At 43.6% G+C, this 144179-nt stretch overlaps 1 protein-coding gene across 2 annotated transcripts; it reads left to right on the forward strand.

Annotated features, from left to right (window-relative positions):
* The first annotated feature begins 16728 nt into the window (after positions 1-16728).
* TNFRSF21 (TNF receptor superfamily member 21) lies at positions 16729-81602 on the forward strand. 2 transcript variants are annotated; one of them, XM_060021693.1, is made up of 6 exons: positions 16729-17228; positions 35387-36038; positions 37582-38076; positions 55806-56071; positions 78601-78829; positions 80146-81602. In XM_060021693.1, the coding sequence occupies exons 1-6, from the start codon at positions 17142-17144 to the stop codon at positions 80373-80375; spliced, it is 1959 nt and encodes a 652-aa protein (XP_059877676.1). In that variant the 5' UTR covers positions 16729-17141; the 3' UTR covers positions 80376-81602. The 2 variants fall into 2 exon arrangements, with proteins under 2 accessions (XP_059877676.1, XP_059877677.1); XM_060021694.1 differs by lacking the exon at positions 16729-17228 and adding an exon at positions 32133-32366.
* Positions 81603-144179: the final 62577 nt, after the last annotated feature.

Consider the following 144179-nt stretch of genomic DNA (forward strand, 5'->3'; position numbering starts at 1 on the left):
TTCACATCTTTGTTGGTTTCATGCAATTCTAAAGGCAAGATCTGGATGGGACCTTAGAGACCATCTAGTGAAATCTAGCTCCTTCATTTTAGAAAAAAACAGATCAGGGGAATTTATCTCAAGCTAACAAGACTCTGGAGCTGAAAGCAACAGAGGCACATCTTGGTTCCCTACTCTGATGGGGGATATGCATGTGTGTGTGCGTGTGTGTGTACGTACATGTGTGTGCGTGTTGGAGAAGAGTGTGTGGTAGGAGACCCTGGTCCATGCAGGCAAGTGGAAAATGTAAGACGCAATCCCAGCAGCCGTACACCCAGGCTTTATGGATGTTGGAACATTCTAAGGTTCTGCAGAGGTTGATACAGCACAGAAACCAGGCATCGGGCCACATACCCAGAATTAGGGAATTCTTAGTCCCACCCAAGCGTTACACCTGGTGACAGCCTCACTCCTCTTATCTCTGCCTCTGCTATTCCTGCTACTTCTGCTGCCACAGGTTAATGACTTGAGAAGATAAAAACCAACTCGTCTGTCTCCTTTACGGCTCCTGCTGGCTCTTGGCCTCCCCTGATTGCGGTTTCTGCTTCCTGCACCTCTGTGGATCATCGGCTGTTGCCCATGGCTAAGTCCTTCTCTCAGTCTAGCCTTTAAAGTTCCCAAGAGGGAGTTCCCTGGTGGCCAAGTGGTTAGGATTCCGGGCTTTCACTACTGTGGCCTGGGCTCAGTCCCTGGTCAGGAACTGAGATCCTGTAAGCTGCATGGTGCTGTCAAAAAAAAAAAAAAAAAACTTCCCGAGAGAGGGGCTGATTGGTTCATTTAGTTTCCTCCTCCCTTCTCTCCTTCCTTCCTGCCTTCCTTCCTCCCTCCCTTCCTTTATTTTTGGCTGCTTTGGGTCTTCGTTGCTGCACACGGGCTTTCTCTAGTTGCAGCGAGTGGGGGCTACTCTCTTTTGCGGTGCGCAGGCTTCTCATTGTGGTGGCTTCTCTTGTTGCGGAGCACGGGCTCTAGGCATGCGGGCTTCCGTAGTTGTGGCACGAGGGCTCAGTAGTTGTGGCTCGCGGGCTCTAGAGCACAGGCTCAGTAGTTGTGGTGCATGGGCTTAGTTGCTCCGCAGCCTGTGGGATCTTCCTGGACCAGGGATGGAACCTGTGTCCCCTGCATTGGCAGGCAGATTCTTAACCACTGCACCACCAGGGAAGTCCCTCTTTAGTTTCATAGTTATTCTTCGTGGACAATATTCTTGTGTCAGATCTCGAAGACTGCCACCTGGCCTGGGCAACAGCTGTGCTGGGACTCATTGCCTGTGCCCAGGGTGGCAGTGATTTGCTTTTGTTAGACAGGACTGTGCTGGTGGCAGGGTTGAACCCCCTCTCCAAGCAGCCTCTCCCATAACTTTTAGTGGCTGAGGCAGGGCTCAAATCCAGGTGTTCAGACTCCTTGCTCTGTGCCCTTCTCATCATGCCAAACTCACCTGGTTCTCACTGGTCCTGTGTGTTTCTTCCTCACCAGCTCCCACTCCTCATGGCATCCACTCTCCCATCGAGCAGGACCCAGGGTCAGATCCTGGAGTTATAGAAAAGGACGTGATAAACTAATTATAACTGAGAATGGCTTAGTCTATATCCTGGGTATTTACATTTTAATGATGCCTTAAGCCGAACAAATTACCCTCTAATGCAGCATTTCATACTGTGCTAGAAGGAAAGAAAGATTTGGGAGGGAGCAAATTTCCCAGGGCTACTCCAATTACCATACAAACAACAACTTATTCTGCGTGCCAATAAATATAGCTTCCAGCCTCTTTTACATATATTATCTCCCCGGTCACCACTTTTATTTCACTGATGAAGATTAAGACATGAATAACTTTTCTGGGCATAAGCCAGATTAAGGATGTTGAGATGGGCACAAATAAGCACATTTTATGCTCTAAAAAAGGCTCAGAAGTCACAAGGTGAAGGATGGGAAGGTCCTTTTATAAGGGAAAAAGGTTCTAATTTAAGAATTCTCAAACTTTCCATTACCCATTGCAGTCTCCTGCAAGGGAGAGAGGTAAGTTGTCATTCACGGACCTGAAGTTAATTCTCTTGTATTCCTGTAGAGTTATTGAAACGGAGCAGGACCCTGTGCAGCTCCTGGGTACAAACCTTTCTGCGTCTCTCATTTCTTATTTGTAGGAAATAGGCTTCATTCAGCCACCGTGACCTTCCCTGAGTTCCAAAGGGCAGATTTGAACAGTTGCTGATCAGAGAAGAGAGGGGATGCAGAAACAAGGGAGGAGTAGTCAAGAAACAACAGTGCAGCCTTGGGGCAGGGTCCTGGTTCCTCTTCAAGTAATAGACGTAACAATATCTTTGAGCCCTTCTGAAGAACCAAGGCCCCCCACCCAGGTGGAGGATGGCAACTTCAGGCTGAGCACAAGATTCCTGGAGCACCTCCCCACTACCTCACCACCAACCCATCAGAAGAAAGTCACACACCCTGCAGCCCTCACCTCAAATGTTGCCTATAAAAACCTCTTCCCCCAGACCAGCAGGGAGTTTGGGGGTTTTGAGCATGAGCCACCCCTTCTCCTTGCTGGGCCCTGCACTAAACCGTTCTCTGCTCCAGACTGACTTTTTGGTTGGTTTGGCCTCACTGTTTGTCAGGGACATGAACTTTGTTCGGTAACATTATTTTTTAATCAACAAATATTATTATAGTGCCTATTAGGGACTGGGTGATATTTTTAAAATGCCAGTTACATATCCACTGTAAATATTTTAATTTTTACATTCATTTTACCTTATTGTTATCAAACCCAAGTCCATGTGCCTGATACACGGTAAGGCCGAACAAACAGAAACGGAGTTTTGGGGCAGAGAAAGGTTTTTTGTCGGGCCAAGCAGGAGAACAGGTGGCTCATATTCAAAAGACGCAAACTCCCCAATGTCTTTTAGGGAATAATTGTTTTAAAAAATTTATTTATTTTTGGCTGCATTGGGTTTTCGTTGCTGTGCATGGGCTTTCTCTAGTAGCAGCAAGCAGGGGTTACTCTTTGTTGCGGTGCGCGGGCTTCTCATTGGGGTGGCTTCTCTTGTTGCGGAGCACGGGCTCTAGGTGCACAGGCTTCATTAGTTGTGGCACATGGGCTCAGTAGTTGTGGCTCTCAGGGTCTAGAGCACAGGCTCAGTAGTTGTGGTGCATGGGCTTAGTTGCTCCGCAGCCTGTGGGATCTCTCCGGACCAGGGCTCGAGCCCATGTCCCCTGCATTGGCAGGCGGATTCTTAACCACTGCACCACCAAGGAAGCCCTGGGAATAGTTTTTAAAGGAAACGTTTGGGGTGAAGGCTGCAGGGGGCATGACTTCCTTCTGATTGGTTGTTGGGAGGTAACGGTGGTTACCGGGAATCTCAATCATCAACCTTCTGGTTCCAAACGGTCTGGGATCTTTGCAGGTAGTTAGCGTCCTTCACCTGGGTGGGGGCCTTAGTTCCTGCAGAACAACTCAAAGATACAGTATCAGATTGTTATGGATATCCCTTGAGGAGGAACTAGGACTCAGGTTTTATCGGTTTTATGTTACACTATTGTTTCTTGACTGCTTTTCCTCAGTTTCTGCATTCACTCACTTCTATAATTAGCAATTGCTTGAATTTGCTCTTTGGAACCCAGGGAAGGCCTAGGGGAATAAAGTCTTTTTCCAGAAACAAGAACTGGGGGACATGGAAAGGCTTTTGTACCCAGGAGGGCTCCACAGCGTCTTGCCTGGTTTCAATACCTCAAATAAAATTGAGAACGTGTGTATGTATATGCATATATGTACAATATTCTTAACTAATATTTACATTAATTTCATGTTATATTACAAAGATTTTTACATAACTAAACATATGGAAAGACATTATTCTCAAAACATATTATTGTAATAACTATATAATATTCCATTATTTCAATATATAATATAATTTAAATATTTCCCTCCTGGTGGATATCTAGGTTGTGAAATTTTCACTGTTGCAATGATGCTATAAGCCTCCTACATAAATTCTCGTTTGCATCGATGATTATTCCTTAGGATAGATTCCCAGATTGGGAAATAGTGAAAGAGCATGATGATGTTTAAGGCAAAAAAAGCTATCTCTGAGGCTGAGTTGTAAAGAAGCTGCAGTGTCAGACATAGGAACAAGGCCAGGAACCCCTTTCCAAGTACAGAGAAACATCTTTGAGTGAACATTCCGTTTCCTCCATCAAGGGAAGGGAGCCTGCGTTGAGGCGTGGCTTGCATTTTGTCCTCCATTTTGCTGTCGGAGAATTGTACAGCCCGAGTTTGGAGGGCAAGTAAATCCTTTCATATCGTGGACCACCTCTCTCGGCTTAAACCGTACTCTCCTTTCAATGGACTTTGCTGAGAATAACATCCAGAGGACTGTCGGGGTTCACAGCATCTGGCCCCCCCCCACCCCGTTGGCCATCTTCGGCATTCTGCCCTTCCTTCAGTGCCTTGAAGGGGCCACGTTCTTTAAAGGCTTTAGTCCATCCTTTTCTCTCTGTCTGGAATATTCTTCCCCACACTCTTTATGTGCTCTTGCTCTTTTTCTTCCTTTGGGACACAGTTTTGTTTTTTTTTTTTTTTTTTTTTGCGGTACACGGGCCTCTCACCGCTGTGGCCTCTCCCGTTGCGGAGCACAGGCTCCGGACGCGCAGGCTCAGCGGCCGTGGCTCACCGGCCCAGCCGCTCCGCAGCATGTGGGATCTTCCCGGACCGGGGCACGAACCCGTGTCCCCTGCATCGGCAGGCGGACTCTCAACCACTGCGCCACCAGGGAAGCCCCTGGGACTCAGTTTTAAGCATACCTCCTCAGAGAGTTCTTGCCCATGTCACTCAGAATGTTGCTACTTTGTAGAACTTATTAAAACGTCTAATTATTTTACTTAATTCTCTTTTTACTTGTTTTTTACCCTCTGCTTCCCACCCGTGATGGAACAGTGGGTTCTCTGGAATCCCTGGAGCCTCTCGCAGTGACTGGCACGTAGTAGGCATTCTATAACTATTTACTGTTGAATTTCTGGACAGTTTGGCCGGTTGTGACAGGGGGACAAAGTGTACAGTAAGATGAGATGTGGACTCCAGGGCCACATTTGGACAGCAGGGACCTGGGCGCCAGGTCCAAGGTTGAGTTGATCTGCGTTACCTGCCGTGGTAGCTGAATAATTTTCCTTTTCTTTTTTCCTTTTTCTTTTTAAATTGGGGTAGAGTTGTGTTACAATGTTGTGTTAGTTTCTACTGTACAGCGAAGTGGAGTTCCCTGTGCTATACAGCAGGTTCTTATTAGTTATCCATTTTATGCATATTAGTGTATATATGTCAATCCCAGTCTCCCAATTCATCACCCCCTCCCACCTTCCCCACCTTGGTGGTAACTGAATAATTAATAAAAGACGTCCATGTCCGCATTCCTGGAACCTGTGACTATCTCAGAATGAAATACTGAGGTTTGCTTGGCCAAGAAGCCAGCCAAGCAACCAACCCCAAGGTTGGGGTAGTTACGATCTGGGTTCAAAAGCAAGAACACCACCTATGAAGAGTCCAGTTCAGCAGAAATCTGAACTACAGTAGTCCCAGCACCCACGGAGGCCCCAGTTAAACCAAGACAAGACCAGATACTGAAGCCAAAGGTGAGTGTAAGCCTGAATGGACCTCAAGATATATACCCTGTTTGTGGGAGTTGAGTACAGAAAGTATGTAACTGAAACAACATGGACTGTGATATTACACTTTGGTTGGAATCTTGACTTAGCCACTTGCTAAGTATAAGAGCCAGGTAAACTTGGGCAGTCCTTTAACCTAGCTGAGATTTAGTTTTCTCATCGATAAAATGTCAGTCAAAACACCTACTATACAGGATAGTTGTGAAGATTAGAAATTCCATTTATGGCGTGCCCAGGACATAGTAGGTTTGCAAATGGTGATTATTATTATTACTGGAGTGCCTTCCAGGGACCCATTGCCAGAGTCATGGATCAGGGACTAGGGCTCTATCTTAGCTTGGTTCTAATGGATGGGGTGTTTGTTCCCCCACCCCAAATCCTCAAAAGGGAGGCAGACATAAGAAAGGGATATACTAAGGGATCAGATCCTTTGCCCCACTGGCTCCCCTACTTCCGATCTCGAACCCTGTTTAGCACAATTTGGCAAACCATGAAACAGGAAATATGTGCGTTTCTCTACCTGGTAGACAGCCTATGAAACCTCTGTCCAGTAAGTTAACTTTCAATCTCATTTTCTTCATCTCTCAAATAAGGGTAATAATAGTATCTTCCGTGGAGGGTTATTATAGATAGGAAATTTAAATAATGCATATAAAACACTTATCAAGGAACCCGGTATATGGCAAGAGCTCAGTAAATACTAACTGTTGCTGAGGTTGGGGGCAGTGAAGGTAAGCCTGAAGATGCTAATGGTGAGGATGGTGAGAAGAACGAGGTTGAGGATGATGATGCAATGAAAGTGGCTTCTTGATTAAATTCGGGGACACCCTGGGACTTAACAGTTCTCACACAGCCTTAGGGCAGAACTCTTTTTGGAGGGAGGATGCTTAAAACGACACAAATTTCTTCTCTTACAATGGTGCAGTCAGAATTTTTAAATCAGTCTCACTGAGCTAAAGTCAAGGTGTCAGCACGGCTGGGTCCTCCTAGAAGCTCTAGGGGAGAATCCATTTCCCTGTGTTTTTTAGCATCTAGAAGCCACCTACACTCCTGCACTCGTGGCCTTCGTCCATCTTCAGAGCGCATCACTCTAACCTCTGCTTCTGCCATCACACTTCCTCCTCGATCCTTTGACCTTCTTACCTCCCTCTTCTAAAAACCCTTGTGACCACATTTATGACCCACCAGACAACCTCGAGTAATCTCCCCCCATCTCAAGATCCTTAACGTCATCACATCTGCAGAGTTTCTTTTGCCTTATGAGGTAACCATCACAGGTTCTGGGAATTAGGATGTGGCTTTGGGTGGGGCGGAGAGGCTCCTCCACCTACCCCAATCACCTGCCATCTGTCCCCATGCCCTCACTTCCTCAGCGTAGATTCCGGGACCCACCTCTGTGAGGCCCCCATTGCAGGCACCCTCCACGCCCTGCTTCTCCCTTCTGTTGTAGGCTACAACTTCACCCAGTCCTCCATGTGCTTGCATCCAAGCAGCTCGACCAGTCTGGAGAAAAACACAACCGTGCCAGCGGGTCCCACCTTATGTTTTTTGCCCCAGATCTGAGGCAGGCCCTCAGCATTAGAGCAGACAGCTTGCCACACACCAGGGCACAGACAGGTAAGGGAGAGGTAGAATGATTCATTTTGAGATAATAAAGTCCAAGGAAAAACAGATAGCAAAGGTTAAATGGGGATAAGGCAATCTCCTTTGGATTCACAAATGAATTGTGAGGACCATTTGCCCTGAGTGGGAAGAGTTTTTATGCAAAGCCCTCTGGGTGATGGAATTCTAAGGCAGAGGGAAAGTTACGTGGCCAATGCAGAAAAGGGGAATCTTTCCAGGTCTGCTAAGAAGCTAGAGGAAAAGGTTGTGTAAGTACAGGGCTTAAATTCTTATCAGGGAGACAGAACATGATAAGGTAAACACATAAAGGTAAAATACAATGCCAGGTAAAGAAAAATGCTGATAAAAATAAAACAGGGAAGAGTACGGAAAATAACAAGGATTGTTATTTTAGAACGAGGAGTTGCAGTAATGACCTATATGGGGAAAGAAGCTAAAACAAGGGGATAGATGTATACATGTAACTGATTCACTTTGCTGTACAGCAGAAACTACACAACATTGTAAATCACCTATACTCCAATAAAAATTAAAAAAAAAAAGAAAGAGGAGTTGGAGAGGGCTTCTCTGAGGAGTGGCATGTGAGCAGTGAGGGAGGAGGAAAGAGAGGCAGGGGAGGAGGGGAGGAAGTGCAAAAGCCCTGGGGCAGGATCTGGGTAGTGAGTTTGAGAACCTGCCGGGGAAGTGGGTCTGGCTGGAGAGGAGTGAGCCTGGAAAGGACTGGTAGGTGAAAGTGGGCAGGTTTCCAGGGGTTGTACCCCAGAGAGTCTTAGAGGACCTTCTGTCTTTGCTTGGCTGTTCCTCTGGTGGGGGAGACAGATGCCCCTCTCCTCGTCCCAACGGCACAGCTAAGCTGGCTTCAGGAAAGCCATCCTCGTGTGTCATCTCTGCTGAGAAGCCCTCCTGTATCCCCTGAAGGTGTAACTGATCATGGCCGCTTGCATCCTTCCATGATCCTGAGAGTCCCCACCTCGGGCAAGTCTTTATTTCTCAAGATCCCAGCCTCTGCATCGGACCAGCTCAATCTTCCTGCGGGAGTCGAAAGGAACCATCCCTTCCCAAGTTCTGATACCCAAGTCATCAACCCATGACAGCTTCTTTCAGAGGATTTGCTTCTTCCTCTTATATTTGGAAAGATATTTGGCTTTCTTCTCCATTGTCTGGTTTGGTTCACTTCTCCTATTGTTGCTTTTGTTCCATGATTAGCATCTTGGACATAGGGGATGAAGAAGGACTCCAAAGTGTAAGTGAGGTCAAGGGGAGGTGGGAAAAAGCTTGGAAGGTGAAGCTGAGAACATGTGATTCAAGGAAGGGTAAAGAAACAAAACAGAGCAAAGAAGGAGAGTCTGACACCCCTGGGAATCAGCTTCCACACCACCGCTGCTCGCACCTTCTGCCTGGTCCAGGGGCCAGAGGGGACGTCCTTGACTGTCCTTACCAGGTGGCCCAGCCCTGCCTGCTCTTGCAGCTGAAATGCCAGAGGGTTGGGGAGCTCATCTTTGAGGCTGAAAATGGGCCACAGGTTTTAAATCTGGTCATTACACTGGTCAAAATTGAGGACTGAAAAGGCAAAGCCCAATATTAACAACAACATAATTACAAAAACCAAATGTAATTTTTTTTTTTTTTTTTTTTTTTGCCGTGCTGCGCAGCTTGTGGGATCTTAGTTCCCCAACCAGAGACTGAACCTGGGCACTGGTGGTGAAAGCACGGAGACCTAACTACTGGACCGCCAGGGAACTCCCCGAATGTAACTTTTGAGACAAATCTCACCACTCTGGTTTATTGTACAAAATAATCCAAAGAGTAGGCCAGCTAGGCAAGCCTGGGTTCAAGTCTTGATTCTGAAACTTCACACCTGTGTAACTTAGGTATCTAAGTACATTGTAAGATGTAAGCACAAAGCTTAAATTCTTATCAGGGAGACAGAACACGATAACGTAAACACATAAAGATAAAATACAGTGCCAGGTAAAGAAAAATGCTGATTAAAAATAAAACAGGGAAGAGTACGGAAAATAACACAGATTGCTATTTTAGAAAGAGGAGTTGGAGTAATGACCTATATGGCAAAAGAAGATTTTCTTCACACTTGAGTTTTTCTTGCATGTAAATGTGGATAAAATTATCCAGCTCACAAATGCACAAATTAACAAATGAGATCTACCTAGCAAGTTGCCTAGCCTGTAGTTAGCGCTCTTTCTCTTTCCTTTCTAGCTTTCCCTCCCTCGGTCCGTCCCTTCACCCCTTCCTTCTGATTTTTTAAAGAGTGCTATGACAGTCTAAAGATATTTAGAAAGTACAGATATACCAAAAAGATTTTAATAAACATGTTGACATGTTTCTAAGGAAAAGTTTCAGTGTGTATAACAGGTGTCATACCAAACCAAAAACAATAAGGAGAGAGAGACAGAGAAAAAGAAGAGAAGGAAAGTAAGAAGGAAGGAAAAAAGGAAGGAAGGAAAAGACTACATAATTCTCTTTCTCCCCTTCCTTTCTCTCTTGGAATATAAATTCCTGGGGGATAAGTTTCCCAAACATATTCTTGTTTTTATATCAGCTCAAGTCAAAGTATCCCAGAAAAAAGTTTGTATTTACTACTAATCTTGAATTAAGCAGGCAAATGTTTCTCAAGCCCCTGTTTGAAGAGTATTGTTCCAAGTGCTGTGAGGTAATACAAACACGAATAAGAAATAAGAACTACCAGCAATCCCACTTCTGGGTATTTATCCAAAGAAAATGAAAACACTAATCCAAAAAGATATCTGCAGCCCCATGTTCACTGCAGTACTATTTGCAATAGCCAAGGTATGGAAACAGCCTAAGTGTCCATCAATGGATGAATGGATAAGGAAATTCTAGTATGTGTGTAAAAACGAAGTAAAGCTTGCCATTTGCAGCAACATGGATGGACCATAAAAAAGAAGGAAATCTTGCCATTGGCAGTATAACAACATGGATGGAACTCGAAGGCATTATGCTAAGTGAAGTAAGTCAGACAGATAAAGACAAATACCGTATGACTCTCTTACATGTGGAATCTAAAAAAACAAAACAGGGACTTCCCTGGTGGCGCAGTGGTTAAAAATCCGTCTGCCAATGCAAGGGACACGGGTTCAAGCCCTGGTCCGGGAAGATCCCACATGCCGCAGAGCAACTGAGCTCCGTGGGCCACAACTACTGAGCCCGCACACCACAACTACTGAAGCCTGCATGCCTAGAGCACGTGCTCTGCAATAAGAGAAGCCACTGCAATGAGAAGCCCGCGCACTGCAACGGAGAGTAGCCCCTGCTCGCTGCAACTAGAGAAAGACTGCGCGCAGCAACAAAGACCCAACGCAGCCAAAAATAAATTAAAAAGCAAAACAAAACTCCCCAAAGACAAGCACATAGATACAGAGGACAGATTGGTGATTGCCAGAGGTGGAGGGTAGGGGTGGGAGAAATGGGTGAATGGGGTCAAAAGGTAGAAAAAGCCAAGCAAACAAATTTGAAAAACTTTCAATAGTGTGGATATATAATGGCTGGGGGCAGTGTACATAGTGAATTTAGAGATCTGTCTTCAGCGAGGGTCGGAGGTAAAGGGAGGATGGATCTCAGGTTCTTTCCTGATCTGAGCTAAAATTGCATTTCTCAAACTGTGTCTTAGTTTCTGCCACCAGCAGGAGTCATTGCCAAGCAGCTGGGTAGGATTCTAGCTTTACTACTAGGCCGTGTGAGCTTGGACCAGTCGCTTGCCTCTGAAAATTTGTCTCTTCATCTGTAAAATATGATTAAGGATTCCTGACTCATAAGGTTAATGTAGGATGATATTTGTGAAAACGTCTGGCATATAGTAATCACTCAAACTAAGAGCTTATGACCTGTGAAATTTCAAGTTATACCTTTCTCTGGGTTCCAGAGATAACACTCAACCTTCTACCCCTGGCTTCCCCATCCTTAAATTTTGTTCTCTGCCTTGCAAATCCCTCTGTCTTCAGCCCAACTGACAGGAGAATTTGGAAAAAGAAGCAATAGGGAATTCCCTAGTGGTCCAGTGGTTAGGACTTGGTGCTTTCACTGCCAAGGGCTCGGATTCAATTCCTGGTTGGGGAACTAAGATTCCACAAGCCGTGTGGCGCAGCCAAAAAAAAAGCAATAGGAATTAGGGTGCAGTTATTTTTTTTAATTGCTTGTAAACAGATATACTTATTTTATTAGGGAAACAGGAATTTAATGCCTTAAAATGAAACTCATTTTTACACTTACTTCTAAGAGAAAAATTGCATAAAATACCATTTTAGCAGCCAATCAACTCATTTACAATCCTTAATTTTAAAAGCAGTAAATGTTTCTATATAAAAAACAGGGTCTAACTGATTTGGGAAAAGACATAAGAGGAGGATGGGTTTTCAAACAACGCCATTCATAAATCAGTTCTAGAAAAGACTACATTAGGATACAAATATCCATTGTGTTCATCATTATGAATCTTTTATTTAATATTAGTTTTAGTGCTGTGAAGAGAGACGGCTGAAAATCTCACAAAGTGACAACCACATTGTTGATTACTCTAAGGCTTTTGAATAGTTCAGATAATTCCATAAAATGATTATTTTCCAAGCAAAGTTCATGCTGCTTTAAAAGTGACTTCAGATACAAGCAAGCTACTTCAGTTGAGCCTAAGGCATAGTGTGAGCAGAATGTCCCCAAAACCTTAAAGTGGTTTCAAGCTTTCATTACTTCAAGAGTATATATGTTACAAACAACAAAAAAATCATTTGAAAGTGTTAGTATTTCAATTTCTTTACCTTTATGCATTTTGGTGCATTTTGAATGACTTTGTGTTTTGTTTGTTTTTTGTGTTTTTGGCTGTACCACGTGGCTTGTAGGTGGCTTGTGGGATCTTAATTCCTGGACCAGGGATTGAACCTGGGCCATGGGAGTGAAAGCACCAAGTCCTAACCACTGGACGGCCAGGGAATTCCCTTGAATGACTAATGTTTTCATTTTTGTTTGTTTGTTTGTTTTGGTCAATATTTGCTAACTTCAATTAGAGGGACTAAAATTAAATATGAATTATTCTAAAACGTTAAAAATGTAGTAATTGCATGAAGAAGTAAAAAAACTGAACTTTCAAATGGTTTCTAAAGTTTGTAACATATATACTTCTGAAAGGATGAACACTTAAAATTGCACTAAGACCTTTGGGACATCTTTTGTCAAATACTATACATAGTAAGTGCTGTGGAGAATAAAAGTGAAAAAGGTCGAATCAGAAGGGAAAATTCCCTCTAAAGAAAAAAAATCCCGTTTTCCTTAGATCAGTTGATGTAGGCAGGGCACCAAAGACCAATCATCCAAAAAAACCCTAAAGGCCCTTGACGGGGTGAGGCAGGGTGTGTGTGGGATGGTGAATTGGGGGGTATGTGATTATACTGCCTAAATTTCCATTGCTTAAATGATTCTGGGTCCAATTTTCTCTTGCTAATGAAGTTGTTTCTCTGTCCATTCCCCTGCATGGAAGAGCTTATGGTATAATGAGAACATTACAGGTGTGAACTCCTAAGGCACAGGTATGATGGGCAATTCAAGGTCAGGGCCACTTTTCACAGTGCTGCAGGTGAAAAAGAAAAAGGAACTAATTTAATCACCTCACTGTTCCTGGGAGTGAGACAAAGATGTCATACCTTCAAATGATCGGCTATTTTTTTTTTTTTTTGCATTACGCGGGCCTCTCACTGTTGTGGCCTCTCCCATTGCGGAGCACAGGCTCCGGACGCGCAGGCCCAGCGGCCATGGCTCACGGGCCCAGCCGCTCTGCGGCATGTGGGATCCTCCCTGGCCGGGGCACGAACCCGCGTCCCCTGCATCGGCAGGCGGACTCTCAACCACTGCGCCACCAGGGAAGCCCTCGGCTATTTTATTTTTTCAAATCATCCCCCTTTTACCATCCAAGAGAGAAGGAAGCTTCCAGAACCGTGCCTGCCTTGCAATCCTATTCCCATTTGATCTTCTCCAAGAATGCCTTCTTTGTAGAATGTCATCATGGAGACTTGATCAAACCACGCCCAGGCACTTAATCTTGCAATCTGTTGCAGAATGGCTGATACTCCTTCTTAGGCCAGAGAACGGCAAGTTCTTAAATGAACTAGTTTAAGGAAACAAAGCTGTGGACAAAACACTTAACCCAAGTCCAGGACACGGCACTTTAGCAAAACACAAGATTAAACCTGTTATTATTTGTATAACACAACTCAGGATGTTTGATTTAAGGCTTGGAAAAGGAAAAGGTACGTCAGGTGTGTTAACTGTTCCATGGTTTGTTAAACTTTCCAAGTTTGTTTCACTCCACAAATATTTATTGAGCCAGGTCAATATCTTGAATCTTCACTACGGAGATAGAAGATGATTAAGACATAAACTTTGGACCCAAAGAGCTCAAGATCTGGCCAGCGACACAGAGAGGTAAACTAACTATAGTATAATGTCATACATGCTGTAACAGAGACATGTAGGATAAAACTAGAGGAACAACTGTCTTTCCATATGAGGGTAGAGAAGGTGAGGAGAGGACATTAGGAAAGGCTTCTGAGTGAGGTACCACTTGAGGTTGGTCTTAAAGGGAAGATTCATAGGGATTCAATAAGCAGAGGAGGGCAATTGAAAAGAAAACAACACCTAACAAAGGCTCAGAAGTATGACAAGGACAAGGTAGTTAAGAAACACAATGATCTAATGGGATTAGTGTGTAGAACCTGGAGTTTGTAGGGACTGGCAGGTACTGGGGATGAAACTAAGCCGGATGTAGGAAGTAAAGGCTCTATGTGCCATATCTGTACATGTTTACTCGACCTTGTAGCAGGGGGGAGGGTTGAACCATAAACAGAGATCAGAATGAATTGTTTTGTTAGGATTTTGAACTTCAAATTGAGAATAATGAGGAAACTTTGTTGGGTATTTGGTGAGGAAAGAACATGACCAGATTTAGGTTCTAAAATGTTCATTATCCTTAGGGTGTGAAGAAGAGATTTATTGCAGGACTGAGAGGCAGGGATGCCAATCATGAGGTTTGTGTAATCGTCTAGACAAGAGGCTTTGACCAGAGCAGAAGAGATCTAGAGGAGGAGCAAAGGGGGAAAAGTGACAGAGATAGAATTAGATTAGAATTAATTGAGATAGAATTAGCAGGTCTTCATGACCTTGGATGGGAGGGATGATGAATAACTAAGGTCTAGCCAATGGGAATGCTTCCCAGAAGACACACATGGCGATTCTGCTTGGCCAGAATTTTAGTCACATGGCCATACCTAGGAGCACTGGAGGCTGGGAAAAGTAGTCTTTTATTCTGGGCAGCCACATGATTGGTTGAAGTAAGTATGCACCTATAATTGAGCACAATAGCCATCTCTAACACCCAGACCTGCTGTACTATTTTAGTCATCTTTTAACCTTTCTCCTCCCTGAGACTGTGAATTCCTCAAAGACAGGATCAGTTCTTAATATTGTTTCTGCTGTACCCAACAGTGCCGAACACATAGGAGATACTCAGTAAGTGTTGAAATGAAACAATCTTGCTGTTGCTTAGATGAATTTCATGCTTTTTTTTCCCCTTTGAGTGTGGCTTTAAGCTGATTCTTGTAGCTTTTGTATGCTCACACCTCTTCCCATCAAATTCCTGTCATTCATTCCTTCATGGATCAGCTCGGGATGTTGACCATAAAGCAGGCACTACTAAGAATGTGAACTGTTATTTTCATTGTAAAAAGTGGGTACTTACATTCTTTTTTTTTTTTTTCTATTTTAAAGTCTTTTTATACATGACAAAACCAGACCTCAAATAGCTAAATCTGCAAACTTCCTATATAGCATAGTAGGAATTCTACAGTGTTGGGTCCAAATATATATCTTAATAGTACTTAAATATTTCAGTGGATTATTTTATAATACATTTAATTACTGACCTGTGTGCAGTCGTTTCTGAGGCTCCCTTTCTTGCAACATAGCCTCTGTTAATATACTGAGGGTTGGTTTGTCACACTTCCTCTTAGCAGGGCTTTAATAGAAATATACTTTTCAAAATTGTTCTCTCAAGGTCCAAAATTGCTATTTGCCCGTAGCACACAAAGATGCTGTTACTGGCAAAAACCTTCTGCTTTTTAGTAGCCAGCTCTCATCCATTTTAGGTCTTCTTTATTTAACTTAGCAGTTCATCTTTTTCCATTTGGTAACCACTTTTCTTCCACTATTCTCGCAACTGCCTTGCTAAGTTACCTTCAGGAGTACTGTATTGAGTCTTGAAGCAGATAACTGAGAAACTGTGTTATCTTGAAGTAGAAGGGGTCAAGGAAAGCTAGAAGAAGCCCAGCACCATAGGGTTCACAAATGAGTGGTATGAGCCAGATGGCCAAAGAGGTAATTTCAATACAGTGTGCCCTGTGCTGGCAGAACCTAGAGGATGGACACTGTACCAGAAATGGTGGCAGCTCTCAGGAGACTCTGCCTCCCACCAGGAGAGACAAAGAAAGGAAGGCCAGGTCCTCTCTCACATTGAGAAATGCAGGAGATGCCAGCCAACCAAGGGAATGCTCTGGTTGCTCTTACTTCTGAGGCAGAATATTACCTCCCTCTCTACCCACTCACATCCCACAAAGGCATTTGGAACTCAACTCAAAATTTTTTAACACTTTTTTTGAGGGGAAGGGTGTTTCTTTTCTCTGTTATAGTCTGATCCAAAACTTTGGATCCTTTATTTAGGAAAATGCACCGGCCCACGTATTTCAAGGATTTCCAAGACCTCTGGAAGACCATCCACAGACTCAGCTTCCGCGGACTCCGGGTTTGGAATTCTTTAGTCTGGATTTCCTTAACTGCATTCATTAGCCTAGAGGATTTCAAACTTTGCCCCATAATCTCCTCAAATCACCTGGAGAACTGAAAAAATTCCCAATGCCCAGGCCACATCCTGTTCCAAGTAAAGCAGAATCTCTGGGGTAGGACCAGGCATCAACGCGTATGTTTTAAACTCTCCAGCTGATTCTAAAGCGCAGCTACGTTTGAGAACCAAGTTGCTGGTCTCTTTATGGCATACAGTTGATCTAATGCTTTATGGTCGTTTGCTGTCCTTAATCATTGAGCCAGAAGCAATAGAAAGGCGTCTGTCACAGGAAATAATTTACTGAGAATCATCTTAGAAAAAGGAAATAAATTGGGGTCAAGGGTGTGCATACCTTCGCAAAGTTTTCCCTGGGTCAATAAGCAGCTGCAATTTCTTCGGCGAACGCCAGGCGGCAACTTCTCCCTCCGCGCTCCTCCTGGACCGCCTTCCCACTTCTGATAGCACAAAGAGCCGGCCTCCTTCGCGGTGACATCACAAAGGGCCGATTCCCCGCCCCTTCAGCACCACCACGTGTGTCCCCGCGCCCGGCGGCCACCCGACTCATTCCCTCGCCGGCCGGTCTGGGCAGCGGAGGAGGGTGGTTGGCAGCGGCTGGAGGCTTCGCTATGGGAAGTTGTTCCTTCGCTCTCTCGCGCCCAGCCCTCCTCCCTGGTTCTCCGCAGCCGCTGTCGGAGGAGAGCACGGGGAGGCGCGGGTTGCAGCCGCGGCTGCTTCTCCCCGCCCGGGCAGCCGCGCAGCTGGGCAGGTGCTGAGCGCCCCCGGAGCCTCCCTCGCCGCCTCCCTCCTCTGTCGGGCTGTCCGGCTGCCGCAGTGCACATGGGGTGTTGGAGGTAGATGGGCTCCCGGCTCGGGAGGCGGCGGTGGATGCGGCGCTGGGCAAAAGCAGCCGCTGATTCCAGCTGCCGGGGGGCCACGCGCCCCGGGCGCCCTGCGAGCCCCGGGCTCAGCCATGGGGATCTCCGCGAGCAGCAGCACCGCCCCGGCCTCCTGCAGCCGCATCGCCGGAGCCACGATGATCGCGGGCTGCCTTTTCCTGGTGAGAGCTCGGGGTTGCTGGGGGCGGGGGGGGGGGAGCCGGGGGCGGCGGCCGCGTGGGAGCAGAAGGCACCGCGCTCCGGGAGCCGGGCGGGTCCTCGGGCCGGGGCTGCGGGGGGCTGGGGTCCGGCCGGCTGGGTCGGGAGGTTTGCGACCGAGGGAAGGCAACACAGCGGAGGGCTCGGACCGGGTCATTTGGGGGAGCCGTAGGGCTCAGCCGGGACTCCGGAATGAAGGCGAATTGTTTTCCTTGCAGTCTGGCTGCGCCGGGCGAGGTGCGGAAGGTGTCCACCGGGCTTCCTGCGCATTTCAGGGCTTCTCCCCCTCCTCGGCCCCTCCGGGGGCCTCCACCCCCTCCACGCACCCCCACGGCCACCGGCCGCTGCCCCCGCCGCGTGGAGTGGGGCTGGGGCCGCGGGGTGGGCGCCGAGGCTGGCGGCGGCCGCCGCTTTGTTGCAGCTGCAGTGTCATGTCGGGATGCTACCGCAGTGGGAGAGCGCGGGACCTGTGCGCGCCGGCTCCCAAGACCGCCGCGTGCATCCGCGCCTAGCGTTCGGCGCGGGCGCCTCGCCCCCTCCCCCCATCTCTCCGCTTTGGCTGGGTGGGTCCCGGTTTCTGCACGCCCAAAGAAGAACCCTGAGACCCGCTCTGAGGCGCCTCCAAAGCGCCGGCTCGCAGCCAGGCAGCCAGCGCGTTGGCTCTTGAGTGGGGGGAGGGGGAGAGAGCTCTCCATAAAGGAAGCTGAATTTTCTCCAGTCTTTGCTATCGCTCGCTTACCTGTGGCCGGGCAGGTGAGCCTGCAGGGTGAGGCAGCTTCCTCCTTGGGCACTCGGTCTGCATTCAGCTCCAGGGCGTGCTCTGTAGGTAGTCCTCTCTGTAACTTGTCTGGTCAGAGCCTGAAAGCACCTTTGACCCAAAACTTATCCCCAACTTCCCCAGAACCCTTCCCCTTCTTCGCAAATGTTGGGGGGAATGGGATGAGTTAGGGGGAAGAAAGTTGACTTAAGATCAAACGCAGGCCACCATAAGCTTCCCGTGCATATCTTTTTGTCTCCTCAAGGAGGATGGAGATTCTTAGCCAGAGGCCAAACAAAAACAAAAAACAAGAGCCTATTTTCATGGCAGGGCTGTGTCAGGGAAAGGCAGGCTTGCTGTCTCCTTCTCGCAAAGGGCTTAATGCCTGGCCAGCCAAGATCTCTTAGATCCCAGGGCATTGCAGTTGCTATGGCCTGGGAATTCATCCTACAGACACTCTGGTTCCCTCTGTGAGGGTGTGTTTTAAAGGGGAAGAGAGAGACTAAAGAAAAGTTCGGTGCTGTTAGCATTTATAATGAGGCAAGTCCCAGTCTTCCTTCAAAGACCCTTTTCTGCCCATTTTATAGAAATGGCAAAGTCAAGATTTTTATCGTTGACTCAAGGGTGGCGGGTGATGAGCGGTAGAGGGGGAAGGTCTCTTAAAGCAGGGAACCTGGATTGGACAGTCTTGGTGTGGAGAAAAGCCCATCTAAGGCCCAGGGAACATTGATCCTAAGATGAGGTAGGTCCATCCTTCAGCTGCCTCCTGGTCAGCCTTAGATCTACTACTGTGCCCCACTGTGTGCCACCCCACTACATGCCTGTCCGATCCCTCCAACACATCTGATCATTAAGCTCCCCATAGAGCCCATCTCTGGGTTAAGTCTTAAGTCAGTGCAGTATTTCATTGACTTTCCATTTCTGCACGAGATGCTTAAAGTAAGGTCAGAACGTAATCAAAGTGCAGCTTGCTTTAACCTCCGGAGAAAGAGCCCAGCTCCTTTTCCGAAATCATTAAGTCCAGTTGACCTAAAAATTGTGCACTGGATTTGCAACTGAAGACTTGACAATGTAAGTTTGGCTGTCTTTAAAAAAAAAAAAAAAAAGAAATTTATAGTCATGTTTAGAAGCAATCTCAAGATATTAACTAAAATGAGTCCTTATTCTTCTGCTAATTATGATAAGAAAGGTTCCACTTCAGTTCACGGAATGGCCTAGAGTTGACCCCTTTGTCCTGAAGGGAAATTGAGAGGGTGGACCAGGGGTCACCAGGGTGGGGAGGCAATGTGTCTTTTATTTTTCCCCTTCCTGCTCTGCAAGCTCCTGTCCTCAGCCCAGGCATTGTTAGTGTATAAAATGATGATCTCATGGGACTTCCCTGGCTGTCTAGTGGTTAAGACTCCACGCTCCCAGTACAGGGGGCACGGGTTCAATCCCTGGTCAGGGAACTAAGATCTTGCATGCTGCAAGTCACGGCCAAAAAAAAAAAAAAAAGATGACTCCATGACATCGTTATAAGGATTCTTTATCCCACTGGGATTCTTGGCCATGTGAAAATGACAGACTCCAGGTACTGGAGCTCAGGTAGACACGGAAGCACGCTCAGAACACTACCGGGGCCAGTGGGGAGATAATGCCCTACCCATTCGTTGCCGTTAGCTTCAAAAATAATAAACCCAATAAAATGTTTTTTTATTATGGCTTTCCATCACTCTTCTTCTTTCAAATATCTCCTTTTTTGGGTGACAGTGTTTGTTGTTGTCATGATTTTTGACAATTTCTTGTGATGACAGGCTAACTGAAAGAGAACTTACTATAAGCTTTAAAAAATCTTTATATAATATATAATATGTATACGTATAACATATAATATGACTATTATTATTGTATGTGTCAGGTGCTTTATAGAGAGTATCTCTCTTACTCCCAACATCTCTGAAGCAGGTGGGATGATTTCCATTTTACAGTTGGGAAAATGGAGGCTGCAAAAACTTCATTGATTGTCCTGGGCCACCCAGCTCCCAAGGGATGATGGCACTGGGGCTGGGACCCAGGACAGCCTGACTCCCTCTCTCACTTCATGCCTCCCTCCTGTGCCACTCTGCAGGTTTCATAACTCTAAATTGCCCGATGATGAAATGTAACAGGAGAGAAAGCTCACTGGGGGAGAGTTGAGGCTGGTGGTTTGGTCTGTTGCAGGACGTTGATGAGAATTACACCAGTGCCTTTGGAGGAAAGTGTTTTCGCTGCTTGCACTTCTGTCTCTGATGCGTTTATTTTTGTTGTTGTTTTTTTTTTTTTGGCCACACCACGTGGCTTGTGGGATCTTAGTTCCCTGGCCAGGGATTGAACCCACACCCAGTGCAGTGGAAGCACAGCGTCTTAACCACTGGACCGCCAGGGAAGTCCCTGTTTCTTTTTTGTTTTTAATTAATTAATTAATTTGTTTATTTTTGGCTGCGTTGGGTCTTTGTTGCTGTGCGTGGGCTTTCTCTAGTTGCGGCGAGTGGGGGCTACTCTTTGTTGCAGTGTTCAGGCTTCTCTTGTTGTGGAGCACGGGCTCTAGGCTCGCGGGCGTCAGTAGTTGTGGCTTGTGGGCTCTAGAGCACAGGCTCAGTAGTTGTGGCGCACAGGTTTAGTTGCTCCGTGGCATGTGAGATCTTCCCGGAGCAGGGCTTGAACCCATGTCCCCGGCATTGGCAGGCGGATTCTTAACCACTGCGCCACCAGGAAAGTCCGAAAGCCCCTGTTTCTGATGCGTTGAGATGTCTGTGTGATATTGGAAAGTGAACCACACACTGAAAGGCAAAATACTGCGTGTTTCAGGGCTTCCCTGCTGAAGCCCACACGCCTGGAGCCCATGCTCCGCAATAGGAGAGGCCACCGCAATGAGGGGCCCCCGCACCTCAGCGAAGAGTGGCCCCTGCTCGCCGCAGCTGGAGAGAGCTGCGCACAGCAACGAAGACCCAATGCAGCCAAAAATAAATAAATAAAATATATTTTAAAAAACCCCAAAAAACAATATTGCGTGTTTCAGGCTAAAAGTCTGGAGAGCAGATAAATGAGACCTTAAGGTTTGTACCAGAGTTAAGGAATGCCCTAGAAGGGCTTGCCCAGCATGACACAACACACTCAAGATGTCTCTTGCCCTCAGGGAGTTGCTTTGACTGGACAGATAGAATATTGGCAGTGGGACAGTCAGAAGAAGGGAGCCGTAATTGATAAGGAAATGAGGTCTGAAATTTTAGAAACCACTCATCTGCACAGATTATGAATTCCAGATAGGACAGTTGCTGTAAGATCGTTCAGCTGTGCTAGTCTAGAAAGTCCCAAGTATGGTGTTTGTCAGTGTCTTTGAGACTAGATGTCTAGCTTAATGCCATCTCCTGACCTTTGCTCATCAAAGTTAATTTGATAATTTGATAGTACGTTTGGTGTATAAATGTACGTGGCTATCAATAGTGCTGGTTGGGTTTCACGCGTTCAGAAAGAATCAGTGGATGAATGTACTATACTCAAAGTAATACACAAAATGGGGTAGATGTTAACATCTTTAAACTACTTGAAATAATTTTGGCTTTTAGTCTGAAAGTCAGAAGAAGAAACGTCTTCCTACTCTCAGAATGATATCTAGTAGCCTTGGTAGGGAAAGTGACTTATGACTCAGAAGAGTAGGGAATGCAGACCTGTCCCGGAAGGCAGGGTTTCTCATGTACCCCGGGAATCTCCCATCCCTGTTGTCAAAATGTATAGAATGGGATCGAGCTTTCTCATCTGAATTCTCATCTCAACTGTTTCTAAAGGCATATGGCTGAATCTGTCTCAGGCCCAGTCCGAAACAAATAAACAAACCTACCGTGTAAAGAAAACACACAGGCGCACCAAATCAGCAAGAAAACGATTCCTTGTCATGGAATGCATGCTACCTTAAGTTGAGGAAGTACCCGGGACTATATCGGCATAGGTCCACCAACCGGCTAGATTACATATTTTCGTGTGGCTAAATTTGAACAGAGTCTTTCAAGCTGGATGTGGTTAGCACAGTTAATGCTGTCTTTTCCAGCACTGTTTGCAGAAGGCCCCTTTCTCCAGGTGGATGGGGTGAGTGTGCGTGGGCTCAGTCTGCTTGTAGATCAGAAGACATCACATTTCACCTTACACGTGACTCCATCTGTGAGGATGAGAGGTAACGTCTCTTCGGAGATTCCATAGAGAAGTTGCAAATGGGTTTTGTACTCAGCCGGCCCTTTATAAAGCATTCAAACTATAATTGGCTCAAGTAGACTTTATTAAGTGTGTGTGTGTGTGTGTGTGTGTGTGTGTGAGTGTGTGTGTGTGTGAGTGATGGGAAATGGCCAGATGCATCATCAGATCATTCAGGGGCCAGTGTGAATTGAGTGACTTTTCTTTCTGTCAACTGCCATGCCTTTTTTTCCCGTAAGCACTAGCTCTGCTGGCCCTCTTCCCCCAAGCAGGCCTGGCAGACTCTGGTGATGCCAGGTCACCCGGCAACTTCCTGGAAAACTCAGGTGCTTCTCTTCGGTGACAAGAGCCTCTCATCGCCCTTGGGCGTGTGCCCGACGACCATTTGGAGTGGATGCGGTCTGGAACATTAGGCGCAGCTATGTCTGCTTGACAGAATGAAAACGGAAGCCGTGATAGGAGTTAACCTGGTCCCCAAATTGAATCCCCGTTTAGCGGTAGCGGGACCCTGGGCATTACCGTTGCTGGGATAGCAGCTGCTGAGCCTCGATTCTTTAGGGGCGGGGTGAGGTCGTGAATAAATACTGGCCCAGCCCCAGTGTTTGTATTTGTCAAATACCAAAAAGTAAACAGGCATCCTAAATCGGCTTGTGTGCTGCCACCTGGCTACTCTGCCACCTCCCATTTCCAGCCTGAGTCCAAGAGGAGAGGAGCCAGGCAGAGATTATAAGTAGGGAGGAACCTGGCAGATGTTTAAGTGTCTGCCGAACGCTCACGAGAGCTGTAGAAACCTGGCGCTCACGGACGTTTAGGCCGTTGCTTGAAAGCAGTGGTGACCTCACGCTTCGTAAGAGCTGCTGAAGGCCTCCAGGAACGGTCCGTTCTCCTGGCTTCTGGCTCTCTGGAGTTTTTCCACATGTTAGCACCCTGGCCTTGGAGATGATGGATGCTTGCAGTGGTGGGAAAGTTGCGCTCAGGGGGTCCTCAAGCAGGGGTGGGACTGGGCGGGGCATGGGTGGGGAGTCGGGGCAGCGTGCTATAGCCCCATCTTCTCACGGCGAGCGGGGGCCACTCTTCATCGCAGTGCGTGGGCCTCTCACTATCGCAGCCTCTCTTGTTGTGGAGCGCAGGCTCAGTAGTTGTGGCTCACGGGCCCAGTTGCTCCGCAGCATGTGGGATCCTCCCAGACTAGGGCACGAACCCGTGTCCCCTGCATCGGCAGGCAGACTCTCAACCACTGCGCCACCAGGGAAGCCCCAAGGCTTCATTCTAAACGAAAAAAAACAAAAGCAAATTTAAAAAAGACGGGGCTTCTGGGACTTTCCTGGTGGTCAGTGGTTAAGACTCTGCACTTCCATTGCAGGGGGCAGGGGTTTGATCCCTGGTCAGGGAACTGAGATCCTGCATGCCATATGGCGTGGCCAAAAAGTTAAAAAAATAAAAATAAAAAAGAGGAGGCTTCATAAACGAAGTCACAGCAAGGCTCGTGAGCTTATCTTGATATAATTTTTTTTAATTTTATTTACTTTATTTATTTATTTTTGGCTGCGTTGGGTCTTCGTTGCTGTGTGTGGGCTTTCTCTAGTTGTGGCGAGTGGGGGCTACTTTTCGTTGCAGCACGGGGGCTTCTCATTGCGGTGTCTTCTCTTCTTGCGAAGCACAGGCTCTAGACACGTGGGCTTCAGTAGTTGTGGCACGTGGGCTCAGTAGTTGTGGCTCATGGACTCTGGAGCGTAGGCTCAGTAGTTGTGGCGCACGGGCTTAGTTGCTCCGAGGCATGTGGGATTTTCCCGGACCAGGGCTCAAACCTGTGTCCCCTGCATCGACAGGCGGATTCTTAGCCACTGCACCACCAGGGAAGTCCCGATATAATTTTCCGTTTGCTCTTTTGCCGCCAGGACTGCTTGGTGGCTCTAGTTCTTGGAGCCATTTGCTAGTCTGTTTTGGGAGAAGGAGCCTGAGTTGAATGGATTTAGGAGAAAGGAAAGGAGTGAGTTCATGGGTTCTGGAATCCAATGAGCAGTGATGGCTTTAAGAGGGCTTTGGCCCTGACAGCCCAGAGGGAAGGAATAGTAATGGCTCTTAATATGAATCATCGATGTTGGTATCGTTAAGCTTCTATTTATCGAGCATGTACCATTGACATTGTGTTGAATACCTTCTACAAATGATCTCAATAAAACCTTCAAGTCCCTGAGGTAGTAGCATTAGTCCCATTTTGTAGGAAATGAGGCTTAGGAGAAGTTATGGTCAAGCAGTTGTCAACTGCCAGAGAGAGAGTTCAGATCTAGGCCGACCTGGCTTCCTACACACTGCCCTTTCTGCCAAGATGTGGGTAGGGCACAAGTAACCTTAATTGACTGGAATTTTGTTTCCCGTTAAAGGAATGCTTTTACCTGAGAGTCGAACATTCTCTTTCCACTGGGTGAGCATTTCTGCTCCACGATGGCATTTGGAAGTTTAGCCCAAAGGGCTGATTATAAAGTAAAAGCAACCTGTGTGTGTGTGTATTGAAAGGGGAGGGCATGGAGCCATTGGCAAGCATTTTCCTATGGTGTGATTCTGACAAGGAATGATGCTATGGTTAAGATGGAAAGATACTCTTGCACATTGAAATGTTATAAATAGGGAAAAGACGCTTTGCTTTCCTGCTCCTTGGGTCATTTTGAAAAATATTTGCTTAGTGAGTAACAGTATGACGTGGGTTCTGCTTAGCATGGCAGTTTAAACTCATCCTGAGAACTTGAGGACCTCTTGGGGTTTTTTCTTTGCTGCCAGCCTGAGTATTTGTATAGGATCAGTGCATGGGTTTGCCTCATCTGTTATTAGTATTTTCTTTGTTAACTTTTCATTTCAGGTCTCTTAGAAACTGGTTGGGCTCCATGATTTGCGTGGTCTTGTAGGTGATGTGTTTGTGTTTGGTTTATCACGCTTGTAGCGCTCTCCTGAGCAAGGTTTTCATAGATTGTAGGTGCTGAGTAGACTAAAGAAAGGCATAAGGGGAGAAGAAATGTTATCACTGGTTCCAGGAAAGAGGTTGGCATTCTGGTTTCCCAAAGAATCCTTTAGAGACAAGACCATAATCTGATATCAACTTAGGTATGGCCAGTTCAGCATAACCAGGGTTTAATAGAGGCAAGAGGATGGGAAGGGGGAAAAGTACTCAAAGGCAAATGGTGACAGGTTCCCAGAATAATCTAACTGGGCGTTAGTCACTCCTTGCTCTTCCTTTACTTCTGGACGTCCATGGCTCTTCTCTCTTTGGTTGAAATCTTGTGTACCTGGTCCAGGAGAAATACCAAATCGGACAAGATCTGGGTATGCTTCCCTCCCCATGTGGGATGCTCAGGGCCAGCGTTACTCCATTTCAGCTTCTTACTGACGACAGACAATGTGCTATTCATCTTTGTGTTTCTGGCTCAGTGCCCTGACACATAGTAGTTAAGCAATAAATGATTGTTGAATGAATTCCAGAAGGATTTTGCTGTAAACTAACTGTTCATTCATTCTAGACAAGTTAGAGGGTAGTGAGAGCTTGATCTCTCTCTCAATACTTTGAGCTACATCTCAAGGGTATTTGAGTTACTAACAAGGAACATTTTATTTATTTATTATTATTATTTTTTAGCCACATTGCACCGCTTGTGGGATCTAAGTTCTGTGACCAGGGATTGAACCTGGGCCCGGGATTGAACCTGGTCCCTTGGCAGTGAAAGTACGGAGTCCTAACCACTGGACCGCCAGGGAAGCCCCTTCCCAATTCATTCTTATTCTTGGATGTTACACAACCATTCCTGTACGGTTAAAACTAGTATGTACGTGCTTGTGCTCTGCGTTTCTTTCTGTAGCTATTTTTCTGTGATCTTACAGGGACATATTTTTCACTCATTTAATAAATATTTATGGTGCATCTGTTAAACATCAGGCGTTGCTAGACTCTGGGTATGTGATGGTAAAAGGCTATTAATGGGTCCTCCCTCTTGAAGTTTATAGTTTATCAGGGAAGACAGAAGGGTTGATATTTAAGGACTAATCTTCTGAAAGAGCAGAAGGGTGAATATTCCAGTAAGAGGGAACAGCACGTGGAAGGGCCCAGAGGTAGGAAAGGGCCCACATGTTCAGAGACTGGAAAGAAGTCCATTGTGGTTAGTGCTCAGCGAATAGAGGCAGAGGGAGCATGGACTGAGGTTGAAGAGGTGGGCAGAGGCCAGACTGTACAAGATCTTTAAAGATATGAATATGTCAGGATATCACTCAGAGTACAGTGGGAAGCAGGGTTATAATATGGCTTTAATTAGATTTTTTTTTTTAATAGATCACCGTGGCAGTTCTGTGGAAAATGGGTTGGAAAGGAGAAACGTAGATGCAGGAGGCCAGTTGGAACCTGTTGCCATAGTTCAGGGGAAAGATAATGGTTCTGGGGTGGTGGCAGTGAACATGGGGGGCTACCAGTTAGATCTGCAAGAGTTTGAAGAGAGTTTCCTGTTGGTGAAATACGAGCGGGCAGGTGCAGTGAAAAGAAAGCAGTCATCAAGGCTGGCTCCCTGGCACCCTGTGGCTTGTGGGATCTTAGTTCCCTGGGGGGCACAGGTGTCGAAACTATGCCCCCTGCAGTGGAAGCTCGGAATCCTAACCACTGGACCGCCAGGGAAATCCCATGACTCTCCGCTTCTTGAATTTAGTCTTTGATGGTCTGATTCCGTTGAAGGGGAGGCTGGGGAAGGAGTGGGTGGGATTGGGGCACCCAAAGTTTGGATGTGAGTTTGAGGTGCTGTGATTTATGTCAGTGCAATCTTCATGCCCGCCAGTTTTTAAGCCCACCTCTTCTCTGGTTGGCTGTGTGTTGAGTCATCCCCCTGTGGTTGGACACTTAGGTTATTGTCATTGTTTTCCTACCGCAAGCGAGCAGCAGTAATAGAGTTGTCTCTGTACAGACGAACTGCTCTTTTCCCTTTTGGATTGTTCCCAAAAGTGAGGTGCATTTGAAGTGTATTCCCCGAAGTGGAATTGCGGGGTCGCAGGAAATGAATGAACCGTTTTATGGCTCGTGCTGCATGTTGCCAGATTGTCTTTAGAAAGACTACATTCATTAAGAACATCACCAGCAACCTATAAATGTACCTTCTACCCCACAAGCCTGCCAACGTTGAAGTTTCTCATTTTAATTTATTTATGCTGCTTTAATATAGACATGTAAAGGTCCTTGGTTGTGCAAATTTACATTTCAGTAGTTGCTAGGGATATCATCAATTTATCCATGGGATAATTTCCCTTGTAATGTTTCTGTCTCAACTATTGAGTGGAATTTGTGTTAACCTCCTTTGCATTAATTCTTTACATTTTTAGTTGTAAGCTTTTATTAGCTATATGTGGCATATATTTTTCCAGTCTACTTTTAATGTTTCTATATTTCGTAATGCAAACATTTCTGTTAATGTTTTTTTTTTCTTTTTCTTTATTTTTCTTTCTTTCAGCCGTGCCGTGCGGCTTGCAGGATCTTAGTTCCCTGACCAGGGATTGAACCCGGGCCACGGCATTGAAAGTGTGGAGTCCTAACCACTGGACTGCCAGGGATTTCCCTTGGTTATTTTCTTAAACCTATTTTCTGAGAGTATCAGAAAATGAGTGTATCTTCTTTTGTGTCTGAGAGTATCTTCTTTTTTGTTGTTGATTTTTGTTTTCATAGTCAGACATTGATCTCTTTTTTTTTAACATCTGTATTGGAATATAATTGCTTTACAATGGTGTGTTAGTTTCTGCTTTATAACAAAGTGAATCACATAGACATATATCCCCATATCTCCTCCCTCTTGCGTCTCCCTCCCACCCTCCCTATCCCACCCCTCTAGGTGGTCACAAAGCACCGAGCTGATCTCCCTGTGCTATGTGGCTGCTTCCCACTAGCTATCTATTTACATTTGGCAGTGTATATATGTCCATGCCACTCTCTCACTTCGTCCCAGCTTACCCTTTCCCCTCCCCGTGTCTTCAAGTCCATTCTCTACGTCTGTGTCTTTATTCCTAGACATCGATCTCCTTACAGATGGGCTAAATCAACTATTGCTATTACTTTAAATTTTATATTTGATCTTTTTAATGTTGGGTTTATTAACCTTTCTGGAATTCAGCATCATGGTGGTGGTGAGACCTACATCAGTGTGTTCTGCAGAATGTTCATACTCCTAGTGTGAGTAAAGGATTTCATGGTCAAATAAGTTTCACCATTTTCTGCAGCCCTCCCTCTGGTCCTCCTGGGGCCATCATCAGGCTGCCATTAATTGTGCCTCTGCAAGACAGGGCTCCAGTCAGGAGCATTTCCTAAACTTTTAGACCAGGGGTTGGTGAACTTTATCTATAAAGAGCTAGATAGTATTTTCGGCCATGTAGACCCTGTGATCTCTGTGGAAACTACTCAACTCTGCCTCTGTACTTTGAAAGCCGGACCTAGGCAATGCCCAGAGGAATGAGTGTGGCTGGGTTCCAAGTAAACTTGATTTGTGGACACCGAAATTTGAATTTCAAATGATGTTTTTCATGTGTCACAAAATTTTATTCTTCTGTTGATATTTTTTCCCCAACTATTAAAAATGTAAAAGTCGGAGTTTGTTCACCGGTGTTGTAGACCCTAGAATCGGGAACCTCTGACTTAACTTCTTCTCCCTTTGTCTCCAGGGTACCTACTAGTAACACATCCTTCCTCCTCTGTGTTTTCTCATTTGCTGTATAGTAAGTTTATCTTCTAAATCTGTTTGGAAACGCCAGTTGGTCCTTGCTTGTCTTTTACCTCTTTGCCATGCGGTCTGTATGTTTTATTCTGTGTGGGCTCCTAGCCTAGTAGGGTGTGTTTTAGGATTACAGTGTTTTTTTTTTTTTTTTTAATCTAGAGTCTTTGACACACTTATCAAGAATCGGATATTTTCGTGTTTTTTTTTTTTTTTTTTTTTTTTGGCCGCACCTCACGGCTTGTGGGATCTTAGTTCCCCACCTAGGGATGATGGAACCCGTGCCCTCTGCAATGAAAGCACGTAGTCCTAACCACTGGACCTCCACGGAACTCCCGTGTTTTGTTTTGTTTTTTAATAAAAAGGAGGCTACATATTTATTCTTTAGTTAGTGTTGTAAAAAAACAGGTATTATTTATTTTTTTATTGAATGAAAGTTTCTTGAAATTCTGTAGCGCTTTACAATTTTCAAAAGTTTCATACACGTGATTCGTATTCATATAATCCCATAGGAACCCTTTTTCCCCCATCCCCGTATTGCTTCTCCCCCTTGCCTCTTTCCACTGGTAACCACTAGTTTGTTCTCTATTGGATATTTGTGTTTTAATTGAGGTGTTTTAAAAAGTTGTCTAATCCCAAGGGACTGAAGCTAAACTAGAGTAAAATGACAGTAGAAGGAGTGATGATTAAAATAACTAACATTCATGGAGAACTTCCTTGGGTCTTGCGTGTTCTACCTGCTTTATGTGTAGTAACAATTAGTTGTGAAAACAACCCTAGGATTGTTATCCTATGTATTATTTTTACTGCATTATTATTAAAATTATTTAATTGTATTATTATTATCTCCATTATATTAATGAGGAAATGGAGACACAGGTCAAACCACTTCCATACCCTCCCCCCTCCTCCCTCCCCCCCCCCCCCCCCCCCCCCCCCCGCCCCCCAGCTCCAAATCAGGATCTGGTAGAGCTGGGCTTGCTCAGATGCTTCAGGCTAAATTAGGTTTTGTTTATACTTTCAGGCTGGAGTTGCTGGCCTGGCTGGTGGTGTTAGTTTTGCCTTGGTTTATATGAGGATTCTATAAATTCTTAGTGAGCCCAGAGGCATGTTTCCCCTACACCTTTACCTGTCTTATGTATAAGTTGGCTTCTCCACGTAGGTGGGGTCTTAGCCTATAGAATTAGCCATCGTGATGGATGGAGGGAGATGCGTTTCTGTGGTCCAAGGCCTGAAGGCTGAACACACACTCTTCTGCATTGTAGGTTCCAGGGAAGACAGCATCCGGGTTAGTTCAGTCTTGCCCATTTTTTTCCCTTTTCCCCTGTGTCCCCCGAGCTTGCCTCCTTCCGGTCCTGTTGTCAGCACATTCTAGCCTCAGCATTCTCTAGATCTGCCAGCTTTAACAGCAGTCCCTGCTTTTACCCTAGCAACAGAAGGCTTTTTTATATCAGAGAGGATAGTAGACAGTGCCAGAGCCAACCACATTTATATAACACAACTGAGAACAGGTCTGTCCGTGCTTTGTAGAAGCTTTATCCCTGGTGCCTTTCTCTTTGTACATTCTTTTTCTTTCTTCAAGTCTAGAGAATTCCCAGCAGTCAGTGTCTTGCGATTACAAATTTAATGTGATGCTGAAAATAAAATGGTCAGAACTTCTGGGGGTGTTTCTACCCTGCCTGGTTTTTGCTGTTTGAGCATCTATTAGTATGTCTTATAGTCACCATCTCAGGAATAACTTGGTTCCCTTTTCTTTGTTATCGTAACCACAGTAGCAGAGATTCCTTTTGATGTACTAGTTTTAGGCAGCATTGAACCATTTTCTATAGCAAACTCACAAGTGGTCTTCCTGCTGATCCCTTACGAATAGACCAAAGTTTATCACTGTCTTGAGTTTGCTCATTTTCCATGAAAAGTGATTGGAATTTGATAGGGAACAAGAATGACATAAACACGTTGTACTTATAAACTGCGTGGAATTTTTTCCCCATTTGTTTGAAGGACGACGTCACGGGATAAGAATTGTTGAAGAGAAATAGGCACCAGTATTCTGACATGTGTCAGCACAGCTGGTGCTTCTTGGGTCCATCTCTGTGCCCTAGAGTAGAAGCGATATAACAGGACAGGTGTGATGTGTATCACCAAGGTGAGTGTGGAGGCCTTTATAGCTGGTCGTTTTAGAGCTACCTCTTCCCTCCTTTGAAATTTGCTTTGTCTTGGGTTTTCCCTTTTAATCACTTCATAAGTATTTACAGTGCTCCCATATCCTGTACAGTTCGGGGTGGTACACTGATATTTGCTCATTTAACCATGATTGGTGGTGAAATAAGTGTCCTAAGTACATGAAATATTTCCAATAACTAAAGTTGAAGCTAAGATGGGACATAGGTGACTTGCGGAGAATAATCTCATTACACTGCTTATAATTCCAAGCACCAAGTTAGTGTAATCTTTTTATGAAATGAAGGGGAGGTATTTTAAATTCTTCGTTACATTTGCTTGTCATCTTAAGCACCACACAAAGCATAATTCTTATAAGCCAGTTTTGGTTCTGTTAAAACAGAGTGATATCCTCAGGGGCTTTGGAGGCGAAACTATTTGCCTTTCCACCGAAAGGTACCAACCTGCTTTATCTCTTGAGTGATGATGGCTACGTGGTGGAGGCATTTTGGTTTTCTCTCACTTGCCTTTATATCCATGCTCATGCCCAGCAACCTCTTCCATCCCCACCTTCTACTTTGCTGCTTCTAATTACTTACAGTCTGCAAAGCCATTCATTCATTTAGCCAACAAACCCTCGCCAGTTATACCACACATTGGGTACTGTCCTCGAGGACTTGGAGAGCATCAGAATGTAACAGAGTCTATTCTTATCCTCATGGAGCTTGTGGTCCAGAGGGGAAGACAACACTAAGCAGATGAATGTGTAACTACAAAATAAAGGCAGTCGTATAGGAAAAACAGGGATGAGGGGATGGATAAACAACAAGGTCTTACTGCATAGCACAGGGAACTGTATTCAATATCCTGTGATAAACCATACTGGAAAAGAATATGGAAAAGGATGTATATATATGTATAACTGAGTCACTTTGCTGGACAGCAGAAATTAACACAACACAATATAGTAAGTCAACTATATTTCAATAAAATAAATTAAAAAAAACATTTATTAGCCTAAAAAAATGTATATGAGGGGAGAATATGAGACCAGTTTTAAGTTGGGGAGGGGAGGGCAGGGATGGCATTTCCAAGTAAGCCCTAACTCTGGTAAAGGTTTTGCATTCCATCGTAAGTCATGTGGGGAGCCATTGAGAGTTTTAAGCAGGGGGTGGAAGGATCAGATTTGGCGTGTCCGTTGGAACGGGTGTCAAGAAAGGAAGCCACGAACTCCATACTCTGCTGGACTCTCCGAGGAGGTATGAGTGTTTCTGGTCCCTGAATTTTTTGACATTTCTTTTGACGGCTGAGCACAGGTATTGGCAGGCTTCTTTTTTTTTTTCTTTTCTTTCCTGTAAAGAGCCAGATAGTACATACTTTAAGTTTGCAGCCATATGGTCTCTATTGCAACTCTCCAACTCTGCCGTGAATAACATGAAAGCAGCCATAGACAGTACCTGAATGAATGCCGAGGTTCCCATAACACTCATTTACAGGAACAGGGGGCATGTAGCTTGCTGACCCTGGGCTCAGAGGATCCTTTGTTTATCATTTCCATGATCTTCATCACAGGTGGTTGAGCAAGGAAGGAAATGCAATCTACGTGGTTGACCCTGGCCTCAGGCTGCTTATAATCATTATGGGAAGATAAGTATATACACTGAGGAAGCCGTCAACTAACATTACAAGGCAATATGTCGTTAGGCACCAACATGATGAACAGAGGAAACAGGAAATGTGTTGAAGAATTTGCTCATCGGCTTGGCATCTGGGTGTCTAGGAATGGTTGTAAAGGCCTCATAGAGAAGGTGGAACTTGATAAACAATCACAGACACCTTGAAGAGGTTAGAGTTGAATACAACCTAGTCCAACCTGATAATTTTACAAGCATGTAAAACCGGGTCCGATTGATCTTAAGGCAGAGTCTGGACAAGAACACAAGTCCTCCGTTCTCTCAATCTTTGCCCAGGTATTCTTTGTATTTCAGGTCTGGTGCTCTCGTAGGCTGAAAATACATATCTAGTAAATTCATAGTAATAAAGAGGGGAAGGAGTGAGAGGTTCCTAGTTTTTTGGTCCTTGAAGAAAGGGGTTCTCGAAAGACTGAGGGCAGCATAGTTGTAGCTGTCGTTTGGGATGAGAAGGAAAGAAGAGGGAAACTGGGGTGTTGTGTGGGAAGGGAAGGAGGCGAATACGGATTATAGAAAGACACATGCGTACACTGACACATGGACGGAGAAGCAGTCTACGTGTCCTTAGTAGGAAGTATCTCTATTCTTTACCACGCGCATGTTCAAAGGTATAGCCATACGGTTGAAGAGAGCTTGACCGTTACAGAGAAGGAAGTGCCTATGTGTTCAGACAGGGAAAGATTTCGGTGATGCAGTATTAGAAGGTGAACAAAAGCAAGTCACAGAATAGTGGGTGTGGCCTGTCCCCTTTCTATACGTAAACCAAACCCAAACCCAAAGTAGCTGAACTGGCCAGCTGAAAGCATGTATGTGTGTTTTATGTGTAAATGCTCAGGAATGGTGCACACCAGAATGAACAGTGCGTTTCTCTGGGGAATGGGTGGATTTGAGCAAAGACTTAAACATTTCACTCTATTTCATAATTATTAAAATTGTGACAAGAATGTTTATTTTTGTTATAAAAAGAATCATGAAAAAAGAGTAATATTAAAACAGTAAAAAGTGCCAGGTTGGGTGAGAGGCAGAGGGAAGGGCTCTGACCGTGGGACTGAGCTGTCTCAGAATCATAGGTGATTAGAGCCCCAGGAGGCCCGTCGTGGTTCAGGGGGTCTAAAACTTAGTTGGGGATGAGAATCACTTGGAAAGCTTAACAAGCAAACCAAACCAAAGCAAAACAGATTCCTGGCCACACTGCAGAGCCACATGATACCAGGCGATGGGCTGGGGATGTGGACTTTTAAAAAACTTCTCAGGTAATTTTGATGCTGCGTTTGAGGCCCGAGTCTTTGTCTGAAGCTCTGATTTAGTTTCCCTGCCTCTGTATCAAGGAGAGAAGTAAGGATCTTCATCAGGGAGAGCCAGCTTCGGGTTTTCTGGCTCCTGTTCTCCTGAACTTTTCTCAGTGACTGTGTCTCTCGATGCAGGTGTTTTCCCTAACATCAGATTTTCGGTATCATCTAAATTTGTCTTTACATTTTATAGGGAACATTCTTAAATACTGTTTTGTTTTGGTTTTTTAAAAATAATTTATTTATTTTTGGCTGCATGGGGTCTTTGTTGCTACGTGTGGGCTTTCCCTAGTTGTGGCAAGCGGGCTGCACTTTGTTGCAGTACATGGGCTTCTCATTGCAGTGGCTTTTCTTGTTGCGGAGCACGGGCTCTAGGCGCGTGGGCTTCAGTAGTTGCAGCACATGAGCTCAGTAGTTGTGGCGCGCAGGCTCAGTAGTTGTGTCCACGGGCTTAGTTGCTCCGCGCCGTGTGGGATCTTCCCAGACCAGGGCTCAAACCCGTGTCCCCTGCATTGGCAGGCAGATTCTTAACCACTGTGCCACCAGGGAAGTCCCTTAAATACTGTTTTTGAACTTGACTGTCCTCCTCCCCAAGCTTTGTGCTTGGGCTCCTAGGCGGCTGCAGGTTGACTGTGGCCTTCGGAGGCTCAACAAACAGGATGTGCATCTAAAAACATTAATTCTGTTATTTAAAGCTCGTTAAGAATGCCAAGGGCCTGCCTCTGTTTTACAAAATACAAACAAAAAACATTTACCTTTGTCTATTGGTCAACTCCAACCGGGTCACCTGTTAGGGAAGTAGCAGCTCAAATATTTGCCGCGCTGCTTCTCAGCTGACTTGTCCTGGGATCAAGAAATGGCTACGCAACCTCTGGGTCATAGAAGGAGGACACTATTCAGCAAGTTATTTTCCTCTTGCATTAGGATTTTGACTTCTGTGTAGCGTTTTTAATGCGAGTCCCAAAGTGCTTTCACATTCATATTCTCCATTGATTTTACAATCAGTTCGAGAGGTACTGTCAACTTCATTTTACAGATGGAAGAAAAGGAAGCTGAGGCAAAGGTCAGGCAACAAAACCACAGCTTCACAGCCAGGAGATCAGGCCCCCATACGGAACTGGAGTCTGTTTCTCTCTCTGTTATGTTGCAGCCGCAGTGTTAAAAGGGTACAGAACGGGTCAGACCTTTCATGGGAATGATGATGATGGTGGGGTTGGGATTCTTCCAACCTTTCTCCTCCTCTTCCCGTGTAACACCTTCTTGGTTTTTGTCCCCCCACCTGCTTTTTCCTTCTTTCAGCTTGGATTCCTCAGTACCACCAGGGCTCAGCCGGAACAGAAGGCCCCAAGTCTCATTGGCAAATACCACCATGTCGACCGTGTCACCGGCCAGGTGCTTACCTGCGACAAGTGTCCGGCAGGAACCTATGTGTCTGAGCACTGTACCAACACAAGCCTGCGTGTCTGCAGCAGCTGCCCCACGGGGACCTTTACCAGACACGAGAACGGCATTGAGAAATGCCACGAGTGTAGTCAGCCGTGCCCCCGGCCGATGATTGAGAAATTACCTTGTGCTGCCTTGACTGACCGAGAATGCACTTGCCCACCTGGCATGTTCCAGTCAAATGCTACCTGCGCCCCCCACACGGTGTGCCCTGTGGGTTGGGGGGTGCGGAAGAAGGGGACGGAGACGGAGGACGTGCGGTGTAAGCAGTGTGCTCGGGGGACCTTCTCTGATGTGCCTTCCAGTGTGATGAGATGCAGAGCGTACACAGACTGTCTGAGTCAGAACCTGGTGGTGATCAGGCTGGGGACCAAGGAGGCAGACAACGTCTGTGGCACGCTCCCGCCCCTCTCCAGCACCACCCCTCCTTCCCCTGGCACCATCAGCCTTTCCCGCCCTGAGCACGTGGAACCCCACGAAGTCCCTTCCTCCACTTATGTTCCCAAAGGTAACTTAACCTCATGAGTTATGTATGTGAGGAAGGCTTTGTGCCCCGTGGAGGTACCGAGAATGGGCTTGGACCCAGGATATTTTCTCCATCTGGTCTATTCCAAAGTCACCCCTTGAAGAAAGGGCTTGCGTTTTGTGGCTATTTAAAGTCTAGCTTCTTTGGACCTGTTAGAAACATTGAGACTCAGAAGTTATCTATTGGGGGGAGCAAGTATCTGAGAACTAGGTGACATCAAGCTAGAAAATAAAAACTGAGAGAAACGAGGTCAGCGTGTGGCCTTATGGAAGTCACTGAACTTCTCCAGGCCTTGGCTGCAAACTTGTCAATCGTATGACACCATAAATGAGTGATTTAGCTGTTTTAAGGTCCCTTCTAGATGAAAGGTTTTCCAACACCCAGTCAATGCTGGGGAGACACAGCCTGAAGGTCAGAAGGAGGAGGGGAGAAAAATACCATGACATCTGGAAGGGAGGGATGAATGTTGGATCTGAGGTGGGCCAGAAAAGGAAAGTAAGGCAGAAGCTTCAGGAAACAAGCACATCCGTGTCACATTGAAGGTAACTAGCGTTCACATCTAGAAAAGAATTTCTTTTTTTCAAAGGACTTTATGTCCTCCATCAAGTGTATCCCAGTTTTCCTCAGAACTCATTTTGAACCTCAGGCAAGAATAACATTGTTCTTATTTTCATGTCCTTTTTGATTAAATTTAATTTTCATGAGATGGCAGCCAGTGTGAGCTGTGCTTTCCAGCAGACTCTCACGTGTGGTTACGTTTGACCTTCCTGATGACTCCATAAGGAGGGCCTTCTCACAACCGCCAGTTGAAATGAAGTAACAACCTCAGAGATCCCATGACCTGCCCAGGTTTCCTCACGGGTTGATTCAGGCCAGGTCCTGTCTCTTGGGACTCGAATTCCCAGGCTTTCACTCCTTAATAGAGAATGCTTGTGGAAGCTTCTCCGAAAGCAGTCCACCGAGCTGCCTGCCCAAATCTTGTTCCTCTTATCACCAGCACATACTAAGCAGGTCCTGCCTGATTTTACTCACTGACCTGTCTCACCGAACCTTTCACTAGTCAGACTTAGATTGGAGTTCGAGCTCTTTTCTTTATTTTAGTCATATTCTCCACTTTACCACTGCACCGTGAAATAGCCAACTGGTGGGAGAGTAGCAATAACGAAACTAAAGGACAAAGGAATTCAGTTGGAACTAGTTTTCTGAATAATCAAAACAATTAAGGGTTGACTCAGTATGTGCAGCACAGGAGAAGCTGCTGTGAAGCTCAGACACTGGATCCCTGAGGATGCCCTTGGTTTTGACATGAGGAAGTGAGTTTAGCTGTTAAGCTGAGTTTTTACCTTCTCCATAAAGGTGCTGTCAGGGTCTTTATGAAAATGTACAATGCCGTTTATTCTTAAGCTCCAAAGGTCGTCTTTTCTTGGATTATCTGGCCTGGTTTGGAGATGTTTAGGAAGAGGAGGGAATGTATAGAGCCCCACATATAGAAAAGCTCTTCCCCCCTCCTTACTCTTTTTTCTAGGCGTGAACTCAACAGAATCCAACTCTTCTGCCTCTGTTAGACCAAAGGTGCCGAGTGGCATCCAGGAAGGGACAGTCCCTGAGAACACAAGCTCAGCGAAGGGGGAGGAAGGTACGAACAAGACCCTCCCAAACCTCCAGGTAGTCAACCACCAGCAAGGCCCCCACCACAGACACATCCTGAAGCTGCTGCCGTCCATGGAGGCCACCGGGGGCGAGAAGTCCAGCACGCCCATCAAAGGCCTCAAGAGGGGCCATCCCAGGCAGAACCCACACAAGCACTTTGACATCAATGAGCATCTGCCTTGGATGATCGTGCTTTTCCTGCTGCTGGTGCTTGTGGTGATAGTGGTGTGCAGCATCCGGAAAAGCTCGAGGACGCTGAAGAAGGGGCCCCGGCAGGATCCCAGCACCATTGTGGAAAAGGCGGGGCTCAAGAAATCCATGGCCCCCACCCAGAACCGGGAGAAGTGGGTCTACTACTGCAATGGCCACGGTAAGCCTCCCACCTTTCCCCCTTGCTTCCAGATCCCCCGCCTCTCCCTGCCTAGTCCCTGTGGGCGGAAGGAATGGGAAATGCAACGTTTCTGGAATCTCCTTTGAATACCAAGTGCTGTTGGATCTCAGTCGTGTTCCGAAAAAGGAGGTGGTCAGCATTCGACATAATAACGTTCAGAGAGAAGAACTCCTCTGTCACCTGTCCCCATGGCACAGTTAGAGGACAGTGTTTTGGCATCAGAGACGTGAGAGTGACCTTTAGGGACTTTGTTCAACCTCATCATTTAACAAGGGAGGGAATCAAGTTCAGAGAGGTTTGGCTGCGTTGACCCAGGGGAGTCTTTTGTTCGGGACAGATGGGACTGAATCCATGTCTCCTGACTTTGGAGCCCTTGCGTCTTCACAGGGGACTGCTCAGAAAATTGAGGGAGGAAAAAAACAACTTGTCTTAAATTTGCCTTGTTGAATTTGAGCCTTGCTTTTAGGTTCCTATCACTTTTCTCACATGTACTTTTTCCCCCTTATATTTTTAGGATCGCATTTCTATCAGGAAGATCGAAAGGTCTTTTGGGTTTTAGACACTCAAAGCTTAGTATATCGGTTATCATCTGAGGCTGGGCCCTGTATCTTTTTCCTAGTTGTCAGTGTGTGTGGATATAGGCTGGAATATTTCATTTCTTCCTCTTTTGAGGGCAAAAAATAGCTTATAGAACTTGTCCTAGCAGCTAAGTGTGATCTGAAGACTACAGTTTTCAGACTGTGGCAGTAACTTCCGTTTCTTTAATATTAAATGATATTTCAGCTCAAAGTTTTGATAATCCCATTTGGGATCGTTTTCCTTAAAGATAAAGGGGTGGGCTTCCCTGGTTGCACAGTGGTTGAGAGTCCGCCTGCCGATGCAGGGGACGCGGGTTCGTGCCCCGGTCTGGGAAGATCCCACATGCCGCGGAGCGGCTGGGCCCGTGAGCCATGGCCGCTGAGCCTGCGCGTCCGGAGCCTGTGCTCCGCAACGGGAGAGGCCACAGCAGTGAGAAGCCCACGTACCGCAAAACAAACAAACAAAAAACAAACCAAAAAAAAGGTAAAGGGGTAAGCTTAACTTCCTAAAAGGTGGTTTGGCCTTTTGTATTGAGTCTTAAAAATGTTTATACTCTTTGGCCCAGCAATTCTATTTTTGTGAATCTATCATAAAGATATAAACCAGAAATATTAAAAAAAAATTTAAGCACAAAGATCTTGAACTTTTAATTCAGCATTATTTATAATAAGTAAAAACTGGAAATACTCAAAGGGCTGGTTTTAGGGAAATGGCTATGTAAATTATGGCATATCTATATAGTAGAATATTATGTTGACACTGAAGATTTTATTATGAAGTTTTTTACTTTTTACCCATGACATAGGAAAATGTTTATACTAGGTTAAAGAATGGGAAAAAAAAAAAAGCTCCACACTACACACTTTATAGAATATTATCCTAGTTCTCTTAAAATTTGGGAATAAAGACTGAAGGAAATATGCCAAAATGACGATGTTTCTTCCAGTTTGGTGGGATTTGGTGAGATTTATGTGGATTTTTTTCCTTCTTTATTAGTTTTCTGTCTTCTCCCCAAATTTTCTATGATAAGTACATGCTACTTTTGTAATCAGAAATGTAGAGAAAGTTTAAAAGAACAACTCATTTTGCTTCTTTTTGCTAATTTATATGAACGATCGAACCAAGTGAAAGTCAGACTGGGGTGAACCTCCGACTTGGGATGAGCCTATACAGACTTGAATAAAACAACCCTTTGCAGGCAACCATCTGGGCAAGGGAGGCTCCAATTCTTCCTCCTTTTTAATAAAAAATTTTTATTTGGATATAATCTCAAACGTATGGAAAAATTACCAAAATAGTACAAAGAATATCTATATACCTGTGCCCAGATTGACCTATTGTTAACATTTTGCCCTTTTGCATTATCATTTGCTCTCTTTTTATAAAAATATAAATTTTATATTATAAAATGTGCCATGTAGAATAATCTACGTTATATATAATGTTATATAATGTTCCATAGTACACAATATATAGCATGTATATGCACCTATATACAGACATAAAATAATTTTTCTGAACCATTTTATGACCATTTATGCCTAGATTCTTCAGTATGTATTTCCTAACAATAAGGATATTCTCTTAAAAAACCAGCACAGTTTTCAGCTTCAGTAAATGTAACATGGATGCAATATTTTAATTTGCTGTCCATATTCCATAGTTGTCAGTTGACCCAGTAAGGCCCTTGATAAACAGCATACTTTTTCCTCTGGTATAGGGTCCTGCCTAGGATCCTATATTTCATTAAACTGTCCTTTAAGGTGGCCAGGCAGAACACTTGTTCTAATATATCTAATTAGCAGAAAACAATGTTCACATTGTGCTTAATTATGTAAATATTTGGAACTCTCCTCTCATTATTCATTTTATTTTTTAATAAATTTATTTATTTATTTATTTTATTTTTGGCTGCGTGAGTCTTCGTGGCTGCACGCGGGCTTTCTCTAGTTGTGGCGAGCCAGGACTACTCTTCGTTGCGGTGTGCGGGCTTCTCACTGTGGTGTCTTCTCCTGTTGCAGAGCACGGGCTCCAGGCACACAGGCTTTAGTATTTGCAGCACGCGGGCTCAGTAGTTGTGGCTTGAGGGCTCTAGACCACAGGCTCAGTAGCTGTGGCGCGCACGGGCTTAGGTGCCTCAGGGCATGTGGGATCTTCCCGGACCAGGGATCGAACCCGTGTCCCCTGCATTGGCAGGCGGATTCTTAACCACTGCGCCACCAGGGAAGCCCTCACTTTATTAAAGAAACGACTGCATTGCTTTAGTAGCTGGATTTATAGATTAGATTATGGTCAGCTATAGTTCTAAACTCTCTTGCAGTGCAGTTTTCAGAATTCTTGAGAACACAGGGAGTTGTAGAAGTAAATCTGGTCCAGCAGCAGAAAGCAATTTAATACCATGATCTTAGGCATTCTTATGGCCACTGTAACCTTGTAAACTACTATGTCTGTGTCCTTGAAGCAATCCTATTTTGTAGAAAGAATGGAAGTGCTAAATTAAACAAAACCTGAGCCTACCTTCCGAGAAAGCAGTATTTCAGCAATACACTTTTCCAGCTAAATCACAGTCGTCTCGCTCAGATGTTATTATCTCTTCCAGTAGTTGAACCTTTTTCCCCGGGATTTTGCATTGGGAAGTTTATGTTTAAGGTGTTTTTTTAAGGAAGGTCTGTTTCCAAATTGCTATTCTCAAAGGTACACCCAGGTAAAATCCCATAACAAAGAGAGGTTCTGTTTCAGAAAAACCATTCCAGGTGCTCAGAGAGGCCTCTGGAAACAATACCGTGTTGATCTGATTGCAGTGAGTTCTGGGCAGCAGATAATCCTGTATAATAAGATCGTTTTCTGGTCCTTGTCCATTTCACACTGAATTGTTCAAGAGGATGAGGGTGGGGATAAAATCGCCTAGTCTCGTGTATTCTGTATAAGAGGTCGTGTAGGACCTCACTTAACCCTTACCCGCCTTAAGCAGATGGTGCCGTGCTCCTGAATGCCTTGTAGACCCCCAGCACTGTGAAGCCAGCCCAGTGGTTCCCATCTTTCTCACCAACAAGAGCCTCTTTTGGTTCCACTCATCCCTCTCTTCCGTGGGTTTACGGTTTTAAAGTTGAACTCCACAAAACTGCCTCCCTACTTCCATGGAATCCTAGTGTTGGAAACACATGACGAGACCTTATGTGGCCAGGAGGATGGGAGACTGAGGGGCTGTGGCATTTTGTATGTTTCCTTCCTTTCTGGAGTCATAGCAATTTTCTGTTGGTAGATTGGGACTGTACTGTGGTTTCTTGTAATATGTCCTTTTCAGCAGCAGGAATTGAATGTCCATTCAGAATTTATTTAAGAGTTTATTACTAGGTCCAAGTATCATCAAGATGTAAGTCTGTTGTTAACGCTTAATGTGCCATGTTTTTGTCTTTTTCTTTTTGGCTACATTGGGTCTTTGTTGCTGCGCGCGGGCTTTCTCTAGTTGCGGCAAGCAGGGGCTACTCTTTGTTGCAGTGCGCGGGCTTCTCATTGTGGTGGCTTCTCTTGTTGGAAGCACGGGCTGTAGGCGTGTGGGCTTCAGTAGTTGTGACCCACGGGCTCTGTAGTTGTGGCTTGCAGGCTCTAGAGCGCAGGCTCAGTAGTTGTGACACACAGGCTTAGTTGCTCTGAGGCATGTGAGATCTTCCCGGACCAGGGCTCAAACCCATGTCCCCTGCATTGGCAGGAAGGCTCCTAACTATTGTGCCACCAGGGAAGTCCCTTTCTGTCGTTTTTAAAAATTTTAGTTCTTTTGATAACATAACCCAAGCACAATGGGGCAAGTGGGGGTCCAAATTGTTCAACTTAAAGATTAATGTGGGTTCATGTTATTTGGGAAGTTACATGGAAAACAATATTTTTTTTGTCTGATCGCTTTGGAAACAAAAAGCACCAAAGTAAGGAGAGTGACACTTAGCGTGTACGCACTGGCCGTCCATTGCACTGAGAAAGTCTCAAGTGATCTTAAAACAGTCACCTCATTCACTTCGTTAGGATTATGGATCATACAGAGCAGTGTGGTCCTGTCCCAGTTAAGGACAGAGATGGCTTGAGAACGGGAGCCAGTGCCATTCTCTCGGTGCCGTTTCTAATATGGGTCCTTGCTATTGACTTTCCTTCCTTTGTTCCTCTCCTCCCTTCTGCCTTCCCCACTTCTCTCTCTTCCTATTTGTGACCTGTAACTATTTGTGATGAGTATGAAGTTGGGTTCCCAGCAGCCCCGTTGCCCTTGGGATTTTGAGGGGAAGTTTGGAGAGCAGGTGAGGCGTGGAAATTGCCCTGAAATACTTGCGGAGGAGGTTCTGGATAGTGAGAAAGGGAGCAAAAAACGGACAACGTCTCTCTTCAGTCACATTCCCTTTTTCTTCCAGACTTCAGGCTATGAAGAAAAATGAGGGGAAAAAAGGGTGAGAGACAAAGGAATTGGACTTACCTTGTTTAAACTGCACTTAGTTCCTGATGGGCACATTCATAGTCCTGGATCTTAGGGAGATCGGAAGCATTTGACGGGGACAGTAATCCTTCCCTGTGTAGTTTCTTAAAGCGCGTGTTATATAAAGACAGCGTCTCCTTTCAGTGGACTGCAGGAGGGATTGTGAAGGTAGCTGGTGGATGTTTTCTCAAGCAGACCGTTTTGTACCTGCAGCAGCAGCAAAAAGGCAAAGGGCTCATTCTGTAGAACGAGATACTAAGATGCTATTTCTTTTTTTTTAAATTTTTAAATTAAAAAATTTTTTAAATTGGAGTATAGTTGATTTACAATGTTTTGTTAGTTTCTGGTACAGCAAAGTGATTTGGTTATATCTATCTATCTATCTATCTACCTATCTATCTATATTCTTTCTTAGATTCTTTTCCATTATAGGTTATTATAAGGTATTGAATATAGTTCCCTGTGCTATACATTAGGTCCTATAGTAGTCTGTATCTGTTAAACCCAAACTCCTAATTTATCCCTCCCTCACCCTTTCCCCTTCGGTAACCATAACTTTGTTTTCTATGTCTGTGAGTCTGTTTCTGTTTCATAAATAAGTTCATTAGTTCATTTGTATCATTTTTTTAGATTTCACATGTAAGTGATATTATACAGTATTTGTCTTTCTCTGTGTGACTTGCTTCACTTAGTATGAGCATCTCTAGGTCCATCCATGTTTTTGCATAACTTTGACGTCCCAATCTGTACCTAAAGACTGTTCTTAGGGAAAACAATGCTGCTTAAGGAACAGGACAGAACTGGCCTAGTGCACTTACTTAAAAGGTTCAGATATTGTCCTGGCACTGAGCTCTATTTTAGATCTTGAGTTTCTGGTAATATATTTTTTATTTCTTCCATCCTTTCCCCCATCCACAACTCACTGCTCAAGCAAAGCAAAACAGGACATCATCCTGCCTTACCCAGCAAACAAGCAGATGCACATCCCCTCCCATCTCTGTGGTCTTTAGGTTTTACTCAGTAACGACCATGTTCTCAGTTCTGGGTCCCTACAAATCCCAACAATAGGCTGAGAATAAATGCTTCCTTTCCTCCCAGAATTCTGGTTCCTTACGAATCCCAGCAATAGGCTGAGAAAAACTGCTTCCTTCTTTAGGATTGGCCCCGTGTGGGAGAAGCGGTTATTATTGGGGCTTATGAAGGAAAACCATCCCTCAGTTTTGCAATTCTGCAGACTTCATCCTCTTTCGAGGGGAAGCAGGAAGATGCCATGGAATTGTAAGAGCGGAATTGTGATTGTGTGTCTCTTATAAATATTTCCCCGAAGTTGCAGGGGTTGGTTAGGGACAGATGCTGAGTAACTGACATCTGTGCCTTGGATGCATTGGAACAACGTCAATATACTCTTCAGTCAGGTTTCAGGAATGACATAACATTTTGCCTGAATTATTAAAACCACTATAAGCAGTGTTGAGAAATGAAGAACGAATGAAGTGCATTAGGAATTCAGTAATAAGTACTTTTCCACTTTACATTTTTCTAAAGTGAGATTAGGGAGTGTTTGCTACCACCCACATAGGCAAGATCTTGAGGTGATTTTGGGGTGCAAAAGATGGAATAAACCGTGACTTACTAATATAATTTTCTAACCTTATAAGAAAGGTTTCTGCTACCATTAAGTTTTCATTGTCTACTTTTCTTTAACAAAGACTTGTATCGTGCTTACTGAATGCCATATCCTGTTCTAAGCATTTTTTATAAATATTAACTTAATTTTCTTAACCATATGAGGTAGGCCACTATCATTGCCATTTTACAGGTGGGAAAACTCAGGTACAGAGAATCACTTGCCCGAGGTCGCACAGCTACAAAAGGGCAGTGCTAGGCTTTAAACCCAGGCACTGATCTGACTCTGGACACTGCCCCTTCATTCTTAGAATCTGGATTTATTTTTCTGGTTCTTGGAATCTGGATTTTAATTTTTCCAATGTTAGAAATTTCTAGTTTCTATGGTTGATTTTTTAAAATTGTGCTCAATCAAGAAAAATTTATTTCCCTTAGCAAAACCCAGCTTGTTCTGAAATAAAACAAATGAAAAATTGTCACCCATGATGAGTTTTCCTCCATAGAAGTCACCCCGATTTCCTACTTTTCACTGTTTTCTTGGATTGCTTGAAATGGAAAAATTCTAAAGCCAGATACCCAATGGCTGAAGGCTCTGAGGGCTGTTTGAAAACATAAAGGCTGTTTCAGATAAGTCAGAGGTGATGGAGTCGTGCTAATTGGAACTCACATCTGTTGAACTTGGTGGTAGTTTTCTCAGCCCCAGGCAGCAGCAGCTGCAACCGAAGAAACCCTCCTCCCTTTGCCAAAAGGCTCCTGGACTCCAAATTCTAGACAGTCATCCTGTCTGTCAGCCCAAATTTCCTACGGGAAGTAGACTTGAAGTGTAAACACCGGGAAGCCGGGCTGAAGGGAGCAGATTATTCCAGTTAAGAGGTTGCTGTGCCCTTGCTCTGCCCCAGGGCCGCAGTCATTTTCTGGGAGCAGGCAGGAACAGGCGGGCTGGTCTCCATCCCGCGCTCCCCAACCCCGGTCTTTGCCACCTTTGCTTCCGGTAATGCTACTTCCAGCCGACGGCACCTTTCGCTTGAACCTCTAAGATGTTTGAGAATTATAAAGCACACACAACCACTGCAGTAGAAAAGCCTCTTATTGGGACAGCCTCAAAAGCATTATCTCGTGCACAGAGTCTAGAGTCTGTCATACACAGTGAAGTAAGTCAGAAAGAGAGAGACAAATACCGTATGCTAACACATATATATGGAATCTAAGAAAAAAAAATGTCACGAAGAACCTAGGGGTAAGACAGGAATAAAGACGCAGACCTACTAGAGAATGGACTTGAGGGTATGGGGAGGGGGAAGGGTAAGCTGTGAGAAAGTGAGAGAGAGGCATGGACATATATACACTACCAAACGTAAGGTAGATAGCTAGTGGGAAGCAGCCGCATAGCACAGGGAGATCAGCTAGGTGCTTTGTGACCCCCTGGAGGGGTGGGATAGGGATGGTGGGAGGGAGGGAGACGCAAGAGGGAAGAGATATGGGAACATATGTATATGTATAACTGATTCACTTTGTTATAAAGCAGAAACTAACAATAAAGATGTAAAAAAATAAAAATAAAGCACTAAAAAAAAAAAAAAAAGAAAAAAAGGTGTGGCCTTTGCCCTTGGAAGGCTGTTGTCCTCCCCAGGCCCACCCACCAATGGCTTCTTCCTCTAGGTTTTAGAGGACAGGTGTTTATGTTTTAAATGTATATTTTTTTCTTTAATTTATCGAACAGCTTTTGAATTTAAGTTGTTTAGGATACTGAAAAACACATAAGCATTTTCCCCACGTAGGGCTAAAATACAAGTAGAAAAGAAAATCCTTACAAATGAGTGTCCTTGAATCAACCTGGTCAGGTATTATGTAAGCAGATTTTGCAGAGAAGGAGGAATTTCTCTAATTCTGTTGATTGTTCTTCACGAGTAATTGGTCGTTACCCTTGCAGCGTATGAACAGAATTTGACGTATTAGGTTGTTGATGGTATGTCAGATTGTAAAAATTAGGCGAGTTCAAGTTTATAAATTAAAAAAATAATAGTTCTCACTATATTTCGTCAAATCTAAGACGCACCATTATTTTATACACCACTAAGGAAAAAAGCACACTGCAACCAAGCTACGGAAAGGCATTGGTTAAAAACATATATATCACTTACACGTGGAATCTAAAACGCTGATACAAATGAACTTATCTACAAAACAATTAGACTCACAGATTTGGAGAACAAATTTGTGGTTACCAAAGGGGGAAGGAGTGGAGGAGGGATAAACTGGGAATTTGGGATTAACAGGTACATACTACTGTATATAAAATAGATAACCAACAAGGACCTACTACTGTATAGCACAGGGAACTATATTCAATATCTTGTAATAACCTATAAGGGAAAAGAATCTGAAAAAGAATACCTATCTATCTATCAATCTATCTATATCTGAATCACTTTGCTGTATACCTGGAACACTGTAAATCAACTATATTTCAGTTTTTAAAAAGTGCATTTAGATGTTTTAGCACCTCTAAAATATGGTAGCAATGTTTTAGCCCCAATCTGGCCTCTTTTCCACGTAGTCTGACAGCACGATTCTCACTGCATTGTTCGGTTCTGAGTTTTCCTCTACGGCCCACTGGGTCCCTTGGTTCCCTTCTTTCTGAAACACTTCCTTCCTTTGGCTTCCTGGACTCCACCCTCTCTTGCTCTCCTCCCACCTCTCTGGCTGTTCCTTCTCCAGCTCCTTGGCTATTTCCTCCTCTTGGACCCCACCTCTGAATAATGGAGAGCTCCGGGGCTCAGGACCCAACCCTCTTTTCTACCCTCACACACCCCTTCCCTGGGTGACCCATGGCTTTAAATGCCATCTATCTTCTGCTAATTCCCAAGTGCATCTACCCAGCCTGGATCTTGTACCCGAACTCAACATACAGATAGCCTCCCACCTGCCTGATGGACCCAGATGTCCAAGAGGCACCTCCCACTTAAGATGTGAAACCCTGAATCCCGAACCGTGCTGTTCACATCAGTTGTCCAGCGCAGAAAATGGCCCCTCTGGTCTTCCTGCTGCTCCGAGCAAAACCTTCACTCCTTTCCTGCTTTCTCACCCCATATTCAAGCCATTAGCCAATCCAATCAGCACTACCTTCAAAATAGATGCAGAAGGCCACCATTTGCCCTCATTTCCACAGCCACCACCCTGGCCCCAAGGCACTGTCACCTCCCTCCTGGATCATTGCCATGGCCTCTGAACTGGTTGCTCCACTTCTGCCTGTGCCCCTTTTAGTTTATTCTTTTCACAACGGCCAGAGTGATCCTGTTCCATGTAAGTCACATCGCGGCAGTCCTGTCCTTGAAACGTCAAAATCCCCAGTGACTTTTCACTGCACGGGGAGCGGCAGCCTGAAAGCCCAGTGCAATCTGTACTCCCCTCCTGGCCATTCGTATCTAGCCTCTGACGCCCACCACACTCCCCATCACTCACTGTTGCAGCCACACTGGTCTTCCTGCCCTCTTTGTACATGCCAGCACCCATCCTCCCTTTCTACCTGCGGTTCCCTCCACAGGACTTGCTCCCTCACCTCCATTAGGGCTTGATTCCAACGTTAGCTCAGTGGAGCCTTCTTTGAGATATCAGGGAGAAGGCCCCATATTTAAAATTGCAGCCCTGCCCTTCCCCTGCTGTCTTTTACTCCTTAGCACTCCTGGCTGTGCAACGTATGGAATATTTTATTACTTCCCGCGTTCCCCAGCAGAATGCGGACTTCACCAGGAAAAAGGATTTTGTTTTGCCTCATTCGCTGCCACGTCCACGATGCCCAGAATCATGTCTGGTGCTCAGTAAGGGCTCAGTACATTTTCATTATATGAATAAATGAACAGCTTCATACAGAGGCTGAGACAGGGAGGAAGAGGGCATTTCGTGTTGTTTTGTTTTCCTCCTGGAGTGAAAGAAAAGGTTATTAGTTTTGTCCTCACAGCCTCAGTGAAATTTATATCTTCCATTCCTACTGCTTTGATAGAGTTTGCCCTTGGTAAACAGTTCTTCCATTAACCACGAGACCTTTGCACGGTGGCTTTTAAGCGGCTCCCGAGATTCATCTGAGCTTGTAATGATTGCCCATTGAACCTTCAACAAGATACTGATGAATTCAGCTTTGGAAATCACTTTTGGGGTTTCAGATGAAATCTAAACAGTTCCTCCAACTTTTTACCTCAATAGGGAAGGAGTATTTTTAACTTGGGGCCAACCAAGTTCCCGGCGTGGATGAAGCAGTTTCCTGTCTGATGCTTTGGGAGTGATCGCTTTAGATATAGCATGTTTTTTGTCTTTTGCTTTTGGCCACGCGGGATCTTAGTTCCTTGACCAGGGATCGAACCCATGCCCCCTACAATGGAATCGTAGAGTCTTAAACTCTGGACCGCCAGGGAAGTCCTGATAGAGCATGTTTTAACCATCCTATGACATGCTGGTTACTGCAAAAAAAAAACCCATGCACATGTGGTGTTGTTGCTTTTAGGAGCATTTACTATGTTATCAGGCCAGCCAGACCGTGGCCTGGATAGCTTATCTCTGGAGGAGGTTTCCGCCATGGTGGGACCTCTTTGCCTCGTGCGCTCTGGGCCCTCACATGGATTCAGTGGACCACCCTCAATGGGAGGAAGGCGCCAGCAGAGGGAGAGGTTATTGCACAAGGGCTGGGTTCCTGTGCCAGGAAGCCCACGTTTCCCCCATTGGCAGCCCCACGTGGGCCTTTCTTCTTGTCATAGAGACTGTAGACCTGGCGGGGCTACCCGGCAAGGATGTGCATTTGGTCCCTTTCAGGGACTTAAGTTACAGGGGCTAATGGGGTAACAAATGGTGGGGAGGAGGTTCAGGCAAGAGGGGAGGGATGTAAAAAGGCTCTCATTCATTCATTCAGAGATACTCATTGTACTTTTGTTATGTGCTAGGCTCCGGGAGTAGCTGGGGATAATGGTGATCGAAGCAGACATGGGGCTCGGGCAGAAGGTGGCCAGAAAAGGCGTCTCTGAGGACATGACCATTGTACAGGGAAGGCCATCATGGCATGCTAAAGCCAGACTTTTTTTTTTTTTTTTTTTGCGGTATGCGGGCCTCTCACTGTTGTGGCCTCTCCCGTTGGGGAGCACAGGCTCCGGATGTGCAGGCTCAGCGGCCATGGCTCACGGGCCCAGCCGCTCCGCGGCACGTGGGATCTTCCCGGACCGGGGCACGAACCCGTGTCCCCTGCATCGGCAGGCGGACTCTCAACCACCAGGGAAGCCCCACCATGGCTTCTTAATGATGGCACTCATTTCAGATATTTATCTCCAAAAGGAAGGAGCGTTAATACCTTCTCTTGAAAAGGTCAATTCAGGTTCGTATTAAAAGAGGAGGAACTTTTTTTGCATACTGACGTTGACATTGAGCCTCCGATGAGGGTTGTCACCCAGATTATATCTGATTCAGGGTTTTATAACGCATGGGAAAATGCCATGTCTTCCACAATAACCCAACTGCTCACCTTGTGCCTTTTCCTTGAGCTCCCTCACAGCAGAGCTGGGCAGAGTCCGCTTATTCGGAAGAACCCCCCGAGTCCTGTTGTGATGCCCTGTGTGTGGCGGGGGGCAATGTTGACCTCTCACATGTGACTTTCTGTGGGTGGTGCCCCTCTTGTGCAGAGGTGCCCCTTCGGACACATACTGGTGAGGTTCTGAAAAACCCAGGAGGCGAGGATGCTGGTGCCCGGCCTCACTGTTCAGCGCCTGTGGTCCTGGTGCTAAAACCGATGTCTGTGCAGAACTCCTTCCGCCTGTCAGCTTCGTTGCCCCAGTGACTCTTGTCCAGAAATGGAGGGGACAGAGGAAGGAGAACCAAAGTGCTTTACAGGTTTAATACTTGACCCCGTACATCTCCTTACCCAGCCTATGAGATAAGAGGTGGTATTTTCGTTTTACTGATGAGGACACTGAAATCTTAGAGGTCATTTGCCCCATGTCACACAACTAACAAGTCATGGAGTTTGAAACTGTATCTTGGGATTAGCAAGTTTATGATCTTTCTACTACCTGCACCTTCAAAGTCACAAGCCATTTCCCTGGTGCCAGAACCACCTTCTCATACACAGCCCCTGGCAAGTACAGCCCCTGGTTTATAGGGCTGGGCTGCGTCATGACTTCTTTGGAAACTTCAGCCATTCTCCAGAGTTCCAGTACCTGCCATCACAAGAAAAGCGAAGCTAAGCTCGTTGCCTATCAATCAGCACTTCTGTGGGTTGACGGTTGTCAACCTCTTTTCAACCTAAGAAAAAAGAGATTTTTGGCATCACGCTGAACAAGTTAGATTAATTCAACACATGGTGACTGTCTCCATTCTAGATGAAAATTGTCGGAACGCTGATGGACAGGTGACCAGGGCACCGGGCCACGCAGAGATTTGGTCTCTATTTTACTAGCATTTCACATTGAGGTTGATCATTGGGGTAGGAACTTTCATTTTGGGCGCTTTGTGTGTGTTTGTGTTTCTTTAACAATGCTTTTCTAAATCTTTCTTCCGTTTGACAGTCTAGCTGTGGTCTCTTTAAATTGCTACAGTTTCAGGGGTTGGAGAACTTTGGCACGTGGGCTCATTTGTACTGCTTATGGCCGCTGTCACCTAACAACAGAGTTGAGAACTTGCAACAGAGACTGTATGGTTCTTAAAGCCTAAAATACTTATTCTTGCCCTGTACAGAGAAAGCTTGCTGAAACTTCCTTTTTTTTTTAAAAAAAAAAAAGGGTACCATAGTTTTAAAGGAAAGAACTACACTTGCTAGCCCTAAAGAAAAACTTTCCAAGCACCTGCTTGGTCAGTAATAACAGGCCAGGAAGAAGTACACACACCATGGTCTGTGCCGAGTGCATTCATATGTGGACTGTGCCCTAGGAGCATCATTCCAGTGAATAGCAGTGTTCCTCTGCGATACCATATTCCCTATTAACCACAACAGAGGTACCACTGACTAGCTGGGCAACCTTGAACTAGTCACTAACCTTTCTACATGAGATTCCTCACCAATAAAATTAAACATTAAAAAAATTATGTATCCCACATCATAGTATGCATAGGTATGAAGTATATGCAAATATATCTATATATGTGTGTTATACATATGTGTGTAGCTTTAAAAGGAATAATAACATAAATATCAAATACAATAATAAAATAAAAAGAAGACCCATTTCCCCACCATCCAGTTTAGGAAATTGAACCTCAGGAATACCTTTGAAGTCCCCTCTGTGCACCTATCCAGGAGGGGACAGCTACCGTACCCGCCCCTCCCCAACGGTAACTATCTCAATTTAGTTTAATCATTCTACTGCTTTGCCCTATAGTTGTATTGTTTAGTGTTGCCTGAAACTTGTTTTCTAAACGAAGAGCACTTTCAGATCCCATCAGATTTTGTACTTCATCAGTGTGACTTCATTTTCTCGGTGCTAAACTCTTTGTCTGAAAATCTCCCAAGGGCTTTCAGTCCAACAAACAAAGTTAACACACACAGTGGCTGCCCAACAAATACTCTGGAAATATTCCGCAGGTGTTTCTTTTCCCTTTGGTAGCGACAGTGGGGTCAGGGGCAGGGGACACCAAAGCTGTGGGCTAGTTCAGACTGGTCTTCCCTCCTCCTGCTGTTTGTGATCCTGTGCTAGGTTGAGAGGCTGGGGTCTCCGGAGGTAGTGGCTGTCTGTATTTATCAGCTCCGAAGTGGGAGGGGCCCGTGGTGAGGAACCTTGTGGATCCAGGCCTGTTCACAAAAGTTGACTCCATGTTTCCATAGTAAAAGAATAAGGTGAAACCTGATTCGTGGACCTAAAATTTAGCCTCCAGTCAATTTTAGTTGAAGGAAAATCTCATCGCACCCATTCTTCATGTTTTCCTTTTTTTTTTAAATTTTGTGGTAGAAAAAAAGTATAAATACTGGCTTTTGGAAGAAGGAGCTATTGTTAAGCGTAAGCCTTTTAAACGCTGTAATTACTCTGTAAAGCCTGTGTGTTTCCATCAGAAATGCATGTAGTCTTAAGTTGTAGTGCCCAGTGTATGGAACATTTATAATGATGGGGTACTTCCAAAAATAAATCCACTCTATAGAAAATGTTAATCAGCTCATCCCCAGGGACCACACTGAGTATCTGCATTGTACAAATGAGGAAATGAGCATGACAGTTAGTGGTTTGCCCAAAGCCGCACTGTCACTGGCACTACGAAGATTTGAGCAAAGGGCCCACATACAAGAAAACAGTCATGTTTCCATGTAAGACACTGTGGGCCTTCGTTAACTTGACCTAAATTAAGATTCGGGGGCTAAGAAGCCTTTTGGTGTTTGGAAGAATCGACCACACCAACCACCAAGAGCTGGCTTGCTTCTGAAAGTTACCTGTGGGGTTTTAAATAAGATATGTTGTTTTTTGAGGTGTCTGTCTGCTTGAAATCAGAAGCTCTGTATCTGGCTAAACATTGCTATGAAAACTGAAAAGCAGCGGGTTCAAGTGTGTTTCACACTGCCGGGGAAAATAGTGTGGGAAGTACAGTCGGGTCTCAGTCTGTGGCATTCTGCTTTTACAGTTGACGAGAAAGCAGCCTGCTACCAGGAACTTACTTTCCGAAACCATTTTCAGGGGGTTGGTTCAGGATGTACACGCAAGTCTTCCAAGTCATCTGCTTCAATGGGATTGCGTGGCAGAGGAAGGGTTTCCATGGAGGAACCACAAATTCCTCCATTTACAAGGAAACTTCGGGAATTGTTATTGCTCTTTTCTCAGGCAAAAGTTGATAGCTCATTTTATAAATATTTTCCCCAACAACTGATTGGAGCAAAAAAGTTTTTTTTCTTTCCCACCCAACTAACCTCTAGTTAATTGAAAAATTCAATTAACCATCACAGTAAGCTCCTCTTCTCTTCTTTTGCTTTCTTCCCCAAGTTTCACTTGGGAACTTGACTTCATTTTTTTTTTTTTTTGGCCTCGCCCCGTGGCCTGTGGGATCTTAGTTCCCTGACCAGGGATCGAACCTGTACTCCTTGCAGTGGAAGCACAGAGTCCTAACCATTGGACCGCCAGGGAATACCCCCCTTTTTTTTTTTTTTTTTTGAGTAGTAAATGTTTTAAAGACTTTTTTTCAACTTTCCTTTTAAATTGAAGTGTAGTTGATTTACAGTGATGTGTTAGTTTCTGGTGTATAGCAAAGTGATTCAGTTATACACATATATATTCTTTTTCAGATTCTTTTCCATTATAGTTTATTATAAGATACTGAATATAGTTCCCTGTGCTATACAGTAGGACGTTGTTGTTTATCTATTTTATATATAGTAGTTTGTGTCTGCTAATCCAAAACTCCTAATTTATTCCTCCCTCACTCCCTTTCCCCTTTGGTAACCATAAGTTTGTTTTCCACATCTGTGAGTCTGTTTCTGTTTTGTAAATAAGTTCATTTGTGTCATATTTTAGATTCCACATATAAGTGGTATCACATGGTATTTGTCTTCTCTGTCTCACTTCACTTAGTATGATAATCTCTAGGCCCACCCATGTTGCTCAAATAACACTATTTCATTCTTTTTTTTTTTTTTTAATTCGGCTGCACCGGGTCTTAGTTGCGGCGGACGGGCTCCTTAGTTGCAGCTCTCGGGCTCCTTAGTCACGGCTCACCAGCTCCTTAATTGTGGCTTGTGAACTCTTAGTTGCGGCATGCATGGGGGATCTAGTTCCTTAACCAGGGATCAAACCCAGACCCCCTCCACTGGGAGCTCGGAGTCTTATCCACTGCACCACCAGGGAAGTCCCTATTTCATTCTTTTTTATGGCTGAATAGTATTCCATTGTGTATCCTCTTTGTTAGCTGTAGTTAGCCAAGACATTGTTAACTATAATAACTTTGGTATCTGGGTTTGTGAGTATGGCCTTATTCAAAGATACGGTGGTATTGATTCAGAAGACTCATTCACCTGTTGTGATACTTACCAGAGCCCTTACTGTGGGGTTATATATACACTCCATGGATAAATTTGGGAAAAGCCAATACGTAATTGCAGAGAGAAGGTACCTTAAAGAGGAAGACACCAAAGTGTGCCACTCAGGGAAAACCCCACCTCACAGAGGGTCGGTGCCCTGAGTTGTCAAATCCCAAGATTTGATTTTGGCATTTTCACCCTCTGTTCATCAGATCTGGGGACTGCAGACCCATGCTGATTGAGTTTATAAGTAACTGATGAGCCAGAATGACTCCATTTATAACGTTATCCAGTGAGTTGGGTTCAAAACCCAACGCACCTACCTTTGTGATATTGGGCAAGTTGCCTGACTTTTCTGTTTTGTTTTTTTTTTTCTTACCCGGGCAGTTGGAATGTTAATGAGCGAATGCCTTCACATAATACCTGGAAGATAATAGCTAGTGTTAGTATATTGTCATTTTGCTGTTGTCTTCATTATAACTGTGCAAGTCAACTTTAGGAGACTGACTAATAGATCAGAAAGTTGCCTCTTGAGCATAGGATTTTAGAGCATGGGAAGTTAGAAGTTCTGAAGGAATGCCCCCATTGGGCTGGGTCAGTTGGGAATTTCATCAGTTGATATACAAGACACCATAGCCAGACCCTCACCACCCATTACCCAGACCCTGCTGGATAAACTCCACTGCAGTTTGAACCTGTGGCTTACCTTTTCTAGATTTTATAAAGTCGCCACTTTTTTCATCTGAGAGTCTCTAGTTTATTTGGTTCCAGTTTTTAGCAGCGATAAAGGAATCACTCTGAGTACTTTGTTCGGGTTTGACTTTCAAAATATTGTTTAGGGGCGATTTATTTTTCTTCCAGGTTGCTCCTCTGGTTCCACGTTCTGGAAGTGACATTTGCAGGAGGGTACCTAACTAGTCTCCAGGATGGCCTGCATGTGCAGTAGGAGGCCCTGCATCCCTTTGACGGACGAGAGCCATGGGAAAGCGTGCTTCTTTAAGTTCATTAAAACAGATTGGCCTTCTGTAAAGACCTCACATATCTGTATTTGTGTTTTATTTTATTTTGTGTCTGGTATAGGTATTGACATCCTGAAGCTTGTAGCAGCCCAAGTGGGAAGCCAGTGGAAGGATATCTATCAGCTTCTGTGCAATGCCAGCGAGAGGGAGGTGGCCGCTTTCTCCAACGGGTACACGGCAGACCACGAGCGGGCCTACGCAGCACTGCAGCACTGGACCATCCGGGGCCCCGAGGCCAGCCTGGCCCAGTTAATTAGCGCCCTGCGCCAGCACCGGCGCAACGATGTCGTGGAGAAGATCCGTGGCCTGATGGAAGATACAGCCCAGGTAATGCAGCCCGGATTGTCTGTCTTTCCCACTAACCTTTAGGTCCCTGTGCTCCAGACTTTACCAGGTATATGTAATAAGGAGAAAGAACTGAGAGTCGGTGTCTAGGTTCTGCCTCTCCGTCTCACTCACACACACACACACCCCTCTTCTAGGGCAGTAGTTCTCAATGGTTTTCCATTAATCATCTAGAGAACTTTTTAAAAATTTTGGTATTTGGACCCCACTGTAGACCAGTCACTGTAGAATCTCTAGGGACAGGACTAGGAACCAGTATTTTTATGAATCAGTATTATTAAAAGCTCTCCAAGTGATTGTAATGTGCAAACTTGAGAATCTTTGCCTTTGGAGTGGATTCTGGCGTCAGACTGTATGGCTAGATCTATTCCTTGTTACCCAATTTACAGTTTCATGTTGCATAACACATTTTGAACAAAAGCAAGAAGGAAGACTTTTTTCTATTCCCTTTCCCTTCCGGACGATATTTTCTGTGATGTGGTTTAAGAACGCTCTGTCTTACTCCTGAGTACCCCCAAGGATGCAGGTGGTACTGGCAGTATTTAGTAATAGGATTGATATTTCTTCTTGGGCTTGTCCAATCAGTGCCTCAGATGAAACTGAGGGGACCCCGGAGTGTGATTTATTTATAATCGTTGGTCCATGAGCCCTGGCTTTGGAGTGAGACAGCACTGGATAGGCATCTGGGCTCTGACACTTACTAGCTGGGTGACCAAGGGTACATTACTTCAACTTTCTCTGCCTCTGTTCTCTCTGTTGTAAGCCAGGTTTATAGGGTTAATTAAGACTGGAAATAAAGTATATAAAATGCCTGACATATTGAAGGTGTTCTGTAAATTGTAGTTATGGTCATGATGTAACTCATTTTACTTAGCCTTTCCTTAATCATAAGGTGCTTCCCTGAAAGGCCGTGAATTAAATACAAATTTGGCTATTGAATCATACTTCTTAGACTTCGATTGAAGTTTTGTAACGTGTTCCCAAAGGAAAAACGCTGCCCTTGGGCCTTGATAAAACCCACTTAAAATTTAAAAGGCAATTCAGCCTGTGTTCTTTTCCAGTGGTCCAAACTCATTACCTAAAAGTGCAAGGGAGAGATTTTCCCCCTGTCCACTCTAATCTACTATCATTCTGTACCACAGTTGTATATCAAGGGACTCAGTTTTATACATTTAAGAAGTCCAAGTGCCTTTATCTTTCTATACTAACAGTGTAGTGTTTCTTTATTATTGAAATAAACATTCATCAGGTGGATCTTTTATCTAAGTGACTAGATAAAAGTTCATCGGTGCTAATTGACTTTAAAGGTAGTCTTTAAAGCCCCTGGTGTATTTTTAACTTTTTTGAAATGTGGAATTTCAGAAAAGAGATTTACTAATAGAGTCAGGGGTAATTATTCAAAGGCACACACCAGTGTCTTGTGACTTTCTGCGAAATGATCTCAATTAAGTATGGTTCACAACTAAAACGAGGCTTTGAGTAGCTGGATTTGGGGAAAGAAGAGGGAGATGCTTGGCCCCCAATTGAGTAAAATGGCTGCAGTTCAAACAAAGGGACTCAAGAGGCAAAACATTATTGTGGGGCTTCCCTGGTGGCGCAGTGGTTGAGAGTCCGCCTGCCGATGCAGGGGACACGGGTTCGTGCCCCGGTCCGGGAAGATCCCACATGCCGCGGAGCGGCTGGGCCCGTGAGCCATGGCCGCTGAGCCTGCGCGTCCAGAGCCTGTGCTCCGCAACGGGAGAGGCCACAGCAGTGAGAGGCCCGCGTACCGCAAAAAAAAAAAACAAAGAAAAACAAACAAAAACAAACCATTATCGTGCTTCCTTGGAGTGCTGGCTTTAAGGAAAGAACTGCTAGGGCGAGCAGTAGATTTGAAGAAGGATTTAGATGCTTGCGAATAAGCCACTGGATCGCCTTGATAATGCCTCCAAAAAAGAGAAAATGTAATTGATGCGATGTTCCTCCAAAAAGAGAAAATGTAATTGATGTCGGTTCAATGGAATATTTAATAAGGGGGAAGGATGATCATGATGTATTGTTAAGGGTTCGTGATGTATTGTTAAAGGTTCAAAGGTTTCTCATTAGAAAAAACAAATATAAACATAGGAAAATGCATACATGTTAATATTATTAAATCTAGGTGGTTGAATTAGACGTGATTTTTTAAAAATTATTTTCTATAATGAAAACATTACTTTTGTGGTTTAAAACATTTTTTTAAATGACAGCTGAAAAGGCCCATGAGGAAAGATAGGTAGGGCTTTGTTTTACTGTGCTGAATTAAAAGACGGAACCATCCTCCTTTTAATTGAGGAGAAGCAGACAGTGGTTTACGCGCCATCCATTCTTCTTTGAGGACTAGCTGAGGTTTGCTATGTTGGGTCATATTTGCCTAAAACTTACTCTACTTTCGGGTTCTGCAGATCTGTCTCCTCTCTCTGTGTACCCTCAGCAATCACTTAGAATTTGGGCCTAGTCTCTCAGGTACTTCTTAATGGTGGTAATGATGGTGGTAGAATATTGTCTATACCAAATGACGTTGATATGTTTCTCTTATAGTACCATTGAGTTTCATCAATGTTTATGGAGTACCTGCTTTATTCCAGGCACTGTCCTAGGTGCTGGGAAAAGTGGGCCAAAGGTGCAGACTCCATGGAGGAGACTACACATCAGGGAGAGTGATTATAGCAAAAATCACTGGGTCAATGAATAAGAGACCAAAACCCTTAGTCCCCAAGTGCCAAGCTCTTGTTCCTTTTAGTTTCTTCCTTCCTCTTATCTCCTCCATATACAAAAGATTCTAGTATCTATTTTTTGTTGTTTATTTTGTAAGAAACAGTGACATCAAGATATCTTGTAGCCTTCTTCTTGGTTCTGGTATAGCCTGCATGTTAGGATGGAGGCTGAGAAGGCAGTATTAAGCTTCTTGTTCCATGTTTTAATCATGTCCATCATTGTCTGGCAGTGTTGTGGACCCAGCTCTTGCCCTAATTTTAGCAGCCAACGAGCATGGATTTCTGGCTGCCAGCTATTATTGATTGCACAGTTTGCTTATAGTTTATCTCTGAGATTTGTGGAGTCAAACAAGAGAATCAAAACGCAGGGGGCATAATTGAGACCTAGTTTCCATTTTCTAGTGGACCTGTATTCTGCATGTACGGTGGTACTGCTGACAATTTGAGACTTTGCCCCAGGAGTTAATGGGCTCATAATATGCAAAAATGGCTCCGTGTGTGTGTTTAAAATGGTTAATGTTTTTTCCTATTCATGAGCCTGAGAACACCTATGTTATGTTCCACTCGAAGGATTAGCCCTGGTGTTCCCTTTAGTTACCTCTCTCAGGGACAGCTGGTCCATTATTAACCATGGTGGCCTATTAGCCATTTTTGAGTTAAACACATCCAGAGTCTTACTTTAAAAAAAAATTTATGCATAACAAATTATACAGTAAAATTTACTTTTTGGTGTACTGTTCTTTGCATTTTTTTTAAAAACAAGTTTTTAGAGCAGGTTTAGGTTTAAAACAAAATTGAGAGGGATGTTACAGAGTTTCCTGTATACTCTCTCCCCTCACACATGCACAGGCTCAACCCCTCCCCTCACACATGCACAGGCTCACCCGTTATCAATCTCACTCACCAGAATAGTACAGTTTTACCAAGAGTGAACCTGCATTGACACATAATTACCCAAAGTCCATAGTTTACCATAGGGTTCACTCTTGGTGTCGTACATGTGCTATGGATTTGGACAAATGTATAATGACATATGTCCATCACTATACTATCATACAGAATACTTTTACTGCTTAAAAAATCCTCTATGCTTTCCCTATTTCTCTCTTCCCCATTACCCACCTCTCTCCCACGTCAACCACTAACCTTTTCCTTGTCTCTTACAGTTTTGCCTTTTTCAGAATGTCATATAGTTGGAATCATAGAGTGTGTAGCCTTTTCAGGTTGGCTTTTTTCACTCAGTCATATGCATTTAAGCCTCCTCTGTGTCTGTTTATGACTTGAATGCTCATTTGTTTTAAGCACCAAATAATATTCAGTTGTCTGGATTTATCACAGTTTTATGTATTCATTGACCTCCCCGACTCTTTCCTTCTCTGAGGTATGAGCTGGGTTTTTCAGTTTGCTCTTCTTTCAAGTTCAACATCAAACTGAACCCAGCCTTCCAGAATCGTCTGAATTCTTTCCTTCTTGGTCATGAGCTTTTGGGAGAAGCAGTAAAGCAGTGGGACAATAGTTTAGAAGTTACTGGGACTTTGCTGAAACTCTTTAAAAAACAAAACAAAACAAAAACCTAACACAGCCTTCCCAATTTTATGTTCTCTCTTTTTTTCCGTCCTTTTACTTTGATTCTTTTCTGTGGCTTTATTTCAAGAAAGTCTTTTGTAAGAAGCATATATTCAAGCTTTTAAAAAATCTATTCTGACAGTTTTTGTCATTTAACTAGAGAATTTCAGTGTGGTTACATTGTTAACGTCATTACCCGTGTATTTGGCCATCTTATTATTTGTTTTGTATTTGTCCTATCTGTTCTCTTCCCCCTTTCCTTTCTTGTTCATAAAGCATTTCTTTATTATTCTACTTTTCCTCTTAACTTCTTAGTTACACATTTTTTCTTTACTTTTAATGGATACCCCAGAGGTTACAACACGCCTACTTAAATTATGAGCCATTTTATAAGTGTGTATTTTCGACTACTTTTCAGACCACACAGCAGCCTTAAAAGACTTTAATCCTATTCCTTCTCTGGTATTGTGTTTTTGTTGTCATACGTTTTAACATTACACATTTCTTAAACCTCCCAAAGGCACAGTTATTACGGTTTTACACAGTCAAGGTCCACATGACCCACCTGCTCACTGATATTTTCTGTTGTTCTTCATTCCCCATCTCTGCCTGAGATCATTTTTCTTTGGCCTAAATAATACGCAGTATAGGTTTCCGGCAGTAAACTGTTTTTCTTCATCTGGAAAATGCCCGCTGACTAAAATAAATTGCATTATCTGCCCTTTGTTTTTGAAGGTGAGCTGGAAGGTAGAACTTAAGCTTGATAGTTATTTTTCTTTCAGTACTTTCTTGCGTGGGTTTAAGTTTCCCCTGCTAAATAAATAGCAAAGGAGGGGAATGTGATTTTATTTTTAAATCTATATTACATAACGAATTACGTGTGCAATATTATACCAAGGACTTTGGGCAATGCAAAGACAAGGAGGACAGAGTCAGTGCTGTCAGGGAAGCTTACCATTGAAAGGAAGAAACGTATACATATCAATGTTTAATCTAAGGGAGTAAACCCAGGAGGGAGGGAGGAGGGAATTGGTGGATGTACAGTTTATCGACATGAAGGCTGCAAATCGGAATGTCAGTGTGGAGATGTGTGCCAGGTTAAATTCCTGTCCAGGCAGCATATCACACTGGGGACTCAATGGTCAATTACTTGACCTCTCTGCCTCAGTTTTTTGCTGAGAAAATGGGAGCACCCTTAGTGCCTGTCCTTTGAGTTGTTGTGAAATTAGGTCAGTGTGACCCACAGAAGGCTCTTGGTGAATGTTTACCATGAATCATTGCAGTTATTCCCAGGCTCTAGAGGCAAGAGAGGTGGAAGAATGTTCCTGACCAGCTCCAACTCACATGGTGGATCCTTTAAATCCTGAACGCCAAGGGTTGCTCAGTGTCGGATGGGAAGGGACAGCCAAGTCCAAGACTGCCTGACAGGTAGATGGTTGAGCACGAGAGTTGCCATCTGCGTTCAGTGCCCAAGAACTGGAAATTCTAGTAGTTGTAGATATTTATTCCTTACTGGCTGAGTGAGCGTTCCTAGGCTGGCAGGGATGTTTTCTCTAGTGAAGAAACAAAGGTGATGGTGTGTGTGTAGACGGGTCTGCTCTCAAGGGCTGTCAGAAAAAGGACATGAAATTGAGCAACTGGATTTCTAGGTTTCCTTACTTTCTTTTCTTTTTTTGGGGGGGGGGGACTTTGTATATTCAAATAGGCTTACCCAGTACTGTCATTTTCTTTTCTTTTCCCCCTCACTTTGGACTTGTTTTTTTCTCTCTAGGAAACCTTGGGCAAATGATTTCTCTGACTCAGAGTTTTCTATTTAAAATGGGAATTCAAGTGCTTTTCAGAATTAAATCAGATAACGGCTTGTTGAACTGTGGGATGTAAAAGAAATGAGGTAATGAAAGTGATGCTTACTGGCTAGGTTCGGAAGTCGTGGTGATTTGAATTTTCCAGCATTCCTTTATAGTTTCATTTTGAGAAAGGGAGGCAAAAGGAATTTTAGGTACATTTAAAAATGATAAACAACAAGGTCCTACTGTATAGCACAGGGAACTATATTCAATATCCTGTAATAAGCCATAATGGAAAAGAATATGAGAAAGAATATATCTACGTATAACTGAATCACTTTGCTGTACACTAGAGACTAACACAACATTGTAAATCAACTACACTTCCATAAAAAGAAATGATCATATTAAAAACAACCACAGTCATTTAAAATAATATAAAGTGTTACTTTAGCTTCCTGCTTTGACCAGAGATTCATAAATGAAAAGAGTTGGTGTTGATCAGGCAGGGGGTTTGGGTAGCTCATCCCCCCTGCCCTCCTTCGATTAGCTAGATTAAAACTACACTGTAATGTACCAACCAGTGGCTCTGAAGCCAGTATTGTTGTGGTTAACTTCTATGGTAGTAGAATGATTCTTTGTTAGAGATTCTTAATCCTTTCCAGAAACCACATAGGAAACCTACATCCCAGGGACAGAGTTTTCTCTCTCTCTCTCTCTCTCTCTCTCTCTCAACTATAGTGGACTCTGTGTTGGAGATTGAGTGGTTTTGCTCTGTATAATCAACAGGGAGAATCTACCAGTGAGGCGAGCAGCGGGCATTCTATTTGCGAGGACGGTACCACTGCTTTTGCTGCAAAGGGAACTACGTGATTTTTTTGTTGTTGTTTTTCTTACCAGCTGCAGGATGCAGCTGTCTTTATCTACAGTGTGACTGAGACCAGCTCTTTTCAGAAATTTAATATAGTGAGGGTGAGTGGAGGCAAATACCAGCTGTACCTTTAGCTGTTGACTTTTTGGCTTTTCAAATCTGTCTTTAACTTGCCAGTTGATCATCTCTTAGAAAACAGGGATTATTGTCCTAAGGCCTTAAGATGTTAGCTAAACTCACGTGTGTCGAGCCCCTGACTTCTGTGTGACCACTGTGTGGAAGGTCATTTCAGGTCAAGTTACTTAATTTGCAGGGTGTGACTGTGGGCTCTGGGGAACTTGTGAGGTGGTGAGAAGGGGACATTGTAAAGGCGTTGCTGACACACAGTAGGCCCGAGTACATTGAGTGATGCTTGTGTTTTAGGTGGTTATTGTGTACAAAGGAGCCATGTCTATGAATAAGCCTTTAGACTTTTAATGACATTTCAGGCCATTCTACTTGTTATCATATTCCAAGGTTTCATTCAGTTAGTCAACAATCTTTTGTCGAGCACCAGCTGTGTTCCTGGTACTATGTAAAGAAGAAAGGTGTGTGCCTTTCAATAGCTCACTCACTGAGATGAGACACGTGCAAATAATGACAATCCAGTGGGATAAGCAAATGTATAATAGAAGTGTGCGCGAGGAATTGTAAGATAGCGTCAGAAGGCAGGGGTATGCGACCCACCCAAATATACCTAGAAAATAAGAACAGATACATATACATTTCCTTTTTTTTTTTTGGACACAATATGCGGCATGCAAGATCTTAGTTCCCTGACCAGGGATCGAACCTGGGCCCACAGCAGTGAAAGCACCAAGTCCTAACCGCTGGACCGCCAGGGAATTCCCTACTTCTTGAAATCGTAGCCGTCTTGTAAGCATCTGGTGAGATAGAGTGTACATAGTAGAGGTAATGATTGTAGATGTTCAGTCCTGCACTTGACATCTACTAGGGGGGCTCAGTGAATCATAGCTACTGTTTTCCATGTTGGAATTTGAACTCTACACTCTCCTTTTTTGACTCAAGAGCAATACCACTCTACTTTCTGTGAAAGGAGATTAAGGAGAAAGGGGACCAGTGTTTGCTGAGTATCTATTGTGTCCCAAACACATTGGGTGCTTTGCATCTGCTTTTATCTAGCAAGCTTCATGGCCCTGTGAGATATAGGTCAGTATTAGAATTAAGATATATTTCTGTATTTCGTTGAATGCCATGGCAACCATGTATGTACCGTTGTTATAGGTACCACTAAGAAAGCAATAAAAACATTGCTAATTATAGTTGTTAGATACATCCCTATTTCAGAGATGTTAAAATGTGAAAAGAAATATCCACTGTAGAATTAATGAAATATGGTAGTTGAGCTTGAAGAGTACAGGTTATTGGGGGAAAAGTCTGGGAAACAGATTCTTGGGATCTTGGGATTGATATACCCTCCCTCCCCAACACACACAGACTTACACATGCTTTTTGTGTTTTTTAGTAGCCTTTAAAGATGAGACAGTTTAACACAAGCATTTATTTATCATTCATTAATGGAACACCCATTTTGTTTCAAGCCCTGTACCAGGCACCGGATATACTAAATGAAAACACACACTATATACATTGGAATACTACTCAGCCATAAAAAAGAACAAATTTTTGCCATTTGCAGCAACATGGATAGACTTGGAGAGTATTATGCTTAGTGAAATAAGTTAGACAGAGAAAGACAAATACTGTATGATATCACTTATATGTGGAATCTAAAACATACAACAAACTAGTGAATATAACAAAAAAGAAGCAGACTCACAGATATAGAGAACAAACTAGTCGTTACCCACATGAAAGGATGCTTAACATCACTAATCATTAGAGAAATGCAAATCAAAACCACAATGAGGTATCACCTCACCCCAGTCAGAATGGCCATCATCAAAAAATCTACAAACAGTAAATGCTGGAAAGGGTGTGGAGAAAAGGGAACCCTCTTGCACTGCTGGTGGGAATGTAAATTGATACAGCCACCAGGGAAAACAGTATGGAGGTTCCTTAAAAAACCAAAAATAGAACTACCATATGACCCAGCAATCCCACTACTGGGCATACCCTGAGAAAACCATAATTCAAAAAGAGTCATGTACCACAATGTTCATTGCAGCTCTATTTACTATAGCCAAGACATGGAAGAAACCTAAGTGTCCATCAACAGATGAATGGAAAAGAAGATGTGGCACATATATACAATGGAATGCTACTCAGCCATAAAAAGAAATGAAATTGAGTTATTTGTAGTGAGGTGGATGGACCTAGAGACTGTCATACAGAGTGAAGTAAGTCAGAAAGAGAAAAACAAATATCGTATGCTAACATATATGAAATCTAAAAAAAAAAACAAACAGTTCTGAAGAACCTAGGGGCAGGACAGGAATAAAGACACAGATGTAGAGAATGGACTTGAGGATATGGGGAGGGGGAAGGGTAAGCTGGGACAAAGTGAGAGAGTGTCATGGACTTATATATACTACCAAATGTAAAATAGATGGCTAGTGGGAAGCAGCCGCATAGTACAGGGAGGTCAGCTTGGTGCTTTGTGACCACCTAGAGGGGTGGGATAGGGAGGGTGGGAGGGAGACGCAAGAGGGAGGGGATATGGGGATATACGTATATGATAGCTGATTCACTTTGTTATACAGTAGAAGCTAACACAGTATTGTAAAGCAATTATACTCCAATAAAGATGTTAAAAAAAAAACAACAGGGCTTCCCTGGTGGCGCAGTGGTTGAGAGTCCGCCTGCCGATGCAGGGGACACAGGTTCGTGCCCCGGTCCGGGAGGATCCCACATGCCGCGGAGCGGCTGGACCGGTGAGCCATGGCCGCTGGGCCTGCGCGTCCGGAGCCTGTGCTCCACAACGGGAGAGGCCACAACAGTGAGAGGCCCGCATGCCGCAAAAACAACAACAACAACAACTAGTCGTTACCAATGTGGGGGCAATATAAGGGTGGGAAATGGGAGGTACAAACTATTGGGTATAAGATAGGCTCAAGGTTGCATTGTACAATATGGGGAATATATCCAATATTTTGTAATAACAGTAAATGGAAAGTAACCTTTCAAAATAGTATAAAAAAGAAAAAAAAGAAAAGAAAACACACACACACAAAGCGAAAACACAACGGGAATCATCTCTCAGGATGCTGGCCGTTTTATAGGAGGGATGCGTATGTGAGCCAAACTTTAGAATACATTCTGTGAGACTGCCTCATAGAGGACTTGCAGTGGGCTTTTCTTTTTTTCCTGAGACACAGTGTCTCAACATTCAGAAAAGTCTGCGTCTATCAGTTGATGACATTTTCTACCCCTTTAATCCACACCCTTATTGGCTTTCTCAAAATGTGCATTGGAAGGAAATCAGAATCAATATTGTGAAAAGAAGCTTATTTTCTCAATCAATTACCAGTGCTGGATATCATATTTTATTTTTATTTTAAAGCCAAAACTTATATTCAGACGAAGCTTAATACCTTTCAGTTTTGGCCTAGCTTCTCCACCCTGTGTTTGTGAGACTGTCTGTTCATCTGTTATAACCCAAGTTCCAAAAGTACGTACACTTACTGATAAGGAATTGTATCTCAGTCGGCAGTAGGTTTTATTGTACACTAGTTAATTTCAACATTTTAATCGCTTATTCCTCACCAGTTCCTTAGGAGAGACAGCTGTCACTACTGAATTCCTCATTAATTTTTTTTTTTTTTTTTACAGAAGGAACTTTGATTTATCCACAGTTGGGCTGAGTCAGGGGGCAGGCTGGAATGACCAACCATTAAATTGGCTTAGGGAAAAAGATGGAGGAAAGTTTTTATTTTTATAACCACAACAATAAGTAAGGCTCTTCTGAGAATGATATAAAACACAGAAGGCATACAAGAAAGATTCAACTACTTAACAATATATATACAAGCCAGAAAACACCATATGTAAATCAAAGACAAAATAATAACTGGGAAAGTTGTTTGCAATATAGGGTTAATTTCCTTTAATAATGAAGAGCTTTTGCAAATTAATTAAGAAACCAACCATCCAAAAGCAAAATGGGCAGTCTGTGAACAAGACAGTGCACAGAAAAGAAACACTGAAGGTTCTTAAAGGTATACAGATTTTTATTTATTTATTTATTTTTTACCTTGCTCAAATAAGAAAAATTCAAATTGAAACCTACACTGAGATACAACTTTAACCTTTTAGACTGGCAAAGAGGGAAAGGTATGACACCATTCTTGTACTGTGAAGGGAATAAGGGTGTGTACACCAATGGGTGTGTACATCAGCCCTGCCCCTTCCGAGGGCCATCTGGCGTCTTCTACCTAAGGACGTGTCCATTGACCATGGACATTCCACTCTTAGGAGTACGTCCTACATATATTCTTTTTTTAAATTTATTTAACTTGTTTTTGTTTTTGGCTGCATTGGGTCTTTGTTGCTGCACGCAGGCTTTCTCTAGTTGCAGCGAGCGGGGGCTATTCTTCGTTGCGGTGCTTGGGCTTCTCATTGCGGTGGCTTCTCTTGTTGTGGAGCACGGGCTCTAGTCATGCGGGCTCAGTAGTTGTGGCTTGCGGGCTCTAGAGCCCAGGCTCAGTAGTTGTGGCGCAGGGGCTTAGTTGCTCCACGGCATGTGGGATCTTCCCGGACCAGGGCTCAAACCCGTGTCCCCTGCATTGGCAGGCGGATTCTTAACCACTGCGCCACCAGGGAAGCCCTACATATATTGTTTTTTAAAAAAAATTATTTTATTGAAGTATAGCTGGCTTACAATGTTATGTTAATTTCTACTGTACAGCAAAGTAATTCAATTATACATATATATATATACACACATTATTTTTCATATTCTTTTCCATTATGGTTTATCACAGGATACTGAATACAGTTCTCTGTGCTATACAGTAGAACCTTGTTGTTTATCCATTCTCTGTATAATAGCTTGCATCTGCTAATCCCGAACTCCCAATCCTTCCCTTCCTGACCCCATCCTACATATATCCTTATATACATCCCACATGTGTGCAGAGTGATGCAAGTACAAGTATTCATTGTAGTGTCCCTCATTAATAACAAGAGTGGAAGCAACACAAATGCCCTTCAATAGAAAACTGGTTATGTAAGCTGTGGAACATCTATACAGTGTAACAGTATACACTCATCAAAAACAGTGAGTCAGCTCTTTATGTGCTAACCTCAAGAAGTGTTTTTAAACAAGAACGGGCAAGGTACAGGACAGTGTGTTTGTATACCTTAACCCCATATTGTAAAAAAAAAATTGTAAAACATGAAAGAGAAGGTCTGGAGTGGGGTGGAGAATATGTGTACCTACCAACTGGTATAAGTTTAGACAATGTCTGGAAGAATACACGGGGAATTGGTAACAGTTAACACTGGGGGGGTAGGTACGGAGAAGCTAAAGTCAGGGTTTAGTGAGGGGGAAGTAGTTTCAGGGTCCCCTTTTGTACCTGTGGCATTGTGTACCATGTATAGTCTAATTCTAGTGGCATGAATCCAATTAATGATTTTACTAAACAACACTAATTTAATCAAATTTGGGACGTTCAGAAAACTTGAGTCACAAAGGTCGGCTTGAGCCTTCTTATTTCAAGGTCATGCATTTCCTGTGAAATTATTTTCTATCCTCCATACTTTTTAAAAAACATTCTAAAGGCTTTATTTAGCACCAGGTAGGCTATTTCATTATAACAGTTGTTAACTTCAAGACAGCCATTAAAATAACTTACTGGCAGCTACTGAAGGCCCCTTGGACCAGTATCTCAGTCTGGGGTTGGGTGGATAAATACTGTAAGATTAATGTACCCCAAATAAAGGGTCAAAGCTACTGTACAGTAAGTGTCTGTACATAGCTTAAGTACACAGGTGCCTTGCAAACTTGAAATGCACAAGACCTCCTTTTATATAGTTGCATACTTCTATCTTGTCTTAAGGCAAGCTTATGATTCTTGCAACCTTTTTTCATGATTAGAATTGTCCAAAGGCTTTTTTGTGGGAAAGGCTTCCTAATAGGTCTCATTGAGTGAAGTTTACGAAAACCCGAGGCATTTCCAACAACACAATCTTCTCCTATAATGGTGGGGCCCCCTGACTTATCTCTCCTCACTTCCTTTTTTGAGAAAGCTAGCCGGTGAGTCAGCTCAGGGCTGCAACATTACGGTTGATGTCAGCAGCCTGGACTGCTTGGCAGACACATGTGCCAGCAGCTGGTGGCCACGCCCTCCTCTCCTCCCTCCGGAGCCAGCTGGTTCTTACCAGTTTTGGCAGCTTTGCACAGCACTGCTTGTGGCTTCCTGTGGCTGCCCCCTCGCCCCGCCATGCACCTAGTCCTCTTGCTAGGCAAGGATTGGCCACCAACCACACCTTGGCTTAAACGTGGGTGGATTTGAAATGAACTCTTAGACATGATCAGAATTAGCAGATGACATATATACACAAGACTCTGACAACTGCCTTGATTGGGGCTTGAGATACTTAAAGGAGAACCCAGCCATGGCCAGCTCGCCTGGGCTAATGTTTAAATGGAATCTTAAGTAAGGTTGCAGTTGAAGCAAAATTCTTGAATTATCCTGTGCTTGGACAGATGTAGGGGGCGTGCAGGGTGTCTTTTAAAATAATTCCCCAGTGGTTTGGGCAGTTTTTGGTCACGTGAATCCTGTGAGCTTCCTGAGGGTGGGTGACTTGGTTCTGCAGGTGCTGCTGTTGGCTTGCAGCTTACCTGGGCAGTGCATAGCTCAGTGTTCACTCAGCTCTGTTGCCTCTGTGGTCTAGCTCAGGGGTTCCCAGGGAAGCTGAACAGGGCATCTTGGCATTGTACTCCTGTTCCTGCTTCCATCCCGTGACCTCCAGTGAACCCAGGGAGATCTAGACAGCATAACGCTGCAGTGTCTGCTTGCCAGTTGATGATTTACGTTTAAGTGTTAGCACTGTTCCCTACTTATGCAATGGAAGCCCCTCTGTGCTTCCCTTTCCTGTGTTCTGGGCTGGGCCGGAGAAGAAAGAAGGAAGGTCAACAAAAGACTAAATAATCAGAAGCCTAGGAAAAGTTTGGGGAATTTCTGTCTTCAGGTTATTTGGCCCTTAGCCTTCTTGTTAATTTATTTATTGTCCTAACTTTCAAAAATAAGACTTAGGAAACAAAGAAAAGTTAAAACACAGTACAACAAACACCCAGAACCTACCACCTAGATTCAACAATTACATTTTGACATCTTTGCTTTATCTATATATGTGTGTATATATTTCCAGTCCATATTCCTGTTTCTAAGACTTCCCTCCAAATTTCTTATAAATGATAACCCTTCTTTTAAAGGTTTAGGAATCAGCGTCTTCTCAATTTCCTCTTAAGTTTTTTCTTTTTGTTTGCAAAAAATTTTGCTGAGTAAATTTCGGTCGTTCTTCTTAAGACCCCTTTCTCTGGGTTGGATTGAACAAGAATTCACACTCGGAAGAATAATTAAAGTCTGTCCCCTATCAGCTGGAACTTTAAAGAAACCCTCCTATTTTCCCCCTTTTCTGTTGGAGGCGGTGTATTTGTTTTATTTTTTTTAGGGAGAAATCCTCGTATACAGGTATTCTTTAGTATCAGGTACATGTTTTGTGATAGGGCTGGTAACCAGCATTATCTGAACCCTCATGTAGATCTGAAGTCCTGGAACCACATAGCTTTGGATGACAAAGCGTTTCTTATCATCCGAAATCCTGTTCTCTCAAGGTAAGAACTACATAGATCCAGATATCAAGAGATATTTGTATAGCAAGGAGGAAAGTGCTCGTTTTTATCAGAGCCCAATCTTACATACCTACATGGACCTATGGGAGGTCATGAAATCTAATTTGATCTTGATTACACGGGCAGCTGGGAGAATGGGGGAACAAGCTTCAGATAATATCATCATCCTTAAATAGCTGTAGTCATGTCTTTATTTGTGACTGTAATTCCTTTGAGATAAACCTTTAGTGGAAATTGAATTTGTGTTTTTTTAAATAGTCACTGGTCTGTTGGGATCGGAAATATTTTCTAATAGAAAACAGTTATTGGCCACAGTTGAAGTGTCTGGTTATTTACATAGTCTCTCATCTTTATCTATTTTTTTAATTTTAATATCTTTATTGGAGTATAATTGCTTTACAGTGTTGTGTTAGTTTCTGCTGTACAACAAAGTGAATCATCTCTACGTGTACATATATCCCCATATCCCCTCCCTCTTGAGCCTCCCTCCCACCCCCCTATCCCACCACCTAGGTGGTCACAAAGCATCGAGCTGATCTCCCTGTGCTATGCAGCAGCTTCCCACTAGCCATCCATTTTATATTTGGTAGTGTATATATGCCAATGCTACCTTCTCACTTCGTCCCAGCTTCCTTTTCCCCCCACCTGTGTCCTCAAGTCCATTCTCTACATCTGCGTCTTTATTCCTGCCCTGACACTAGGTTCATCAGTACCGTTTTTTAGATTCCATGCATGTGCATTAGCATACGGTATTTGTTTTTCTCTTTCTGACTTACTTCACTCTGTATGACAGACTCTAGGTCCATCTACCTCATTACAAATATCTCAATTTTGTTGCTTTTTATGGTTGAGTAATATTCCATTGTATATATGTGCCCCATATTCTTTATCCATTCGTCTGTCGATGGACATTTAGGTTGCTTCCATGTCCTGGCTCTTGTAAATAGAGCTGCAGTGAACACTGTGGTACATGAGTCTTTCTGAATTATGGTTTTCTTAGGGTATATGCCCAGTAGTGGGATTGCTGGGTCATATGGTAGTTCTATTTTCAGTTTTTTAAGGAACCTCCATACTGTTCTCCATAGTGGCTGTATCAATTTACATTCCCACCAGCAGTGCAAGAGTGTTCCCTCTTCTCCACACCCTTTCCAGCATCTATTGTTTGTAGATTAATTGATGATGGCCATTCTGACCGGTGTGAGGTGATACCTCATTGTGGTTTTGATTTGCATTCCTCTAATGATTAGTGGTGTTGAGCATCTTTTCATGTGTTTGTTGGCAATCTGTATGTCTTAGAAATGTCTGTTTAGGTCTTCCACCCATTTTTGGATTGGGTTGTTTGTTTTTTTGATATTGAGTTGCATGAGCTGCTTGTATATTTTGGTGACTAATCCTTTGTCAGTTGCTTCATTTTCAAATGACTTCACCCATTCTGAGGGTTGTCCTTTCGTCTGGTTTATGGTTTCCTTTGCTGTGCAAAAGCTTTTAAGTTTCATTACATAATCTCTCATCTTTATCTCAGGGCAGTCATCCAGCTGAGGTTCAAGATCTGCCACTGAGTTACAGGTCCTTGCAGACTGTATGGGCCAGGGCAGCCCCTTGTGGTCATGTGATGTCTTTGTATTGAGTTTACAGGGTTTGTCAATTTCTGTAACTGCAGTGGGTCCAGACAGGGAAGTGACATGACTCAGCAAAGAGGATTACTTGGAAACTAGACCACGTCTGATCTTGAGTCCTGGCTTCTGTGATCTTGGGCAGGTTACTTAAACCTCAGCCACAGTTTTCTCATCTGTAAAATGGAGCTAATAAGAGCTACCTTAACATCAAATGGATTCCATATATTTCATGCTGAGTTGTTTAGCAGAGTACTGATGATGGCTTATGTTTTAAAGCCCCTTTTTGTTTACTGGATCTAAGTAACAAGCCGGTCAACTCAGTGGAATAGCAATTAGTTTCCGTTGAATTTAGCAAATGGGTTTTCGAAAACCATCATTAAAGTGACAGAAGTTTTCACAAATGTAACATAAGAATTCTTCCTTCTTTCTAAGTGTTGGATGAGGTCTGGAGGGAAAGTTCAGTAGGAAGGTGATTTTTAATTGTAAGGTGCTTTCTTCTTGAGTCTATCAGACATATCTGGCTACAGAGGGGAGAGAAAAGGATCTTGTGGAATCTGATTGAGTGATGCCAGGAACCAAGGGGTTAAGTTGAACCATTTTAGCAGATTGGCAAGGGGCATCAGGGCTGGGTAATTAAGGCTTCATTTCAGGGGATCACTGATGCATCAAAGTTGTTAATTAGTTTTATGAAAACAAATTGTGCAACCACAGGGAGATTGTAATTAGGTAGTAATTGAAAATAACTCAGTGGTAAACCTTAGTTGAGGAACCAGTGGAAGTAACTTGGAAGGAGAAAGGGAGTTGGGGTCTGTAGGTGGGGAGTGGGGAGAATGAAAGAGCCATAGTGAGACAAACAATAAGACAATTTGAAGAGAGATGACCTAGAGTAACCTTCTTCTTTTAGAAATGAGGAAACAGATCTGAAAAGGGGTGTGGTTTTTCTAAGACCACACAGCTAGTTAGTGGTAGATTTCCTTTCTTCCTTTGCCATGATGTTCCAGGATTGTCATCACTTTGAGTTTTAGGAGTTGACTATGAAGATCATGAAACACGCTGAAAAGAAGGCTTCTGGGGCTGGAGTCTTCCACCCCTGCCTGTTTGCAGAGTATCCTCAGAAATGCTGCTCCATCATAGGAGAGAAGCAAAGTCGTCTCACACTCTTGTTTCACTTATATGCCACCCTCGACATGGCAATGGCTTCAGCGTCCACGGCTCCACCATCCCCAGGGCTGGAGAAACATTTCAGCCTTCCACAGTGTGTCATCCTCGGAAAGGCCAGTCAACAGGGAAGTGCATTTTGTTTGATGTTAAAAGAGGAGAGTTATTTTATTTTATTTTAATTTTATATTGGAGTATAGTTGATGTATGATGTTGTGTTAGTTTCAGGTATACAGCAAAGTCATTCAGTTATACATATACATCCATCCATTGTTTTTCAGATTCTTTTCCCATATAGGTTATTACAGAATATTGAGTAGAGTTTCCTGTGCTATATATGGTAGGTCCTTGTTGATTATCTGTTTTATCTATAGTAGTGTATATTTGTTAAGAGGAGAGTTATTTTTGAGGTTCAGTTTCAGGTTGTGATTTGATTGTGCACCCAAAGCGGGCATGTCAGTGTGGGGAGCTGGTTGAGGGAGGAGTGGACAGTTGCAAGGACACAGCTGGAAATGGCTCTTTCCACTGCAACCCAGGACAAGTTATATCATTGTTCTCACCGATACTGCTCAAACCTCTGTAGCCCAGAGGCATTCAAGCCCACGAATTTTAATCAATAGCTTGTTTACCTAATCCCTTTGCATGGTTCCTCATACTCAGTGGTTCTGGGAATCTGGAAAGGAAAATAGTCAGGTCAGCAATGGAGTTTTAGGTATGACTCAGCCGTCCTGTAAGGTGAACCACTTATCTCTCTTTTCTTATCAGTTTAGACCAATAAATACAGTACCTGGAAGGACAGGGTGTGTTTGTATGGAAACTAATCAGGAGGACATTTGGGGCTCATTTGGCCAAAATAAATTTCATGGTCTTGAAGTTCATACAATAGACTCGTACTGATTTGGGTTACTTAGGGAGCTCTCCCCTCAGGATCCCTGCCTTCTCCCCCTTTTTGGTCTGTCTTACTGTCTCACCATGATTTCTCAAATGAGTCTTCTAAGTTAGCACGGTTACAACATGGCTATAGAGCAAAAAGAACTCTACTTTTCAAGTTTCTCCAAAGGGACTTCAGATATCTGGTGGATCCATTGCCTTCACTGGCCAAGTTTTCCCAGAGGCCTTTCGTTTAAGTCTTACTATTTGCTTCACCACAGTAAGTTGGGAGGAGTGTTGTCCTTTTGTGCCTGTGAATGCTTAAAAAAAGTAAAGAGAGGAGCTCATCCAAGTAGATGATTTTCCAACTGTCCCGTTCCTTGGCTACCAATATAAATAAGAGCTGTTGCGGCCACATTTTCCAATTAACAGAGGGAAAATATACTTATCAGTGGTGACTGCTTTTAAAAATAACATTTATTGTTTTTCTAATTATAAAAGTTAATATGGCCCTGTAGAGAATTGGGGAAGCTTAAAGGAGAAAAAGGAATAAATTCATCTACTCAGGATCTCTTTTGTGACTATTTTGATAAGTTTATGTTCAAATCTTTTCCAAGAGGATACAACCTGCTTCTGTGGACATCCAGCTTTCTTGTTTAGAGCGTTTGTCTTCTCTTTTAGTATCTGAATCTTATTATAAGTGCTCTTTATTTGCTCTAAACTCAATACTGAACCATGAACTTTCTGAACTAAGGAAATAAAGAATTAATTTATTCCACACATCCTGAGGCTTCAATTTCTTATTAGAGAAGTCACAGGTAACACAATGCTTGAGTTGCAGTGCTGCAAAACAATTTTTTTTTTTTTTTTTTGTGGTACGCGGGCCTCTCACTGTTGTGGCCTCTCCCGTTGCGGAGCACAGGCCCCGGACGCGCAGGCTCAGCGGCCATGGCTCACGGGCCCAGCCGCTCCGTGGCATGTGGGATCTTTCCGGACCAGGGCACGAACCCGTGTCCCCTGCATCGGCAGGCGGACTCTCAACCACTGCGCCACCAGGGAAGCCCTGCAAAACAATTTTGATGGATATTGTCAATAGTAAGGTAAAGGGAGGAAAGAAGTAAGTTTCTAGGGGCAAATTTTTTTTTCCTGCTAGGAAAAAAATGCAGGTAACTTTAGAGAAATCTGCAATGCAACCAGCTACTGTGTATCCTGTACATAGTGACAGATATCTATACTTGGTAGAGGAAGAGATTTTCTAGAAAGATGCTTGTCAAATGGTCTCTGGCTTTAGCTGTGGTTGTGAGCTCCATTGTGGAGCTTCTAAAACCATTCCTAGCGGCATTTTCCCATTCACTTGACTCACTGTTAATGATCGGACAGCATCAATTCAGCATTCTGCCTTCCAAATTATGTTAGAAGTCATGTACTTAATTTCCACTGATAATATCCTTTGGCAAAATTGGGGGGAATATTAAATATTGAAAGTTTTGAACTGAGTTCAGGAAATAGGTGGGTGGATTTCTTAGGCTGTTGGCATGTGATTTGTGGACAGGAATTTCTTTTTTTAAGCAAGAACAGTGCACTATATTGACTGGTCGGGTCATCCAATGTACTGTCCCTGAGAACCAGAGCGTAGACAAGTGTTCTTTGTCTAATCGAGTGAATAAAAAACATGTTTTGGCATGAATGGCCATGTGCATTTTCAGGGAGGAGGGGCACATGCATGCCAGGGCCTAATGAATTCAAATCTTAAAAACGTATCCATAAAACTTGTCTGTGGATCAGAAGGGGGCTGGTAGGAATGCGTGATATCCAAGCCTTAAGACTGCACTGGAAGCAGAAGCAGGATGTGGGTGGTTGTACAAGGGAAAAATGCTGTTGGAACATTAGATGTGCCGTGTCAGAGGCCTTCAGAATCTGCACAGTTGCAAGAATTTCTCAGGCTGTAAAGCTTGTAAAAGAGGCAGTTGTGCTTTGCTTTGTGCGTTTTACAACTGGTGAACGTCATCCTTTGAAACAAGGGGCAATGTCTTCCTGATTGAGGAGCTTGAAAATGTTTCTCTTGACAAGTGGGAGTCTAGTCATGAGGTTTCGAATGAGCGGTGATTAACAGCTGCAGGAAGAGTGCACATCACTGTCTGCACCCTGCCCCGTGTCATCTGGCCACCTGACTCCCAGATTTCCCTCTGTGCCAGAAGAACCAATAAAAATATAAGTCAACCGACTAGGAGATGCCACCAGTGTCTGCCAGATTTCTAGGGTATGGTGTCAAATGACAGGGGCAACTAGAGATGTCCAGCTGGCCTGAGTTGAGCACTGACTTCCTCCCCGGGTTTGTGTGCTGTCTCTGGACCGTAGTCATTTCACCTGCAAAACGGGGTGATACCACTCATCACTTACGCTCATCTCCACTGTGCACCCTGGTACAAGCCATGATTACACGTCACCTGCCCGCTCACTGTAGCAGCATCCTAACTAGTCTTCCTGTGTTGATTCTTACCTCCCTAAAATCCAGCCTCCATGCACCAGCCAGAGCGGTCATGATGCTCACTGTCTCCATCTGAAACCATCTTGTTTGCTTGCTTTCTTGTTATCTTCTCTCTGATCCCTGCCCTGGAATGCAAGCTTCACAGTCTCCCCTACATCCTGAAGAGCCTATCCATTGGCTCCAGCGGGGTGGTTCTCCCTCTCTCCTTCCAGCCGCTTTTGCTCTGGTGTTCTCCTGTTCTCATTTTTTTCAAGCAGTTTTATTTACTTCCTGAGCTAGTTTGAAATGGGAATCAGGAAACGGAGGGTTTAGTTTTAGTTCTGCCACTTCCTGGCTGGGTGCCCTAAAGACAGTCACTTACCTTCTCTGGGCCCGTCTCCTTACTTGTAAAGAGAGGGTGTATTTGTTTGCAAGGGCTGCTATAATAAACTACCAGACTGGGAAGCTTAAACATCAGAAGTGTATTTTCTCACAATTCTGGAGACTAGAAGTTTGAGGTAAAGGTGTCAGCAGGGTTGATTCTCCTGGGCGTGTCGAAGATGGTCATCTTCTCCCTGTGTCTTCAACATGGCTTCCCCTCTGTGTGTCTGTGTCCTAATCTATTCTTATAAGGACATTAGTCATATTGGATGAGGGCCCAGGTGTACCTTAGTTACATCTTTAAAGGCCCTATCTCCAAATATAGTCATGTTCTGAGGTCCAAGGAGTTATGAGTTCAACATATGACATGCACATAATTCATCCCGAAACAGAGGGGAGTATGCTGGATGATATCTAAGACCATTTCCAGCAGGTACGAAATTATATTTTTGTTGGACATCTTCCTCCTCACTTTCTTGCCCAGTTTCACTCCTATGAGGTAACAGCTTGGTGCGTATGCCTCCTAATTTTTAATGTTCATACGTATCCTCTCGTGCATTTTGAAGGGTGTGTGTGTGTGTGTGTGTGTGTGTATCTAGCAATAATGTAAGTGATGGACTGTCAAAATAGGAGAAGTTATCCACAAAATACTAAATGGAACCCAAAAAAAGCATCCAAGAAGGGCTTTTAATTTCATTTTTTTCTATAATTTTTTAATTTAAAAATTATTTCTATCTTTATTTTTTATTTTAAAAATTGAAGTATAGTTGATTTAGAATCTTGTGTTAGTTTCTGATGTACACCAAAGTGATGCATTTATTCACATATGTGTATATTCTTTTTCAGATGCTTTCCATTTGGTTTCTATAATTTTTTTTTTTTTTTTTTTTTTGGCTGCATTGGGTCTTTGTCGCTGCGCGCGGGCTTTCTCTAGTTGCGATGAGCCGGGGCTACTCTTTGTTGCGGTGCACGGGCTTCTCATTGCGGTGGCTTCTCTTGTTGCGGAGCATGGGCTCTAGGCACGTGGGCTCAGTAGTTGTGGCTCGTGGAATCTAGAGCGCAGGCTCAGTAGTTGTGGCACACGGGCTTAGTTGCTCCGCGGCATGTGGGATCTTCCCGGACCAGGGCTCGAGCCCGTGTCCCCTGCAATGGCAGGCGGATTCTTAACCACTGCGCCACCAGGGAAGTCCCAGTTTATATAATCTTTGAAGTATATAATTCAAAATGGTTTCTTTCCACAGCTGGAAACTGACAAGCTGGCTCTCCCGAGGAGCCCCAGCCCGCTTAGCACGAGCCCGGTCGCCAGCCCCAACCCGAAACTTGAGAATTCCACGCTTCTGACGGTGGAGCCCTCCCCGCTGGATAAGAACAAGGGCTTCTTCGTGGACGAGTCCGAGCCCCTCCTTCGCTGCGACTCCACGTCCAGCGGCTCCTCGGCGCTGAGCAGGACCGGATCCTTTATAACCAAAGGTACGGATGGTTCAGACCCACATTCATTCTTCAGCCTCCCCTCAAAGAGCCCGTGGCATCTCTCCCTCCATCAGTTCCCCATTCCAGTAGGGGCTGGGTCATCTAAATGACCTGCCCTGGACTCCAAGGTGAGGCTGGCCTGCGCAAAACGACGTCATTAGCCAGTCGGGACCTGCCTAGAAAATCTTTACAGCCCCGACTGTCTGGCCGGGAGCCTGTGTCCAGGAGTATCGGTCACCCTTGATACTCATGATGCTATCGAGTGTGTTTCGGGGAAGGTCCGATAACGTGTGGTCTGGCAGGTTTTTTTTGTGTGTGTGCAAATTATTTACTAGGCTTGCAGAATCCAGGGATTTAAAGTATAACTTATCTTGAGAGTCTGGGGTAGAGGTTTTAGTGACTGAAATTAAATTTCGCTCTGTTAAGCTTGGTTGCAAATAACAATGTTTTAAATATCATGGGTTGGTACTTTGGGTAAATAATTTGCCACTTGCAGTTTTGAATAGCAGGGTAGGGAATTAGCATGTACACTATACTGATGACAGGTTTTTGTTAGGAATTTCCTAGTTTGGGTAACACCGGTTATATTTTACCAAAAGGGGTATATTTTATGTTGTTTTTTATATATTTATAAAATAATTCTATTTCACATATTTATATTTTATACTTTATATATTCATATATCTCTATACTTATATAAAGATTTCTATTTTAGTTTATAATTTATGTTACATATTATATTTTAGAAGAAGTTATAGTTCCTCACTCCATTGTAAGATATGACCCAAGAAGCAATATTTTCTTATTTATGTGCTTTTGCTCCAAGCAGTTTAATTTTAAAATATGACAATGTAATTAGGAAGTCAGATAAGCCGATTATTGACTTGGAATGTTTGAGGGGAAAGGCTGGGCTCGTATCTTTGCTTACTAACATGTTACAGATGGGGAAAGTAGTGACGTTTTGTTTTTGTTTTTGTTTTTTTAAAGTTTCTTTAAGTATTTCAGCATTCTCCTGAGTTTTAGGAGAGTTTCGGAGACGTCATTCGAGTCTAGGCAAATGTCATGTTCCATCAACAATGCGTTCAAGCAGATAAGCAGATCCTTGTCTGATCTCTGTTACGCACATCTTGTTTGTTATCTTACGTGCCACGTCGGTAAAAACCACGGTGGTGTTTAAAAATGTGCCTGAGCTTCACTGCCTCACCTCGCAGGGTGGGATGGGGACAGCCTGGGGAGAGGGTTGCTGTCACCTTAGCTCTCCTCCGTCCCCCAATACAGTCCCATTACAGCTGTCCCCTCTCCTCTCCTCCCTGCAGAAAAGAAGGACACAGTGCTGCGACAGGTGCGCCTGGACCCCTGCGACTTGCAGCCTATTTTTGATGACATGCTCCACATCCTGAATCCCGAGGAGCTGCGGGTGATTGAAGAGATTCCTCAGGCCGAGGACAAGCTGGACCGGCTGTTTGAGATCATTGGAGTCAAGAGCCAGGAAGCCAGCCAGACCCTCCTGGACTCTGTTTATAGCCATCTTCCCGACCTGTTGTAGAACACGAGGAATACTGCACTCTGGAAATTACTCAATTTAGTGGCAGGGTGGCGTTTTTATTCTTATTTTTTTTTAATTTTTGTTTTTTGATGTGTGTGTGTGTGTGTGTGCGCGTGCGCGTGTGTGTGTTTAACAGAGTATATGGCCAGTGTTTTGAGTTCATTCTTTCTTTTTAAAAACCCTCCTGGGAAGTTAGCATATAAGCCTTTTCAACTGTTTCAGAATATCCACCACTGAAGTTTTTTTAGATTCCATATTTTCTCTGTCTTGCCTTCGTATGTATTCTCAAAATTGTTCTGTGCACTTTAAATTCACTTAATGTATCACAAATACAGTGTGGCTTTTCCCACACACTGGATTATGAGGCTCTTAACTTCTTAAAAGTGTCATAGCATCTTGTGAATGCTATAAGCCGTCTTCATGTCTCAACATTCACATCTGCTTTATTATTATTATTACTATTTTATTATTTGCCATTTATGAATTTTCTTAAGGGTTCAAGAAACATAAGACCCCATTGAGTTACTGTAACGCAATTAGATCTTGAAGTATCTTTTTTTTTTTTTTTTTTTTTTTTGAAGTATCTTTTTAACATGCCTCGTTGGGTAGTTCATATTTATGGCTGAAACTTGACCACACTGTTGCTGATTGTATGGTCTTCACCTGGACACCGTGTTGAATGCTTGATTACGTGTGCTCCCCTTACGCTATTCTGCTCTGGGCTGGAGACATGAGATCCTCACAAGCCATCATGACTTGCTATTTGAGTGGCTTGACAACTGGGCCACCAAGGAACTTGAACTTCAACTTTTAGAGATCGAGCTGTTCTGGAACATATTGCTGCACTTTGGAAAGTCACAATTGAAGTGCTGGTGACAAATGACACCTTTTCCAAAGGGAATTTGTCCAGCTTTGCTTTACAAGATGTCTTGTTTTTTATACACACATAGTCGATAGGTCTGGTCTGCCCTCAAGGCCTCGGTCTTGGTGGGTTTCCATCATTCAATCACTTTAGTTAAAAATGGCTGCAGCTTTAAGAACTCTTGTCTGATCTATTTGCAACTCTGCTCCCATTTATACACGTGCTCTTTGATGCTTAGTTGCTGAATTCTAATGCAAAGGTGGTGTGGACTCCCTTTGTGTGGGTGGGGTTTGTGGGTAGTGGTGAGGGACTGATATCAGAAAACTGCCTTCAAGTGTACTAATTTATTAATAAATATTAGGTGTTTGTTACTTGAGTAGTTGAGTGTATTTAATCCCTGCCTTGTTCGTGTGCTCATGTTATAATTCTTTGATTAGTCTCTTGGAAAAGTGTATTCTAAAACCTGAGCGTTTCTAATCTGTGAACCATGCACAGTAGCGAAGGTTTGTGTTTGGAAAAGTACCTAGAGATTCATAGAGAAGGACTTCCAAGCATTGAGGATGAACAAGCGTTTCCTAGTTTGTTGGGGGTAAATCCGAGGCTCCTGCTTTTGAGATTGTCTCTGCTTTAAGAAATGAGGATTTGGAGGTGGAGAGGGATAAATGCTGACTAGGCTTTGGATTATATTCTTCTTAACTCAGTTCCATCTTGGAAATTAATACTATATAAGTTCATGGGCCTGTCTACACAAGTTCATAGGCTTCTATATGAAACCTTATTGCCCCTGATTAACCTCAGGGGGCTTTCTTGGCAGTATGGCAGGGTAGCGTCTTATGTTGGTGGGCTATATTACATTATATTTTATCTATTATGTTATATTTTATATTTCATGGCTTATCTCCCTTAGTTTGGGAACCCTGGCTCCACAGAATTCCCACAGCCAGAACCCTTTGAGGGTTCAGCAACTTTGAGTTCCTCTTTCAGTGAGAAATGGGAAGTAGATACCCTGTCTGAACACTTTGACACCCATGTCAGTGACATGAAAGGGGTTTTCTGGTTTTGTCCACTTCCATGTGACTGGTTTCTAGAGCGCCATCCTGGGATTTGGTTTCATGGTTCTTGGGCCAAGTTTCCTTTCCTCTTTGTCACCAGAAGATAGAAACTCTTCACAAAAGGAAAACAACCCGGAATGGGTCCTGGATGGTAGTGGAGGAGACAGATTTTTTTGTTTTTCAGAGGATTTCAGGACTGCCACTTATTTTATGTGGGGTTGAGAACATCATAAATGAATGAAGCAGCGTTAACGGTAATTTGTAAATTATTCATAGCTTGGAGATGCTTTTATTAATCTTTTACACAGCTTTATACTTTACAAAGTACTTTTCATATTATGTTATTGAATCCTCACAACTATCCTATAAGACAGGGACTATAATTTGTGCCCATTTTATAGATGAAAAATAGGCTTATTTTAAAGGCTAAGGAACTTGCTTAAGGGCCAACAGCAGAGTTGTAGAGATCAGACTTGAATCTGAACCCAAGACTGTTTATTCAGGACTGTTTATCCAGAACTCTTTTGTCAGGCTGAAACAGTGGACACAGAGATCATGGTGATAAAATTTATCTGGGTTATAAGGAAAGCCCTATACCTAAGTTCAATAAATAATTGTGGAAATATAGGGAAGGGGTGGCATCTCTTGATGATCCAGGGGAAAGGGACATAGGAGTTGTGGTTAAACAGAAGCTGAATATTGAATTAACATGACATATAGCTTTTCTTAAAAAAAAAAAAAAAAAAGGCAACCTTTAACTGCAGTATTAAAAAATAGAATGTTCTGGGCTTCCCTGGTGGCGCAGTGGTTGGGAGTCCGCCTGCCAGTGCAGGGGACACGGGTTCGTGCCCCAGTCCAGGAAGATCCCACATGCCACGGAGCGGCTGGGCCCGTGAGCCATGGCCGCTGAGCCTGCGCGTCCGGAGCCTGTGCTCCACAGCGCGAGAGGCCACAGCGGTGAGAGGCCCGCGTACCTCAAAAAAAAATAAAATAAAATAAAATAAAAATAGAATGTTCTGATTGGAGCTGATGATAATCTCATTTGTATACTATCTTGATCACTTTGGAGGTTTTCTCCGATTGGAGCTGCCCTGCCTTGAGGGATCTGCTGAACTGGAAGGTCTCCACTGTGGGGTTGGGGGGGAAGAGTAAGAAACAGAATTGGGAGCAATGGCTGGGAAATCTACACTTGATGAGGAAGACCCATGGAGGCAGGGGAAAGGCTACCTTCAGTGATTTGAAAGGCTAAGCAAGAGACTTATTCTTTAGAGAGTCATACTGTCTTCTCTAGGCCAACTTAGGTTAAATGCAGAGGAGCTTTGACACAACTAGGTGAGGCTGGTTTTCAGAGAGAATGGTTCCTTCTCTGAGGAGAACTTGGACGTGCTTCCGTGCTTCTGAACCTTTCACGTAAGTAAGCGTCGTCTGGGAATCAGCAGGCTGCTAAGTAGACAGATTCCCGGAAAGTTCAATTCAGGAGATTTGTGGTGACGTGGAGATCGAGCTTCCCACACCATTCTTCTGGAAACCCTCATTGGGTCACATTGAGAAAAGTGCTTTAGATCCTTGCCACTGGGGACTGGGGACCAGCCGAACGACATCTGGGAGCTCTTAGAAATGCATAGTTTGAGGCCACTTTGCTGTGCTTCTTAAACTTTAATAAGCCATGAAGCACTTGGGGATCTTGTTACAGCACAGATTCTTTTTCAGTTATTGGCCGGGGAGAGGGGGTGCCTGGGTGGCATGGATGCTGCTGGCCCCCAGATCACACTGAGGAGCCTGAGATGAAGCTTCGGTTTCAAAGGGACTTACAAAGAGTATCACTGATATGGGAGAAGCTTGCACCAATTCCACAGGAGAGAAGGAAAAAATCTCGGATGATCTAAAGAGATTTCCACCATCAGGCAATCCAATCCTGGTCAGAATCTACCGGAATCAGCCAGAGGAGCTTTGAGAAATCCAGTGCCCAAGCTCAACTCCAGACCAATGATGCCAGCCTCTCAGGGATGGGACCCCGACATGAGCATTTTTTAAAGCTCCCCAGGAGATGCCGGTGTGTAGACAGCTCGCACAACTGCTGATTTAAGAGCTCGTGAAGAGACTGCTTCTGGAGCCTCACCCCAGAGCTGATGGATAAATCCTACAGGGAGGTGACCTGGGGATCTGCAACTATGGTTTTGCTATAGCCAGTCCCACTCAACCCTGCAGACTTGCTTTAGGACACATAACCCTGCTGTAAAATGTTATGTAACTGTTAGCGGGCTTCCTTGGTGGTGCAGTGGTTCAGAATCTGCCTGCCAATGCAGGGGACACGGGTTCGAGCCCTGGTCCAGGAAGATACCACATGCCGCGGAACAACTAAGTCCGTGCGCCACAGCTACTGAGCCTGCGCTCTGGAGCCCACGCGTCTAGAGCCCGTGCTCCGCAACAAGAGAAGCCACTGCAATGAGAAGCCCGTTCACCGCAGCAAAAAGTAGCCCCCGCTCGCCTCAACTAGAGAAAAGCCCAGTGCAGCAACAAAGACCCAGTGCAGACAAATTAATTAATTAATTAATTAAATTTTAAAAATGCTATGTAACTGCTAGGAATTGATACACTACCAAGCACAGTTGGGGCAACATCTTATGCCTTAATTACACTGAAGAACCCACCTGCAACTAATCAGTTCTTCATGGCTTTGAGCATAATATATAAGGTATGATTAATCAAGAATATTTGGGAAGTGATGTTAGGAACATATGATTAAACAAGAACACTTGGGAAGTGATGTTATCCTGATTTATGTTTCTATCTGTATATTTGATTGAAGGTTCGCCAATTTCAAAGAAATGAAATAAGGTATCATGAGTCATAAACCTGCACTGACTATATCATAGACTCTCAGACTTTTACAACACCTGGGCCACTGGGGCTTCCATCTCATTGTACAGTCCTGTAGATGCAGCAAGGTCCTATCTTGACCTTTGACTTGAGAAAAGTCAATGTGATCTTTTGTTTAGCAGAATTGTAGCCCTTACCTTTGTAGGGAACATTGGACATCATCCAGGGAGACTGTGGTTTTTCAGGTGGGAAGTTAGGGCACTGGTATAAATCATAACATTGTGGCGTCCTAGAAAGAACACCGGATTTGGGGTCAGAAGTCCTTAGCCCACAGCTGCTGGAGGTTTGAGCACATCTGAGCCATCTATCAGAGTAAGGGAATATCCCAGTGGCTAAAGAGGCCCTGAGAGTTCTAAGGAAGCAAGAAGCATAAGACAGACACTGTTACCATGATCGTCAGGTCAGGCTCTGGGTCAGAGACCAGAGACCAGAGACCAGGACATATAAGAAAGAAAATTGATACAGGGAAAAGCAATTAGAAAGTGAGAACGTGGAGCTGGTAACCGAGGCAAGGCTTTGGCAGAGCCAGAGATTTCACCTTCACTTTCTCCTTGGCCTGAAACCAAGTCCAGGGTCATAGGCCTGGCAGGGGTGGGGACAGACTAGGGAATTATGGATTATGAGCTTAGCTTGAGTCAAGACAGAACCTGAAGGTCCACATGGGAGCCCAGCTGGGAGACAGATGGAGGAGGGTTCCAGAGGGTGTGTGTCCCAGGGATCTAGAACTCGTAGGTCACAAGGACAACTTTCAAGGCCTCCCAATTTAAAATCAGTGGTGGCCCGAAGCAGGAGTAGGGTGGGAGATGAGCCAAAGCCCAGAGAGTAGGAGGTTAATACTTAGAAGGCCAGCAGCATGGGTTCGGCAAGCAGCCCCTCAAAGATGGAAATAGGGGTGGAAACCCACTCATGATGGTTTGAGAGTGGAGGATTTAAAGACAGGGATTTTAGGCTCCAAGTTCTCCCCCAAAGAGCCCTTCCTCCCCTAAGATCAGATCTATCTCTGGAGTTGGGGACACAATTGCCTTTATAGATGAGGATGAGGGGTGAATGGACGGCACTCAAGCAAGACAAGACAAGCAGGGCATAAAAAACCATGGGAATTGAGGAAGACAGGTGAGTGAGCCCCTGATTCCAAGGGGGAGCAAGTGAGTGGAAATGAAGTCACTTCTGGATGCAGGGGACCTGGGATTGTCCTGGAACAAGATTCTTTGTGGTCCCTGAATGTAAATATCATAAAATATGAAACTAGATCTCAACGTGGTCAAACTCTTACCTCTACCATCCAAACTTGTTGTTGAGTCATCTTCCTGAAATTTAGTTTAATTCTAACTCCAGCCCACTTCTGGCTCTGCCCCCGACCCCTGGAGGGGAGGGCTCCGTCAGAAAGCAGCTTGTCCCATGGTACACGGTCTCTTCTTGATCACACTAGGGCTTAGGTAGCAAATAGCCTTTCCCTTTTTATAGAACATTAAAAGTGATAATACTAATATATAGATATAGATGTAGATCTAGTTATAGATAGTTAAATTTAGTAGCTCCAGATCTCTATGGTCCAGGAACTAGATATCATGTAAATAGAAGGAACCTTAGAGGTCATTTAATCACACTTCTCACTCCAAAGTGCTCTATTGCATACTTCACTGCAATTTAAATTCATGACCCATGAAACTTAAAAACAACCCTCCAGCCCCTGAGCTCTAAAAGTAGTCAAGTGCAACAACTCAAGTGTAAAGTGTGGAATTTTCAACTGCCAAGAAAATTGGGGAAGTGACGAAAGAATAGATAATTCCATGGCAATGATTATCTACACACTCCAATTCAGTGGTCAATTGATTTCATTTTGAGTTTTACAAACCTAACTCAAAGCCTCAGCTACACGATTAAACAGCTCAAGGGCTACGAAGTGAACATTTCCAAATATATTTCCACAGGTGCATTACAGATACAGTCAACCTAATAAAAACAGCCACCATAAAAAGGATTTGTCCACATCACCTCCTTTCCATCCTAATTAGCATTTGTTTTGCTGCACCAAGTAAAAGAAATAGATAAAAATAATAAGGTCTGGGACTTCCCTGGTGGCGCAGTGGCTAAGAATCTGCCTGCCAATGCAGGGGACACAGGTTCTGAGCCCAAAACTTATGTAAAAGGTGTGTGTCCCTTCTCCCTTTCCTTTACAAAACATATATCCTCATCATGAAATGCTATGGTATTTTGGATGTGCCTCAAAATAATTTGGCTTTGGGCAGGGAGAGAGTGGGATGTCTGTGAAACAAGCCTGGCCATGAGTTGACTGTTGTTGCGTCTGGGTGATGAATACGCTGAGGTTTATGAAACTTTTCTACTTTTGTATAAATTATTCATAATAAAAAATACAAAAGAAATCCTCATCAGGATTATGAATTCTGCTCTGGTTAAGTAATATTCCAGGCTGAATTATATACTAACTGCTTGTTTATGCATGCCTTCAACAAAAGTTAATGTGCCGGATACTTGACAAGACGTCGCATATTTACTGTGGTAAATGCAACTGTCCCTGTGTTTCCTGCTTCCTCCTCAACGTGAATCCTGGTTGCCCTGAACCCTGACTCAGTTCAGGGATGATTTATTCTGGAGGAGATGGTAAGGGTTATTAATGGTCTCATGGCTGAAAAATGGGCAGAGATTTCTCCTCTCAGTGGATGTCACAGAGGGCCTCTTACATATTCAATAGCTATCAAATACGGGGACACTTACCATGCTATCTCCCTTAATTGGTTCTACTCATCTACTATCCCTAGAAAGGAAATTTAAGGCACAGAGGGGTTAAGCAACTTGTCCAATATCACACTGCTAGTAAGGAGCAGATTGAAGATGTGAACCCTATGGTGTCAAACTCCAAAGTCAATTCATTTACTCGTTAAGAACTGCCCAAGTCAGCCCTATAATCACATCCATTTCATTTGTGCTCATACCTCCCCACTCTCGAATACCGGCTTTAGGGACAATGTGCTCACTCCCTTTCTCCCATGTTAGAGGTTAATTTTTTCTCTCTCTTGTATTCCTGATGCCTGGATTGTCTTAGGTTAAATCTGATTCCTCTTACTCCTCAGATGTAATTTTTCCCCACAGCTATATTATTTTTGGTTCCAGGGTCTTTGAAATTGCCAATTATGGGATGTGGTGATATGATGGCAAAGAAAAAAGAAGAGAAAGAGGCAGAGGCATCAGTTGCTGTCTTAAAAAATTACTGAAGGCCTTTCCTTTTTCTAGAGACAGCTCATCAAAGAGGTAGTGAAGGCTCACGACAGTAGTAGCTAACATTTAGTGACTGCTCCATGGGTTCAAAGGCTGAGCACTTTATATCAGCTTTCCTACTTAACTCTTAGAATAACCCAGTGGGGTAGGCACTATTACCTCCAGTTTACAGATGAGGAACTGAGGCTAACAGAAATTAAGGACTTACCTAGGGCACACAGCTAGTGGGCAGCAGGCGAGGGATTGGCACCAGGGCTGCCGTGCAGGTGGGGTCACCTCTTTCTAATGGGCACAAAGATGTCATACGGACTATCAGATGCCCTGTGTGAACCTGCCCAGCAGACTTGGGAGTCAGACCATTGACTCTTCATCTTGCTGCCTGGGAGCTCTCTTTCCCCAGAGCTCAGAGTCTACATTCCCGGGTGTGCTCCGGATCGTTACAATGACATTTTGAGAAGGGAGAGATCCATGTGAATTCGTAAAGAAGCAGGATTCATGGGAGAAGTCAGCCCAAGCCACGCTTGAATGGATAAGCAGATTATTTTTAGGCAGAGGGAGAAGACAGGATTTCCTGCATAAGAGAGGTGAGAGAAAGGCAAGGGAGTTAGGAATGAGCGGATAGAGTGAGTGTGCAGCGAGGGGAGGGATCTGAGGATGGGGAAGGAGGCAGGGCTGAACTAGGGGCGCCTGGAAGGGGGCAGAGAAGTTGAGACTTGAAGCAGGAGGCACTCTGGAGCCAGGAGAGTGATCTGATCCCGGGAGCAGTGAGATGAAAGCATTTTTTAGGAGGATTAGGCTGGCGGAGGCATAGGACGTCTTGGTCTTAGGCAAGTTCAGACCAAAGGTTGACGAGAAGTCCTGAAGGAGGTATCCTATTCTGAGGTCTGGCCCAGCGTTGGTCCCCCAGACACAGTGACGGCAGCCTGCTTAGGAAGGATGGACTCACTCGGGGGCCCTGACTGTGTGTGTCTGGGACCCATCCCACCACCAGCTTTGCCTCCATGCCATCCCCTCACCCACCATTTCCAGGTCACGGAAACCAAAGGACTCAGCAGGCCGGGGCGTTCAGAGGCAACTCCCAGAACTTGCCTGGTCTGGCTCTCTTCCCCTGCAGAGAGGACAAAAGCATTGCTCAACTTGGTCTTTGCCGTCATGTGTCCAGGGCTGACCTTGGCTTCCCTTTGGCTCATCTTATACCCCCTATCCTCTGTGCAGCCCTTTCTCCCACCTGTTCATTCATTGCCCTTCTTGAAACCTTCTCTAACTTTCTCTGGCTCCTTCTCATGGAGCTGTGGAGGAGAAATTCCACTGCCAGTCCCAGGGGCAAGGTTTGGAAAGACACAGTATACGGCCCAGCCTGGGAGGGTGACTTAATGAGAGCACGAGCCTCATGATTCCTCCTCTCGGGCATTGGCGGTGTTTTATAGGTGACAGAGAAGGCTCCCGGCGAGCATTTGTGTGCCACCCCACTCAGGTCAGGAACAGAGTCCGAGCTGACATTCTCGCTCACCCAGAGTCTGGTCCAAGCTCACCATCATCTCCAGGTCCTACCTCTCCATTGTGCAATGGCAGGGCTAAGTCCTTTCCAGCTGCAGCCTTCAGGATTCCCTGAGGACCTTCCCATCCTCAGCCCTGGCCGGAGTGGAATCCTGGCTCCAACCAGGGCTGTGGCTGCCCAGAGAGGGCACATGAATGCCACCTCCATGTAAGAACCACTCCCGCAAACAGCAGTCACACATGTGCTCACGCACATAGACACACGCACATCTTTGCTTCTCGTGACTCTGACCGCTCTCTCTCTAAGAGGATGCATTTGAACTACACTTCTCCCAAGAAGCTTCAGTGAACCTGTGCCCTTGTCACTAGAACCCTCCTGCAACGTGTAATGGCCCTTGGTTAAGACAAAGCTAAGGGAAATTCTATATGTATCATGGACTCATGTGGTCCCTAAGTCATAGCATCTCTGGATCCTCAGATCTGCCCCATATCCTTGAATTGTCAGACCCTCTTCTCTGCTATTCTCATCCCACAGCAGCAATAGCCAACAGGGGATGGGTAAGTCGAGTACTGGCGACTCTGGCATGGCCCACTGTGCTGTTCCAGACTGGGGCAAGCCAGGGTTTCAGCTTGAAGGAAGATTTCAATCTGGTTAAGGGAGACAGGTGACCAGTCCTGCAGAGACGCTTATGAAGTAACTCCCCAGAGAGGGGAGAGGCTGTCAATGCCACAAGGGTCCCCCTTTCAGCCGAGGAGCTGATAGGTCCAGGGAAGTTTTCTAGAGGTTGTGCCTGCAGTGGAGATGTAAGGACTGGGAGGATTTTTTGTGTGGGGTGGATACAGGGAGTTTTCCCAGGAGAACATGAACCGAGAGGCATGTGAGAAAGAAGACGTCCAAGATGAGCCTGGCCTTGCCTGTTTGAGGCAGGGTTTCATGGGCAGTGGGAGATGATGTTGGAGAGAAGAAGGAGGCATCAGTCAAGGACGCTGGGGATGAGCTGAACGGCTGGCGCCTAGAAAGGTGGGCCCAGGTTGTGCGCGTCGCCGCTGAGGAAGGTCAGCTGATTGTAGCGACTTAGTTATGAGTTAGCACGGCGAAGGACTCCTAAGAAGACAGCCTCGAGGAAGTGAGCGCTGACTAGAGCTCAGTTTGTTTTTTCAGCCAATATCTTTCCTTAGAGTTGAGGTTGGCCTTCCTTGGCTCATTCAGCTCCCTACAGCTGCTTAAAGTGATGCCTCATAGACTTTGAACATGGGTTACCTGTAAGCAGAACAAATTGCTAGCAATAGTGGGAATGTGTGTGTGTGTGTGTGTGTGTGTGTGTGTGTGTGTGTGTGTGTGTGTGACAGAGAGAGAGAGAGAGCTTGGGATTGATTGAGGACTGATAGAGAGATAACACATTGAGAAGGTAAGGGAGAAAAGACAGTGTACTATCTTACAGTTGGCGCTCAGTAAAACCTCGTGCTGAATAAATGCTGCTGTATTAAACTGAAGGACAGAGAAGATTTGCAGAGCTGGACTGGGACCACCATGCATTCTCTCTCTTGTTTGGTGGACTCTTCCACCAACCAAATCAGCACCATCTAGTCACCTCTTCGGCAGCAGAAATGCTGCAAAATGAGGGAGATTGGATGTTAATTTCCTTGGGGATATTTTTGCTCTTTCTTGTCCTTAGGTTCTGTAGTTCTTCCTATCGTTGGATTTATTTTTATTTTTTATTTATTTATTTCTTTTGTGGTACGCGGGCCTCTCACTGTTGTGGCCTCTCCCGTTGTGGAGCACAGGCTCCGGATGCACAGGCTCAGTGGCCATGGCTCACGGGCCCAGCCGCTCCGCGGCATGTGGAATCTTCCCAGACCAGGGCACGAACCCGTGTCCCCTGCATCGGCAGGCGGACTCTCAACCACTGCGCCACCAGGGAAGCCCCTACCATTGGATTTATTAACTTTGCTCCACAAGGAGGCTATTAACAGTACCCATAACCCCAGGTAAGTCACCTTATAAATGCATGGCCCCTTGAGAGTGTGATTGCTTCCACATTAAACTCTCACCACTCCTGAAGTTACACAAAGGTTGTCTGAGTCTGGTCCAGCACTGCCGTGGTCAGTGATGAATGAAAGGTGACATCTGCCATCTTTCTCAAGGAGCTGAGCTCTGGTTCCTGTTAAACAAGCAACCAATTAATCAAATAAGTGCTAATTGAATGTCTATTATGCTTTCAGTATTTGGAGGTAGCCTCTTGTCCTTTGATACTCCAGGAATTTTAACTCTGACTTGAACTTGCACCTACCCTTACTCCAAAATCATTTGGTTTCTCTTAACTACTTTTGTCTCTTCCTCTGGAAACTGAAGAAATAGCTCTGCCCTAAGTGCTCATGGGGCAAGTACAGAAATTGGGTAACTAAGAATCAGTACAAGAAATTCTTTGTTATTGAGTTCTCCAGAAATTTTGGATGACATGGATATATTCCCTCTCATTTTAAAGGTATGAAACATTTCACACCAAGAGAAAAGAACAGAGAGTAATATCACAATTGTCTGGGTCCCCACTACCCAGTTTTGTCAGATATTAACATTTAACCATAGTTGCTTCCTAATTTTGTTTTCTAAAGAAATGGAGCTTTGGACTTTTATCCCAGTTCTATTGAATGATGAGATGAGTTGGCTATTTCTGTGCTTTTTCTTTAAAATGCGGTGAAAGGTGGGGCTTTGAAAGGGAGGAGGTGACAAGAGTTCCAGATTCCATTGCAGAAGAATTATGTAACATGTTAATAGAAATTCTAAAATATTTTACAACTGGAGTTTATCAATTGTATGAATTTAACAGTCTTTAAGTTGCTCTTAATTTCCCCAACTACTAAATTTTTGAAAGGTTTTGGAAGTCTTTCAGTCTACAACATAATAAATCCATCGAACACTGTATGGTCCTTGCCCTTTTCAAATCAATCAAATCCACATAATCATCAGGTACTTAGAATTTAAGAATATGACTTATTCTTTTGGTTTTCGTCCTTAGAAACCCAAAAGCTCAATGTCATGTTTCTATTTTGACTTGGTTTAACATTCCCTAGGTTGTTCTTTGGAAAGAGAGATATGTGTGAATATTAACTTAATTTCATTAATGAGTTGCTATTTGAGTCTTCTGAGCTTGAAAGTTGAGTGGGTTGTTTCCCTTGAATCACAAAGCTGGCTCGTAGAGTATTCATTCATCCAGAGATCCAATCTGATAACATCGCATAGAATTTAGAATATGTAAAGCATATGAATAATAGTGGAAAGATTTTGAGAGGCTAAAGATGACTCTAGCAAATCCTAGGATTATAGATACCATGAAAAACCACTGTCTGCAAGGATAAAGATCATGGCATCCGTAACATGTGCTTACATCAATGCAAGCTAGAGAACAGTCAGTAGAGTTCAATTTGGATGACGCCACTGCCCAACGCACTTAGAAACTGAGAGGTTTAAAGGTGACTAATACACAGCTAGTTCATCATCAAGTTGTATAGTCAGGGAGACAGGTGTGTATGACTAAATAGATTACGAGGTAATAAGAAGTCAGTGGTATAACAGACATACAAAGGAAATTCCATATGATCAGTGCGATGGGAACAGTTTGCTAATTCAGCAAAGATTTATGTAGCCTGTACCGAGTAATCCATTTTAACTGGCAGGAGTGCAGGGAAGCTCAAAATAAGATTGTATTTGGTCACAAAGCACCGAGCTGATCTCCCTGTGCTACGCCGCTGCTTCCCACTAGCTAGCTATTTTACGTTCGGTAGTGTATATATGTCCATGCCACTCTCACTTTGTCACAGCTTACCCTTCCCCCTTCCCATATCCTCAAGTCCATTCTCTAGTAGGTCTGTGACCACCTAGAGGGGTGGGATAGGGAGGGTGGGAGGGAGGGAGACGCAAGAGGGAATAGATATGGGAACATATGTATATGTATAACGGATTCACTTTGTTATAAAGCAGAAACTAACACACCATTGTAAAGCAATTATACTCCAATAAAGATGTTTAAAAAAATTGTATCTGGGGACTTCCCTGGTGGCATAGTTAAGAATCCGCCTGCCAATGCAGGGGACACAGGTTTGAGCCCTGGTCTGGGAAGATCCCACATGCTGCGGAGCAACTAAGCCCGTGCACCACAACTACTGAGCCCACGTGCTGCAACTACTGAAGCCCGCGCACCTAGAGCCTGTGCTCCGCAACAAGAAAAGCCACCGCAATGAGAAGCCCGTGCACCACAGCAGAGAGTAGCCCCTGCTCGTTGCAACTAGAGAAAGCTCACGTGCAGCAACGAAACCCAAAGCAGCCAAAAATAAATAAATAAATAATTTTTTTAAAAAAAGTATGTTCTGTTATTTAAAAAATAAATAAATAAAATAAAATAATACAATAGATGGAAAAAATTTTCAAAGAAGATTTTATTTGATTTGATCTTTAAAAAAATGGCTAGGCTTTCAATAGGAAGAGAATTGGGGATGGCAGTCTAGGTAAAATAGGGAAAGAAGCAGGAGAGGAGGAAAGTGGTGTAAATGAGGATGCAGCATAAAGATGTAGTGGTTTTTGAATTTCCTCAGATTTGTCTGTAATTCCAGTGCCTCACTTTTAATTCATTTCTCTCTCCACTGTGTTCTAGCCTTTGTCTACATCACTTGCTCAGAGGGCTTCTGGCCAGGTCATCAATGATTTCTCCATTCCAGATCCAATGGACACTCTTTAATCCTCATCTTATTTGACCTCTTGGCAACATGGACGCTGTGGTCTGGTCTTGTCTTCTCACTCCTCCTTTGGTTTCTACAACACCCTGTGTTTCCTTCTTCTTCTCTAATCTCTATTCTCAGTTCCCTTTCTCTGGCCATCCCTGATTGCCCCAATTCTTTATGCATACATTTTCTTCTCCCGTAGTAGACACTCCCTTCCCTTTTTATATCTGAATAATTCTTATTTACCTTTCAGGTCTCAGCTCAGGAAGTCTTCCGTATCTTCCTACTCCCCAGATCTTGCCCCGGTGTAGTCAGGAGCCTCTAGATGAATGCCCGTAGTACCCAGCTATCTTCCTAGATTGGTGTTTACAGCACTGTATTTTCATTGCTTGTATCATCTAAATCTAAACGCAGAGGTCATGTTCACCATTATATTGCCAACACTTAGGACAGAGGTGGGCTAATACCAAGCACTTAATAAATACTTCTTGTACTTCTTGAAGAATGAATGGTTTCTCCAGGTGACATCAGGAACTCTGGGTTGGTTACAATAGGGTGTATACAGAAAGAGAGGAGGGGACAAATAGGTTGGGAGAGATTGTTGGCTTTCAAATCAAAACATTTTAACTGCGTGCTATAGACAAAATTGACACTTGGAAGAGACCTGAGAGACAGTATGCCGTGTTCTAGCGTTAGTCTAGTAGCCTGTTCTGTTAACTGGTGCAGTATGACCTTAGAAGTAAGGCACATACGATAGTCTGGTTGAGCGACTGTAAGAACAGAAAGACGATGACCCACTGAAGAGGCATAGTGACCAAAGGTATGTTGGGGGATGATGAAAGAGAGGATTTATTCTCTTCTATACCACTACCATTCACTGGGACAAGGGGCACAGAGGGAAAGCCAGGATCAGAAGGAAGAGAGTGAGCTCATTCTTTTTTTTTTTTTTTTTTTTTTTTTCGTATACGGTTTGAGCTGACAGGATATTTTGGAGATATTGCAAAGAGACATTTGGAAATTCCAGCTTGTAGCTCAGAGGAGGTTTGAGCAAGAGATGTGGATTTGAGAGACATTTGACAAGAAGTAATGTTTGAAGACATGAAGGTCACCAGGGAGAGAGGAGAAAGGAGAAAGAGGGGGACCTTGAAGAAATCTCTCCTTTTCAGTGGAGAAACACAAAGTCAGCAAAGAAAAGATGAAGACGTTTTTCAAGAAGGGTAGTCACACTCAAATATTGTTGGGGTCAGAGTCTTCAGAGTGTGGAAACGTAACTTGAAAGTTGGTGGACAGCAGGGCAAAGATGGAGAGAAAGTTATAATCTGACTTGAGTTTTAAGAGAGGAGAGACTGTTGAGTTTAAAAGGTAGAAAGTTATGCAAAGATGATCCAGAAGCAACAGTGGAGTGGAGGGTAATGAGAATGTGCCCTTTCTTGACTGAGATATAGGAGAAATTAGAAAGCAAACTTTACGTGAGAGGGTGAAAAGCTAGGTTAAAGAGAAAGGTAGGTGTTCAGTAGTGCAGAGAAATGAAAGGGGAGGAAAAGGTGGAAGTGTTTAAGGCCAAGGTCCAAAGTGTAAAGAAATTTACTGACAGTGGAATGAGAGGTCCTAAGGTTACAGTAACAAAGTTTAACCAGTCCATACATTTTCACTGAGTCAAGTCAACCTGAAGATAGAGCACACACCTCATCAGCTATCTGTGCAGGTATGTAAACTACAGGTCTGTTATATTTTATCATAGTTAATTATGTGTTTTATAAAAATAATCATTAATTAGTCATTAGCATTCCACCTTCCTGATTTTTGTCCTTTCAGACAACCACTCTCCTTCTGTTATTTTCTTTAAATGGACTCATTGCTTTCTTATCCTCATTTTAAACAAGAATATCCATGAAATCACTGGTTCATATTTGTATTTTTGTATTCTGTAAATTAAATACATAACAGTTAAAATACAAAAGGTTTATACAGGTAGAGCCTGGGGTCTGACAACTTGACTCAAATCTTACCTCTACTACTTACTAACTGTGTGACCTTGGGCAACATACTTAACCTCCCTGTGCCTCAGTTTTCTCTTACGTAAAATGAGGATGTTGTTGGATGCTCCGGCCCACTATGATCTCTTCCTTCTCTCAAAGTCTTCAGTCACTCTTCTTATCTTGTTTTCTGTACAACCTACTTGTCACCTGTCACATACTACTCTCACTCTTTTTCATTCCAGGAAAATTACTGAGCACTTACTATATGCCAGTCACTGAGAGGTTGAAGTCTGGACTGAGTGCTCAGTAAGGTCACCGAATAAAACTTAACTCACAACTTTCAGGTTGTGCGTTTTTCTTTAGCTGAAGTTTTCAACATCGAAGTGCTCATGACATTCTTATTTTGATTTGCTATCTCACTTCATAGGACCTGGGACTACACTGCCTTGTTAGAACTCCAAGGCTTACCTGATTCAGAGACGAGTGAGAAGCCACTTAGATTTGGGCTGGGGAAGGGTGAGGAACAGGGCAGAAGTTCTAGTGCCCAGAGAAGTAATGATTCAGTAAATAGCAGGAATGTCCCCATCTGTAGATAAGGTGACAGAATAACCTTTAGCAGACCTTTCCTCCCTGCCTGGTACTTATTGACACAGTGAGATCTTGGTTCACATTTCAAATCTCTACCTGAAGAGTTTCCAGAGAAACACTCTTTAGTAGCTCTGGTGGATAAACAAAAAGCAGACACAATGCCTCATATCAACAGATTGATTGCTGCTCTCTTTCTCCCCACGTGTAGAAAGCTTTCAGGCTCTGAGTGAGCCCTCTCCATTGAAGAAGCTGCGGACTTCAAAGGCAGTCCATCACGGTCTCTGATATTTGCCGAATTGAATTTTGGAAACTGCAAGGAACCTCATTTCCAGTTCAAGCTCTGGGTAGGTTCTGGATTTTAAACAAAAGGGGTGAAACTCATCTGTCTGGTTAATCAGAAGTCCTTTTGGATAAACACCAGCTAGTTCTCTGACATCTCTGAAGTACAGAGTTTCTTCTGAGGGTCTTAATTGCCTGAATTCTATAAAAGAGAAAGTGAAAATGATGACACTTTTTAGAACTTTCAGGAGCTAGATTTCAACGTATCATGAATTGATCTATTTTTCCTCTACTTTGTATATCAGTAATATACACCATAAAGGCAAATCAATGCTCATCAACTATACTTACTTATAAACTACATTCAAATTGAGATCTACTGATTGTTACTGGGCATCTGTAACCAACTATGTCATTTCATACATGTCATCACATTTTATCATATTAATCTTCACAACAAATTAGTGAGATATTATTAATCCTGTTCTAGAATTGAAGAAACTGAGATTCAAGGTCACTTAGCTAACATCTTCCACAAATTGTAACTACAAGAAAATACTTTTTAAAAGATATTGTTTTCTTATAGTGAACCTCAAGGGTCCATGAACAAATACAGAAAACTGTACAAGTAACGATTTTCAACGTATAAATTGTCATGAGATGAACAGGAAACTACTTTGGGCCTCAGGCTATGTCTTGTTTTTCTTTTTATCCCCAGGTCCCAGTATAAAGAGAGATTTAATAAATGTTTGTGGAACAACATGGGTGAATAATAATGATTTCCTTGGGCCTTGGATAGATGTATACACTTGAAGGAAATAATAGAATTCTAGAACTGGAAGGGATCTTAGAACCATCTATGCCCATGGCTCTTCAAACCATGTTAACATGTGGCATCAGAATCCTCTGGAAGGTTTGTTAAAACACAGACTGCTGTGTTCCAGACCCCTAGAGTTTCTGGTACACAATGTCTAGGATGGGTTTGAGCATTGGCATTTCTAACAAGTTCCCAGCTGAGGCTGATGTTGCTGGTGCCGGGACCACACTTTGAGGATCACTAACCTGTAACAACAATAACTAACATTTATTAAGTGCTAATTATGTGACAGGCACTGTGCTAAGGGCATAATTCATATTATGTCATTTAATCCTTACAATAAGTCTAAGGATGGTGACATTATTAGCATCCTTATTTTATTTATAAGAAAAATGAGACCCAGAGAAGCTAAGTATTTTGCCCAGATTCATCTCTCTAACAATTGGTGGAACCAGCGTTATGCATTCAGGCTGTGTAATGTCAGATCCGGCACTCTCACATGATGTCATAGAACTTCACAGAGTGAGCTGCCTCGTACATTGGTCCAGAGGAGGAGACGAATGCTCACCGGAAGTGACTCACCCAAGGTCACACAATGAATTGGAAGAGGAGTGTGAATGAGGACACAGCTTCCTAATTCTGCATCTGTCTTCTTTTGCCATAGAGCGCTGGGAACGGACAAGGGCTCCACGCTTTCTTTCAGTTTAGATTTCCCAGGCCATCACCTTCGAATCAGTTTGAGTGCTACAGATGTCCCTATGGTGTTCTGATATCTTAGTTGTTTTCCTTATTTACTCACTATTTCATAACTAAGGGAGGTGGTGGTTTCCATATAGGAGAGAGTTGGGGTTGACGGATGAGTCATGAGGCTGGAGGCTAACTCCCAGGAAGGAAAAGGGTTAATCAGACTGATGAATGGCTAAAGAGTGGGTGGAAGAAATGTCTCCATGTGTCTTGACAAGTCCTCTGTAATATCTCAACCCACACTTAGAAAATCCAGCTCTCAGGGACTTTAGGTCACTGTACCTCAACCTCCCGAGTCTCCCAGGGATGCTGGGAAGGAGAATTAAGAATGTCTGGTTCGCAGAAGATTGGGCCTGGGAGGGCTCTAAATAACCCTAAATTCAGTCCCCAGAGCTCTGTCCTTAGACGTGCTGTACCTAAGTCCCAGAGTGTGCCCTCTCCTGGGCCAGCTGTTGGACAAACATTTATAACGAGAGGCAGCACAGCGGACAGAGCCCTGGCCCTGGCTCACGTTTTTCCTCCCAAAGACAGCTTCATGAACTTGAACAGAACTATTATCTTTCAGAGTTGACTTCCTCATCTCTAGAAGGGGTATGGGAAGCAGGATAATGTCTGCATCTGAATCCCTAGAACAATTGGGTGAAAAGATGCATGTTTTGTAGCCAAGATGAGGTTAGAATGACTGTTGTCACGACCCAGCTACTCATCAGAAAAGCATTTTCAGAGTCAGCACAATCACGGACGAGCTTGTTAAACTGCTTTTTTCTTTTTCTCTGACTTGCAACGGAGAGCCCACTGTGGTAGCTTTTCTGGTAAAATGGAGGCGGTGCCTGGAATACCGATATTTAGTTGAAGCCAAGTGCATCTTTGGCCGATAAAATGCCATGGGACTGCTTGGTCTCCAGTCACACCAAGTTACAGGTCCTGAGGATGTCCATGCAGTGTATGAGCTTGGGGTGGTGGGGACAGACAGCTTTGTGACCCTGCCTCTCGCCTGACCCTCAGTCCCAAAGGTCCTGGAATCCCTCTGTTAGCTATGGCTTGGGCACGTTAGTGGTCTTGGATGGTGGCATCTTTCCTCATACTGAGTTATTCTTAATTAAGCCCACAGGATTCAGCCTGGTGTTCTAGTCCCTGGGCAGTCTGTTCCCAGCCAACCGTTGTCCCTGGCTTCTACCTTGTGTGACCTGGGTCTCCTCTCAGTGGTAGAATGTTATAGGCATGGGCTCTGGAAACAGAAAAACTTGGTTCCTAATCCAGCTCGATTCACTGTTCTTAACTAGATGGAGCTATAACTTTCCCCACTTCCGTGCCCTTGCTCACACCATTACCTTGGCCTGAAATGCCATCTCTGCTCCTTCACATAAAGGCAAACTCTATTCACCTCTAAGGTCAAGTGCAAATACCTCCTGTGAGCCCTTCCTTTTTTTTTTTGGCCGTTCCACTCAGCTTGTGGGATCTTAGTTCCCTGACCAGGGATTGAACCCGGGCCCACGGCAGCGAGAATATGGAGTCCGAACCACTGGACCGCCAGGGAATTCTCAATTCTTCCTTAACTGCACAACTAGGTGTGATCCTTCTTTGGAGTTATCTCAGTGTTCTATCTCGTCACCATTTTTTATATCTTGGCTTTAATTGTTCCCAGAGCTCTCTCTCTTCTGAATTTCTACTTTGAATCTCTGCCATGCAACCTATCACACAGCAGGGTTGCCAGATAATATACAAGACACTCAGTGAAGTTTGAATTTCAGATGAACAATGAGTACATTGGTTTAGTATAATTATGGCCTAGATATAATAGGGGGAATACTTACGCTAAAATTTCTCTGTCGGTTATCTGAAATTAAAATTTAACTGAGCACCCTGTATTGTGTGTGTGCATGTGTGTGTGTGTGTTTTAACTTTTTAACAGATAGCTGTGCACGTTTCTGGATCCTTCACTGAAAGGTACAAGATGTGACGATAGCAAGCTTGTCACACTTGCATCCCCCAGTGTTTCTTCCTCAAAGAAGTTGCTTGGTAAATGCTTGTGGATTAGTAAAGGGACTGTCACACCAGCAGGTATGAGCACAGATCCTAAGAGCCTTAGCTTTGGAATCAGAGGACCAGACCGTGTTGTGTTCCCATCACTAGCCTAACCACGTGTGCCTTAGCAAACCACCCACTCTCAAATCATGCTTATCTGTGAAATGGTAAGAAGACAAGGGTATCTGTTCTGTAGTCACTATCTACCTTCTGTCCTCTGAACGCACATTAAGGGCTTAGCAGAGTGTCTGCTCCATAGAAAACGTTCAGTAATTGTTAGCTGTTACTACTGGAAACACTGAAATACGTTCAGACTACATAGCTTGAGTGTAGCAGCAACCACTTTGCTACAGACAGTAAGGACTCTATAAAGGAATCAGTTATATATCATTTGGAAACATAAAAATGCAGGATGGATCCCAGACTTCCTTTGGAGAAATGTCTTAACTCATTTGGTTTTTCTTTCCAGTGTCCCAAGCCAAAGGTATGTCCTACTCTCAGGCTAAGGTATTGTCTGGCTTTCTACGATGTCAGTTCTTCATCTCTTGTTCTAAGCCTGCCTTGTCAGCACCTTGAGATGTTGTAGCGCCTCATCCAGCCCTTCACGACCATATTTTACTTCCCTCTTCTTCCTTTCCCCTGGTCCTGGGTGCTTTGTTCCCCAACTAGAAATTATTGGCAGCTTCCTTTGGATAGTTTTGCCTTGTGTGTGTGTGTGTGTGTAATGTGTTGAGTGTGTGTGTGTGTGTGTGTGTGTGTGTGTGTGTGTGTGTGTGTGTGATGGGAGAAGAAATAAGTCATTCTGGCATCTCCTAATGATCCAGGCACAGTTGAATGGGTGGTCATTAGCAAAATCACTCAAATCTGACATGTATTTATTGTTACTGGTCTATGTGCAAAACCCACTCTCCCTGACTTTAATGGCCCCTCTACCAGGCACCCTGAGATACTTGGCTTACAAAGTCCCATCAGATCCTCACAAGAGCTCATAAGGTAGATGTGCTCAATTTTGTGGATGAGGAAACAGAATGAGCGAGGTGAGGAACTCGCTCTAAGGTCTCAAGGCTGGTACCTTCTAGCTGCGATTCAAACCCAGTTTCTTGACGCCAACCCTCTGGCTCTTTCTCTGAAGCCAAGAGTTCTTCACCCTGGCTGCATTTAGAATTTAGAATCAACCCAGTACATACAACGTATTGATGTCCGGACCCCGTCGTCAGAGATTCTGATTTAGTTATTTTTGACAATCATGGCAATTATACTGCTGTCCTCTTGTCCAGTTTACTAGGATATAAGACAAAGAGATCAAACACAGTCTACTTTGATCCCCCATAGTCCCCACTTGTGGAACTTGGGCCCTAAAACTTTCCTATGATTTGCAGTCAAGGATTATTTGTCTCAGTTGCTGGGATTAATCCTAGATATAAACGTGTTCTGTGTAGCTGTGGACATATGGACACAACTGCTCAGAAGTGCTGAGGTGGAAGCAACAGCATGTTCTGCTCTTCTGCTGTGTGAAAAGAGTTCTTAAGAAGGTATTTCGGTGACTTTTCCTCCCCAAGTTTATTTTACATTGCTTTCTTTGGAAATCTTTTGCAGCAAGTTACCCAGTTTTCAGAGACTTGTTTCTTCTCTGTTGATCTTCAGTCTACGTCATCTTTCTCCAGGACAGGCTGGTAGCTGGCTGAGGCTGTGCAATTCATTTTATGTGCTCAACTGACTTCATCTTCTTCTTTGTTTCCATTTCTTTTTAAGGATTTTGCTTATTGTTTTCCCTTTTTCCTAGTCTCTCATGTTCAGGATACCTTAGAAAGTCTTCCCCGCCAAGAAAATTGTCATGTGCCATTAATGATCTACATTTGAAGTTGATCTTTCTTTCAATACCATTGGCCTACTTCTTTGGACTGTGATCTTTGACCAATTTCATTTTGGGGAATTTCAGGGGTTTTTTTTTGTTGTTGTTGCTAAATGAGGCGTAACAAAATCTAGCACTCATGATTTCCGTGGAAAATTCATTCACTAAACAAAATTGACGGAGCGGTGGCGCAGTGGTTAAGAATCCGCCTGCCAATGCAGGGGACAAGGGTTCGAGCCCTGGTCCGGGAAGATCCCATGTGCCACGGAGCAACAAAGCCCATGCGCCACAATTACTGAGCCTGTGCTCTAGAGCCCGCAGGCCACAACTACTGAGCCTGTGTGCCACAACTACTGAAGCCCATGCACCTAGAGCCCGTGCTCTGCAACAAGAGAAACCGCCACGATGAGAAGCCTGCGCACCACAACAAAGAGTAGCCCCTGCTTGCCGCAACTAGAGAAAGCCCGTGCGCAGCAACGAAGACCCAACGCAGCCAAAAATAAATAAATACATTTATTAAAAAAAAAATTGGCCTGTTTATTTGTTTACTATGTCTCCTCCACTCAACTGTAAGCTCTTCTAGGCACTGAGTCTGTTTTGATTACCGCTGTGTACCTGGTGCCTAGAATCATGGTTGGGTTTAGCAGGTGCTCTGTAAATATTGCTGGAATGTTGACTATTGAGTGGACTTGGGAGTCTGACATGCTGGGTTCTGAGTTTCTGCTGCACCACTTACAAGCTGTGTGTTTGTGACCTTGGGCAAGTTAACTTCTCTGAACCTTCATTTCTACCTTTGTAAAATAATAAAAACAGTAGTAGTAGTAATAAACCTCATATGGTGGTTGTAAAGATGAAATGATCTGTGCATATAGAGAAACGAGTTCAGTGCCTGTACATAGAATATCCTTGTAAGTGCTAATGAAGATGATGTTACTTAGAAATATTGATTTTCATGATAATATTATTGGGGAACAGAAATATATTCCAAAATTTAAGAGCTACTAACTTCAAAAAATAATAGCTATTCAGCTCCAGTGAGGCAAATAAATGAAGTAGAAGTTTGTCCACTTGCCTGTCCCTATATATTTTCATCCTGTAATGAGTTTCTATTCAAGAAGAAGAAAACAAAAAAGTTGATTCAATTCATTTACATGTAAATAACCAAGAACTTCCTCTGATAATTTAAGGGAATATGAGTATCTTCTCTTGGCCGTAGGAGGCTGCTGATGGGGTGCAGGAAGACTTTAAAAAGAAGGTGGAAAGGAGCACGCATGCCGTGGAACCAAAGGGCCCTGGGATCATAGGCAGCTCATTCAAGCGGCAGTTGTGAGACCCATTTATTTGACTTTCTTCTGTTTGCACAGATAGAAACACCCTGCAGGGTTTATTAAGAGCAGATGTATTAAATATCAACACTGAAAACTGGTTTAACCGGGAAACAAATGAGCATTTAAAAACAGAAAAAAGAGAGAATGAACAGGAGTTGAGAGAGAAATGTGACAACTTACAGGAATCCTAGCCAGGAAAAAAGTACCCAAGTCAAGGTCATAGCCAGATACGGTCAGTCACATAGGGAAGAGAGAAAATAGGTGGGACCACTAGGGAGCATCTGGAATGCTGGTACCACTGAATTCATATTTTGGGGAGATTAGAGCTTTCCAAAAATATACAAGAGGTCATAGGGGGACCTGGATATCCTAAAAGTTTTCTTCTTTAAAATACCTACAAGTTATGAATTAAAAATTTTTTTTAATCTTATACTTCAATAAAAAATTTGTTAAAATTTTTTTTTAAATCTTTCAAAATGTATCACTATGCTGATTGCAAAGTAAGAGGCAAAATAAATGAACAGATGAGGAAGCAGAGACATAAGAGAATGATGACGCTGACGGCTCCCCTGTGGGTATCTTTCTACGCTCAAGTGACCCAGAGACTTGGTTTTAATATCTGCACAGTCTACGTGAGACAAAGTCCAGGGAACATGAGAAGTCAGATCAGAGACCCTCTCATAAAGTACTTTAACCCCAAAGGATATCTCCTCGGTGACAGTTGAAAACAGGAACTTCTGCAACTCCATTTCCCCACTGAAGAGGATAGAAAGGAAACTTGCCTGTGTTAACAGGCTCTGGATAACAGGAGGAAGAAGCTGAGAATTTATGACCACAGGTTAACCTTTTGCAGGCTTGCAGCCAACTTCACACTTTCCCTGTACTTTGAAAAACCCTAGTTGATAGTTTGTTTTAATGGGGCCAAGTTTCTCAGTCTAGAAACAAATCAAATCCACACTGAAGGAATCACCTTTATCATAGACCTTACCGATGCCCAGACGTAAAATTCCACGGAACTGGAGTTCACAACTGAAAAAAGGATCACAGGGCACTTGAGGAAACAAGGCCTCATGAGAGAGAACCAGCAAAAACAACAGACAACAGGTATGGCCTGGCAGACGCTTCAGCTATTCGGTTATTGATTATGGAATAAATTGAAGTATATTTAATATGCTTATCAAAGAAAAGATGCTATCAAATGGATGAGTAAAGAATAAGAGATTATTGAAAATGACTGGGCCAACTGGACAATCAAACAGAACCTTCAGGACCAAACATTGAAATTAATAAAAGTAAAAATTATTACGTTTGAAAGGGTTGCATAAGTACCTACATGATTGTACTACCTTTGATTTTGTCTCTTGGTTCCTGAAACCTAAAATATTCACTATCTGGCCCTTTACAGAAAAGCTTTGCCGACCCACGTGGTAGTGGCCCACGGTCAGCCTGAGGGGTCAGCTGAGTACCACACAGGCTGGGCTGACCACAGCAGATGAGGGACACGAGGGGATTGAATGAGGGAGGCCAAGCAAGACTCAGTTGGACACAGTGTTGGTCCTCACAACAGAAGTGGGGCTGGTGTCCTGTGTCCATGAATATAACCGGAAGAACAGCTTGAATAACCCCAGAGGCATGATGGAACCAGAGGGCTTGCCTTCTTAACTTTGATGTATGGGGTGGGGACATAAATCTTTGTTGCTCAGGAATATCAAAAGTTGAAAGCATGAGCGTGGGGAGGTCTGGGGCAGGAAGAGATTGGTCCATGAATATCATTATTAAGCAATTATGGTTGGCATTCTGCAAATAGAACAAATTAAAAAGGAAAGGGAGAAAGGGGATTTCTTTCCCTGAATCGCACGTCTCTGCAGCATACCTTCTGATGCTCCCTGATTGCCAAATGTGGGTCCAGGCCAAGTGAGTTTTATGGCCATTGGCTGCACCTGGATGGGCCTCAAAGTTTTGTTTCTGAACACCAAGTGCCGACATGTTTGCCCTGGGAGGACTCAGGGAGGGGCGAGGATGCTGGCAGGAAGCTTTGAGGTGGCCCCAGAGTGGTGTAAGCTGCAGGAAGCCAGTGGGGGTAGTGATTTGGGGAAAGGAAAGCAAGAGGCTTGCCACACCCCAGGGTGTTTCTCTGAATGTGGACACCACACCCAGTCTGTCCAAGGCCCTCCCAATCATGTGTGCTCACTTCTCCCCCGTGCTTCAGAAGGGGACAACAAGGATGGAGTCTTAGAACAAGGAGGCTGGTCGTGAGTAACCATTTTCTGAGCCTCTATTATATGCCAGGTGCTTTAGACAACAATCTCATGGAGTAGATATTCACTTCCCCATTTTGCAGATGAGGAAACCGAGGCCCAGGTAGATGCATTAAGAACTGGGTCCAGGGCCACAGAGTGAGTTAGCAATGAATTCAGGTCTCCCTCCAGATTCAACCCTTTCTTCCCTACCAAGCAGGTGTAACCAAGAGCCACATGGAGTGAGCAATCCCACTCCTCCGGCAAGAACATGGAGGAAAACAGAAAATTAAGTCCTGCTGCCCTCATGCCCCCTCCGCCATGCCCTGGTCTGACATCCAGTGTTACTCTGCTGAACAGAGTAATTTGCCCCTAAATGTCTCTAGTGACTTATCATGGCTTTTTTTGTCTGACATGTTAACACGAGCCTCAGTGTAACAAAAGTACTGTTATCAGGAAGTTGTCACGGAAATGCTCACGTGTTGGAGGGTAGAGGTGCAGAATGGTGTACTGAGATTTCCCGCTGGGAAAGATGTATGAAGCACTTGGGTTTGTGGAAAGTTAAGAGGGTCCAACCCTGATGCTGGAGGAGTTGACGGGTAACACAGAACAGAAGGAAGGTTCTAGCAGGGAATAGAGGGTGGATCACCATGACAACACCTCAGTAAGGAGGGCAACCTGGGGTCAGTGTGTGGAGACAGACTCCATTCACAGGCTTCATGGCTGTCTTGAAAGCTGGGGTTAGAGCTCACCTTCAACTGGATGGATCAAAAGGACAATGGGAATTCTAGCAACAGGTAGAGGGAAGGGAGAGGAAGGGCATTGTGATGCTTGTTGCCCTTGAGAGCATCGTGCTCAGTGAAGTAAGTCGGACAGAGGAAGACCAATACCGTATGATGTCACTTGTATGTGGAATCTAAAAAAAAGCGAACTCATGGAAACAGAGGACAGGTTGGTGGTTGCCAGAGTTGGGGGGTGAATGGTGGGAGAAATTGGTGAAGGTGACCAGAAGTTACAAACTTCATTACAAGATAAGTAAGTCCTGGAGATGTTAGGTACAGCACAGTGTGTACAGTTGACAATACTGTACTGCATACTTGAAAGTTGTTACATGTCAATATCACAATTAAACTAGAAAAATGTATTATAGATAATTCTATGTATTATATACTATATTATACAGACTATATATATTTTGTTACTGGTGCACCTCATTTTCTTATCGTGTTTCACAGATACTGTGTTTTATACAAATTGGACATTTGTGGCAACCCTGCCTCAAGCAAGTCTACTGGTGTTGTTTTTCCAAAAGTATTTGCTCACTTCATGTCTCTGTGTCACATTTTGGTAATTCTCTCAATATTTCAGACTCTTTCATTATTATTATACTTGTGATGGTGATCTGAGATCAGTCATCTCTGATATTACTACTGCAAAAAGATTATGACTTGCTGAAGGCTCACATGATGGCTAATGTTTTTTATCAATAAAGTATTTTTGAATTAAGCTATGTACTTTGTTTAGACATAATACTATTGTACACTTAATAGACTACAGTATAGTATAAACATAACTTTTTTATATGCTCTGGGAGACCAAAACATTCGTGTAACTCGGTCTGTTGGGGTGGTCTGGAACTGAACACACCATCTTTCTAGAATCCTCCTAGGTTTGTGTCTTTAAAAAAATTTTTTAAATTGAAGTATAGTTGATTTACAATGTTGTGTTAGTTTCAGGTGTATAGCAAAGTGATTCAGTTATACATATGCATATAAAAACTCTTTTTCAGATTATCTTCCATTATAGGTTATTACAAGATATTGAATATAGTTCCCCATACTGTCCTTGTTTATCTATTTTACATACAGCAGTGTGTATCTGTTAATCCCAAATTCCCAATTTATCCCTCCCCTCCAGGTCTGTGTTTTTGACATGACTGACATATTGAGGAGTTTTTTCCCATGGGAATTTGTTCTATCTCCTAGATTACTGTGTATTAGTGCTTTGGAAACTGGAGAGCAGAACAGGTATCTGAGAATCCTTGTGAAACAAAATGTTAAAATGGTACCTTCCTAAAAATAGCAACCAAAAGAAATTTGCCAATTTTCCCATATCGTAAAATGAGATGTTAGACTATCTAATTTACCGTTCCCTTCTGAACAACCCAATGGGGACCAATAACTCTAAATCAAATGGGTAAAACATTTTTTTAATGACTGTGAAAGGAATATGTGATTATAATGAAAATGCAGAAGAGTAGAAGGAAAAAAATACCTTTAATTCCTTGTACCAGAGAAAACTGCCACTAATGATTAAAGCCTACGTATAATAATCATGGGATCTCGATCAGGGGAACGACATTAACTCTTGGTTAATTTAATTTTATTTTATTATGATCTTATCGTAGTACATTATCATATTATTTTAACTTTCAATATAGGAAGCATTTTTGCATCTTATGGTAAACTTCTTGACATACACAAAGAATTTGATTTCCCACAACTGGATTTTCCATCCAGCTGACAGCTCTAAGACCTTGGACAAATCCATTCACCCCATGAGCTAAATTTTCCTAACTGTAAAGTGAGCTGGTTAAAGTAGACAAGTCCTAAGGTCACTTTCAGTTCTGAAATTTAATAATTCTAAGGCATGCATGGTCTAGTGTGTGACCCCTTTCCAACCCTTGTTATCTGATTCTTGTTTTCCACTCTTCTTACTCATCCACCTTTCTTTCTGTTCTCTTTTTACCAGTTTATGCTATAGTTCCTGATTGAGCAAGCTGTCTCCTGGCAATGTTATGAGACACCACCCCCCACCATGTCCCATTCCAAATCTTTTCCCAGAAGCCTGTAAACAATATATCCAGGCTGCTTGGGACACAGTCCTCTCACAGACCCTGGAAGTTGACTTGTTTTGATGACCTCTGCCTGGTGGAGATAAAAATGAAAGACTGAGCTTGATGGCTCACATAATCAGTATGGAAGCCACTTCATCTAAATCTTCGCTATGCTCTCCAAGTCCTTCCTGGCTTGGAGAGAATCTGGTTGGTAAACTCCAGGGCCAATTACACATGCTTTCAATCCCAAAATAGCAATGCCTAACACATGTTTGATCCTGACAAAGGAGGAAAGTTTCCAGCAGTTCTCTTAAAGCTATACAAAAGGAATCAATAGTAAATTCAATAGAGGAACTTGCCTTTGATGACTGGGACAGCTATACAAGCTGGTAGAGAAATTTTGGATGGTTGGAGGAAGAAAAGAATAAGATCAGAGTAAGCTGTTCTGAGCATTGCTCAGTAAGTTTCAAGGTGGCAGTGTGATTGAAGGGGAGAATGTAGAAATGACTGATACACCTGGACAATTTATAAAGTCAGCACTCTAAGGGGAGATGAAGTTCACTAAAGGAGGTACAGGCATGGCTCCAAGGGGTGAAGTCCAGATTTCATTAGGTGTTGTAATGACCATGAGCAGGTAACATCAGAGTGGAACTACCCCTCCAAAGGAATGGAAAAGGAGGTGTGACTTATTTGAATAATGGTTGATTTGGGCAGATCCAGAACTCATGGACATTTGATCTTTCACTCTGGGGGACTTCCACTGGAAAATCTGGAAAAGTATGCTAGGAAAACAAATTTCTTGGCCCCAAATAAAAATGCAATGGAAATGGGTATACAAATATATTTGGCCAAGGAACCAAGAACACCTAAATTTTATACCATTGTCATATTTTTCTAGAAGAGCGCTGAAGGAAATACAACAATAATGAACATTTATGTAACACTCTGTGCTCGGCACTGTTCTAAGTACTTTGGACTTATTAGCTTGTTTAGTCCTCATAACTGATGTCATGTAAAGGGAAGGCTAGCGTGTTGAATGGGTCATCCGTTTGGGAATTGAAGTAACCTAAATGGTGCAGGACATGAGGCAGAGAGGAAAATGGGCCAGGCATCGAAATCCATGATTATGGAAAAGTCACTAGGAGACTGAAAAGGGACAAACTTGAAAAAGAGGTTGAAAGTATCTTAACTAACTCTCTGAGTGATTACTTACCCATTCAGGTGTTCATTCAACATTTATTGAGATGTGCTGCAGGGTATGCCAATGTTCAGCTTTAACAGTAATGCAGAGTTATCTTAAACGGTGTTGGTACTTATACTCCTATCAGCAATGTAAACAAGACCCTAATTGCTGCTCATCACTCCAAACTTTGATCTTGATAGAACTTTTCATTTTTGACATTTCAAATAATTTTATACCTAATGATATCTTATTGTTTTCATTTTTATTTCTCTCATCATTCTTGCAAATGTATGCTAGTAGACCTGTGCAAGAATGACTATAGTAGCATAATTCACAGTAGCAAAAAACCTGAACTCAACTCAAATGTCAATGACAGTTGAATGGATAAAATATTGAGATGTTTATACAGTACAATATTATACAGTAATTAAACAATCACTGCTATAAATAAGAACATAGATGAACTAGATTGAAAAAAAGCAAGTTCCAGGAGAATATATACAGTATGATATACTTTTTTTTTCTTTATAATTTATTTATTTTTGGCTGCGTTGGGTCTTCGTTGCTGTGCACGGGCTTTCTCTAGTTGCTGCGAGCGGGGGTTACTCTTTGTTGTTGCGGTGGCTTCTCTTGTTGTGGAGCACGGGCACTAGGCTCACGGGATCCAGTAGCTGTGGCACACGGGCTCAGTAGTTATGGCTCGTGGGCTCTAGAGCACAGGCTCAGTAGTTGTGGTGCATGGGCCTAGTTGCTCTGCGGCATGTGGGATCTTCCCGGACCAGGGCTCGAACCCGTGTCCCCTGCATTGGCAGGTGGATTCTTAACCACTGCACCACCAGGGAAGCCCTTTTTTTTTTTTTTTTGGTATACTTTTTATAAAGTTCAAAAGCCAAAACAATATACTGCCTAGGTCTATATATGTATGATAAAATGGATTAATTTTTTTAAAGCAAGAAAATGACCCTCAACAGAGGGTCTTTGCTCAGGGACCCAGGCTGATAGAACAATAAACATCCCAAATGCTGGTGATTACTATATGTTTTGATCTCATTACCATTCTACAGCTTCTCAGCTTTTTCTCCTTTAATTTCTAGCCTTGGGTTCAATGAATGGAAAAAAAAGGAGTTAAGAAGGGGCAGTGATGAAGAATCTTAAATACCAAATAACACATTAGGGTGGAAGACTTAGGTTGAAATACTACTAGATATGGAATTTTCCATTTCCAACAATATTCATATACATATACATGTCCTTTCCTATGCATTGTGGTCATGATTTCCATAGTTTATTCAGCATTTCTAGCTCTGGTCATATTCAGTTAAAGGATTCTTAACTGGTGGTTCCCATTAAATGCATTCAAACCAATCTCTTTTACATGAGATCTGAGCTTATGCAGGAGTCTCTGCTAGTCTGTTTAACTTTTCATTGACAATCCCATCAAATAAATTAGTAACTGGCTCAAGCCAGAATATACTTGAGTTTTCAGGGGTTCAAGCCAATTTAGAGATCTCTCAATACAGTTAATTAGAGGGTTATTGCCCTTTTTTTTCCCAGCCAGATTTATTCTCTGATAAACGTGCATAATCAGGGTTTTGTTTTGTTTTTTAACTTAGTAGGACCCTCTTTCACTCATCCCCTAGCTGATCCATTCATATAGTTTGTCAGTTTCTGGTTACCTAATGGTGACCACCAATTATTGTTCAATCACTCATTCAATAAACATTTGCACTAAAACTTTTCTAAAAAGTACATGTATAAAACATAAAATTTATAGTAGCACGGCACTTAATATGTCGTCAATAGACGTTCATGTCGTTACTAAGCACAAATGGAATTAGAAAGTACTTCGAAATGATAACCATGGACCTGTTAGTTACCATGGATTTTACAAGCTTCCCTACTCCAGCACTGAAGCTATTCGTCCTTAAGTAGCAGAAATTGTGAAATAACATAAAAGGAGTCACAGAGTTTAGTTTGAGATTAGGGAGACTGGATAGAAAAAGGAAAAAGTTCTCTGAGAATCTGTTGAAAATTAAGACCGTCTCCTTTCCTATTTCTCTTTCTTACAAGTTGCCCACCTTGGGGACAGGCTGTGCTCCAGGAAAATAATCATCCGTTGATGTGGATGAAGGAGTCTCTGAAAAAGTCATTGCAGATGTTTGGGGGAGCAGTTCTTCTGGCTGTCATAATCGTTCCTACACTTTTTGAAATATTGTCCTATTATCCTGCATCTTAGCGAGCCCAAGATACAACAGGAAAATGCTCCTATATCCCTTCAGAATAGATTTTCAGCTTGTGACAAAAGGAGCAAAGTGTCTACCCTTCCTTTCCCACTTTGAAGACTCCAATCTCAGGGACAAGAGCCTGAAATCTTTGCTTTGTCCACCCTTCCCACCCCAATTCTGACCTAATTCGCAGCCCCCTGGCACTCTCTTCTGCAACTTTCCCACGTGAAGTTATTTATTTTCCTTAACTGTCAACTCAGTTTATTCTGGGAGAATGTTCCTCCAAGCTCTGTTGATAATCTATTCCATTGCTGAATTACTACTGCAATTGCAAATATCCTAAAATAGCTTAGATTTCTCCTGCAGCTTCAATCACCTCTTACTCTGCTTGAAACCCTTCCACATCTTTCCGTTGCTCTTGAGTTAAAGTCCTTAATATGGGGGCTTCCCTAGTGGCGCAGTGGTTGAGAGTCCGCCTGCCGATGCAGGGGACACGGGTTCGTGCCCCGGTCCGGGAGGATTCCACATGCCGCGGAGCGGCTGGGCCCGTGAGCCATGGCCGCTGAGCCTGCGCATCCGGAGCCTGTGCTCCGCAACGGGAGAGGCCACAGCAGTGAGAGGCCCGCGTACCGCAAAAAAAAAAAAAAAAAAAAAAAGTCCTTAATACGCCTTGGAAGCTTATATGATGCAGCTACCGTGTGCCCCTCCAACCTAAATTTGGGCCCTTGCACATTACCCCTGCTCCATCCTGTCACTCTCAAAGCTCCAGGCTATTTCCTCCTAAGTAATTCCTGTTCTTATTTGGTTTCACCTTGTTTAATTACCAAGGAGCGTGATTATTGGACTGTATAGTAGGAATATGTTTAGTTCTGTAAAAAGCCACCAAATTGTCTTTCAAAGTGATTGTACCATTTTGCATTCCCCCCAGCAATGAATGAGAGTTCCTGTTGCTCCACATCGTCCAAACCAAAATTTGGTGTCATCAGTGGTTTGAATTCACACCCTCCTAATAAGCGTGCGGTCGTATCTCATTGTTGGATCATGCTTTTTGTGTTGTATCTGAAAAGTCATCACCATGCCCAAGGTCATTTAGGTTTTCTCCTGGATTACCCTCTAGGTACCTTTTTCATTTTCTGATGAGGAAAGTGAGGGACAGAGAAGTGGAGTGACTTTCCTGGTCACTTAGTAGCTGAGGAAGGAAAGGTCAAAATCTTTGTCTCCTGAATCTTCATGCAGTGCCTTTACCTTGCTGACTCAGCAACCTTTCTTCAATTTAATCCACACGATTTTTCTGGACAAGACAGTCCTTTTCTGTTGGGAAGGCACATGGCCTTCCAGGGCCAGATGTTCAAAGTTGGTCCTCTGAAGCTTCTTAGCCCTCATTTGTTATCCCATCTCCTTACACAATGAAGAGAGTGGCTGGAGTACATGCTGCAATGTGTTGCCTAGGTCCCTTGGTAACACTGAAGGACCCTCTTCCTCCAGCTGCAGGGAGCATTGTCCACAGAGCCCTCAGCTGTCCATCCTCTTCAGAATTATTTTAAAAGGGTCACCTTACTCAAATTGAAGACCCCCTTCCTGAGTCAACCTGTATCTAATGCCTAGTTGATGTGGATACAATGTCTGGCCCTTTGCCCCAACTCTGCACAGCCCTCCAGGTCATCCCCGATTCTGAGCTGCCTGATGAGTCAACTGATGCTTTGTCAAAACTGCCTTCTAACCCAGCTTCTCCCTCTGCACAGTCCTGCTTCTGAACCCTTTTTCTTCCACAGGTATCACGCTCAGGAGCAATCTGGAATAGATTTCCTACATGCTACCCTCTGTCTCAGCGTCTGCTTCCTGGGAACTCAGCCCATGACAGTTGGTGCCAGGAGTGGTTTGAGAAACCAGATGCTAGGATGAGATTTTGGAGCTGGGTCACTTGCCCCTCAGTTGGCAATGGGGACCTCCACCCACCAGACAGTGCCTGGCATGAGACAGCTGTGCACTTGTGAACACGTAGACTGGAGGTGAACTGGAAAAGTATTCTTGTGGGAGAGAATGTTCTCCAAAGTGCCATGTTTGGGAAATATGGGAAATGGAACTCTAAGGATAGTGAAGTTGGGTAGCTCTTGCTGAGCACAATGTCCACTAGCTGCATGGACTCAGCCAGGAGTCATTCTTCCAGTCCCTGGTATATAATTGAAGAAGACATATTTGGTAATAGGCACAATCTTGACATTGGTTCCTTGGCCTGGGCAGTAAGAGCTATTGTAATGGGGAAGACTGGGTGGAAGGAAGCCTCTGAAATTGCACCCTGCTCCTCTAGCAGGGTAGTAAGTGAAAAAGAATACTACATCCTTGGGGAACAAAAGAAATGAGTGTCATCCTTGAAATTCTTTCCCATCCTATCTCCATTACATTCACCAGGATGAGCCTGAAAAAACCAGATGGCTCCTGTGGGATGCTTGTAGGTACCACAAGCTCAGGCAAGGACTGGTGCTAATTGCAGCTGATTCCTGAGAGTATTTTTTTAGATCGGGTAAGCATAGCCTCAGATTCATGAAATGTGGTCCTTGATCTGCACAATCCATTCTTTTGTATCTCTATCAGAAAAACGTATCTGGAATACTATAAATTTACTTGGACAACTATATAAATTTATAGTCTGGCTCTAAGGCTGTGTTAACTTTCAGAGATCTGGACTGGCTGGACATTCCATAGAACATCCACTGGTCCACTATATGGATGGAATCATGCTAATTGGATCAGATGAAAAAAATAATGGCTAGTTCACTGGAACCCCATACACTTCAGAGGATAGAAAAAACCCTGAAAATTTTGGGGGCCCCATATTAGCAACAATTTTAGGTGTCCAGTTATTTGGGGGTATATCAGAACAGGGCAAATTATTTCATCTTGTGCCTCCTGGCACAAAGAAGGATGCTCAACACCTGGTGGGCCTCTTGCTGTTCCAGAAGCTGCACATTCCACACGTGGGAATATTGCTGCAGCTGATATACCTAGTGACGTGGAAGTTCACTAATTCTGATTGGGGGCTGGGGCAGGAAAGAGCCCTGAAGCAGGTCAACGCTGCTATGCATTATTTGACCTTATGACCTAGTAGACCTATAAGATTAGAAGTATCCCCAGTGGTGGGAAAAGACTCCTCATAGAAGTTATACTTAGTACCAAAGAAGAATCACAACACAGACCATAGGATTCTAGAGCAAGACCATACCAATTCTAACAAATGACTTTATACCTTTTGGAAAACAGCCTCTGGCGTGCTACTGAGCCATGGAAGTGATGGAATGACTGATCGGGAGACACCAATGATCATGGAGTCAAAAGTGTCCATCATGGGCAGAGTTCTTTTGGATCCACCTAGTCACAAAGTTGGACAGGTCCAACAACCATCCATTGCAAGAGGGAAGCAGCACGCATAGGATGGAAGCATGAGCAGGGCCAGTGCTATAGAAAATAGAGATTTTTTTTGAGCAATAAAAATAGTCAAGATTTCTGGACAAGCAAGATTTCCGAGCAAGTAGCCCGGATAGGATCACCGTTGCAACAGAACCTTTCCCTCAGCTCACACCTATGACCATATGGAGGATCCTAACCACCAGCTGATGGATGAGGCAAAAACCTCAGCTTGATTCAAGGGGAGATGGCTGTATTTGTGAGCTCACGTCACAGTCCAACAGGGGTAATTAACCCTGATTATCAGGACCAAGTATGGTTTCTGTTATACAATGGAGACACCAGGAAGTCACCTGGGCGCCTCTCAAAATTCCCTTGTTTGATGATAAAAGAGTGCAGCAGCCACAGTCTGATAAAGGCAGGATGACCAGGACTGAGATTCCTCAGGGATGAGGACATGGGTGATGCCACGAAGTAAGCCACCAAGACCCCGGAAGTGCTGGCCAGGAGGTAGAAGAATCTACAATGGTTGAAGAGGAAGGAAATAATGACCGTTGGTTTTGACCCTGAAACCAGCGGTAGCGCCCAGGGCTAACCTTCCTCTTTTAAGTTTCCCTCAAAAGAATCTCCTCACCCCTCACAACCCACCCTGGGATTCTAGAGGAGATGTTTCCAGAACTTAAAGTAGTGGATTTAAATGGTATAAAGGAAAGACTAGTGTATGCAGTGACGCCCTGTTTAGCTTCCCCATCAGCACCTGAAGGGCTTATTCCTCTACCTGCTGGGAGTGCTATGTGCGGATGCCCTTAGCTGTCAGCGCTTTGCAATATTTACCTTGGCTAAAGAGAGTTGCTTTGCCCGAGGCCACACGCCTCTTTTCTGCAGCAGCCCACATCCAAAGACTGAAGGTGAGTGTCGAAGAATGCTGGTTTCTTAGGGATCGCTGTGTCCTCAAAAGACAGGAAGCACTTTGCACGTGGTCGTTTATTAATACATGTCTGTTTATTTGAACTGGAAGCTAGTAAGGGATGAATGTCTGAAGTCTTTATGGTTAATCCCAAAGCAAGGTGCCAACTGGCCTGGCAGGGAAGCCTCCAGGCTCGGAGCCAGCCTTGTGGAAGGGGTAGGTTGATGCTAAGGAGTTCTGCAAACCTGATTCTGTCTACCCACAGCCTTCAAATCAATTCCCCTTCCTTGTGAAACCTTACAGCACTTATAGTATATTCCAGAAAGTGTAATAATTTAATATTTTAATTGGCTCACTCTTGTTTCATTTGTGATTATCTTTTTCCATAAAAGTATATACACCCTTTCAGCATAAGGACCAGTTTGTAAACACCTCCATTTTCTCTAGCACTTGGCATAGTACTGAGGACTTAGAAGAAGAATATTTGCCCATCAGCTGACCTCAAACCCACCTAGTGGGTACAGTTTATACCCCCAAATTTCCAGGTATGGTGGCAAAGCAGTTTTCACTATAATTTGCTGAGTATCTGTCATACGAAAGGAAGGATAGTGGTGAAGAAAGATGTAACAGATGAAGGGGGGAAAAAACAACACTGTGATTCCAAAGGGGGACTACTTCTCTGTCTCTTTCAATCTCTCTCTTTGAATTTCATCACCAGGAGTAAAAGACTCCTTTGTTGCTTTTCTAGATCTGGAGTGAATCAGCATTAATGTTTCTGGTTGTTTGTTTAGCAGAACCATCTTCCATATTCCTCGAACCCTGAGATCTGGGCAGCACACGCTCAATTGAAAAGAAAAAAAGAAGAAAAAAGTAAAAAGGGATGTGATGAATTGGGAGATTGGGATTGACATATATACACTAATACGTATAAAATGGATAACTAATAAGAACCTGCTGTATAAAAAAATAAGTTAAAAAAAAAGTAAAAAGGAAGTCTTCCTTCTCTCTTTGCTTCGCAGACCTTTGAAATTGATTCAGTGCATAATATTGGGTTGTTGTGGTAGTTTTAAAAATCCCTGGTTTATGCAAATAGGGATAACACTTGGAATTTTGGAGGCAGAACTCTAGAATTGCCAGTGTTTTCTGGCTGTAGGCTTTTCATTTATAGTCCATTAAAAATTTGCCTCGAAGACAGGCCTGACAGTGTGAAGACTGCGCTAGCTTCATTTTCCTCCACACTTTAAGGCCAGCTGGGGCTTAATGTTATTTTCCTGTTGCATTTTGCTACTGGTGTCACTGTGAGATATATTAAGATGAATGAGATATGTCTGTGCCTGAATCTCTAGACTTGTCAGCTAAGGAAATAATTTTTATGAGTTATTATTGCATGAAATAACCCGGTTTAAGGAAGAAGTAACCAGCATCTGTATTTCTCAAAATACCCCAAAGCAAAAACAGTCTGGACTTTAAAAGACAAAATCTTTGTTTATCTGCATTTTATTATGCTGTGTGTGCTCTAAGAAGGGAGGTCTTGTTCAAAAGTTTCATTTTACTGTGGTAGAAATCTCGGGATCAAAAGTTCTGAGTTCAATAAAAAAGATGTCGTACATATATACAATGGAATACTACTCAGCCATAAAAAAGAATGAAATAATGCCATTTGCAGCAACACGGATGCAACTAGAGATTATCATACTAAGTGAAGTAAGTCAGAAAGAGAAAGACAAATACCATATGATATCACTTATATGTGGAATCTAAAATATGGCACAAATGAACATATCTATGAAGCAGAAACATACTTACAGACATAGAGAACAGACTTGTGCTTACGAAGGGGGAGGGGGGTGGGGGAGGGATGGAGTGGGAGGTTGGGGGTAGTAGATGCAAACTATTACATATAGGACAGATAAACAACAGAGTCCTACTGCAGAGCACAGGGAATTATTTTCAATATCCTCGGGTAAACCATAATAGAAAAGAATATAAGAAAGAATGTATGTATGTTTATAAATGAGTCACTTTGCTGTACAGCAGAAATTAACACAAATTGTCAATCAACTATACTTCAATAAAAAACTAAATTTAAACAAGTTCTGAGTTCAAATCGTAGTTCTGGTAGATATTGCCTTTATAACTTTGATTACTTGTTCTCTTATTGGCTCAATTTTCTTATTTCTAAAACTGAAACAAAAGAGATGATACTGTGGTGGTGGTGTGAAAATTAAGGAAAAAACTTAAATCATCTGGAATAGAGCATAACACAGACAGGAAACTTGGGAAACATTAGTTGCTTATTTTCCACTCCTCTTTTTATTGTTTCTCTGAAGAATGAATCAACAATGGCCGCAGTGGGATAACATCTGCCTGTCTGAGCTGCTGTAACAAAATACCATAGACTGAGCCGCTTAACAGACACTCATTTCTCACAGTTCTGGAGGTTGGGAGGGTGCCAGATCAAGGCGTTGGGAGATTGGGGTCTTGGTGAGGACCCTCTTCCTGGCTTCTCACTGTGTCCTCATATGCAGGGGGGGAGAGGGAATCTGGTCTTTCTTCCTCTTCTTCCAAGGTCATTAATTCCATCATGGGGACCCCACTGTCTTGACCTCATCTGAACCTAATTACCTCCTCAAAGCCCCACCTCTACATACCATCACAGTGGGAGTCAGGGCTTTAAGACGTAAGTTTTGAGGGGCACAAACCTTCAGTCCATAACAACATCTGCATGACAGGCAGTGATTTCAAAGACTGCAACTTTCTCTGTCTCCATTCCATACTTCCTTTCTCTGGTCTCATTTGTAGTGCCCACCTCGTGCTCACTAGTAGGGAAGATTCCAGAGAGAGAATCCTAAGCCCAAAGGACGCTGTGAGGTTGTTGAAGTTCGAGGAGCGTGAATCCCCCAGATCTCCCTAGAGGTAAGAGAGAAGAAGGAAAACGGAGGAGGTGGGAGAGATGGAGCCTAATGTGGCTGCCACACGATCAAAGACCTCATTTGCTGCAAGGTGGGCAGTGGGGGGGGGGGGGTCCCAGTGGCTTGTGACTGGTGACACTGAAGCTGGAACACAGGCTTCATGTTAGGGAATTAACAACTGCTTGCAACTCCACTTGGAACGCCAGGCTGGGCAGATCTTGTTGCTACACCGCTGTGAGGCTTAGGACAGCCTTGGTCCGATTGCCCCAGAGCTGACAGCAAGGGGAGGTTAAAGGAGATGAACTCATGAAGAGTTCGCAGGGAAAGTTTTGAGGTTCTTTGGAGGCAAGATTTGAGTGACTCAGAGAGGCTGCGGCAGGTATGCATGAAGGGGTGGGCGTAGCTGGCAGCAGACCACAGCTGCAAAAGGAGAAATGATGCTCTTCTGCACCCCACCAGCAGGCAAGATGGAGACGGGGTACCTGGCAAAATATCCCCCTCCTTCCTTCCTTCCATGGATTTCCATAGGCTGCGTGCCGATTTTAAGAGGTACACACTGAAATGTTATCTATAATATTTTCATTTGAATTAGATTTTAGTTGTATAAAAATGATAAGTAAGAAGAGGGGAAAGAGAAAAGAGCTAGCTGTGATATAACCTAAGTATTAGATAGGGTCCCAGCAGCTGAAAGTTCACACAGAGAGATAAGACCTAAGTGCCTAGAGCAATGAGAAAGAATAACTGTTGCGTTTGGGGTAGAATGCCAGAGGCAGAAAAATCAAATAAAGTATTACTCCAAGTTCACTGGAAGATAGGGAGTCCATGAAATCGGAAAAAGAAAACATCTCAGCTTTCCCATTCATTAGGCTTAGTGACTGCTAAGATTCTGTTTTCCCCTCTGTAAACTGAGGTTAACCCTATTCTACAGGGCTGTTATGGGGGATTGAATGAGATGGAACATGTTTATAACTTAGGATTCTCAGTTGCAGGCAACAGAATCCAATTTGGACAAGTTTAGGCTGAAAAATAATTTATTGGAGAATGGGTAACCTACAGAATCTCCGTCAGGACGAGCGAACTGGGCTTAAGGGCTATGTAGTCAGAGATGGCTAAGATTTGGTAGAGGATCTAGTCGGGGGGGTGGCAGAGGACTGGCCCCCCTCTTAGTGCTGGGACACTGGGAGCTATTGCTAGAATCCCCCATCACTGTTGCCCTAGGAAACTGGATCTGCCTGCCAACATGCTCACCAAAATGGAATCTGCACGGTACCCACTCCTTTATGCTACAGGCTTCAAAGCAAAGTCTGAAGCAGGTGGCTCTGATGTCAAAATCTAAGTCATATGTCAGGCCCCAGCTGCAAAGCAGTCCAGAGGAGAATGTCTGGTGTCTATATGGAGGAATCGCCCAGTCACGAGAAGGGTGTTGAAGATGCTGGGAGACTGAAGGGAAAATGACAAACGTTTACTGCATACATATGTCTTCAGTTCACATTCATCTGAGAGCAAGGCATTCAATTTGGCAGTGAGGAGGGCACAGGAGGAGGCTGAAGGGGCTCCAGTCAGAGCTGTGGGCTGGGAGAACCTCTAAAAATGGTTCTCCCAGCAGCACCTCTGGACCCCACTGACTGAGGGATATTGAGTTGGACTCATGCTGATGAAATTCTTTAACCTCAGTGTTAGTTTCCTCCTCCTGTGAGAGGCTGGTGAACTCGTTTTTAAGGGTAAGCAGAAGCAGCCCCCTGATGAAGTCCACTAAATAATTCGGCTCACTCTTTAGCATCAGCTTAGTCCCCACTTCCATTCTTCACGTGAACATCGAAGTAGAGTTCATAAATGGTGCATCGCTGTACAAGCCTTGCTAAGGCAAAATACTCATTGAGAATCCAGGCCCTTCCCCTGTAATGAGAACCTGGTAAAAACAAGCAAACCAAACAAATAAACAAACAGAAAACCTATTCTCCAGGAAAAGAAAGAGACACACCTGACACCCACCGGAGGAGTCTGCTGAGTGAAAACAAAAGATTTTTCTTCTCACTGTTTCTTTTGTTACCATATAAAGAGGCTACTGAGATTTCACAAGCTGGCCGGGCTCTGTCGTGGGCAGAGGGACAAGCACGATTCCTGTGGGCATAACTGCGTGAGTTTTCCTTTTTTTTTCGTCATTGTTGACTGAAGCAATCGATGGTTTTCGGTTCCTCTTTAACATCCTTCTTTCCCTCTACCAACCCTCTGAACTGCCCAGGGCCCTGATTGAAAATTCGTGGGTCAGCATAATTCTGCTTGAGGACTTGAACCCAAAGTAAAGATTGTATGGCTGGTGTCGCCACCATACCCTCGGATCTGGGCTCTGTCTTGGCACCAAGCTGACATTTGACACAAGTCTTGAGCAAATGACAAAGAGGCAGTGTGACCTGACACAGCAATTCCCAGATGCCAGGCCCTCTCAGGGGACAGGAAACTGGGTCACTCTTCCTGAGATGGATGCTCTGGGGAAACCTTGAACTTGTTTGGGGCCCTGGCAGGTGAGGGTGATGGCTGAAGTTGGGGAGGGGGACAGAGGGGAGGGAGCTCTTCCAGCGGTGTGAAAAAGGCAGCATCTCACGGGTAAACTGCAAACCCCCAAATCCCTCTGTCAGACAGACCCAGATGGGCTGACGGGCAATCCTCTCTCCTGCCCCCTCCAGGTGCCCTGCAGACGGCATCTCACTTCCTTGATTTCCCTGCCCACTCCACTGCCAACATGCTTTTTTTTGTTTTGCGGTACGCGGGCCTCTCACTGTTGTGGCCTCTCCCGTCGCAGAGCACAGGCTCCGGAAGCACAGGCCCAGCGGCCATGGCTCACGGGCCCAGCCGCTCCGCGGCATGTGGGATCTTCCCAGACCAGGCCACAAACCCGTGTCCCCTGCATCGGCAGGCAGACTCTCAACCACTGCGCCACCAGGGAAGCCCTACCATGGTCTTTTAAACAAGATTTCAGCTGCTAAGATCGTTAAAAAATGCACGAGCAAGTGATGGATTCCTGCTTCCCTGGGGTAACTCTGCCCAGTTAGGGCCCCTCTTGCTGGATTTCCTTTATGAAAGATAGTGAGAGTTCTTTCTGGAGCACTAAGGCTACTCCCCCCATTCTTCTATATTCTTACAAGTACAAAGGGACAGGAAGTCTCTCTTTCTCTTCCTCCTATGCTCTCTATTCTCCAGGGGAGGGGAGAAAGCACATGGTGTTACTCACAGGCCCTTGGAGCAGGCTCTGTTGGACTATTTTTAGAGGAGGGCAATAGCATCTGTGAACACACCAGTTCTATATGGACTGGTGTGAACTCGCTGGGCTGCTGCTGACAACAGCAGAATCATGGCAGCAGTGCGAGATCCTTCCTAGAAAGCCCTGCTAAGACGGCTGTTCTGGTTTGAAGGCGAATAGAGGCAAGGAAAGTCGTAGATGCAAGTTTAGGGGCCCTTCATCAAATACCCTTGAGAACGACTAGCCTTGTGCACTGGTTCTCAAAATTCGGTGTGTTTCAGACTCACCGGCACGGTTGGCTAAGACTCAGGTCATTCTCTGGGGCCACCTGCAGAGGGTCTGATTCAGTAGGTCTGGGGTGAGGTCTGAGAATCTGAATTTCTTTCTTTCTTTTTTTCAAATTTTATTGAAGTATAGTTGATTCACCATGTTGTGTTAATTCCTGCTGTACAGCAAAGTGATTCAGTTATACATAGATACATTCTTTTTTTTTTTTTTTTTTTTTTTCGGTACGCGGGCCTCTCACTGCTGTGGCCTCTCCCGTTGCGGAGCACAGGCTCCAGACGCGCAGGCCCAGCGGCCATGGCTCACGGGCCCAGCCGCTCCGCGGCATGCGGGATCCTCCCGGACCGGGGCACGAACCCGCGTCCCCTGCATCGGCAGGTGGACTCTCAACCACTGCGCCACCAGGGAAGCCCAGATACATTCTTTTTCATATTCTTTACCATTCTGGTTTATCACAGGATATTGAATACAGTTCCTTGTACTATACAGCAGGACCTTGTTGATTATCCATCCTACATGTAATAGAATCTGCATTTCTAACAAGTTCCTGGGTTTTTTTTAATTTTTATTTTATATTGGAGTATAGTTGATTCCCAATGTTGTGTTTGTTTCACGTGTACAGCAAAGGGATTCAGTTACACATATACCTATATCTTTTTTCAAATTCTTTTCCCATTTAGGTTGTCACAACAAGTTTCTGTTAAACCCGCTGATGTGGCTGGTTTGAGGACCACACTTGGGGAACCACTGGCCTGGAGCCTCATTCCCCCAACCTGCTGTTGGTTACACAGTATTATGGAAAGGTTTTGGAGTTTGGAACCAGAGAGCTATGAGCACAAAGCCTGTTGCTATTCCTCATTACAGGCATGGCCTTGAGCAAGTTACTTAACCTTGCTGGGAATTAATTCCCTCCTTGCTGTAAACACACCCACTGATGAGGTCATCTCTGTAAAGCCCATAAGCACAGTGCTTGGCAAATGGTAGGTATTTAAAGAACAATCACTCCTTTTCTTTCACTGCCCTTACTGATACCTTTGGAAAAGTCACTTGAAGGGGGAGTGCTAGGCCAGACTGACCTTCCAAATCCTAAGGGTGCACGAGAGCCCCTGGGGAAAGTTTACAATTATACACGTCCCTGTTTCCTTGTTCACTACCTGACTCACAAGGGGTGGGGATGCCGCCCCCTCCCCAGGCAAGGAGAGAGTCTCAGAGCCCTGAGGGAGACTCCGAGGGGCAGCCCTGCCCACCTCTCCAGCGTATTTCCACCTGCCTGACTTGAGGACTTCTGAGTCCCTCATGAGGTTCCAGCTCCTTCCTAAGAGAAGCCTTTGCCCAAATCCTTCCCTCTGCCTTTTAGGCTTTTTCTGCACCTTCAGTCTGATAAACCCCTATCCTGCATTTTCTTCAGCTCTCAACTCAATTACCATTTCCTCAGGGAAACTTTGACCATCTATCTAGGCCTGAACATGCTAAGCTCTCATAGAACTGTGTACAATTCCTTACATGTTTATATTTGATTAAATTCTAATTAATATCAGTATCTCTGTTGAACTATAAAGGGTGAGAGCCTTTGTCCATATACCTTTATCCTCATACTAGGTGGTAGATGTTTATCATGCGTGTGGTCATCTGGTAATTACAAATGGTAATTGAGACATGATTTGAATCCGGGCATTTTTACCTGGGAGCCCATTATATCTTAACTATATGCTAACCCTGACCCACCTGTAAAAATGTGGCCAGTTCTCTTCATTATGAGTCCTATATCTTGAAGACAGAATGCAGAACTCATGTATCTTTCCTTGCAACTTCAGTTCAGGCAAGTGGCCCACGCTCTACCAGTGACACTAACCTGTGTGAGGCTGATGGAGGAGCGATGATATGAAGAAGCAGGTTCCATGAGGAATGCATCTTTTAGCCAGGATGGTGGTGAAGGCATCAAGCTTTTAGAAGACAGGAGTGGTGAAAGTTCTGGCATCTGACATCCAGCAATGTGGGCACAGTCTGTCATGTTCATGCCCGTTGTGGGGCAGTGAGCTCTGCCTGGAGTAGGCCTGTGGTTGAACTGGGAACTGTTCGTGTGTCAGTAGCCTCCATACAGATTCTCTGGGCCTCCCACAGATTCCGGGAGATAGCTAATACACAGGAATTGTTCAGTTCTTCAGAGTAAACTGGCTAGAATAAATCTGTAACTAAGAACCCCTGTACTTACATTCTATCCCTGGAATAATGCATAGCCTGTAACAGGTGTTCTGTGATATTTGTTGAATGGAATAATTCAGTAAGTCTTTACTATGCTTAAGCACATGCATAGGAAGCTGTGTGGATTGATCCTGACAAACTTATTAATGTCATCTATTCCAGTAGACTGTAGAATCCCTCAAGATATTTGCTGTCCCTCCATAGAAAGGATTAAATTTATCTGCTTCCTTGATGCAGGCTTGGCCATGTCTTGCTGCGGCTGGTAAAATGCCAGCAGAAGTGATGTATATCATTTCTGAACAGAAAATTTAAGAACCAGCATCTGAACCTCTGAGTTCTTTTATTTTCCCTCTCTGATAAGAGGCAAGATTCCAAAAAGAGACTGCTCTGTTAGCTGAGGTCCTAGAGAGAATGGGACATAAAGAAGGGATGAGGCTGACCTGCAGTGAACACGCAGCATGGTGGAGGGCAAGTCAGGGAGATGTTGACGTTGTTTATTTCCTTGGTATAACCTAGTTTGTCCTAATGGATACACCCGCTTATAGATGCAGACACCAAGGACAAATGGTAATTGAGATATGATTTGAATCCAGGCATTTTTACCTGGGAGCCCATTATATCTTAACCATATGCTAACCCTGACCCAGCTTAATGAAGAAGACAAAAGTAAAAACCAACAGCAATCATCGATATAATTATGAATGAGAAATTAGAAATAACCACACATTCTGAGGATGTTTAAAGCACTATTAAACAGCACCTTGCAAGACAATATGCAAATGTATTTGGAGACTTGGATGAGAGGATAATTTTCTACGGAACAAAATTAACCTCAGAAGATAAAAAGACATGAAACAGAATGACTACCACAATAGAAATGGAAAAAATTATTAAAGATCTACTACCCACCTCCCTGACTCCTACACCTGCTGGCCACTGCTGAAAATATAGCGTAGCTTCCTTCATGGGTGAATTGTTTCAAATCTTTAAGTAACAGGTAATTCCAGTGCTATTTAACCTGTTCCAGAGCATTGAGAAATATACAAAGCTTTCAAATTATTTTTAGAAAGCCAAAGTAACATTGTACCAAAACCTACAAAGATAGCACTAAAGAAGAAATCTAACATCCAATCTCATTTAAGAATAGGGCTGACAAATCTTAAATTAAATATTAAAAATACATAACTCAACAAAACATTAAAATACAGCAAATGAAATTCATTTCGCAAGCTAAGTACTTGACATATATTATGATAATGCATTCTACTAATACAGATCAAAGAAAAAAATGTCCACCTCAATCAATGGCCAGAAGACATTTAATGAAGTTCAATAATTAGTTCTGATTTAGAAACACAGACAAACATGCAAACACATAGGAAAACGATAATAGAAGAACACTTTCTTCACCAAACAACAATAAAAAATGTATTTCAAGCCCTAAGTCAGACATTATGTGACTTTAAAAGACACTAGAAACTTTAAAACAAGGCTCCCCACTCTCAGGACTATTTTGAGACATTGTTTGCTATGCGCAGTCTACTACAGTTAGATAAATGTAGGCGTAAGTGACAGAAATACTATATCAAGAAGACTAAGAAAATAAATTGGATAAACTATGAGAACAATGAGATCTCAAAAATGTAACTGTTTTCACAAAAGTAATAAGTACACATACACAGAACTTTTGTTTCTTCTTAAAATAGAGTAAGAGGGACTAAATTTACCTTCCTAATGGAAACAACCCAAAACCTGATGAAATATATAAAACAACAGTTTTTGAAACAATGGTCAACAGGCAGTGAAGCACATTGATTCCTGAAACAGGGAAAGCAAACGATGTGAGTCTTCTGATTTCTCCAGTTTACTGCCTTTAGACAGTTTCCAGCCTGTGGTTCAGGGAGAGGAAACCAGGTGGAACTCAGCTGATTCCCTGAGTTGAGGAAATTGTTTTAGGAAAGAGCAATAATTCAGGGAATAGAAGAAAAAATTTTAAATCTTCAGAGGATCAAGAGAAGTTACTGCATCCATAGAATAAGACTAACATCTTAGTGAAAGGAGCAGTTCAAGACAAGAAGAATTCTTGGAAGTTCGAAATATGAGAGAAGGAAAATAAAGGAAGGTTGGAAAATAAAGTTAGAGAAATTTTCTTAGATATAGAGTAAAAACTAAAAAAACAAAACAAAAACCCACACAAAAAACCCCTGAAAAGTAAAGAGAAAAATTAAGAAACTTGGAGAATCAACCTAGTAAATAATAAGAATTCCAGAAATAGAAATTTTAAAAAAAACAAAAAACTGAGAGGAGGAAGAAGAGTATTAAAATAATACAAGTAAACATTTCACAAGAGAAGAATTTGAGTTTTCTGATAGAAAGAATACACCAAGGACACAGTACAATGAAAGAAAAAAGTGATTCATATAAATGTGTCTCATCATGAAATACCCATAAATTGGGAATAAAGAGAAAAAAACATAAATGTTTCTAAGAGGAAAATTAGATCATTGCTGGAAGAATAAGAATGGTATTTGTCTTCTCAATATACATACGGGAAGCAAAAAAAACAATGAAAAAACATATTCACAATTCGAAAGAAACGATTATTACTATTATTTTTGTGTGTGTAGAGGGGGAGCTGAATTCTATACCCAGCCGAGCAAAACAGGAGTAAGGGACTTCCCTGGTGGCACAGTGGTTAAGAATCCGCCTGCCAGTGCAGGGGACACAGGTTCGAGCCCTGGTCCGGGAAGATCCCACATGCCACGGAGCAACTAAGCCCGTGCGCCACAACGACTGAGCCTGTGCTCTAGAGCCCACAAGCCACAACTACGGAGCCCACGTGCTGCAACTACTGAAGCCCGAGCACCTAGAGCCCATGCTCCGCAACAAGAGAAACCACTGCAACGAGAAGCCCAAGCACTGCAACGAAGAGTAGCCCCCGCTCGCCGCAACTAGAGAAAGCCTGCGCACAGCAACGAAGACCCAAAGTAGCCAAAAATAAATAACTAAATTAAAAAAACAAAACAGGAGTAAGAGTAGACTACGACTATATTTTAAGACTAGCAATGTCTGAAAAATGTATTCCTCGTAAACTCTTTCTCAAATGATACTGTAGCATGTGCCTCTCAAAAACAAGGGGTTAAAAAAAGAAAGAGGAAAACATGGGACCAGAAATTCAGAGAGGGAAGGGAAAGTCCCAGGACTGCAGTGGAGCAAATCATCCTCAGTGGGAGAGGAGGAAGGATGGCTCAGGTGAGATTTCTTTAGGAAAAAAATTGAACTGATAGATTTTTCTGAAGGAAATGACTGCAAGGAAATAGATTCAGACGGGTTTTACAATTCTTTGGGAGGAATTATCATCAGTAAATTTATCTACTTACATGTATTAGATAAGTCTTGCTCTAAATTTTTTTCATCCTTTTAAATACGACATTAGTTATCAATAACTTTTATACCTTTCCAATGTTAAAAGAAAAAAATTCAAAATGGTAAAATTATGACTCTCCTACAACTATAAAGTGAACACATGTCAAAGATTTTATTTAAGCCATCAATTAATGAGGAAACCAGTAAGATATTACAACCAGTTCAAAGGAGAATCCATAGAACAGATGTTTAAACGGGCAATCGGTAATACTGAAGAGGATTTCCTAATAAATGCAAAACCAGTCTCTTCCACTTGGGAGAAATCAATTGAATTTCTGCTGGGCACAATTCATTTGCATCTTTATTGACAAGATTCGTTTGCATTACTATCAGTTTTCTGTAATTTATAAAGTTGTAAAATGGCTCAAAGACAATGAAAGGCACCTATCCTATGGCATCAGTTAACTCTGAAAGGTCCACTAGATAATGTATAATAGTTCATTGAAAGACTATTCAGGGTTCTTTTTGGCCCATTGCAAAGTTTTTTTTTTTTTTTTGCGGTACGTGGGCCTCTCACTGTTGTGGCCTCTCCTGTTGCGGAGCACAGTCTCTGGACGTGCAGGCTCCGCGGCCATGGCCAACAGGCCCAGCCGCTCCGCAGCATGTGGGATTCCCCCGGACCGGGGCACGAACCCGTGTCCCCTGCACCGGCAGGCGGACTCTCAACCACTGCGCCACGAGGGAAGCCCTGGGTTCTTTTTAAAATTTTTATTTTATATTGGAGTACAGTTGGTTTACAATGTTGTGTTAGTTTCAGGTGTACAGCAAAGTGATTCAGCTATACATCTATCTATCTATCTATATATCTATCTATCTATTCCTTTTCAGATGTTTTCCCATATAGGTTATTACAGAACACTGAGTAGAGTTCCCTGTGCTATACAGTAAGTTCTTGTTGGCTATCTATTTCATATATAGTAGTGTGTATCTGTTAATCACCAACTCCTAATTTATCCCTCCCCACCACCTTAACCCTTTGGTAACCATAAATTTGTTTGCTGTGAGTCTGTTTCTGTTTTGTAAATAAGTTCCTTTGTATCATTTTTTTAGGTTCCACATATAAGTGATATCATATGATATTTGTCTTTCTCTGTCTGACTTACTTCACTCAGTATGATAATCTCTAGGTCCATCCACGTTGTTGCAGTAAACACTTGTTAAACACATTCATGGGGGCTTCCCTGGTGGCGCAGTGGTTGCAAGTCCGCCTGCCGATGCAGGGGACACGGGTTCGTGCCCTGGTCCGGGAGGATCCCACATGCCGCGGAGAGGCTGGGCCCGTGAGCCATGGCCGCTGAGCCTGCGCGTCCGGAGCCTGTGCTCCGCCACGGGAGAGGCCACAGCAGTGAGAGGCCCGCATACCGCCAAAAAAAAAAAAAAAAAAAACACATTCATGAATGAAAACCTTTGCAAGCATTTTCCTGTCTCCTTCTCTCCACTGTTAATACAGAAATAACTGTACCTATTTCGTCAGAATTCCTGCAAAAGGGATAACTTCTGGTAAATGCAAATTTTCCAAGACACTCATGAGTAATCAAGGTTTAATTTATTCCAACATTCCCAAAAATGCTTATTTGCTTTTGCACCGGGGTATACATTTTTACTCTTAGGGAAATAGGTGGGGATTTCAGAGCAGGCTGAAGGGGAAACTGTTTTATTCAGAGGTGTGTACACTCCACTTGTTGGGGAGGTTGACAGGGACCCCTGGGCTCAATCCTGCACAGAACAGGACTGTCACAACTGATGCCACCACACTTACTATGCTACTCCTTCCTTTGTCCCCTTCCACTTGAGTGCTCAGGACCACCCTGCTTTTCCTACATACCATCCTTTTTTCCCTCTATTCCTGCAAACTGAGGCCATGCGGGGCTGGCCTGATCCCAGCACCCTGACTACTCCTTTCCAGAGTGTTCCCAGAAGAGATTCACAGCTAATCCTGACCTTCTTCTACGTGCCTCCAATAATGATGGGCTTGGCCCAGTCACTTCCTGGGTATTTTCCCACAACAGAAAACTTCAGGGTAACCCCTAAAACCGGGGTCAGCCTCTGTAACTGAGACCATCCACTTCAGTAACTTTCATTCCTTTCCCATCATTTCCAATAAATTTATTTCCAAACTACCACTTACAAGACACGTAGCCACCTATCAGTTTAAAAAATTTTTTTCATCTGTTTGGTTCCAGGAATTGGGTTTCTTCACAGAAGTCATTGCCCAACTTCTTGTTTAAATGATTTAAGACAAAGCTTTGTGGGCTTCCCTGGTGGTGCAGTGGTTGAGAGTCCGCCTGTCGATGCAGGGGACATGGGTTCGTGCCCCGGTCCGGGAAGATCCCCCATGCTGCAGAGCGGCTGGGCCCGTGAGCCATGGCCGCTGAGCCTGCGCGTCCAAAGCCTGTGCTCCGCAATGGGAGGGGCCACAGTAGTGAGGCCGGCGTATGGCAAAAAAAAAAAAAAAGACAAAGCTTTGTAATCTAACATAATGGGCTTTAAGAGAATAGGTTCCGCGCAAAGAATTTGAGATACCTGGGCTGAACCCCTTTTGTTGGCTCCCACAGAATGGGAAAACCAGTGTGTGAACCTCAGGACCCACTCTTCTGGGCTCAGCCCCCCTCCCTGAACTAACAGCTTTGTAAATTTGCGTTTGCATTTTTACTGTCTCAAGCCATTCATAGGAACATCCCATTTTGCCTTTTAAAAGCCAGGCTAATAATGTTAGAATAATTTGGCAGTGAAATGACATTCAGCTTTCAGATTTAAATAAGGTAGGGAAGCAAAACCATTAGTTTCCTATCCATCCTTGGGGGTGGGGGGGTGGGCGGCAAGTGCATCTTTAAGAAATTAAGGGAGAGAATAGTTCTATTTAGAAATCATTCAAGTTTCTTTCTGACATGTCATGCTTAATATCTATTATCCATTTTCCTTCTCTTTGTGCTCGACTCTGAATACTTCCTGACTCAGAAGCTAACTTTAATCTTCTGCTTTGTTTCAAGGCCTGTATTAGATTAACCTCTTTTTCTTTCCTTTGGGAATGACTGATTAGCAAGCAGACATTAAATTTAAAAATTCAACTCTGTACAGTGGATTTTCTCAAGCTCGCTAGACCTTGCTAGCGATAGGGATGGGATCCTCTGTAAAACCGTCACTTCATGTTGGGTTGTGGTTGCCAGAAAGACAAAATACCTTTTGGACCACATCTGGAATAACAGATACAGGGCGCTATTAATCTATTCTTCTATCCCTGCAGGGTGAGATTTCAGATTTCTTAAAGTCCAGGGTCTTGGAAAGAAATTTTCAAAGTCCCGAGGACAAAGGAATTTGATAAGAAATACTTCCAATAATTGTAGAATTCAGGACTAAATGAGTCCAAGTATATAATTTAACTCCTTCATTTTAAAGGTTAAGAAAATGAGATGCAAAGTTAATTCTGGGTGTGGCTCGCAGATTTTTGCAGGTCTGGCTAGGTTTCCCGTGAGTACTTTCTCTAATGCACTACCCACTGAATACAGGCACTGGAATGTATAATCCGGTTTCATTCAGCCTGTTCTGAATTTCAATTAATTGCTCCTTCTTACAAGGTGTTCCCTCAAATGTCCCCCAATCCCACAGTCCATTCCATTCTGACCTCTGTTTTTTTCTATCTTCCTTTCCCTCCGATCTTTATTTTTCCTCTTTCTGCTTTTACTTATTAAAAAGGCTAAGGCCTGAATAAAGTACCAGGTAATAGATTTAAGGGTCGTGATAAATATGAAGATGTTGGAACTGATAACACTACCTCACATTCCATTGTTCTTTCCAGCAAAGCTCCTTCAATTCCATTTTCTCCTCTCATTGCAACCTAGGAGATGAGTTAGGCCAATATTATTTTTGTCATTTTATATGGAAACCAAAGCTGGGGTAAGTGAACTGATATGCCTGAGGACGCCACCCCAGGAAAAGAGATGAACTCAGGGGTCAAGCCTGTGTTTTAGGACTCTGAACCCAGGACCACACTGCGTCTCTTGAGTGTGGTTCGCTTAGAGAGCGAGTCAAAAGACACCTTGCTGCCAGCAAGTACAAGGTGATTAAACTATCACAAAGGTTTTGGGTAAATGTAAGGGGAAAACAAATTCTGATGGGTCAATAAAACATGCGAATTGTTCACTAAAGGAGATTGTGTACCGTTTCCCTTAGTAGAGGGTTTACCTGATGAAGCAGGTTCCCAGTTATTCCCTGAAGCATTCCAAAGTGTGTTTCCGGAAGACAATTCAGCAATGTGTATCCAAAACAGTAAACACATGACTCACAGTTTCGGGCAAATTACTCAGTATCTTCTAGGTCATTTCTTCATCTGGTAAAAATAGGGCTTGGGAGAGGATTAAATACAGTAATGTTAAATATCCCGACATATCTAGTGCATTCAATAAATATTGCCAGTGTTTAATCATGATATTTTCACTTGTATGAGGAAATAACAAGCACAAAGATTTAGCGATAAAGACATTCTTAACTGTATTTTTGTAAATAATAGTGAAAAGTTGGAAACAACCTATGTCCAGCAATAGGGAATTGGTAAAACAGGGCCTTCTGGTACCGCAAGGTGCTAGACTGTTAGACAGTCATTTAAATGATTATAAAATATGTTACTACATGGTAAGATGTTTGTGGTTTATTATATTTTAAAAAAGCAAATCATAAAGCATTAAGGACGCTGATTTTTTTTTGTTGTTAAAGTATATATATACAAGAGAGATATAGACATAGATAAAAATCTGAACGGGGTTACGTCACTATGTTAACAATAATTGGGGATAGGATTATGAATGCTTTTAACTTTCTTATTTTTGCTTATCTGTTTAAAATATGTTTTTCCAACAATGAACATGTAGTTTATGTGAAAAAATGTTATATTTATTTGAAAAATTTCAGGCTTTCTTGACTCCCATTCTCTTCGTCAGTTTTGCTGCCAGGCCCTAGAAACGGACAACGTTCCCTAAACCCTCACTTAACAAATAACCCTTACTTACCCATTCCAGGCCAGGCACTGTTCTACACACCAGTTGTAGAGGTACACAAGATGGGCAAAGCTGCCCCCAAAGAGCTTACACTTGAGTGGAGGGAAGCCCTAAAATAAGCCCATAAAGAAGGGGGAGTAGACCCCGCATCCCGATGAGGTGTGTATTGCTGGGGGAGCTGCCCCTCCTAGCAATTCTAGCAATTCTCTCCCTCCTCCTCCAAGCGCCCGGCAGCCTGAGGTCCAACGTCATTTACGTGGATAAAGGCGGCTTATCTCTTGTTAAAGTGCAGCGATCTCCTTGCAGGGGAATGTGCTGTGTCAATACTGGTAATTTACACCTTAGTATGAGTCATTTCCTGAGAGCAGATTATCAGACCTTGATGGGGGAAAAAGGGAAAATGTGAAAGTACACTGAAGACCAGGTGGGGGTGAAGGGGTCTGACTTTACAGCCCCTTCGCCTTCAGAAGAGTAGGGGGCATGAAGATGGGGTGGGGTTGGCCTGGGTAAGCGGTAGGCACGAAAGCGGGCAGGCGAGTGGGGTCCACCTTCATGCTGTTTTTTAGTTTGCCATGGACTGACCTTGGTTCCAGCAGCTTCCTTTCAGATCTGAAAGCCAGTGTCACCTTCTCTTTCCCTGTTGTTCTGAAGTGAATTCATGTTTTAAATGTACGTTTCTCCTACTCAAGGATTAATTTTTACATTGTGTTGTAGTTACAAATGGAGGAGCTCCACTTCTCTTCTAAAAATAGATGATCATTACGGACAGGGTTTGTATCTATGGATCTTTGTAAGGTTCAATAACGTCTTTCAGCAGACACAAAAATAAATACTCTCCTCACGGTGGCACAGTTTGGGGTACATATTAGGTGTTGGATAAGAATTTGTTGGATGAGTTGAGCGAAGGAACAGATGAATGCAACATTTGCTACACATGGGTACCACTCAACCATCCACACTGGGATTTCACGCAACAGCAAGTTACCATGGCAACGGCCAGACTGGATCCTCTGCCACTGTGTTCCATTCCCACCCTCTCCCCTGGGCCACAACATGTGGAAAAAGGCAAAGCCTGGATCTGAAAATATTTGAGCCACGGGGCTCGTACTTAGCTACGTGGTAAAACAGACGATCTAGCTGCAAATATGACTGGCTCCGTAGGGCCAATACTGTGGTAACTGGGCGGTAATCTTGCAAAGATCAAAGGGAGCTTTGATTTTTCTGAGGGAAGGGAAGAGCCAGGAGGAAGAGAACTATGCTTGGATGGGAAGAAATTTCAAATACCAGCTAGGTGTTTAACAATTCAGTTGAATTTCAGGCGGCTCAGTTGAATGCCTGCCAGTTTTTCCCCACTAGCCGGACCCGACGGTCTTGTCAGGCTCGTGAACTCCAGCAAAGCAGAAAGAGGCTTGAACTTCTGGCATGTATATTTACAGACCATTAGAGACATGAGAGCAATCACAATAATTCCTGGAGTATATATCCTCCACTCCCATAACCTACACATACTGTACCCAGCCTGGGCATTCTAATCCCTCCTCACCCTAACCATATCCCTGCCCTTTACTGTTTCCCTAGCAACTTGACAGCATGGAGAAAGGGACGGGGAGGCTATAAAAGGAGCCACAGTACACAAAATGAATTATAACAAGGGTGTATGGCTGGGAGGCTTGGTGTAGTAGAGGGTGGAGGGGTTGACCTCCCGTGGGCTTTATCTGTGTTTCTCATCTCCATCTCCCCCAATCCCCTTGGCTGTGTTAGTTCTCATATCTGCACCAGGCAGACAGAGCTGAGCATTGATAACTTCCAGTTTTCAGAAAGGTAGCTCAAAGGAGAACAAAGAGTGAAGGGTGACTTTTCCTAAATCATGAGGTTTGACCAAAATTATTTTTAGAAACTTGGCATTTTTATTCTGTTTTTGTTTTTTGGTCCCAGTATGCAGATGACACCAGGGAGACTACTGGTACCAGGCAACACTCCAGGGAAAGTGCCGTTTATTATGTTTTAAAAGGTCCAGTCTTTTATTATTATTATTATTATTGGAATATAGTTGATTTACAATGTTGTGTTAGTTTCAGGTGTACAGCAAAGTGATTCAGTTATACATATATATATATTCTTTTTCAGATTCTTTTCTATTATAGGTTATTACAAGATATTGAATAGAGTTTCCTGTGCTATACAGCAGGACCTTGTTCTTTATCTATTTTATAAAAAGGTCCAGTCTTAATATACGACATGGTTGAGGCATCCGGTCCCACTTTTCCACAATTTCCTTGTTCTACTCCATGGGTTACACTTTATTTCTTTGTCAAGATCCTTTTGTTGTTGTCGTTATTTAGTTCCTCATCAAGAGTGTATCACTGATAGAACACACCCCTATGGAGTGTCACACAATGGTTTCCAACAATTATGCAAAAGTAATTTTCCTTGATGGTTCATCATTGATTGTTCCAGGCACTGATCTAGGCCTTTGGAAAACCAAGCAAACAGATGGAAACCTCTGCAGACATTCTAGTTGGGGAAGAAACGGTAACTACTAGACACTATAAATTACGAAAATTTTGTTAGAAGCTGACAAATAAAGTGGTGGTAAGGGGGAGGTAGAGTGGGACATAGTGTTTTAACTTTAAGATAGGGTTTGCAGAGCGGGCTGCACCGAGAAGGTGACACTGGTCCAGAGGGACAGAGCCGTTCTGAAATCTGAGCGAGGACATTCGGAACAGGGGAAGCCCGCTGTGGAAAGGTTGGGGGGCATGCAGCTGGTGCTTTTGAAGGGGGCTGGGGCTCAGGATGGAGTGCAGAGGGTACTGGAAAAAGAGTAGGAGGTTGGGGCTCAGATGAAGGAGTGGGGCAGGGCTTGTCTTGGGCAGATAAGCCTCGTAGCTTTGACTTTGAAGAGAATGGGAATGTTTAGAGAATTTAGGTCCAGAAGGGACATGCATCTTTTGTTTTAACAAATTCTAAAGGGAACAGGAAGGCCACTTTAGGAGGCTACGACAGTAACGCAGGCCAGAGATGGCACTGCTCAGACTGGGGTGCTCACCGTGGAGGGGGTGAGTGGTCAGATTCTAGATGCTTTGTGAAAATATTTCTAATAGGATTTCCTGATGGGCTGGAGTAAAAAAAAAAAAAAAAAAAAAAAAAAAAATGTCACTAAGATACGCACTTGTATGCTTGCTTGGTTACACTGAAGAGTGGTCGATGGAATGCGTACCAAACTGTTAACAATAGTTACCTGGAGGGCAGGAAATGACAGGACGGGAGGAGGATCTTGGCTTTAGATGTGTACATTTCTGTGTTGTTTGGCCGGTTGTAAATCACGCTGTTGCTTTTTGCTGTTTAAAAGCCAAAACCAATAACTTATTTGTCAAAAGAGTACCCCGAGGCTCCTTTAACTTGCTCCCACCTGCCTTTTAATACCGGTGGGGCTCACAGCGATGTGTCCCTGGCCCATTTCCCAATCCTAAAAGCAGAGCTTCGGCTGTTCGCATTGGTTTTTTTCACCATCTGCCAGGTGCTCTGGCACTGCGGGGAATAATGTATACCCTTTGGCTCCACGTATATTAAACGCAAATGAAAACATAATATCATCTCTGAACACTCCTGCTGTCTCTGGTGGCACTGGGCACCCCAGAAGAACACCTCAGGCAATTTGGGTGGCTTTATGCCTCTGGATACAAGTTGCTTCTCAATATCTGGTGTCATTAACACAGAAAAAAAGGAAGCTTGAGGTACCCCAGCCTCTAAGGCAAGAGGAGGGGGAGCAGGCTGCCGACATCTCCTTTCCTTGAAATTTTTCTTTTCTTTTCTCTCCCTTTCTTTTTAGCTATTGCAGGTCTCAGGAGGCAGAGATGACAGTCACAGGAGGCAGCTGAGGCTTTGTCCTGGATCTGCCCTCCGCCCATATCCCTGCCTGGCTCACAGAAATATTATCATGGTGAAAGGAAGGAATGCTTTCTCCCGTGCAAGGAGTTCTGTAGCCTTTGTTTACCCTAGTCCATGGGTGGGGATGGCGGGTGCACTCCGCATTCTGCCTAAAAATATCTCCAGTGTGCTTCAAAATATTTGTCACCCACACAGAGAATCCTGCAAATCCTCACCGCAGAGGCCTGGAAAGGAGACTGCTGAGAAAGGTCTGCTGAGAAGGACTTCCTCTCACCTGTGTCTCGCAGCAGCAATTCTAGAGATCAATGGTCTTTGTCTTCTAGGCTAAGATCTCGGCTTTCTGCATGTGTGTATCCGATTTTGCTCTGTGTTTTGCTCTCTGTGCTAATCGCAAACTTGAATGAAATGCTCAATATCACTTCCCCACAAACCCAAGATTCTTCGGGGCATGGGCGCACATAAGACCCGGGTACAGTTCCGACCGTCCTGGTCAGGTGTTGCCTGGCCTCCATCAAATTGGCTAGAGTGTCCCAGGTACCATTCTGTCGACATCCTCAGGTCTCTGCCAAGGGGTTCCTCATCCAGGTCCCGTTTGGCACCCTGGTGCTCTGCACTCCTGATCCTTTTCTCAAGGAGCAGAAGCTCAGTTTGTGATGAGTTAAAAACACTCCTTCTATGAGTGTAAATGACTTCTATTTATACTTGGGTGCCTTTTCCAAAGACAGTCCTAGGACTGGGTCTGATATCCTCAGAGCTGGGGGGGTCTTCAGACCTGACGGTACAGAGTGCTGGTGTCACCCGCCTTTGGTTGTCCGTTAGACCCACAGCAAAGCACTGGTTTTCTCTTTTTTCCTTTCAGCACGTACAAATGCACTGTTGCCAAATCCCTAAAAGCAACTATTCCCCAAGTTCTCTTATGCGTGATGAGACATCCCTCAGCTCTCTTTGGACGTTACTTCCGTTTTTATTTATTTTTCTTGTTATTCGTAAACATTAAGACAAACCAAACGGCTGGTTCCTTCTCCCATCCATTCTGAGGGCATGTTTCTCCTGTATTAAACTAAAATTAAACTCTGTCCCTAAAGAGTAAGCCGGTTTGAGAACTCAGAACCCTTTCACACTGCCTCGGTTTACCCAATGATAAACGTTGAACTACACTCTTGGGCATAATTGAGTTTGATTCCAACGTTTGCTCATTAAAGAGTTTATTTGTTAATAACCCAACTCTTAGACCGCATATGTCTCTGTGTCCCCCAACTTACTGCTTTTAACCTTAACTCTACAATTAATCCTTTCAGTACCCCAGGAAGTAAAATGGGAATTGTCCCTTATTTAGTGGGTATGTGTTGAGTAGAAGGTAGGTATGAATTGTGACCCTTGGAACAAAGGGGCTGGTGAAGTGAAAGCACCACTATGGTTATTATAATGAATAATAACAAAATTGCATCACCGACATGCAGCTACACGGCTTCTCCCCTGCCAGTCCTTTCACTTTGCTTGTAATGTTTTATGGCACAATCTTTCCGAGCAGCAACCAAATGCAGTACTTATTTTGCAACCTGTAGGATCCACAAGCCAGAACCCGAAATAAGGGAGTTATTAGTGATATGGATAGCCAGGGCCAGAGAGAGAGAGAGAGAGAGAGAGAGAGAGGGAGAGAGAGGGAAGAATTTTATCTGTAGAGAAATGACTTTTTTTTTTTTTTTTTTGCCATGCCATGCCACTTGTGGGATCTTAGTTCCCCCACCAGGGATTGAACCTGGGCCCTCGGCAGTGAAAGCACAGAGTCCTAACCACTGGACCGCCAGGGAATGCCCCAAGAAATGTCATCTTTTGAAAGATCTGGGGGCAATTATCCATATATCTTCTATAATATTAGGTAATTGTCAACTCATTACTCCTTTTTTTTTACAGTGTTGATAAGATCAGCACTAAGTACAACTGTAAGTTTATTTATAATTGCTTCTGAAAAACCATGCAAAGGAATTTAAATGGAAGAAGATTATTTAGCCATTTGTAGAGATCACTAGGAGTCTAAAATAAAATTTTGAAAAAGTCTGTCTTACTTGAAACTTCCATAAATTTCTAGCAAATAAGAGTCATAAGTATAGGGGTTAAGAATATGGGCACCAGGGACTTCCCTGGTGGCGCAGTGGTTAAGAATCCGCCTGCCATTGCAGGGGACACGGGTTTGAGCCCTTGTCCGGGGAAGATCCCACATGCCGCGGAGCAACTAAGCCCGTGTGCCACAACTACTGAGCCTGTGCTCTAGAGCCCGCGAGCCACAACTACTGAAGTCCGCGCGCCTAGAGCCCGTGCTCCTCTACAAGAGAAGCCACAGCTCAACGCAACTAGAGAAAGCCCGCTCTCAGCAACGAAGACCCAATGCAGCCAAAAATAAAAATAAATTAATTAAAAAAAAAAAAAGAGGGAACATGGGCTCCAAAGAAAGAGTGTCTGGGTTCCAAGCCTGGCGGAGCTGCGAGGGTGACCTTGGAGTAGTTGTTCAATGTCTGTTTTCTCATCTGCAAAATGGGTACGATAACAATAAGTAACTTACAAGGCAGTAGAGAGGCTTTTATAACAATCATCATCATTTCCTGAGCATGTCCTGTTTATTGGACACTTTCTAAGCCCTTAATTTCCACAACAACCCCAGAGGATCGTCCATAGAAGTCAATTAGGCTATGCACGCAACACACTTTAGACTGTGCCCAGCCATGCTAAGACTTAATCAAGGCTACTTGTTTTTCATGTCCCCAAGCAAAGTGAAATCATCACGCCTTTGGAGCGAAATAAATAATTTAACAGGAGGGAGGCGATTTCAATAGGAGGCAATCTCCGTGAATCTCGCATATGAAGTGAGTTCATTTGAATTTGCCAACAAGCTCCTGCTAAATGAAATCAGTTGGAGAGCTATAACTTAAGGCTACAATTAAAGGGCGAATTAAAAGCAGTGCCAGCAGGTTAGGTAGTGGGGACAGGCCTCGCAGCGTGCCGTGCACGCTAGCTTTTGGCTTCCCGTTTTCCTTAAAGCAACCCGAGAGGGCTGTGGATTGAATGGTGGAAAAGCAGTGACCGGAGGCTTTGGGGCCAATGTCTGAAGCCAGCTGAATAAAAAGCAAAATGATGAAGGGGGATGAGACACAGTAGAGCAGCGATTTCCACACTTTTAAGTTTCAGGATCCCTCTACTCTTAAAAAAAATTATTGCAGACTTCAAAGAGCTTTTGTGAACATGGGCTGTTTCTAGCTTATTTTTACCTTATTGGATGTTAAAGACATTAAAAAATATTTATTAACTTAAAAATAATAAAACTTATGTATTGGTAGCATAAATAACATCATTTTTATGAAAAATAGCTATATTTTCCAAAACAAAAAAGTGTTATTGCTTTACAGTTTTTGCAAACCTCTTTAATGTTTGGCTTTTTAATAAATAGCTTGATTGTTATATCTACTTTTTCGTTCAGTCTGTTGTGATATAACATTTTGTTGAAAATCTAGCTTGTCACGTATTTAGTTGGAAAAGGGAGAAATATGGTTAATAGCCTTTCAGGAAATTATGGATTTTCTTCTGTGATAATACACTAAAATTTGACAGGTGTTTGATTCTTTTTTTCCATTTGTCTTTACTACTGTTTCCAAGGAAATCTTTTCTTTTTTTATTGCAGTATACTTGGCTTACAATATTGCATTACTTTTAAGGAGTACAACATAGTAATTGTATATTTTTATAGAATATACTCCATACAGAGTTACTATAAAATATTGACATTCCCTCTGCTGCACATTACACTCTTGAAACCTATTCACTTTATACCTAGTACTTTGTACCTCTTAATCCCCTTCACCTATGATTTATTTATTTATTTATTTATTTTTTTGCGGTACGCGGGCCTCTCACTGTTGTGGCCTCTCCCGTTGCGGAGCAACAGGCTCCGGACGCGCAGGCTCAGCGGCCATGGCTCACGGGCCCAGCCACTCCGCGGCATGTGGGATCTTCCCGGCCCGGGGCACGAACCCGTGTCTCCTGCATCGGCAGGCGGACTCTCAACCACTGCGCCACCAGGGAAGGCCTCACCTATGATTCTTAAAGACGAGTTGCAATGTGACATTTCAAGCTATATCAATGAACTTTTCATACTCTATACAAATGCAACAGAATGAGAGTAAAAAGGGAAAATCATGCCTCCTCCCCTTCTTCCTCCCCCTCCCCTTCCTTCTCTTCTCCTTCTTCTTCTTCCTCTTCCTCTCCTTCCTCCCACTTCTTCGTTGAATAGTTTTGACCTCCAAGACACCCTGAAAAGGTCTGAGGGGCCCCTAGGGCTTCCTGGAACACATTCTGAGAACCACTGTCCTAGGTAAATAATCTCCCTCTCTCTTGCTTTTCCCCCTTAGGCTCTTTTAGTCGCACAGCATAAAGATTTGCTCCAGGTTATCTCAGAAGAGGTGGCTTTATTTTATGGCTAGAGATGACTTGGATCCCTACAGGTACATTCTCTCAGGCTCGCTTTCATGAACTACATATTCTTCTCCCCAGGACACCTTACCACCTCCATTCTTTCCTCTCCTTTCTCATACTTTCTGCTCTGTCAACTTTAAACTAGCCTCCCTCTCAATAGCAAGACGTTTTACCTTAAACTCAGGTAGATAACTGCACATTCCCTTGATGTTTTCAAGCCCAGAGTTATAAGGGAAGAACTCGAATTGGTCATATTGCGGTGCCAGTCATAGCATATTCACGGGTGACACTAAGACCAACTGACCTTGGGCCAGGTGTCCCTCAGAGCCCATTAGCTGTGGGTGGTAGAGTGGGGCACCCAGTACAAAGTGTATTTCTTCTGCGCTCTTTTTACAGTGGCTGAGAATTTACCCAATTATGATCAAAACTGCACTTTCTTTTGAAACTTGCAGGTTTCTCAGTGTTCTTCAGGGGTTCCCCGTGAGACTCCAACCTACTAGGAAGTGGAATGTAGCAGTGAAACAAATACGTACGGAGACACGTGCTTGGATTTGGATCCACTTGTTACCTGGTGACTTTGGGGAAATAATTTAACTTCTTAGTCCTAGAATGTAAAGTGAGGATGATAATGGCCCTTAGGGTCATAGTAGGATTAAGTGGGAGCGCCCATGTAAAGTACTCATGGTACAGTGAGTACCCAGAGGAGTTAGTACTCATCATTAAGCTTTACTTCAGCATTGGACAGGTGGAGGCAGCTGTGCCCAAGAGGATGGAGAGCAGCCCTTGCACCCACTCACTAATATGCCTCTTTTTCTCTTGCCTGATTCAGGTCCCCTTTCCCTCAATCACCCGGTTTGCCTAGTCGGAAATAGTACTATCCTCAGTCACTTAAGCACTCGTAAGCTTAAACAGCTTTTCTGCTTTCTTCTCAGTTCTATCCTTCTCCCCCAGCTTTCTCATGTCTTCTTTCCTCTTTCTTATTCTCCCACTCCCCTTCCCCTTCCAGTGTTGCCCCTCTTCTTCCCCTGTCTTTCTCTTAGTTACAATACATAGTAAGCTGCTATACAAAAAGACCCCCAAGATCTTGTGGCTTAAAAAAGGTCAAAGAGTTTATTTGTTTCCCTTTTTGAACTGGTCCAGAAGCAGTGGCTCAAGGAGGCTGTTCTCCATCAGGCCATTTGAAGGTCCAGATTCCCTCCTTCATGTGGTTCTTCCGTCTCCTAGGATACAGGGTTCATCTGTATGGTTGAAGCTGGCTCGTTCGACATCCACACAGTCCAGCCCACAGGAAGCGGGTCAGAGGAAGTGGAGGGCAAGCAGATTGCTTTTTTAAAAAATGTATTCTGGAAGTTGGGACACTGGCTAACACTTAGGTTCAAGGGAAGCTGGGGGGCTATGTGCTCAGCTAAAACCCAAAGAGATAGAGTCCTTCTCCTAAAAGGAAGAAGTGGAGAATGGGGACAACTCTTCGTCTTTGCCATGACCCTCAGTCTATCAGTGGGACTCCCAAGGCTCGGAATTTAAGGTTTTAGCAGCACGTTTCCCAAACTTTATAGCAATTGAAAATGCTGTCTGTTCCCTCTGCCTGAAATGCTCCCACCACCCACCTCCCCACCTTTGTCGGTCACCCTAGTGTGAGGTTTCTGCACCTGAATCTGAAACACTCCTGCCACATTCAGTTCCACGTGGACCCAAGAAGGGAGAAGAGTCACGGACCTTCAGTGGGTTCCTCACCCAGAGCTAGGCCCTCTT

Source organism: Delphinus delphis, chromosome 10, assembly GCF_949987515.2.
Source record: "Delphinus delphis chromosome 10, mDelDel1.2, whole genome shotgun sequence".
Taxonomy (NCBI): Eukaryota; Metazoa; Chordata; class Mammalia; order Artiodactyla; family Delphinidae; genus Delphinus; species Delphinus delphis.

Coding starts and splice junctions, on each gene's coding strand:
- TNFRSF21 (XM_060021694.1), top strand. CDS start 32,133: ATGTATATGAGGGGAGAATATGAGACCAGTTTTAAGTTGGGGAGGGGA. Junction 32,367..35,386: donor CTGCTGGACTCTCCGAGGAG/GTATGAGTGTTT, acceptor TCCTTCTTTCAG/CTTGGATTCCTCAGTACCAC. Junction 36,039..37,581: donor CTCCACTTATGTTCCCAAAG/GTAACTTAACCT, acceptor TCTTTTTTCTAG/GCGTGAACTCAACAGAATCC.